Here is a 144,179-nt window from a genome sequence, read left to right on the forward strand (position 1 = left end):
ACAAATAGTGTAATTTATATACAGCTCATTGAAATAATAATTTCTTCTATTCTAAAAGTACATACTTTACTTGAAGACACTACGCAACACATTAATTATGGAGTATTGCAACAATCAGAAAGACAATCCCAATCCCCAACTGTCCACAATGAAATCATGATCATGTATGCAAAATTGGATGAACTTAGTAATGAATTTAAAGAACTTTTAAATGATGTTAAAACTCATGTTATTAGAAATGGTGATTATCATTGTCTTACTTGCACCTGGCCCCTTGCCACCAGCAATCACCCAATCAAATTCACAAAATATAAATGAAAGATGGTTTGTTGACACTTCTTTCCCTCCCACCTCGATGATGACTTTCTAAAAATTCCAAATTCTCCCATTAATGTTTCCCATTCCGGTACCCCATCCGTTTCATAAATACATTTTTTCTATACTATAAATATCTTGTAGAATATTCTGTGATAAATTCCTTTTTTTTAAAACTCCAATTAATAGTCTGCCGACTATAATACTGTTTGGGATGTCCGTTTACGAAATGGGCCGTTACGGATATCACGCCGTGTCCGCACATGTCCGCTCTCGCATGACGCACTTCAAATTGGTCCGCAGACAGCGTGTCTGATTGCGGACATACCTGCACACGTGCCCGGTGTCTCCCACTCAAAGGGGTCCATGGACACCCAGCGCCACCGTAGACGGACCCCAGATGTCATCATGTGACTGCACCCAGGCAGCATGATGGCGTGTCCACGCACAGTGTCTGTCACTTTGAACAGTTTGAAACTGAATTATCAAAGTGTTTCAAGTTGAAAGTGTACCCTTCCAGAGCTCCTAGACCCATTTATAGATGATATGTTAACTTTTACAATTTTCTGAGGCCTATTTTCAACTCAATAGTTCACAGACTACCACCATGTCCGTGGACGGGATGGCCAATTAAAGGGGTTGGGGAGGTATAAAACCCAATGTAAATTTATTTATTCTGCAATGGTGGCTCTCAAAAGAACCTTTTTTGGGGCGGTTATATTTAAAACACCTTTTTTTCCTGTTTTTGCTTTTATCTTCTATAGTGACACATGCCAAACTGTACTCATGTGTTTTTTATAATATTACAGAAAAAGCTTCAAATTGTTTTAATCCTTTTTCTCAAGTTTATATCCTACACCTACTAACAAAGGATTTACTATACAATCCACATCTTCCCTTTTAATTTGTTCACAAAAACTTTTTCATTGTATTTTGAACATTCAAAAGAAAAATCTGATTGCCAACATCAGTCAAATGCACTCCATCTCTTTGAAAAGTATTTACACCATCCAACGTGATTGTCACAAGATGCCATTCCTAAACCACATAGAAAAGTACATACTTCCTTACTGACATGCTGTCTAGCTTTTTCTGTTTGTGGACAAAACAAGTTTGGAGGTCTCCATATTTGTCTTTAAATAATTTGGGAAAACATTATCTTTGCAGTTGGAAACAGTTCCATTAGAATGGATACAAGAATCTCCCAATATCCACACACTCTGCTTCCTCAAAGCCATCGCCATAGCCATCTTCACTGCACAGAACAAAGAAAGCACTTGCTACCCTGTCTTCCTGTACACCACAACCACGAAACCTGATTAACTAATCCCCTGATGTCCGCAGACATCCACGATGGTGCACGGTCATCGGCAGTCCCCTTTCGATGCCAGGCATCCTTAAAGGACCCGGATGATACGCCGATGCCCGTGTACTACCACGGGGTCCGTGGACATTGTAGCACAGGACAGCCCTTCTACCGATTTTACTTTTATATTTCAACAATCCCTTATTGGTTGCATTCAACCAGTTACACATCCATCCACCAATCACATCCAGAAACTCTGCATGTCATCTGTTATAGACAATTGCATTAAAAATTACTCTGAAACTCTCCAGGATTTCAATTTGCAGATTCAACGACATCTGCATCTAACAAGACATAGTACAGGTATGCTTATATTTGTGTAAGTATTTTCTTTCAACACTTTTACATATACATGTATATATATATATATATACAGGTGTCCAGCCACTTACTTTGTAATAATCTTCTCATTAAGCATATTCTCTTCCTTAACCACTCTATCACATGCCATACATTGCATCACTCTGCACAAGCTCACATCAAGTTCCAGTTACTTACATGTACAGACAACATACTAAGGGGGTAATTCATAGAATTCAATGCACAAGTGGCGCACACGGCTGGTGCACAGTGTGCGCGTGCGACAGTCTGCGCCAGCTGTGTGCGCTAAAATCCATTTCCGCGCACAGCGTATTCTTGGATTTTAGCTTCCAAAACCAGCCGTGGCACAGAGTGGCGTAGCGACCCTGCAGCAGCGCCAGTAATGCCCCAACCCCTCCCTGTGCGCCATGCACAGCGCACAAATCCCGTACATGGCGCACAGGCCATTGGACCAGCATACAGCCCCCAAACATGTAAACGCCTGTAAAACTCCCCACGCAACCCTCCGAATACATGTACACTCCTGCGCGGGGAGATTGACACACAATTGGCCTTGTGCGAGCGGGGTACGTGTATCCCTGGGGTTCGCAGGGAGTTTTACACGCGATTGTCCCTGTGCGAGCGGGGTACGTGTATTTTGGGGGTTCGCGGGGAGAGTCACACTTGATTGGCCCTGTGTGAGCAGGGTACGTGTATCCAGTGGGGTGCACGGGAAGTTTCACACGCGATTGGGCCTGTGCGAGCGGGGTACGTGTATAGCTGGGGTGCGTGGGAAGTTTCACACGCGATTGGCCGTGTGCGAGTGGGGGACGTGTATCACTGGGGTTCGCGGGGAGTTTGACATGTGATTGACCCTGTGCGAGCGGGGTACATGTATTTCGGGGGTTTGCTGGGAGATTCACACGCGATTGGCAGTGTGGCTCCTCCCAGGTGTGCCCTCTACCCCCTCCACGGCCCCTGCAGGCAGCCCACACCACAGGGGACTACCCTGCACCCCTGGTCATGTCCCGCAGGCAGCCCAATACACCATGGGCATGCCCCCCAGCCAGGCCACATGTCACCTTGCACTAGTGATCACCAACTCATGTCCCCCTGCACCCCCACCCCCCAGCAGTGAGGGGCACCTGCCAGCAGGCCCCCACTCCTGTCCCCCTGTACCCCCACCCCTCAGCAGTGAGGGGCACCTGCCAGCAGTCCCCCACTCATGTTCCACTCATGTCCCCCTGCACCCCCACCCCCCAGAAGTAATTGGCACCTGCCAGCAGGCCCCCACTCATGTCCCCCTGCACCCCCACCCCCCAGCAGTGAGGGGCACCTGCCAGCAGTCCCCCACTCATTTCCCACTCATGTCCCCCAGCACCCCCACCCCCCAGCAGTGAGGGGCACCTGCCAGCTGGCCCCACTCATGTCCCACTCATGTTCCCCTGCACCCCCACCCCCCAGCAATGAGGGGCACCTGCCAGCAGGCCCCCACTCATGTCCCACTCATGTTCCCCTGCACCCCCACCCCTCAGCAGTGAGGGGCACCTGCCAGCAGGCCCTAACTCATGTCCCACACATGTCCCCCTGCACCCTCACCGCCCAGCAGTGAGGGGCACCTGCCAGCAGGCCCCCATTCATGTCCCCCCCTACATGACATAAAGATGCACAATAATGGCCCGCTTCTACACCAAATGACCACAGCACGCCACCCCAGTCTTGAGACGCAATGCTTTCCCAATCCACCCCACACTGACATGCCTATCTCAAGACACAAACCAAAAGTCAACTATATACATCAACACATGTCCGTCGCACACACACACTGGTTGGCATTGATTGCGTAAACCCACATTGTCACATGCATGAACCCAATGAGCGAATCACGCACATGGAAGTAAAATATCAAAATGTATTATGGACAAAAATAATGAAATGAAGCATAAATAATTGCAAACATGAAATGAAAAGCATGTCCAAAAGATGAGCAAATGAAAAGTATAACCAATCCAAAGAAATCCAAAAGAAAAATAGTCCAAACTCTCCCTCCACCAAAGCAAATCCAAAGGAAATGTAAAAAGAAAAATCCATTAATCCATGTTGAAATCCAAATGAAAATTTCAAATTAATCCAATGTCCAACTATGCACAATCTATTGTCAAGGGTCCATGAGCTGAACAAAAGAAATGAAACCTACCTAAGAAACTACCTAAGAAAAAAACTATATACAAATGTGTGGGGCATAGTCCAACCACCCCAAATCAAAGGAAAATGAAAATGAAACCTAACACTAACAACTATTTACAATGGCAGTGGGCTAGTCCAAAGGCTCACTTTTCGATGTCCCGGGCCAGGGCATCATCGAACTCCCGCTCAGTGTCCTGGAGGCGGTCCTCTTCCATGGCCCCGAGGGTTCGCTGGGACGATGACATGTTGACCTCCCTGCGAATTGCCTCGAAGTACTCGGCCCGCCTCAGTGCCCTCCGCATGGAGTTCTCCACCCTGACCATTGTGAGCCGTGCCTCTTCCGCCCGCTGCTGCTCCGCATCTATGGAGTGGCCCAAACCCTGCCACACGGAAGACACTTGTAATCCTGGGTCCTCATTCCCTCTGGCTGATGCCTGCCCCTCGGATGTCGATGGCCCCGAGCCATCATTGCTCCCACCTTGTTGCTGCTGCTGCTGTGCCTGTGCCTGCGCCCTGGCTCTTGCTGCCTGCACGTGCTCCTCCGGCTGGGGTGCAATTGTCGTGGTGGCCAACCCTGCTGGACGTCCGACTCCCGACTGTGGCAGGGATGTGTCCTCCAACAGCCTGACCGCTGGGTCAGAGGCAGCTCCACAGGGTAGCCAGATGATACATGGGTGGGAAGATGGCATGGAGGACGACTGTCACATAGGGGGTTCATGTGAAGAGGGGGTTGCAAGAAGGTCGAGCACACAGACGAATCCAGCACTGGTGACCCGTCCCAGTAGGTCAAAACGGTCAAAGAGGCATCCGAGATGACTGCAGTGTCTTCACGAAAACACTGCAGGTCACCTCGCATGCCCCGTTGACGCAACGCTATCTCAACCAGGACAGGCTCAACCTGGTTCCGATAGCCACGTCCGCAGGGAGAGGAAGGCCAGTTGTTGTGCGCTCATCCCCTCCCTGAAAACGGGTCTGGACGTAGGCATCCCTGCTGGTGCCGGATGATGCAGTCACAGGATCAGGGACAGGATTACACACATGCACCTCCGCGGCGTCATGTGCTGCCTCCTGTCCCTGCCCCTGCACTGCACCACTAGAACCAGTGGAATTCCTACCTCCAGATCCTGTGTGTGTCCCTTCCACAGCCTCCTCTTCCACCAAACCCCCCACCAACCTGGATGACTCCATGCCATCTTCCTCTGTCAGACCCTGTGGGGTCTCAGCTGCTGCTGAGGAGTCCACCTCCAACCTCCGCCTCTTGGACCTACCCTCGGCAGCTGCGGCCTGGGATGCGGCACCAGACTCCTCACTCCCCGACGAGATGACAATCTGGGAGGGGAGCTGGGCCTTGCGTCTCCGGCTGGTTGTGCGATCCCTGCCGCTTTGCTCCACAGCACCCTCTCCGCCCTCTTCATCAGTTGACGCTGCAGGCAGGGAGAGATAAAACACAGGCATCAGGGCACTGTACAATGGATTGATACACACATGACAGTTGTACATGAGTGGCAGTGTCAAACTTCAGACATGGCATCACACTCCCCAACACACATGTCATTTCAACTCACACAAATGAGAAATTCTACAGCAATATTGCACCAGGCAGCACCATCTATTCACAAACAACAGCACGAGCAGCCAAAGGTGAGCCTGACGTCACATGAAACACGGGGAGTGCACAACACATGCACACATGCTTCCAGACCTACATGCATGTGTACATCTCCACAAACTGTCGCAGTGATGACATCCCCATCCATGTCACATCTGGCATTCTGCCTTCTACATGGCAGTGTCACATGCATCCATGTTGCATCACAGTTGCACACTTGTCAAAAACACACACATGCACATCTACACAGTGCAGATACATGCAGCAGGAACCACCATCCATGTGTGACAGCACAACCATGCCAACGTACATACACAGAAATTCAAACATGTGTGCTCCCACACCTGCATTTGGCCAGCATGCTTACCAACACATACACCATCGATGTGTCTCACACATGAGAGGTATCACATGTGTCAGCCTCACAACCCTGTACATACACATCCATACATGGCCCTACAAAAACACATGTGCACCTGCACACAACTGACACACCACAACACCCACAGTGTCCAATCAGTATGCATGTACACTTACAGCTCGACTCCAGACGGGTCTGCCTCTCAAGGACCTGAACGTGGAGCGCTGGGCCTATGCGTTGCAGGACCCTCATTTGGTGGTCTGACAGCTGGCCCAGGCGCCCCTTGGCATCTGCTGCTTTCAAGAGGCGCTGGGCCTTGTCGAGGGTCCTGGACCTGAAGTCCTCCCAGCGCTTCCGGACATGTTATGTTTGATGTCGCAGACTGCCACTCCCTCCTCATTGATGGCAGTCACGATGTCCATCCAGATCCTGGTCCATCCTTCATTGTTGGCGCGTGAACTTCCAAAGAGGGCATCATACTGCCCCAGGACTTGCTCCACCAGGACACCAACTTCCCTGGCACTGAAGCTGGTGGCCCTCTGCTTCTCTGGCTGAGGGTTGCCAGTGGTGCCAGATGGTGTTGTGCCCGACATGGCAACCCCAGAGGCAGGTGTGGGTGGGCAACTGGGTCCTGGGGCTGGGCTGTGGAGCGATGGTATCCCAGTTGGGAGTCTTCGGTTCCAGCAGGGGTGGTCACAGCAACTGTACCCCTGGCTGACGTGCAGGCAGCAAATAGCAGGGCACGTGGGCAGCAGGCAGGCAGGCAGCAGCAGATGGCAGGTGGGAGCGTGCTCGGGGCTTTTGGGGACAGGAAATTTTGGACAGGATCATGGTCTTCTGTGTGTTTTCACGTGGACAGCTTGATACAGAGTCATTTGGCACGTGAAAAAATCGCACGTCAGCATGAAATCCGAGGAAAGGCCCTTAGTGCGTAAGCGCGTCAGTGATGTTATGGGCGCGGGCATTGCCCACAACACGGGTGCATAGTGAATCAGCATGTGAGAAAACTGCACGTCACGTGCTATTGGAGGAAAGGCCCTTAGCGCGTAAGGGATGTTTCACGTGAGGGGCTGGCTAAAAAGGTATGAGTATCACGCTATTTCCTTGTACGTGCTTTTTGTGGAGAGCGAGCGGGTGTATCTTGTACTTCTTGTTGGTTCACATGTGATTACTTCACAATGTTCCAGTTCGTACTCCCGGTTTCCTCAGACTGCGTTCTTTTCTTCTTTTGGCGGGGGTGTTGCCTATGCGCACACACACGTCTTTTTCACATTCTTTTTCAAGGCAGACAGTGAGTCGTGCACGTATTTTCCAACTGTGGTTGCCCCGTGTGTCGCGTACCCCTTCAGAGGTCATTGTAGGCTGCGTGTAACACGTGTACGCTTATTTTTGTGTTCCTGGTTGCCACAGCGAAGTGTGGGTTTATTTTTCCACGCACGTGGTCTACCAGGGGTTGCATGCACATGTGCTTTTGTTTATGGGGTGCCTGTGCATTGCGTGACCTGACCATCCCAGCTCAGCCCTTGTTGGACCGGCCCATTTTGGCACCTGAACCGGCACAGGATGACTCCCGGATGTCTAAGCCACGTGTGGCGGTGCAAGTTGCCAGCAATGTCATCTGCTGCCCCAAGTAGGCAGTGTGGGGAGGCTGCAGGGGCAGCTGCAGCTCTATCCACCCCAGCTCTGAGTCTCCCAGCCGAGACAGTGTTGGTCCAGGTTCATTAAACCGACGTTGGCCCTGCCAACGTCACCCTGCAGCCAATGCCTGCACCAAGACATATGGTCATTGTGCATTTGCACACTTCTAGTAACCAATCCACCTGCGCTCCTGCCCCTACTGACCAGAGCGGCGTAAGCCACTCAGGATCCGCACCACGTTTGAAAAAAAAGAAGAAGGGTGCTCTGGCACTACAGGCTGAGGCCCCAGACACGGCTACACACTCCGGCACGTCAAGGAAGTCTAGCTTTAATGACGCCGAACTTGATGCACTTGTGGCCTATGTGTCAGCACATAGCCACAAAATGGTGGTGACTGCAGGGTGCAAGACCACACCTGCTCAACGTAGGGCACACTGGCAGACCATCACGGACCACATCAGTGCCCTTGGATTTGTGAGGCGCACAGCTGATGATTGCTACACGTGGTGGAATGACATGAAACGCAGAGCAAAGAACAAGCTGGCCTCAAATCATTCCTCTACTCTGGTGACTGGCGGTGGGTCTCCACCAGAGGACAACCAACTCACTGAACATGAGTCTGTTGCTGGAACCTTCATCACAGAGGAACAAATCCAAGGCGTGGGAGACGATTACGACGCATTGTCCGGTGAGTGCCCATGCATGTGTGTGTAATCCATGTGTATGTTGTTTGGGTGACGGGTTCTGATTGAGTGCCAGGTGAGGGTGTGTACTCCTGAGTGGTATGGGTCACCCATGTGCTTCCTCCAATACATTCACTGGCCTTGGATGTGGACATTACTAAAGTTGCCCTTGAACTGTCATCTTGCTACAACATTGTTCTGAATTTTTCAGTGTTCATTCAGGCTGATTGTTTCAATTCTCCCATTTTTGCAACACATTTTTCAGCCCTAATGCCACATATGTGACATGCTTCTGTCATTGATTACACCCCACATTAGCCCACATGTGTTGCCTTGTAATGTGAATGATTAGACCATTCAGGCTGATTGAGTATTGGCCTGCTCACATTAATTTTTGGGGCCTGTTTGAATGTGGAACATGATAGTTGTTTCCTGTCATGTTGAAGTGACCAACCATTGATGTGTACATCTGCCTGCGATCACTGTATTATTGTACACTGGATGTGTTGCAGTGTGTGGCACATGCGTATTTTGTCACACTATTTAGCATTTTTCATCTCATCATGTCCATCTCACATGGATGGGTGACAGTACTCATTCACTGACATAGGGCTGTACTTGTCAAATGTACCATGGCTAGGCTACATGCCATCTGTGTGCTGGCATGTGTCATGTATGTGTATTGGACATGCCACTCACAGGCTAATGTGTGATGCCAGTGCTACCCAGCATGCAGCAAATGTGTTGCTTTTCCATCTTGGTGTCCTCAGTGTCTGCTTTTTGCCTCTCCTTCCAACTCATTGACAGTGCATGCATGCCAGGGTTATTGTCATGTGGGACATGTGTAAATCATGTACTGGATCTCTGCCTTGTCAGGCCTATGTGTGTGCTATGGTGCTCATGCCTGTTTGCATTTGTTGTCTTTCATGTGTTTGCAGTTGATGACGCACTTGATGCTGTTGAGGTTGAGGAGATTGTGCAGACCCAGAAGGAATCTCAGGCACGACCATCAACCAGTGGAGGATGTGGTGTGGTGGTGGGTGAAAACCCAATCTTATTGCAGACCATACTGTCCAGGGGTGTCTCTGGTTGCACCTCCCAGACCTCTATGATTCAGGTGCTGAATCGGATAATGAGACTAATGTGCTGTCGCAGGTGAGTGTTTCTGGCAGGGATTCTGTTCTGTCCAACCCACCTGCACCAGGGATAGAACCCTCTATGGGGATGTCAGTGTTGGTAACTCCGCCTTTGGGAGTTACGGATGCAGGGTCACACTCCACAACATCTGATCCTGTTCCTGGGCCAGCAGATCAGAGGGGGAATGCAGTTCTGCAGCCTCAGGCAGTGCCGGCACAGCAAGGTGCAGAACGTCTTGCTCCAAACAGGTGTGGTGCCCGCCGACACGGTGGCCATGTGCCAGCAGGCAACTCTGTATGGGAAAACTCCTTGTACGGTATAGCAGCACAACAGGGAGCATCAGTTGAAATGATGGCTCAGGCAATGGAGAGGGTGTCCACTTCCATTCTCCCCCCTGAAAGGCAGATGGAGCAACGACAGCAGGCAACAGACTCCATTTACCAATCACACAGGGAAGACATGTTGGCGTCCAACAGGGACCGATGGGCGGCACTGGAGACTCTGCGGGAAGCCATTTCTGTGGAGTCACAGGGCCACAGGGAAGCCCTGAGGTTAGAACTCCAGTTCCTCAGGCAGACTCTAAGTGAACTTGATGCTTACTGAAATTTAAGGTCAGAACAGCAGCTGGAGCAGCTCACACGTTCGCTCTCAGCTGAGCTGCAGGCAACTCGGGAGGGGATCCGGGCATCACACGAGGCCATGCGTGCAGAAATGCAGGCGACCCGTGAGTTGCTGCATGGGGTTCTCCGCACTATCATCCTCCAGAATCAGACCTTCAACACCCGCATGCTTGCTGCCATGGAGGATCATACCAGGGCTTTGCGTGGGCTGCCTCTCCCATAGCACCACCACCTCATGGTTGCAGAAGCAGAGGGTGAAGAGAGCGACAGCAGCAGTTCTCCCACAATAGCGTAGCCGTGCAGGCCATGAGCCCATGGTGGTATTTTTTTTTTTTGCAACATCCACGCAGATGGGTGTTGGTATGCACCCTGTCCTCGAACCTCCTGGATGCCCCCCCTACCCCCACATGGCCATTTTTATTTTATTGTTATTTTTTTAACTTTTTTTTACAGTGTGTTGCCTTGTGTGGCTCCCGTGGGCATCCACTGTGTATTCCGGCTGGGCACATGCAGGCTTGTCCTGTATTTGGGTTAGATGCTTGGGTTCCTGACCCACACAACCCTCCTGCTTCCCACTTCCATGGGCTACCAAAGGGTGTGACCAAGTGACAGTGACTTACACAGTGACATTGGGCTCCCATAAGTTGTGTGGGCAGTCTGTAGTCAATACTGTGTGGACATCCCTAGTGGGTATTGTTGTATTGAACACTGCATGGTGTATTGATATGTGCTTGTGCATCCATGTCTTCCTCCTTATTTGCAGGTACCTTCTTCATGTCTTCACAAGGCCGTCTCCTTTGCAGATGCAGTTCATGTTGTATGCAGTACACTGACACATTTGCGTGACAGCAACACTCTGCAGTTGGATGGGGTCGAGGTGCTGGCTTATTCAGGTTGTAAGACTTGCACTACTTTGACTTTGTACTGTCATATTTTTGCTGTGTTTCATGCTGTGTTGCTGTATTGTGTTGCTGGTAAGTATTTGGTCATGTGTGCTGTTTGTTATTGATTACTGGGAGCATATTGTCTGTGGCCTGTTTCCATTTTGACAGTGCACTTTGTGGCACTTGTGTCAGGTGTTGTGCATTCCTTTGTTTGCTTTCACATTGCATGACATGCCATGGTGTGTTGGGTGGCGGAGATGGGGAGGGGTTGGGTGACATGGTGCTATTTTCATGTTGTATTTTGCAAGGTGGTAGTCAATCATGCAGCATAAATGTGTGTCTTTTAGTGACACAGCATTGGTTGTCTTTTGGTAGGTATGGAGGCACACAATGTAACACTTCCAGGTGACCATTCTCAGGCTGGTATGGTTGTGCAGTTGACTGTCCCTTATGTCATCATCATTGATTGTCAGCTGTTATGTGCCAGGGCTGTGTGCACTCCACAGGGGTGTGATTTTAGGTGAAGTAATTAGCCACCAGCTGTGTACGGGCTGCCTCACCACGTGCCCTTTCCCCTCAAATGCGCAGCGGCCGTGCATGTAGTTGTGGATGTGGGGGCACCACCATGTCCACCGGCAGGCCCCGGCATGTTGCAACATTGTGCAGGACACATGCTGCCACTATGATCCTGCACACTACTGGGGGAGCGTATAGCAGCTGCCCACCAGAGCGGTCAAGGGAGCGAAAGCGTGACTTGAGCACTACGAATGTGCGCTCCACTATGCCCCGGTTTGCAATATGGGCTGTGTTGTATCTTACCTCGGGTGGTGTGGTGGGGTTCCGAATTGGCGTCATCATGTGGGTGCTCAGAGGGTAGGCACTGTCCCCTGGGGAGGTGATGATGGGAATCATTAGTGGGGTTGTGACATTACTCAGTATCTGACATGCATGCATGTGCAGTGGAATTTATACTCACCAAGCAGCCATGTATCGTCATGCCGCCCAGCTTCTAGGTCCCGGTTTAGGGTTGACATTCTGTAAATGAAACTGTCATGGGTGGACCCTGGATAGTTGGCATATACTGAGGTGATGATTCCCTTGGCATAACATACTACCTGCATGTTGATGGAATGCCAGTGCTTGCGGTTTCTATAGATCTGCTCAGATGCCCTGGGAGGACGTAGAGCCACATGGGTGCAATCAATGGCACCTAGCACTTTGGGGAAGTGTGCCACCCCGTAAAAATCCTGGAAGGCAGCCTGCCTTTCTGCAGGTGTTCTGGGCAGGTATATGTGCCTGCGGACTGATGGGTGTGTAGTCATGATGGCCAACACCTGGTGTCGGCAGCATGACTGCGTGGCCTGTGACACCCAACCACTATGGCACTTGTCCGCTGAAATGAACCAGTGGCCAAGAAGTGCAGTACATTGCACCTTTTCTGACGGGCTCAGTGCTTAGGAGCACAGGGTGGGTGATGTGAGGTCATCCTCCCACTCACTCACCAGGTCGAGTATTATGTGAGGTGGAAACCTGTACCTCCCATACACCTGGTCATCAGGCATCCCAAAAAGGCTGGTCCTGGGTGTAAAAATTCTAGCCCTGACTATCCTCCTCCTCCTCCTGCAGTATCCCACGACCACTGCTGCGAGGAATGGTATATTCATCGTAGCGTCTGAGCTTGTTTGTTGTTTGTGCGCACTTTTATGCTGCGCGGGTCCGCTTACGCCTGCTTCCTGCTGGCGTACGTGTTTCCGGATTAGCGTGTCTTTTTTGGCGCACGCGTTAGCCCTGTTCAATTCCATGAATACGTGTTGTAGGCGTGCGTATGGGCATTCCGCACATTTGCCTCCTGTACTTCCCCCGTTACGCCCACATTTTCATGCGTTGTTCCCCATTCCACGTGTTGCGCCCCGTGGTCAGCCTACTTTTGTTGTGTGCGCCGCGCTATGTGCGCTTTCGCTTTGCGCGTAGCGCACGCTGTTTGATGACTTGTGCGCCCACGTGCGCCACGCAGGATTTTAGCACACATCCATGGATTTACACGCGCACAGACTTCCATGAATCGATGTGCACGGCTTTCGCTGTGATTTTCGCACTTGCGCTGCGATTCGGACTCTTTTGCATGCTTGCGCAGAGATTTTTGGCGCACATTAATTCCATGAATCGGCCTGTCAACCTCCACACACCAAGAGCCATGTACTAATATTTTGCAAATATTTTAAATCTACTTTTCCTTTCTTTTAGAAAAAAGTTAGACACAATGCTGATGTAAATGCACATATGCATATTTTACTTAGAACAAAATGTTCCTAAACAGAATTATTATTAAACACACTGCATTAGCAAACAATATTCTCAAAGGTGCACAGGATTTCCCAACCCCAAGCTTCCTGCCTTCTTGGCAATTTAACAACTATTCACAAGTTCATCAATCACTGGTTTATCATCTTAACCATCTGTAGGCTTTCATTTTGCCAACTTTCTCTTCTTCTTGTCAATATTGCTCATTCAGGGTTTTTCTCACTTTTTTCTTTGTCCACTTTTCATTTTTCTAACTTGTCACTTGCTCCCCTCGGGATTCTTATTCACTTCTTTCATTGTTTTTCTATGTTAGGAGGCTTTTGAAAATGTGCTGTCCACACAAAACCACTCCACTACTCTGTATTAGTTCCTTTGACATGCACACCGGGTTTCTCTCAGACTTAGTTACTCACCGGTAGCAGCGTACACTGTTTTTGCTACTTGCCCATCAGGCACCCCTAGACTGCTGCTTCCAGTCCAAGGCTCCATTCTATCTCACTCTCTGGCTCCCTGGAAACACAGCTCCCTCATCACGCAGAGGAACTCTACTCCAGTGTGTCTTCTTCCAATGTCTCAGTGTCCTGTTCTCTATTGATTTATCTGAGGTTGTGCTGACCTTTTGGTTCCTTTCTCCATTCTCTTAAGTACACTGTGCTGGAGGTTCCCACACCTGTGACCACAGTATGGCCACTTGCTTTGGGCCCCAAAGTCTCCTGGGATCTATGCCAGTGACCTGGCTCTGGTCCCAGTTCCAACATGGCTGCCTCCACACAAAAAGGGATCCTCTGCTGGACTCAGCTACACAGTCTCCCTGGTGCTCTCCTAACTGCTGACTTACTGTCTGTTGTGTGCTCCACCTTTTATAAACCTGGGTCCCGTCAAAGGGTTTCAGGTGTGAGTCCTTGGCCTTCTTTGCCTGACTTGCCAGACTCCAATTACACCAATTATTGGGACATGCCTGATTGACAGACTCCTCTTCTTCAATCCAGTACCAAAGTGGCGCTTTCTATGTGTTATCTGCATTACTCTAGGTGTTGTCTTCCTCTTTCCACTACTTGGTCGGATTTCCGGAAGAAAGACAGGATATGGACAACACTATATTACAAAGGCTGAGGGAAGATAGCTCAGCGGCAACGTGTTCGCCTTGGAAGCAAAACGACACGAAACAACACAGGTTCAATCCCCGGGTCCGGGCTTAGAAACCTCTGGGTATTTAAGCGTCTTATAAATACGCAACTAAGAAAAAAAAACAATTACGCAACTAAAAAACAAACAATTCCTGTAATAGAGCCTCAATGGAGGCGGGCTGTGTGAGCGCTTTAAAAATGCGAAATAAATAAAAATAAAATAAAACAAGATAATTTAAGTCACTATCAGGAAAAGGGGGATATGTTGTTTTGCCCTCAGATATCCTCTTCCCACTCCCCAAGGACCCCCACTCAAGTGATCCTCCCTCGCTTGTCCCCCAGGGTTGGGATACAAAAGCGATAGCCGTTCCATGGCCATTTGGGCAAAGGATCGCAGGGGAGTAAATGTGAGGACATCCTCAAGTTTCTCACAATTACCACTAGGTCATGGTTTCTCTATTCTTCAAAACACTGCAACACATTACAAATACATTGCACCAAAAACACAGCATTTCTCTTATTAAAATCATCAGATATGCATCTTTTTCACACACCCATTTTTGCGCTGTTTCTCATAATGTCCCAAACAACACTAGTCAGTCCAATTCTTCTAAAACACAGTTAACATTCTTTAGTACACCACCCATGACACAAATGTATTAAATCGTTTTTCCCCAACAGCTCCTCCTACCTTAATAAATAACAACCTCTCTTACTAAAAGTTGTTCACCATTACCATATATAGCAAAAAACTTTATTTTACAATTACAGTAAAACAAGAAGATTGACGAATACAGCTACTGAAGAAAGAACACTCTTCATATTCTAAAAAATAAGTACATCAGTATAGCATGTATATCTCTCTAGTTGTAACAATGTATGTACACTATAAATTAGCCTACAGTATTTGTTTCTACTCAACAACATTATATTTCACTCTTACTCATTATGTTACACCATTCACACTCTTGTATTCCCATCTAAACATTGCTCTTTATTCAACATACCACCCATTCCTTATTGCCTAACCACACACCCATCTCTCAACTTCTATACCACAATTTCACTTCCTTACTATTGCATACCCCTAGCCACACGAGCTTCTAATGCCAACCCAACAATTCTCAAACTCATTGAATTCCAAATCTCTAACACACATTAGCACACATACACACACTTCTTCACACATTTTCCATTACACCCACACAACCCTCATACCTATGCACTAAATCACTGTTTACCTCAAAACATCACGATCCCACTACTTATTCAATCACACCACCGCTCCCTTACTCACTAATCCAAACTCATCACACCTGTACATCCTCTTACTCTTGCAACCTTCCCAATCACACCTATCATCCCACTGCACAATCACACAAAACTCTATTCATCTGTATAATCATATCCACACACCCATGCATGATACATGCACAAACATTCTGCAACTTTTAAATACAAACTTTCTTTTTTTCCAACAGACAGAACATAATGCCTACTAAAAATCACCTCTGTAGAAAAGAAAGAAAAATAGAGCAGATGAAAAAATAGAGACAGCTAGTAACCTCACTCAACAAAACTAAACCGGCCACCATTAAAAAAGTAAGGCACCTCTTGCAAAAACTAAAAGTATAAAAAGATGTAAAAACAAAAGCAGACCTACTAATGAACTTACCACTACATCTACCAATGTTAATGTAGCCACAGTAAAGCAATCCAAAACATGTATTTTACATAACATTTTCCACCATAGAGTTCTCAACAATCTTATGTACACAGCTAAAAAGTAATGATCTGCCCTTAAAAACTACTGCAGAAAACTAATCCTTGAAGCTCTAATTGACAGTACATTTCTACCAAAGACAATGTGTATATTAATTTTAAACAGAATGAAACTGTTAACTAAATTAATCAATACATTATAGAAAGTACTTCTGGACAGGCGCAATGCCAATATAGATTGATTTTCAATCTTCTGTGAAGGTCAATGGATTCACACAAGCAGCACAGAACCATATTTCATTGAAGATGTTTATATACGGGAACAAAAAAAACCTGATTGCCATAGACAATAATAACTGAGGGTATGAAATGGAAGGAGAAACCATTATGGCGAAAGAAACCCTTATAGAAAAAAGTCCCCAACAAACCTTCGACCAAATGTTACTTTTGCCCAAACACACTGTCCAGTGTACAAATGGACAAGCAGCTCAATATGTAACATACACCAACTATCCTTAAAATGTTTATGACAATTCCTCAATCACTATGTGAAACTAAAAGACAAAAGTAGAATAAAAACTTTACAAACCATGGACTCAGGGCCAGTGCGCAGCCACACTGGACTGCAATGACATTCATTAGCCTGCTTTTCAGTAACTGCTCGCAAACGCACCTTCCACCAGATCATAAGATTAGCAATACACCATTCTGCTCTATGAAAGCTTGTGTGTAGACTGTACTATGCAAACATTGCAGCTCTAGAACTGCAACATGTAAATAACACTAACCTACATGGAACAGCCAAAGAACTCCTTTGAGAAATACAGCACATCCACAGTAAATATTTTGGATCTGAAGGTAACTTTAGAAAACAGTAGCGAAAACCTCGCAAACACCAACCTCCTTGCAAACATGTACGAAAAATAAATAGCTACTTTTCAAAACACATGTGCTGAAACACCAGACTAAGTATATGTCTGTTGTCGTAGTACCTTTTATAAAAAGAGCAAAACAATAGTAGATCTAGCCTACCACAACCAGTCCAGGCCACTATTCTGAATATATAAAAAAAAACAAGTGGTTGGTTTGAAAGTAACAACACTTCCATTACTCAAAAACATAGGTTACCAGCAAATCTAACAAATGCCCAATTAATATTCCTTCAACCTACATTTACTCACTAAGTATAGTACAATACACATTTAGAATATGCCAACGGGTATCTAACTACATCGATAGTACTACAATAACATTTTAAAATCTAAAACAGTTAGAATATGCCAATACGTATCTAACTGCTTTAAAAATACTTCTCATTGTAATACACTTAAAAAAGGCCATCACAGTTATTGTTAATGCAAAACTTCTTGTAAACTCGAATATAGTAAGAATACGCCAACGGGTATCTAACTACTTTAAACATACCCTTAATAACAACAGACTTCAAACAAACATCCATTCCACTTCCACTCACATAATATATCACTGCTACAACACACAAGTATTCTTTAACATGTACATTCTTTACAACTATGTAAATGCCAAACACTGTATGTAAGTAACAGTAGGTTTTTTCAATCCACTGTGGATTATTTTCCCAATGACCCAATGATTATTTCATGTCAATACAACAACAGCGTATCACACACTAATGTTGTATCAAACATAGTACGGAGAATGTATTATTTAAGACGGTAAAAAAGTGAATCTATATGCACAATTGAATGCAATAAAAGGTTTTAACCTATCTTGTTTAACAAATTGCACTTTTTTCACAGAAAAAGAACCAGTGTAATTACCACATGCAACTAAATAACCATACCCATTATTATCTTATTTTTTTCTTTAAAAATAAACAAATACAAACTCCATGAACACTATCATCAATTCTACTATGATCATAAATACCATATACACTTGGGCCTATGGTCAAGCCCCCAAGAATCTAGCCACTAGCAACAACTACCACAATAGAATTAAACCATATAACACGTATGTACAATACACCTTCAAATAACAAGACTCACTCTGAAGGTAAGCACTTCCAATGATGTCTTTGGAAAGTAAAAGTGACTCAGCAGCAGCTGCACTGCTATTTTTCAACTATAAAACCAGCTCCCTTTCAACGTTTTTCCACTCCACCTCCCTTTACATGCCCTCTTTCGACCACAAAATAACTCAAAATGTAATTTTCAGACTGTTTACTCAATGCGCTGTCCGCGGACCACAGCCGTGGTCCGCGGATCCAATATGGCGACCATCATGTTTTTTAAACATCCATTCACCGTGCGTCTTAGATTACTCCAGAGGTATCCGTGGATTCCGAATCACGAAATTAGTTCGCAGACTGGACCCAGATATCACTAATTTTGTTTCACCTACTTTTGGGCATTTTTTTTAAACTTTAAAACTACAGGACGGATTTACACCTAATTTGCAAGAGCATGCTTTTGGGACCATGCCATGCCTTGGATCATTGCGCAAGTTTGGTGAACATCCGTACAGCGGTTTGGGCTGAAGGCATGATCAAATGTTTTTTCCATTGTGTCAATGAGGATTTCAAAACGTTTGGGACACACCTATAACTTTGCCCCCCCTGTATGAAACCGTGCCAAACTTCGCAACATCTTTCGAGGTGGCCATATACTTTTTTTTCAAATTTTGGTGAGGATTCGTCAAACGGGGTCAAAGCCGCCCAAAAAGTGCTATTTCTATGAGTTGAGTAACTTAACCATAGGTATAGGGCTGCTACCACAGGCCCTGTAATATATATATATATATATATATATATAACACGACCCACAGTAGTGGCCGTGTAGTTATGGTTAAGTTGCTAATCCCATAGGAAGAGCACTTTTTGGGTGGCTTATAACTTCGCTCTCCCTGGACGAATCCTCACCAAACTTTGCAAAAAAAAGTATATGGCCCAACATTTTATTGCTAAGTTTGGTGAGGTTTAGTACAGGGGGGCAAAGTTATAGGGGGGTCCCAAAATGCCTTTTGTTCCCATAGACTGAATGGGGAAAAAGCTTTGCTCACTCCTACAGCCCAAACCGCTTGACGGATTTTCACCAAATTTGCGGCAGGAGCAGCGGCTTGGTCCCGAAAGCATGCTTTTGTAGATTTGGTGAAAATCCATCCAGTAATTTTTTATAAAACGATCAAAAAGTAGGTCACACAAAATTAGTGATATCTATGCCCACTCCACGGACACACTTCCCTGTTCGCTCCGCGGACAGGGCACCGATTGGTTAACCGGCTTGCGTCATATCCGCGGACATGTGACGTGTTCACTGATTGGTGAGAATGAAGCGTGAGGTGCATCGTATTGGTTTGATGCGCCCGCCATCTTGGATCCGCGGACATCCGCAGACAGCGCAGTGACAAAAGGGGGAGAAATACAACTTTGGGGAGTGTGTTGGTGTGTAAGAGTGCTTCAGGCGGGTGGGGGAGTACGAGATGGGTCAAATGCTGTATTTATTTAGGTGGCAGGTGCCCCTGATGTGTTTGCCATGTCCATGGTCACCGCAGCTGTCCGCGGACATAAATAGATGCAGTAGCTCATATAGCCAGTTAAAATGTTTGATTTTATGGGTGTGATCTATGGGTGTGATATGCTGCAGTGGTTGTGGCCAGGGCCTAGAGTCTTGGGTGCATGGTCGAAGGCTGTAGGCCGAAGGCAATGCACCCAAGACTCTAGGCCCTGGCCACAACCACTGCAGCATATCACACCCATAGATCACACCCATAGAATCGAACATCTATCAAATATTTGCAAATCTACAGTTTGTTTACTGTTTACTTTGTATAGTTTGTATGTGATGTTTTGGCTACCTCATGCAATTAAGATTGTAGAGTTTGGTAACAAGCACTGCAGTATAACATATCCATGGAGGTAAACATTTTGTATTGTGGTGTATGGTTAGATGTTTGTTTCAATGGTTGTGTTATGGAGCAGTATTTGTGAGTTGTATTATAATATACTTACTCTTTGTTTTTTTGTGATTGGATATTTTTTATTCATGACTTGGGTAACTGGAGCAGATATTCTTTTTTCAATTTCTGTGATAAAAGAAAAGATCATGTTAGCATAGGTAGTTTATAAAGACTTATTGCATTGCATAATAGACATTTCTGCTTTATTTCGACCCTCATATTTAGTAGTTTACAAACAAGTGTAATGTGCAATTTGCTTGTTTGCTTGTTGCAGATTGTTAGATACCTGTTGTCGAATTGTAACTGGTTATAGTGTTTTATTTATATTCTCAAGTTGCTCATCCATCTGTTGGGTTTTTGCAGATTTTTGGGGCAGTTAGATATCTGTTGGCATATTCTAACTGTTTATTTCTTGTTATATTTTAATGGTATTGATTTATTTGTTTGGTTGTTGCAAAATCTTGGGGCAGTTAGATACCTGTTGGCGTATTCTAACTGTTTATTTCTTCTTATAATTTAGTGGTATTGATTTATCTGTTTGGTTGTTGCAGAATCTTGGGGCAGTTAGATACCTGTTGGCGTATTCTAACTGTTCATATTTTTCTAATTGAAGTTTTATTAATGTTTATGCACAGATTAGTTATTAGTGGTATTGATTTATTTGTTTGGTTGTTGCAAAATCTTGGGGCACTTAGATACCTGTTGGCGTATTCTAACTGTTTATTTCTTCTTATAATTTAGTGGTATTGATTTATCTGTTTGGTTGTTGCAGAATCTTGGGGAAGTTAGATACCTGTTGGCGTATTCTAACTGTTTATTTCTTCTTATAATTTAATGGTGTTGAATTATCTGTTTGGTTGTTGCAGAATTTTGGGGCAGTTAGATATCTGTTGGCGTATTCTAACGGTTTATAGTTTTCTAATTGAAGTTTTAATAAGGTTTATGCGCAGATTAGTTAGTAAATTTTGGTTTTAAGAATATTAAATAAGTGTTTATAAGATTTTCTGGTAATCTCTGCTTTAGAGTAATGGTACTATTATTACATTCGAACCATCCACATTTTTTTATATATATATGCAGTGGAGTGACCTGCATTGGTTGTGGCTCCTGTGTGGTAGATTATACCTATTGTTGTGAAGGTTCTCTTACCAAGTGATACTTGACCATGTGTGAATCCAGTCAGCTTGCAGTTGTTTTGGTATCATCTGCATTGTAAAGTAGAAGCATTAGTATTACGTATTTATTATGTGTTTGTATGTGTAAGGTGGAGTGATTATCTGAATTGCAGGTAGTACATAATCTGTCATGGTTTGCATTTTGTACAAGTTGCTGAAATGGAACAGATTCACAGTTAGGTATGGATACATACACACAGAGTTCAATAGGGATTTGTTCCTGTGCCACATTGTTGCAGAGAGTGCATGCATGTTTCCACATGTATGAAATCTGGAAGATTTCATTTATAGTTGTTTTTGTTTTCCAGTACTTGTAGTAAGTACATTAGAAATTCTTGCGGATCTTCTTGTGAGTTTATAGTTAATTTCACCATTCCAGCACAGTAGTCCAATTCTTGTCTTATTCCATGAGCACTGTATGTGTTGTCAGGATCGTTGCTTGCATTTCTATGAAGGACTAACATTTGAAAACACAATTGGTCTGTATTGTGTAGGTAAATGTTGTCAACAATTGGTGGCAATTGGAGTAGAATACTTATTGCTACATTTGCGTCGCAATTTACACCAGTTATATTTAAAAATTTGAATGGACCTGATAGTTCTGTGTCCAAGTCATTTCTTTGGAGTGTGTGTTGCTTCTTTGAAGAAGTACCCGAGTAGTAGAATCTTCTTTGGTTGTAGTAATTGATGAAGTATTAGCTTCTTATACTCTCTTTGGAGGATTTGCAGTGGGATCCTGTTGCATTTCTGTTTGAAGCAGTTTTCTTTTACAACGTTTTGCTTTTTGTGGAACAGGATAGGTTTTTAGATGGGGGTGTATAGTGAACATAGTCCATTGTATTCTAAAATGCAAGGAATATCAGCGTTTACTTTACTTGCATCAAAGTTGATTAGAAATAGACCATCAAGTCTACGTAAGCGTGACAGTGCTTGGTAGCTCATGCCTTCTTTAAAGACTGTGTTCCCTATATCTATTAATGCTTTATCAAGGGTAATACCTTGTGATTTGTGAATGGTGACTGCTTATGCTAGAGTTAGAGAAAATTGCTCTCTGCGTACATACATGTCTTTGAAAAGAAGGAATCGAGCTGTTGAGCCTTCTATCTTTTTTACTTCTGAAAGTTTGCCAAAGAGAATATTGACAAACTGAATGTTGCTGTCACATGGGTTTTTTTGAAAGCCAACAACTGTACCAAGTGCTCCATTAACTAGTCCTTGCTCCACGTCAAGGTTACGTTTAATCATTACTCTACAGTTTAAATATAATTTTAATATTTTCTCCAAACCAGCTGTGTTGGAAATAGAGTTTTCTAAGGGATTTAGGGGCCGATTCATAGAATTCAGCGCACAAGTGGCGCACGCGGCTGGCGCACAGTGTGCGCGTGCGAATCCCTGCGCCAGCCGCGTGCGCTAAAATCCATTTCCACGCACAGCGTATTCATGGATTCCAGCCACCAAAACCAGCCGTGGCGCACAGTTGCGCAGCGACCCTGCAGCAGCGCCAGTTACGCCTCCAAGAACGCCTCTCGCGCAGGGAAAAGCCATCAAAATCCCCAACCCAGCGCAAAGGGTAGCAGCAAACGCAGAGCTGGGAGCGTGTATTCCAGGGGTGTGCGGGTGTTTCCATACGCGACTGGGCTGGGTACGTGTATTTCAGGGGTGCGCGAGAAAGTCTACACGCGATTGGCCTGGGTACGTGGATTTCAGGGGTGCGCGAGAAGGACTACAAGCGATTGGCCTGGGTACGTGGATTTCAGGGGTGCGCGAGAAAGTCTACACGCGATTGGCCTGGGTACGTGGATTTCAGGGGTGCGCGAGAAAGACTACACGCGATTGGCCTGGGTACGTGGATTTCAGGGGTGCGCGAGAAAGTCTACACGCGATTGGCCTGGGTACGTGGATTTCAGGGGTGCGCGAGAAAGTCTACACGCGATTGGCCTGGGTACGTGGATTTCAGGGGTGCGCGAGAAAGTCTACACGCAATTGGCCTGGGTACGTGGATTTCAGGGGTGCGCGAGAAAGTCTACACGCGATTGGCCTGGGTACGTGGATTTCAGGGGTGCGCGAGAAAGACTACACGCGATTGGCCTGGGTACGTGGATTTCAGGGGTGCGCGAGAAAGTCTACACGCGATTGGCCTGGGTACGTGGATTTCAGGGGTGCGCGAGAAAGACTACACGCGATTGGCCTGGGTACGTGGATTTCAGGGGTCCGCGAGAAAGTCTACACGCGATTGGCCTGGGTACGTGGATTTCAGGGGTGCGCGAGAAAGACTACACGCGATTGGCCTGGGTACGTGGATTTCAGGGGTGCGCGAGAAAGTCTACACGTGATTGGCCTGGGCACGTGGATTTCAGGGGTGCGCGAGAAAGACTACACGCGATTGGCCTGGGTACGTGGATTTCAGGAGTGCGCGAGAAAGACTACACGCGATTGGCCTGGGTACGTGGATTTCAGGGGTGCGCGAGAAAGTCTACACGCGATTGGCCTGGGTACGTGGATTTCAGGGGTGCGCGAGAAAGTCTACACGCGATTGGCCTGGGTACGTGGATTTCAGGGGTGCGCGAGAAAGTCTACACGCGATTGGCCTGGGTACGTGGATTTCAGGGGTGCGCGAGAAAGTCTACACGCGATTGGCCTGGGTACGTGGATTTCAGGGGTGCGCGAGAAAGACTACACGCGATTGGCCTGGGTACGTGGATTTCAGGGGTGCGCGAGAAAGTCTACACGCGATTGGCCTGGGCACGTGGATTTCAGGGGTGCGCGAGAAAGACTACACGCGATTGGCCTGGGTACGTGGATTTCAGGGGTGCGCGAGAAAGACTACACGCGATTGGCCTGGGTACGTGGATTTCAGGGGTGCGCGAGAAAGTCTACACGCGATTGGCCTGGGTACGTGGATTTCAGGGGTGCGCGAGAAAGTCTACACGCGATTGGCCTGGGTACGTGGATTTCAGGGGTGCGCGAGAAAGTCTACACGCGATTGGCCTGGGTACGTGGATTTCAGGGGTGCGCGAGAAAGACTACACGCGATTGGCCTGGGTACGTGGATTTCAGGGGTGCGCGAGAAAGTCTACACGCGATTGGCCTGGGCACGTGGATTTCAGGGGTGCGCGAGAAAGTCTACACGCGATTGGCCTGGGTACGTGGATTTCAGGGGTGCGCGAGAAAGTCTACACGCGATTGGCCTGGGCACGTGGATTTCAGGGGTGCGCGAGAAAGTCTACACGCGATTGGCCTGGGTACGTGGATTTCAGGGGTGCGCGAGAAAGACTACACGCGATTGGCCTGGGTACGTGGATTTCAGGGGTGCGCGAGAAAGTCTACACGCGATTGGCCTGGGTACGTGGATTTCAGGGGTGCGCGAGAAAGACTACACGCGATTGGCCTGGGTACGTGGATTTCAGGGGTGCGCGAGAAAGTCTACACGCGATTGGCCTGGGTACGTGGATTTCAGGGGTGCGCGGGTGGTGGGTGTGCGGGAAGTTCAAGACGTGAATTGGCAGTGTGGGTCCTCCCAGGTCTCCCCTCTACCCCCTCCACGACCTCTGCAGGCATCCCACACCACAGGGGACTACCCTGCACCCCATGGCATGTCCCACAGGCAGCCCATCCACCATGGCCATGCCCCCCAGCCAAGCCACATGTCCCCTTGCACCCCCACCCCCCAGCACTGTGGGGCACCTGCCAGCAGGCCCCCACCCATGTCCAACTCCTGTTCCCCACCACCCCCACCCCCCAGCACTGTGGGGCACCCTCCACCAGGCCCCCACCCATGTCTCCCAGCACCCCCACCCCCCAGCCACCAGGGGCAGCCTCCACCAGGCCCCCACCCATGTCTCCCACCTCCCCCACCCCCCAGCCACCAGGGGCAGCCTCCACCAGGCCCCCACCCATGTCCGACTCATGTCTCCCAGCACCCCCACCCCCCCAGCCACCAGGGGCAGCCTCCACCAGGCCCCCACCCATGTCTCCCAGCACCCCCACCCCCCAGCCACCAGGGGCACCCTCCACCAGGCCCCCACCCATGTCTCCCACCACCCCCACCCCCCAGCCACCAGGGGCACCCTCCACCAGGCCCCCACCCATGTCTCCCAGCACCCCCACCCACCAGCCACCAGGGGCAGCCTCCACCAGGCCCCCACCCATGTCTCCCACCACCACCCCCCCCAGCCACCAGGGGCAGCCTCCACCAGGGCCCCACCCATGTCTCCCACCACCCCCACCCCCCAGCCACCAGGGGCAGCCTCCACCAGGCCCCCACCCATGTCTACCACCACCCCCACCCCCCAGCCACCAGGGGCAGCCTCCACCAGGCCCCCACCCATGTCCGACTCATGTCTCCCAGCACCCCCACCCCCCCAGCCACCAGGGGCAGCCTCCACCAGGCCCCCACCCATGTCTCCCATCACCCCCACCCCCCAGCCACCAGGGGCACCCTCCACCAGGCCCCCACCCATGTCTCCCACCACCCCCACCCCCCAGCCACCAGGGGCACCCTCCACCAGGCCCCCACCCATGTCTCCCACCACCACCCCCCCCAGCCACCAGGGGCAGCCTCCACCAGGCCCCCACCCATGTCTCCCACCACCCCCACCCCCCAGCCACCAGGGGCAGCCTCCACCAGGCCCCCACCCATGTCTCCCACCACCCCCACCCCCCAGCCACCAGGGGCAGCCTCCACCAGGCCCCCACCCATGTCCGACTCATGTCTCCCAGCACCCCCACCCCCCCAGCCACCAGGGGCAGCCTCCACCAGGCCCCCACCCATGTCTCCCAGCACCCCCACCCCCCAGCCACCAGGGGCACCCTCCACCAGGCCCCCACCCATGTCTCCCACCACCCCCACCCCCCAGCCACCAGGGGCACCCTCCACCAGGCCCCCACCCATGTCTCCCAGCACCCCCACCCACCAGCCACCAGGGGCAGCCTCCACCAGGCCCCCACCCATGTCTCCCAGCACCCCCACCCCCCAGCCACCAGGGGCACCCTCCACCAGGCCCCCACCCATGTCTCCCAGCACCCCCACCCCCCAGCCACCAGGGGCACCCTCCACCAGGCCCCCACCCATGTCTCCCACCACCCCCACCCCCCAGCCACCAGGGGCAGCCTCCACCAGGCCCCCACCCATGTCTCCCACCACCCCCACCCCCCAGCCACCAGGGGCACCCTCCACCAGGCCCCCACCCATGTCTCCCAGCACCCCCACCCACCAGCCACCAGGGGCAGCCTCAACCAGGCCCCCACCCATGTCTCCCAGCACCCCCACCCCCCAGCAGTGCAGGGGCAGCCTCCACCAGGCCCCCACCCATGTCTCCCAGCACCCCCACCCCCCAGCCACCAGGGGCACCCTCCACCAGGCCCCCACCCATGTCCGACTCATGTCTCCCAGCACCCCCACCCCCCCAGCCACCAGGGGCAGCCTCCACCAGGCCCCCACCCATGTCTCCCAGCACCCCCACCCACCAGCCACCAGGGGCAGCCTCCACCAGGCCCCCACCCATGTCTCCCACCACCCCCACCCACCAGCCACCAGGGGCAGCCTCCACCAGGCCCCCACCCATGTCTCCCAGCACCCCCACCCCCCAGCCACCAGGGGCACCTTCCACCAGGCCCCCACCCATGTCTCCCACCACCCCCAGCCACCAGGGGCACCCTCCACCAGGCCCCCACCCATGTCTCCCTGCACCCCCACCCACCAGCCACCAGGGGCAGCCTCCACCAGGCCCCCACCCATGTCTCCCACCACCACCCCCCCAGCCACCAGGGGCAGCCTCCACCAGGCCCCCACCCATGTCTCCCACCACCCCCACCCCCCAGCCACCAGGGGCAGCCTCCACCAGGCCCCCACCCATGTCTCCCAGCACCCCCACCCCCCAGCCACCAGGGGCAGCCTCCACCAGGCCCCCACCCATGTCCGACTCATGTCTCCCAGCACCCCCACCCCCCCAGCCACCAGGGGCAGCCTCCACCAGGCCCCCACCCATGTCTCCCAGCACCCCCACCCCCCAGCCACCAGGGGCACCCTCCACCAGGCCCCCACCCATGTCTCCCACCACCCCCACCCCCCAGCCACCAGGGGCACCCTCCACCAGGCCCCCACCCATGTCTCCCACCACCACCCCCCCCCAGCCACCAGGGGCAGCCTCCACCAGGCCCCCACCCATGTCTCCCACCACCCCCACCCCCCAGCCACCAGGGGCAGCCTCCACCAGGCCCCCACCCATGTCTCCCACCACCCCCACCCCCCAGCCACCAGGGGCAGCCTCCACTTGGCCCCCACCCATGTCCGACTCATGTCTCCCAGCACCCCCACCCTCCCAGCCACCAGGGCCAGCCTCCACCAGGCCCCCACCCATGTCTCCCAGCACCCCCACCCCCCAGCCACCAGGGGCACCCTCCACCAGGCCCCCACCCATGTCTCCCAGCACCCCCACCCCCCAGCCACCAGGGGCACCCTCCACCAGGCCCCCACCCATGTCTCCCAGCACCCCCACCCCCCAGCCACCAGGGGCACCCTCCACCAGGCCCCCACCCATGTCTCCCAGCACCCCCACCCACCAGCCACCAGGGGCAGCCTCCACCAGGCCCCCACCCATGTCTCCCAGCACCCCCACCCCCCAGCCACCAGGGGCACCCTCCACCAGGCCCCCACCCATGTCTCCCAGCACCCCCACCCCTCAGCAGTGCAGGGGCAGCCTCCACCAGGCCCCCACCCATGTCTCCCAGCACCCCCACCCCCCAGCCACCAGGGGCACCCTCCACCAGGCCCCCACCCATGTCCGACTCATGTCTCCCAGCACCCCCACCCCCCCAGCCACCAGGGGCAGCCTCCACCAGGCCCCCACCCATGTCTCCCAGCACCCCCACCCACCAGCCACCAGGGGCAGCCTCCACCAGGCCCCCACCCATGTTTCCCACCACCCCCACCCACCAGCCACCAGGGGCAGCCTCCACCAGGCCCCCACCCATGTCTTCCAGCACCCCCACCCCCCAGCCACCAGGGGCACCCTCCACCAGGCCCCCACCCATGTCTCCCACCACCACCCCCCCAGCCACCAGGGGCAGCCTCCACCAGGCCCCCACCCATGTCTCCCACCACCACCCCCCCAGCCACCAGGGGCACCCTCCACCAGGCCCCCACCCATGTCTCCCACCACCCCCACCCACCAGCCACCAGGGGCAGCCTCCACCAGGCCCCCACCCATGTCTCCCACCACCCCCACCCCCCAGCCACCAGGGGCACCCTCCACCAGGCCCCCACCCATGTCTCCCAGCACCCCCACCCACCAGCCACCAGGGGCAGCCTCAACCAGGCCCCCACCCATGTCTCCCAGCACCCCCACCCCCCAGCAGTGCAGGGGCAGCCTCCACCAGGCCCCCACCCATGTCTCCCAGCACCCCCACCCTCCCAGCCACCAGGGGCAGCCTCCACCAGGCCCCCACCCATGTCCAGGAACAGAGACTTCCATGCTGTCATGTGTGTAATCTGCACAGGGCTCCCCATGTCACATTCAAACACATGCAACAACCATGCGGTTCACACATTACAGGTCGCACATGCATTACCATGATGTCCCTGCACACATACATGCGTACATGGCCTATGTCACACATGCAGGCAAGTATCAGACAACCAGCACACTGCAACATGCCCTGTCTCACACAGCAATGCTTGGCCACTTACCGCTCAACTCCAGACGGGTCTCCCTCTCAAGGACCTGGCTGTGGAGCGCTGGGTGTGCGCGTTCCAGGACCCTCAACTGGATGGAACTCATGCGGCCCCGGCCCCCCTCCACAAGGCGCCGGGCCTTCATGAGGGTCCTGGACCTCAAGTCCTCCCAGCGCTTCTTGACCTTCTGGATGGTGCGGGTTGCCACCCCCTCCGCGTCCTCTCCCGTCCTTCCCTGTTGGCGCGGGACGATCCGAAGAGGGCATCATACTGCCCCAGGACATGCTCCACCAGCATGTGAAGCTGGTGCCCCTCTGCCCCTCTGGCCGGGGGTTGCCACTGGTGTCAGATGTGGATGTGCTCGACATGGCAACCCCAGGGGCAGGAGTGGGTGACCAACTGGGTCCTGGGGCTGGGCTGTGGAGCGATGTCATTTGAGTCGGGACTCTTCTGTACCAGCAGGGGTGGACACAGCAACTGGACCCCTGCAGATGGCTGATGTGCAGGCACCAAATGGCAGGGCACGGTGGCAGCAGGCAGGCAGGCAGGCAGGCAGGCAGGCAGGCAGGCAGCAGCAGATGGCATGTGGGAGGCTGCTTGGGGCACTGGGGGCCAGTGAATTGGCCTTCTGGGCAGGAGCGTGGTCTTCCGTGTGTTTTCGCGTGGCCAGCTTCATACGGAGTGATTAGGCACGTGAAAAATCTGCACCCTGCGTGTAATGCGCGTAAGCGCGCGTGAAAAACTGCACGTCCACGTGTAATAGGAGGAAAGGGCCCATGCATAAGCGTGCGCGCGTGAAAAACTGCACGTCCGCGTGTAATGCGGGTAATCAAACGTGAAAAAGTGCACGTCCGCATGTGACGTGACGCGCACGTGCGTTTCCCTCAGCACGGGTTAAAGGTGAGCGGGCCCAGCAGTTCGCTGTACGTGCCTTTCGTGGAGACCGACGTGTGTTGCTGCTTCCAGTTGTTTCGCGCGCCATCTACTTCACAGCTCTCAAGGACGTATCTCTTCTTTTGGCGGGGGTATTGGCTATGCGTGTTTTTCTGCATCGCGCTAGTCAGACGGTGAGTCGCAAACGCTCCTTTTCCCACTGCGGGTGCCCCTGTGTATCGCACCCATTTTCGATGTCATCGTAGCCTGCGTGTCCCACGCGTACGCGTTATACGTGTTACTGGGTGCCACCGCGTACTGCGGGAGGTTTAATCCACGCAAGTAGGCTGCAGGGTTGCGTGCACGGTTTTACTGCAGTTTTGGGGTGCCTGAGCGTTGCGTGACCCGTCAACACATCACCGGGGTCACATACAGCCTTGCAGGTGCAGGGGGGCTGTTAACATCTTGCTTCCCACCCCCTTCACCCCAATTGCCCAGGTCAATTGTGCTGTACACCTCCCATTGGCACCACTCCATCTGTGCCAGCACTATAACATCTGTGCCATGGTAGGGAGGCTACCAAAGGTGAGGGGCGCCTCAGCTGGGCGTCCTCCTAGTGGCGGGCGTGGTCGGGGACGTGGCCGTGGTGACCAGGGAGTAGGGGTACTCCAGGGTGTCCAGGGCAGCCACAGAGGGGGAAGAGGCAGGGGTGCGCCACTTGAGCACAATGTTGTGCCATGTGTTGGTGCAGCCATGCCACCACCCCCTGTGGTTCAGGGGGATGCAGCTCCTGCATCTGGCACTGGCACCCGTATGACCCGGCAGTCCGTTTCATCGACTGCCACGGGCCCAAGGGTAGCGGTAGCTGCAGGTGCAGCTGTGGACACCGCCACCCAGGCTCAGGGTCTGCCAGCGCAGGCTGCATTGGCACTTGAAGAGCCCTTGGTAGATCTCCAACAGGCCAGGGGGGAAACCATTGGGGCAGGCCGGGCTGCTCAGACCAAGACACGTGTCCCTGGGGCAGTCATGTCATCTGCTGCCCCGAACAGCCGGGTGTTGGCAAGTGCAGGGGCAGATGCACCCAACAGCACCCCGGTTGTGAGTCTGCCAACAAGGACCGTTGCGGTCAATGACCCTGCCACAGCTGATGTTGCTGCGCAGGGTCCATTAGTGGGCACCCAGCTGCCACTGACACAAGTCAGGCCTTTGGTCATCCCTCCACCTGCCACTCCCTCGGCTCAATCCACCCAATCCAATGGCCATACTGGTCAGGGCGGCATTAGCCAGCCAGGGTCTGCGCCACAGTCCAAGAGGAGGAAGGTTGCATCTGCAGCACAGGCTGGGACCCCACACACAGCCACGACCTCCTGCACGTCGAGGAAGAAGCCTTTCTGTAAGCAGGAACTGGACTTCCTCGTGGACTACGTGCGGGGACACAGCCGTGACATGCTAGTGGGTGCCAATAGTCAGACTACGGCTGCCCAACGTGACACCCACTGGAAGCATGTGGCGGAACATGTCAGTTCATTCGGCCATGAGGTGCGCACGGCGCAGGAGTGCAAAAAGCGCTGGAATGACATCAAGCGCAGCACTAAGGCCAAGCGTGCCTCAAATTACAACTTGACTCTGGTGACTGGCGGTGGGCCTGCACCAGAGGAGGAAGAACTCACTCCGCATGAGGCTCTCGTTGCGGAGTTCATACCACCAGAATTGGTCGAAGGTGTGGGAGAGATGCTGGACTTTGATGCCCAGTCCAGTGAGTGTTGATGCGTAGTTGTTGAGGACGTGTGTGTTTCACTTGTGGGATGTGTTGTGCATGATTGCTGCTACATGTGACGTGTACATGGTTCTGATGTGTAAGTAATGCAATGCCACCGTCATGCATGTCTCCTCTGCCTGCATGCGGGACTCCATGTGGCCATGCTCCCTTGCCCCTCCTCCGCCACTCTGCACCCCAGTTCCACCTTTGCACTGGTCTGCTACATTCTTGCCAATGTGTAGTTTCATGTTCATGTGTCCTGTGTAGATGCTAACTTCCAGCTTAGAAAGTGCCAGACATATGCCGTGTGGTACAGCCTTAGTACTCGATGCAGGGCATCCCACTTGTACTGTGCATGGGTCAGATGTCCCGCAGGGACATGAGTGCCCATTCATGCTCCATGTGCATTGCACGCATGCCCCTATGTGTCCTTGACTGGATGATCACTGTAATATGAGTCCTTGGTTACATACATTGCCTGCCATATTATCGGCCTCCCCATGTCAACTGTGGCTCAGTCCTGCGTTGCACACATGTTTAGGCTCTGACAATCTGTGTGGCTCACAGGCCTCAGCCTGTTCAATGGCCAATGACTCTGTCCAACTCTTGTCGTGTCTTCTTCACACGTGGCCGGCCGCCGGATCTTCCATCATGTGTCCTGCCCACTGTCCCAGCATCATTTGCAGTGTTGTAATTTCAATCACATTAAGCTGTTGATGCCAGTCAACACTGCTTGTCAATACACAGGTGTATGGTCAGCCTTTTGATACCATGCTAGGCATCCCTGCTTTGGTACTGGGGTGGAGGGGTGCTTGCATTCTAGACATGGTATACATTGAATACACAATGCACGTGATGTCTGATTTTGACATTGCACTGCCTTCACATTTCCTGGCACACACCATGGAGTGCTTGTACATGTAGGTAGTGAGTGGCGTACACATTTTCTGCACTGCATAGACCCACTTCCATGCAAACTGCCACCTTTCAACAGGTCTGATCACAGAAGCTATTCTAAGTAGACCCAGCATGCATGCAAGGTCATATGTTGTGTGTCACATGTCTGCCGGATGCCTTTGCTGTCGGTGTGTGTGTGTGTGTGTTGTGTGCTTCTGACATGTGTACTGACCTTTTCCTCTCTATTTTTCAGGTGATGACGCAATGGATGCAGAGGATGGTGTTGTCATGCCAGACACAGGGTTGGTAAGACCACATCAACCCGGCACTAGTGGGGGTCATGGGGTGGTAGGCCACGAAATCCCCCAAGTGCTGCAGTCCATCCTGTCTCTGGCTGCCTATGAGTCCAGCCTTGATGACGACTCTGACGTCCATGTTGAGTTGGATGAGCATCAAGTCCATGTGTCAGGGGTGAGTGATTCTGATGTGGACACTCCTCTGTCTGCGACCCCTGCACTGAGGGATCAGACAGTCTTGGTTCCTCCGCCTGTGGTGGATCGGGACGCAGGGTCACCCTCCACACCAGTCACTGATGTGCCTGGGACATCACGTCGACGGGGGCATGTAGTCGTGCAGCCGCAGGCGGTGCCAACACAGCGAGGACCCCCGGTCCTTGGGTCCCGCAGGGGTCAAGCCCGGCAACGCGGTCGCCGCGCGCAACCGCTGTATACTGAGTGGGAGCAAGACATGACTGCCAATTCAGAACGGCAGGGGGCAGCAATGGAGAACATCGCTGACAGCATGGAGCGTGTGGCCCGATCTGTGCTCCCCCCTGCTAGGCAGGTGCTTCTCCAGCAGCAGGCGGCACGGTCCACGGCCCGCTCACTCAGGCTGGGCATGGCGGCCTCAGACAGGGCACGCCAGGCTGAAATGTCGTCTCTGCGTCAAGCAATTGCTGCTCACGCAGAGGCGCACATGGATGCCCTGAGGGAGGAGTATGCCTCCCTCAGATCCACTCTGGGTGTCCTTATGATGTCCCAGAGGCAGCGGGCAGAGGAGAGGTTTGCACAGCTTGAGCGCACCATCTCGGCTGAGCTACAGGCTTGCCGGGAGGTGCAGCGGTTGTCCAGCCAGGCCTTGCAGGAGGAACTCCGTGTTACACGTGCTACCTTGCAAGAGGAAGCACGTGTATCACGTGAGGTCCTGCATGCAGACCTATGTAACATCGCCACACAGAACCAGGCTCACCTGTCCGGCAGACTTGCTGCCGACGAGGGGCAAGCTGCGGCTAGGCGTGGCCAGGCTACTGTGCCACGTCCTCCTTACCAGGATGAGCCAGACTCGGACGACCATCTATCTCCCACATAGGTCGTGCTGTGAAGGCGTTGAGCCCATGGAGGTATTTTTTTTTGGCTCAGCATCATCGCATGTGGATGTTGAGCAGCACCCTGTACCTCCCCCCTCCTGGGTGCCTCCCCTCCCCCCCGGGTCGTATGTGGCCATTTTTGATTTTTCTTTTAGTTTAGTTAGTTAAGTTTCTGTTTGATAGTTAGTTTAAATAGGTAATGTAGGTGTTCCATAGTTAGTGTAATTAGTTAATAGTTGAGTTAGTTTAAAATTTGTAGTCTATTGTGCTTACATGTGACAGTGCGGTGCCTTGTGGTTTTTGAAGGCATCCACTGTCTGTTCCAGCTGGGCCCTTCATGGTTGTCTTGTGTATGTGTTTGCTGCTTGGGTTCCTTGACTCAAATATGCCACTCCTGCCTCCCTTATCCATGGGCTCGCAAGGATGGTTCGGTGTAACAGAATTTTACACAAGGGCTTTGGACTGTCATATCTGTGGCATGTCTGGTGCTTTTTGACTTGTGTTGACACCCCTAGTGGGGATGATTTAGGTGTAATTGTCCACTGTTCAGCTTTTGCTAGATGGGGCGTGTCATGATTAATGTGGACATTGATTGCTATGCATTGTGTATTATGTTTCATATCTTTCCTGTACACGTGCTTGTTGCAAATCATGCTGTAGATAGTGTTCCACACTTTGGAGGTGAAAGACGGACTGATGGTGTGATTTGTGATGTGACTCTCTGACATGGTCAAGTAATGAGATGCCTGATGAGACACACACAGATCACTTTGATGCATTAATCATGTGTTTCATGCACTTTCTGCAGGGGGATGAGGCACCAGAGCACCTTTGCCAGCAGACATGGCCCATTGGACGACGTAATTCCTGACCCGTTTGTTGGTGCCCACATGCACATGTGTGCACAAGCAGAGCCACAGTGATTGCAGACCCACATCCTAGAACTGCTGACATGTTCCAAGGAACTCCAGGCAAGGTGAGCATCACAGGGGGGCCACGAGACAGCAAAGCTTGCACCAGGCGAGTTGCACGTGCAGGCTTAGTCACAGCACTGAGGGTGAGCTTAGACAAATATTGGTGTTGAAGCACACAATGCAGCTCAGATGTGTTTGTGGACTGATGGCTGTTGATAGTAGGGTTGTCTGGGACACATGCGGGGGCAGTGGCACATACCCTGCGGTACACCAAGGTTCATTGAGGCACTTGTATCAACCATGTAGCCTTCCAAGACATGGAAAGGGGCAGCTCACAGGGACATACAGCAAGGGACATACTCGGGTGCAGTGCATGTCTATTCCACGTACTTCATGATAAATGCACTGGCAACTTTGTTTTGGTCATGGTGGTACGCAACTTGCTCTGTAGTCATGGCTTGCCATATGGGTCTGTCTGCTTACCCAGGGAACATTGCATGTTGTGTGAATTGTGACACATTGGTGTTCCATTTGCCAGGCACCCACCAGCGGCTGACTTACTGCATTGACTGTGAATGACCCGTCACAGGGGTGATGTTATATATGGGTACGAAGCATGGAGCACAGATTGTCTGTTTGTAGAGTTGTATGTTGTTATGGGGCATGTTTTGTGTTGTGTTTTTGTGTAATTGGCAGGTACAGGTTGCTGACTGTGTCTCTCTTTGCAGCATTGCAGTGCTCCTGTAACCGGACCTGAGAGTGCGCAGGCAGGAGGCCAGCACTCAAAACCAGAGCTAAGTGTCTTGTTGTATTTTCTTACAAACTGGCCTGCATAGGCTTGCTGGGGAGTGTACTGATGCATGGATGTATGTGTGGTCCTATTTGGTATGTTATTTACCCTAATCACCCGTGATCCTATGCAATTTTGAAACCTGTACCCTCTACCCGGTGTTCCTGCTTCCCATGCCTATCCAAGCAATGTTCCCTGACCCTCTTTCCCCACTGGGGTTGCGGATGCCTGTGTAAGCCCCGAACTTGCAGGCGCCAAAACCCTAGAGTGGGTGGTTGGTTCGTACCACTCCTGAGCCTGGACTTCAGAAGGCCATGACAATGATGTCCAAGTTTGTTTGGATTGTGCATGTGTTCATGCAGGTTGTACATTTTCGTGCATTCCCTGGTTTCATGTTTCATTCCTACTCCCCTCACCTGCCACGCATTCCAGTCATCCAGTGTGTCTACACCTGTCCCGACTGCATATCCCTGAACCTCATTCCCCACCAGGATCTCAGGGGCCTGTGTGAGTTTGACCTTGCAGGCCCCCGGGACATGGTGTGGGTGGTTGTTTCATGAGACTCCGGCGCCTGTACAGGGGACCCGTGACAGTACACATCCATTCATGGTGCATCATCCTATGTCATGTACCACACATGTCTCACATCCTGTCGTGACATTGTTTTGCTGTGCTACCTTGGTTGTTGCATCATTGTGGTAGTACTTGGCCTTTGAGACGTACTGCTACGTCAAGTCATCTACTGGAGGGTGTTTGGGTTCCTTTTCATGCCTTGGATTATGTGATTTTGGAAATGAGTGTGGATTCTGAGGGTTCAGGCATCTTTTTACACACATGGTGGGAGATGGACACGAAGGGTAAAGGTGATCCTGTGGCCAGGTGGGAATGAGGGTTGGAGGCTCCATGACCCAGGTGCAGTTGTTCAGTGGGCATGGTCATTTGCGAGGGGGGGGGGGTTGTTGTTGATAGTTGCGTTGCCCTGCAGTGTGATGGGAACTCTGACATTGTAATGTTGTTGTCCTATGTACATGTTGTGTTCTGCTGATCAATGCCTGTTCATGTGTTGTGTTTTCCTTTCAGGTGCGAGGGGATAGTAGTGGTTTGACATGCTGGGGTGTACACATGGTGGATGTTCACATGTGATGTGTAGGGAACACTGATGGTTACTTGAGTGCACATGCATATGTGGAGTGCATGTCCCTGCAGAACCACACACTTGCACTCGGATGCACTCCATGTACTCCCCCCCCTTGCATATCCACGTGTACACTGTTTGCCTTCTGGTGCCCATTGTGTCCCGGCAGCACATGTTCTGTGACCGGTTATGGTTCCAGGACATGCCTAATTTGATGTTTGATTTAGTCTGTCACTTAGATGTGATGCTCAGGGTGTGCATCACACGCAATGGCTGTTCACTGTGCTGTGCGCTGAGCAGTGTGATGCAGGAGTAGGACACTGCACACATGAGCTGCAGTGTTGATTTTGCAATGCATAATGTGCATATTGACAGGCATTCATTGTGATGTTACGTCTACGACTGTTGTAATGCATTTGGAATCGACGTATTTTGGGTGGGACTTATTGTTGGTCTATCATTTCATCGGATTCCGGGTCAGGCATCATTGTCCGATGCCACTGTACATTTAGGACATGGCAATGTGTACCTTATCGTTACTGGGTCGGTGTATGGGTATTGCTTGCCATGTCATGTTGATGTTTGGGAGGGTTTGACTGACATGACAGTGATGGCCATGGCCTGTTTTGCAGGTGTGTGTGATGCACACCTTGCATGTCCAGGTCATCCGCTTCTCAGAGCAACTAGCTGGGGGTAGGTTTCTCTCTGCAGCAGGGCCCTCCCCCTCGAACAGACTTCCTGCCTGACTTGAACTTGAGGGGAACCATCTCCAGTTCTGGAAGCACCTCAAGACCTTCCTCTTTGCTTCTGCTTACTCTCTGCCTCTCCCTTGCAGAATTCTTCACTGGAACTGCACAGGAGCTGCAACTGGGACACTCTCACCAACCTCGGTCCCTGGGCCAGCCACTGTCCACTTGCACTGCCACCCTGGCAACCCCTGCACTGCGGGACTGTCTCTCTATCCCTACAGCCCTCCCTTCACAGCACTTGTCTGCACTTACCTTTGCAGTTGCCACCAGGCGACCTATGTATTATTTTTTTGGCCTACTTCCCCTGTACTGGACTCCCCCCCACCCTTCCCCTTGCACTTTTCCCTTCCCCCTACCCCTGCACTTGCACAATCTCAATGACACCTGGCCTAGTAGTACCGTTCTCTGTGTTCCCTTGTTCCCCCCCCACTGCCTCATTGTGCCTTTGAATACTTGTGTATGGCTCATGTCATGTCACATGTCATATGTGTGCATTTTGGTTGCACAGGATAGCTTGTGTTTAAGTAGCTAGGGATGCAGACGATGTGGCACTTCCATGGGTGGTAGGGTTGTGACAGTTGACTGTCACTTTGTCATCATCGATTGTCACCTGGTATGTGCCAGGCCTGTGTGCACTCCACAGGGGTGGGAGTTTAGGTGAAAAATGTGGCCACGAGCTGGGTCCGGGCTACCTCGCCACGTGCCCTGTCCCCTCCCATGGGCAGCGCCTGTGCCTGTGGTTGGGGATGTGGGGGCACCACCATGTCCACCGGGACACCCTGCCGTGTTGCAACATTGTGCAGGACACATGCTGCCACAATAATCCTGCACACAACTGGTGGTGCATAGAGTAGTTGCCCACCAGAGCGGTCAAGGGAGCGGAAACGTGACTTGAGCACTCCGAATGTGCGCTCCACTATGGCCCTGGTTGCAATATGGGCAGCGTTGTATCTTACCTGGGGTGGTGTGGTGGGGTTCCGGATTGGCGTCATCATGTGGTTGCTCAGAGGGTAGGCACTGTCCCCTGGGGAGGTGATAATTGTTGAGATTATTAGGGTTGGTATATTTGTCTGTGTGTGACTTGCATGCATGTGCAAGGGCATTTGTACTCACCTAGGAGCCATGTGTCGCCATGCTGCCCAGCTTCCAGGGCCCGGCTCAGGGCGGACATTCTGTATATGAAACTGTCATGGGTGGAGCCAGGGTAGTTTGCATAGACAGAGGTGATGATTCCCTTTGCATCGCATACCACCTGTACATTGATGGAATGCCAGTGCTTGCGGTTTCGGTAGATGTGCTCAGTGGCCCTAGGTGGACGTAGGGCCACATGGGTGCAATCTATGGCACCGAGCACTTTGGGGAAGTGTGCCACCCTGAAAAAATCCAGGACAACGGCCTGCCTTTCTGCGGGTGTTCTGGGCATGTATATGTGCCTGCGGACTGAGGGGCGCGCTGTCATGATTGCCAGTACCTGGTGTAGGCAGCGTGACTGCGTGGCCTGTGAGACCCCCCCCACTATGGCAGTGGTCCGCTGAAACGACCCAGTGGCCAAAAAATGCAAGACATTGAGCAGCTTCTCCAAGGGGCTCAATGCTTGGGAGCAAAGGGTGGGGGATGTGAGGTCATCTTCCCACTCCCTGACCAGGTCTAGGATGATATGGGGTGGAAACCTATACCTGCCGTAGACCTGGTCGTCAGGCATCCCAAAAAGGCTTGTCCGTGGTGCAAAAATGCGTGCCCTGGCTATTCTCCTCCTCCTGCGGTGTCCCACAATCAGTGCAGCAACAAATGGGGCATTCATCGTCGCTGTATATACGCGTTTGTTGTTTGCGCGCACTTTTATGCTGTGCGCGGGCGCGGGACGCCTCCGTGTGGGCGGACTTGTTGGTTTCCCGTATTCGGGTGTCATTGCGTGTGATCGGAGGGGCCTGGCCTGGGTACGTGTGTTTCGGGGTGCGCGGGTAGTTCCACACGCCATTGGCCTGGGTACGTGTGTTTCGGGGTGCGCAGGTAGTTCCACACGCCATTGGCCTGGGTACGTGTGTTTCGGGGTGCGCGGGTACTTCCACACGCCATTGGCCTGGGTACGTGTGTTCCGGGGTCCCGTGAACTTTCACACGCGATTGGTTGGAATCCACGTGTGTACTGTCATCATGTGCAATGAGGGATACTCCCTCGCACGCCACGTCACAGACGCGCTCACGCGCTGAGGGCCTTTGGTCCAATGAAAATGCGTATGCGTGCAGACGCGCTTACGCGCTAAGGGCCTTTCCTCGAATTACACGCTGACGTGCAGAATTTTCACGTGCCAAATCACTCCGTATCAAGCTGGCCACGCGTAAGCACACGGAAGACCACGCTCCTGCCCAGAAGGCCGAACTACTGCCCCCCAGAGCCCCGAGCACGCTCCCACCTGCCATCTGCTGCTGCCTGACTGCCTGCTGCCCACGTGCCCTGCCATTTGCTGCCTGCACATCAGCCAGGGGTGCTGTTGGTGTGACCACCCCTGCTGGAACCAAAGACTCCCGACTGGGATTCCATCGCTCCACAGCCCAGCCCCAGGACCCAGTTGCCCACCCACTCCTGCCTCTGGGGTTGTCATGTCGGGGCAAACTCCATCTGTGACCACTGACAACCCCCGGCCAGAGAGGCAGAGGGGCACCAGCTTCAGTGCCACCGAAGTTGGTGTCCTGGTGGAGCAAGTCCTGGGGCAGTATGATGCCCTCTTCGGAAGTTCCCGCGCCGACAAGGAAGGACGGACTCGGATCTGGACTGACATCGTGACTGCCATCAACGCGGAGGGGGTGGCAGTCCGCGACTTCCAACATGTCAAGAAGCGCTGGGAGGACTTCAGGTCCAGGACCCTGAACAAGGCCTGGCGCCTCTTGAAGGCAGCGGATGCCAAGGGGCGCCGGGGCCACTTGTCGGAAGAACAGATGAGGGTCCTGGAACGCATATCCCCAGCGCTCCACGTCCAGGTCCTTGAGAGGCAGACCCGTCTGGAGTCGAGCGGTGAGTGTACATGCATCCTGATTGCGAGCAGTGCGTGTGGTGATTGTTCAGTAGTGTGCAGGTTGCACATCTGTTTGTATGGGGTCGAGTATGGGTGCGGGTGTACAGGGCCGTGGGGCTGACACATGCGAGGGCTGTAATGTGTGAGACATGGATGGTGCCTGTGTGTGTGGGCTTGCATGCCATATGCAGTTGTGTGGGCACACAAGTTTGTATGAATGTGTATGTGAGTAGACATGTCCGTGATGTCACGCATGTATGTTGTTTTCAGCTGCATGTATCAGCGCTGTGTACATGTGCATGTGTGTGTATTTGACAAGGGTGCAACAGTGATGCAACATGGATGCATGTGACAGCTTTAAGTGGAAGCCTGATGGGCAGATGTGACATGGATGCCCGTCTGAACACTGCGACACTTGGCAGATGTGTACACATGCATGCAAGTGTGGTGGTGTGTGTACATGTGTGGTGCACTTCCTGTGTTGCATGTGATGTCTGGCTCACCTTTGCCTGCTCATGCTGTTGTATGTGTATGGATGGTGTTGGCAGTTGCGAAATGGCTGTGGTATGGCTCGTGTGTGCGAGTTGTAATGACATGTGTGTTGGTGATCGTGATGACATGTCTGAGGTTTGCCAATGCCACTCATGTACAACTGTCATGTGTGTATGTGTCCATTGTACAGTGCCCTGATGCGTGTGTTTTGTTTCTCCCTGTCTGCAGCGTCAACTGATGAAGAGGGCGGAGAAGGTGCTGTGGAGCACAGCGGCGGGGATCCCACCGCCAGCCGGAGACGCAAGGCCCGGCTCCCCTCCCATGTTGTCATCTCGTCGGGGAGTGAGGAGTCCGGTGCCGCGTCCCAGGCCGCAGCTGCCGGGGGGAGGTCCAAGAGGCGGAGGTTGCAGTTGGACTCCTCGGCAGCAGAAGGGGCAGCTGGGACCCCACAGGGCCCAACGGGGGAAGATGGCACAGAGTCATCCAGGTTGGTGGGGGGTTTGGTGGAGGAGGAGGCCGTGCAAGCACCGGAGACGGGGTCTGGGGGGTGGGGATCCCACTGGTGCTAGTGGTGCAGTGCAGGACCAGGGACAGGAGGCAGCACAGGCCGCCGCGGAGGTGCCTGTGTGCAATCCTGTCCCTGATCATGTCCCTGCATCATCTTTCACCAGCAGGGATGCCTATGTCCAGACCAGTTTTCAGGCAGGGGATGAGCTGACGTCAACTGGCCTTCCTCTGCCTGCGGACGTGGCTATCCAGGCCCGGGTTGAGCCTGTCCTGGCTGGTGTGGCGTTGCGTCAACGGGCCATGCGAGGTGACCTGCAGTCTTTTCATGAAGAGACTGCAGGTCATCTCGAATGGCTCGTTGACCACGTCAGCCTGCTGGGACAGGTCACCCAGGCCGGATTCCTCCGTCTGATGGGGCTTGCCACGACCCCCTCCTCAGCTGGACCCCCTACGCGCCAGTCGTACTCTGTGCCATCTTCCCACCCATCAGTCACCTGGGTGCCCTGTGGAGCTGCCTCTGACGGTGCGGCCAGGCTGGTGGAGGAGGCATCCCTGCCACAGTCGGGAGTCGGACGTCCAGCAGGGGTGGCCACGTCAACGACTGCACCCCAGCCGGCGGAGGATGTGCAGGCAGCAGGAGGCAGTGCAGGGGCAGAGGCACAGCAGCAGCAGCACCATGGTGGGAGCCATGAAGGCTCGGGGCCTTCGACATCGGAGGGGTAGGCATCGGCCGGAGGGCAGGAGGACCCAGGACTAAAAGTGTCTTCCGTGTGGCAGCGGTTGGGCCACGCCATAGATGCGGAGCGGCAGCGGGCGGAAGAGGCACGGCTCTCTATGGTCAGGGCGGAGAACTCCATGCAGAGGGCCCTGAGGCGGGTCGAGTGCCTCGAGGCAATCCGCAGGGCTTTGGAGGTGGACACGTCGACGGCCCTGCGGACCCTCGGGGCCATGGAGGAGGACCGCCTCCGGGACATTGAGGAGGAGTTCGATGATGCCCTGGCCCGGCACATCCAGAAGTGAGCCGTGGAACTAGCCCGCTGCCCTTGTACATAGTTATGTAGATAGTGTTAAGTTTCATTTTTGTTTTCATTTCATTTGGACCTTTTGGACATTGGCCACATTTTTGTATATAGTTTTTTTTATTAGTTAGTGTAGTTAGTTAGGTTTCCTTTATTTTGTGGGGATAATGGACCCTGGCTTCTTGCATTGTACATAGTTGTGGATTTGTACATACTTTCTTTTTTGACATTCTCCATGGATCAATGGCTTATTATTTTTATTTCACATTGGATTTTGTTTGGTGGACATTGACTTTATACTACATTACTTTGGATTTCTATATTCTTTATTTTTTTAATTTTTGAACGGACATGCTTCTTTTAATTTTTTTCCATTCACATTTCTGTTTCTTCATTTTTGTTTCTATTCATCTTTCCTTTAATACATTATTTTTTTGTTGAACTTCAATGTGTGGTATCTCATTGTTTTCATGCATTCCATGTTATGCGTTTTGAGAATCACTGACACCCATTGGTTGTATGTGAGGGACATGTGTTTGTTTTGGAACTTGCAATTGGTGTTCTGTGATGTAATTGCAAAATATGAGTGGGTGGATGCAAAACTCGGGTGGGTGTTTTGCATTTGGGGGCTGACCATAGAGACCAGGGATCTGGACTGTGATGACATGTTGGGTGGGGAAAATGAGTTGGACATGGGTGGGGGCCTGCTGGCAGGTGCCCCAGAGTGCTGGGGGGTGGGAGACATGAGTGGGAGACATGAGTTGGACATGGGTGGGGGCCTGCTGGCAGGTGCCCCACAGTGCTGGGGGGTGGGGGTGGTGGGAGACATGAGTTGGACATGGGTGGGGGCCTGCTGGCAGGTGCCCCACAGTGCTGGGGGGTGGGAGACATGAGTTGGACATGGGTGGGGGCCTGCTGGCAGGTGCCCCACAGTGCTGGGGGGTGGGGTGGTGGGGAACATGAGTTGGACATGGGTGGGGGCCTGGTGGAGGGTGCCCCTGGTGGCTGGTGGGTGGGGGTGGTGGGAGACATGAGTCGGACATGGGTGGGGGCCTGGTGGAGGCTTCCCCTGGTGGCTGGCGTGTGGGGGTGCTGGGAGACATGGGTGGGGGCCTGGTGGAGGCTGCCCCTGCACTGCTGGGGGGTGGGGGTGGTGGGAGACATGGGTGGGGGCCTGGTGGAGGGTGCCCCTGGTGGCTGGGGGGTGGGGGTGCTGGGAGACATGGGTGGGGGCCTGGTGGAGGGTGCCCCTGGTGGCTGGTGGGTGGGGGTGCTGGGAGACATGGGTGGGGGCCTGGTGGAGGCTGCCCCTGGTGGCTGGTGGGTGGGGGTGCTGGGAGACATGGGTGGGGGCCTGGTGGAGGCTGCCCCTGGTGGCTGGGGGTGCAGGGGGACATGCGTTGGTGGGCAGTAGTGCTAGTTGATATGTGGGTTGGCTGGTGGGCATGGGCATGGTGGATGCAGGACATGGCTGGGTAGGCCCCTGTGGTGTGAGCCACCTGCAGGGGCCGTGGAGGGTGTAGAGGGTACACCTGGGAGGACCCATACGTGCAATCCACGTGTGCTGCTCCCCGCGTACCCCTGTAATACACATACCCCGCTCAATCGCGTGTGGAACTTCCCGCGCACCCCCGGAATACACGTACCCCACTCAATCGCGTGTGGAACTTCCCGCGCACCCCCGAAATACACGTACCCCGCTCAATCCCGTGTGTAACTTCCCGCGCACCCCCGGAATACACGTACCTTGCTCAATCGCATATTTGACTTCCCGCGCACCCCCGAAATACACGTACCCCGCTCAATCCCGTGTGTAATTTCCCGTGCACCCCCGGAATACACGTACCTCGCTCAATCGCGTGTGGAACTTCCCGCGCACCCCTGAAATCCACGTACCCGGCCAAATCGCGTGTGGAACTTCCCGCGCACCCCTGAAATCCACGTACCCGGCCGAATCGCGTGTGGAACTTCCCGCGCACCCCCGTAATACACGTACCCGCTCATTCGCGTGTGTAACTTCCCACGCACCCCCGGAATACACGTACCTCGCTCAATCGCATATTTGACTTCCCGCGCACCCCCGAAATACACGTACCCCGCTCAATCCCGTGTGTAACTTCCCGCGCACCCCCGGAATACACGTACCTCGCTCAATCGCGTGTGGAACTTCCCGCGCACCCCTGAAATCCACGTACCCGGCCAAATCGCGTGTGGAACTTCCCGCGCACCCCTGAAATCCACGTACCCGGCCGAATCGCGTGTGGAACTTCCCGCGCACCCCCGGAATACACGTACCTCGCTCATTCGCATATTTGACTTCCCGCGCACCCCCGAAATACACGTACCCCGCTCAATCCCGTGTGTAACTTCCCGCGCACCCCCGGAATACACGTACCTCGCTCAATCGCGTGTGGAACTTCCCACGCACCCCTGAAATCCACGTACCCGGCCAAATCGCGTGTGGAACTTCCTGCGCACCCCTGAAATCCACGTACCCGGCCGAATCGCGTGTGGAACTTCCCGCGCACCCCCGGAATACACGTACCCCGCTCAATCGCGTATTTTACTTCCCGCGGCGCAACTTTTTTGATGCGCTGGGACTCTACCGCCTGCTTTCGTGTGGCGGCCGTGTTTCAGCTTGTGCGTGGCTTTGGCTGTGCGTGGATTTGCCCTATTCCATTCCATGAATACGTGTGGTTCGAGTGCGTGTGGGCGTTCCCTCTGCTTCCGTGCAGTACATCCCCAGTTACACCCTTATTTTCACGTGTTGTTCCCCATTCCGCGCGTTACGCCCCATGTCCCGCCCACTTTCTGGTGTGTGCGCTGAGGTTGTGCGCTTTCACTGTGCGCGTCGCGCACCGTCGCGCACGCCTTTCGCGATGTTGCAGTGACTTGTGCGCCATGCACGGGTTTGGCGCACATCCCGCGGTGAACACGCGCAGGGACTTCCATGAATCGCACGCGTGCGTGTGCGCCTGTTTTTTTCCGCTTGCGCATGCTTGCGCATGCTTGCGCCTAGATTTTCGGCGCACGTTTGTTCCATGAATCGGCCCCCTAGTCTTGTTGTGGCTTGTTGACACATGGGTAGTGTCATACCATGTACGTCCAGTTTGTCTTTGGAGCAAATTTCAATTTGTGGTTGCATTTCTTTTTTCAACATTATTTCATTGAATTTTGAACAGCTTGCAAGAGTTGGCATCAAGGACATACAAGTGACATTTTTGTGTGCTAATTTTTCTATGACATCAGTAGCACATGAACTATGGCCATACAGTGCATGGATGTGCCAGGTTTTTAATATTGATTGTGCTTCTTGGGGTAGTACACCAACTCTAATACTTTTTAAAATGTTGGCGTATGTGAAGTCTGCAGACTGGCGCATGTTTTCTGTTAAGTCTCTGTATTGGAAATATTGCCAAAGGTTGACATTTCCTATGCTGCCAACAGTTTTATGGCAGAGTTTGTGTACTAAGGTTTTAAAAATAGGTTCACCTTTCACTGGTGTCAATTGAAGAAGAACCCCCGAAAACAATAATGTGTTTTCCTCCAAAGAGCTCTTCATAGTTTGTTTTGAGTACCTCTTGTAAACTGAGGTGAATCAAGGCCAACATTATGTTGGAGACCATGCTCACTTCATCTATTAGTAGCATTTTCATTTGTTTTAACACTCTGCGTAGTTCCATTGCAGCTTCGGTAGAAAGTTTGTAATATTCTAATTTGTTTTGGTGTTCTACTGGAAGGAGTAGTAATCAGTGTAAGGTGACATGCCTATGTTGTAGGCAGCTAAACCTGTGGGGGCAGTTACAACAGCTGACAGTTTGTTGTTTGTCAATTGTTGAAGGAACTTTGTGATGATTTTGATTAAGAATGTTTTGGCGGAACCAACTTCACCACAGACGTATAGTAGTATAGGTTTGTAATTTTGGCAGGTACATTCTTTATTTTCATGTTGTACACCATGTGAATTTTCTTTTGTTACTTCTTGAAAAATATTACGCTGCTCATTGTTCAGTTTTGATTGCAGTACAGTTAAGTCTTCTGTATCTACTTCATAGTGACACATGGTGTTTTCTACTTCTGTCATAGCTAATTCTGCCTCATTTGCTTTTAGTGGCTGTCCCAGTGGTTCTTGGCTTCCTGTTACAGAAGGTTGACTACTGTCGGGAGTGTCCTTATCTGGTTGGGCCTGGAGTTCTTCTTTGTGTTGCAGTTCATTGTGCAATATTGTTTTGTACTGTCTAAAGTTTACATTTGCTTTGAAAGCATCTTCATAGGAGTCATAGCTATCTAGTAACTCTTCTTCTTTTCTCCACGGTTTAAAAAGTTGTAGCAGGGACATGTACTATAGTTCTTTATGTTGAGGAGTTCAGTTTTGATTGCAGTACAGTTAAGTACTGTAATCAAAAAAAGTAAATGTCAATTTGATTTGATTAATTAAGCTTTGTTTGGTAAGTTTCACTAAGCTGCCTTCACAATTTGCCACTCTGTATCTACCTTTATTTTCATCTGGTTTATATTATTTTTGTATGTGAAGTTTTGGGCTATGTAGTATAGACACATGGTTTCTAAAGGGGTACTCCTGTTTGGGTAGTATGTGTCTAGTAAATTGTTTTTCAAAATGTCTTGGCTGTTGGGATCATTTTTGGCTATTGTTTCTATGTGGTCATATGATTTGAGAACTCTTTGTCTAGATTTCGCAGGACCAAGACTTAGCCATACTATATTTTCAGACTTTCCATACAAAGCAGTACCGGTTGAACGATCTGCAGCTTCATAGCAGCCACATTCTCTATGAGAGTGCATTTTTATGCCTAAGCTGTACAATTCCTGAGACAGTATTTTGTCTGATGATGGGTCATCCCAGAGTTCTTGAAGCTCTGTTTTTTCTGCTTTGGTTAAGGAGGCTGTAACATATCGTGCAACTGCAGTGGAATTGTCTGCAATGTAGTGCACATCTATGTTTGCATTCCATAAGAGGGCAATGATTGCATTGTAATCATTGATATATTTTGCTTCTTCTGTTCTTTTTATGTAATATGTGTTCTTAGGTGATTTACTTTTAACACTATTTCTAACTGAAGAAATGAAGTTGTTTACTTGACCTGTTCCTGTAACTGGTCTAGGGAAACCAAAGCGGCATTTGGTGTAGTATTTCCCTTTGTTTTTGTATTTGTAAAACAGTATTTCCCACATTTGTGTCTTTGAAATTGTAAGATTTGTGCATGAAGATCACTATTTGTTGCTTCTGATGGAATTTCACAAGTGACCTATTTTCGATAAACTGTAAAACAGTGGCATCACTGTCTTGACCAAAGTTAGGAGCATCTTTAATCCATAAAAGGATGTGGATATGTGGTGCTCCTCTGGCTTGGTATTCTTTTCTCCAAAAGAAGTGTTGCACTTCTCCGAGGGGAGGAACAGTTTTATTACAAATAAAGTGTAGCATAGCAATGAAGCGATGATGGAAATATCTTGAAACATTAACAGAATCTAGAGAGCAAAGTTCTCCAGCTGTTAGTATATCTATGTTTGTTTTGTTTTAGTTTGATATGCGTAGGAAATCATGTAAATCTTCCCATGCATATTCTGCACAACTTAATGTAACAAACCAAGTGGGTGGGTCAAGGTTTCCTATCATACAACGTACATCTTTGTGACGTTGGAACCAGTACTCTTTAGTACCACACATGTTTGCTAGCAGATTTGTAATGCTTGATTTTAAAACCTCATCTTTTTCTTCCATTTTTTGTAGTAATTGCCTAGCTGACATATTTTGCAAGTGGGTACCGGATTTCAATGTGTGTGCAACTCTGTATCATAGAGTTGCTAGTTCACTTTCAAAGAGTAGGTGGAATATGTATTCCACATTTTGTCTAAATCTGGGATCTTCAGAATACATTCGTAACGAGCGGTATTCTGATGCTGTTATCTGAGAGGGTCTATCATGGTACCTTTCTCCTATCCAAGTAGGAAAGAGTAGAGGAAAAGCATTGCTTCTATACTTTTTTCCCATATGCTGATTGGTGATCCTTTGGTTTGTCGCATTTGGTTAGTTTCTAGTGCATTATCTATGGTGTCTTCAGAGTGTAATGGATGAATTGTATAATGGTCTAAAATATTGGATACTGTAGCAGGATCTAGAAGTTCAAATTGACCAGTTTCTGGTGGCTCTTGAATTATTTCAGTCGTTTCCCTCAGGTTTTCTTCAATATTCATTTCTTTGTAGTATTCATTGTTGTCTTTTAGATATTGCAAGGCTTGTCTAACTTTATGTAAGTCTATGGCCCTCATTACGACCCTGGCGGAGATCGTGGTGCAATATGCACCATGGAGCACGGCGGAAAGCTGCCGATACCGCCATGGGGGTTGGCGGATTTACCGCCCCATTCCGACCTTGGCGGGGCGGTAAATCCCCATTCCCCATTTTACCCTTCCCCATTCCCATTTTTGCCCCATAGGGTATAATGGGAGTGGGGAAGGCGTTAATTACGCCACCGTAAAATACGGTGGCGTAATTAACAACAAGGTCCCGTAGCGCCATGGATTTCTCCGCCGGGAAAAACCAGGCGGAAAACGGCTCCATGGCGCTACGGGAACTCGTAGTAGGGCGGACGGGTCCGCCGCGAATACCGCTGGCGTAAACCCACTCCGCCAGGGTCGTAATGAGGGCCTATGAGTTGTTGCCAATTTCTTTTGTCTTTTTTAGGTACACCATTTACTAAGACAATTAAAGATTGCTCTATTGGACGTCACACTCCCAGAGTGTGTACATTTTCTTTCAGATCTAAAGGTAAATAAACTTCTTTGCCACAAATGCCTGTCACTAATTCTGAGGGAGGTAATTTTGCTGTTTTTGGTTGAAGGCGTATTATTGCTTGAAATGGATGCAGTGTTTGAATTGGGATGCTCTCATATAAATTGAGTTGTTGCAAGGGTTTTGGTCGTGAGAATAGTTCTAAGTTATTTGTGATAGCAAGTGAAGGAGTTTGGTTGTTGTCAACTTTTGCAGTGCCGTAACTGCAAAGTATTAAGGGGTCATTTATTTCATATTTGTTTCCTGCTATAAGGTAGGGAGCTAATTCAAACCATTTGGAATCTTCATTGTCTTCTATTTTGTATGTTATGTCTACAGTTTTTGTGCTAGTTTTATAAAAAGTTCTGCGGCAACACAAACACATTGTTTGGTACTTCAGCGGATGTACTTTTAAATTTTAGTATTTCTTTTTTGTATGTGTGTAGTAGAAGGTTGCCATTTGTAGAATCGTTCCTAGTCTGTTGTAAAGCTATTACATTTTGTAAGTGGCTTTCACCTCCAAAATATTTTCTCTGCATATGCCCTATTTCTTCGAGTAGGTCTTTAGCTGTACCATGTAGAAGATTGTTATTTAAATTGTCTAATGCTAAAGCTGGACTTTTAGCATAGTACAGTTTATGGACTAGATTTCTTATAGTTGAATGATGTGTCGATATCATTTTGATATGATGGAAGGTGCTTTTGCAATTAGGTCCTGAAATGCAGGCTAATGAATGTCCTTGCAGTACTGTGTGTTTGCGCACTGGACAGGTGTCCATATTTTGTAGAAGTTTCATTTTGAATTTGTCTTTGCCTTTTACATATTGATTGAGGAACTGGCGTAAAGATTTGAAAGATTTTTTGTCAATGTTACACATTGACGTCCACAGCCATTTGTCTACTGGACGTTTTGGTTCAGTCTGATGTAGAGGTGATAAGGAGCAGCGTTTCTTGTTCCATAATGGTATTATTAAGTTTTTCATACCCTCGTCCACTGCTATGTATGGTAATTGTGTTTGTTTGCTTTTGTTTGTATGCTTCTTCATTGAAATTTGGTTCTGTGCTCGTGGTGTGACTCCATTCACCTCCACAGATATTTAAGTAGTTATATTTGTTGAAATTCTATTTATTGAGAAGTCTTTTTATAATTTAGTAGTTAGTTTTGTTAGTGGTTTCATTCTGTTTAACACTAATATAAATAACTTCCTTTTGAGAAAGTTTGTGCTGTCTATGAGATCTTCTAAGATTAATTTTCTAAGGTAGCTTTTAAGGGTTTTGCATGATTTCTCTCCTGTTTTTATAAGATTCTGAAGGACTTTGTGGCAGAACATTATTTGTAAAATACTTTTTTTGGTATGTTACTTGCCACTACATCAGGATTTATAGTAGCAATGTTAGCAGTAGTGGTAGCCGAATTCTTGTTAATCACTTTCTGTTTCGTTTTACATTTTGAAAGAGGAGGCAACGTTTTTGTACTGGAAGCCTATTTTGTTTCGCTTAATGACTCTAGTAGATCTTTTGTTTGAACTTTTTATACAAAATCTGCTAGAGATGGATGCTTATTTTGGACACTTTTATTTTCATTTGCTCTACTTCTGCGTTGCTTTGTACGGATTTGCTTTTTGGTAGGCATTCTTTGGGGTCTGTTGAAAAAAAAGAAGGTATGGGTTGGGCTGTATTGCAATGTATGTGTGCTGTGTGGATGAGTGTCTGACTATGATGGTAAGGATGTATGTGGTGGTGTGTGATTGTGCATTGGGCAGCTACAACTAGTTGGGAAGGCTATTCTTGTATTTGTGTGTTAATATACTGGGGTTCAGATGACAGTAGAAAGTATGTTAGTGGTGAGGAGAAGCACTAATTCTAAATCTAATGGTATAGAATTAGAACAGTTCTTTGTTCTGCAATACTAACATTCTAGGGGCTGGGTTATGTAATTTGTGTGCCAAAAAACGGGGATTTGTGCACTATTCTGCCTGCAAATCCTTGTTTAAAAAATGGGGATTTGTGGGCGGAATGGTGCGCAGAGTGTGTTTGAGTAACAGTAAGAATATTTGGTAGTATTGAACTTACTTTTTTTGTTTGGAATTAACAAGTTTCTTCTGAGTTGTTGTTTGTACTTCAGATGCTGCCGCTTTTCAGGAGAGTGGTCTTCACTGCAATTGTAAAAAGAAATAAGTTAGTAATTTTGTTTGTTTATAGCACTGATGTTAATTTAGATGTTGATTTTCATGATGTTTTTGTAGTAGTATTCTTGTTTGATAACTGAACATAGTGTGTGCATGCAGTTTCCTTTGACTATGCACCCAAGACTCTAGGCCCTGGCCGCAACCACCCCAGCATATCACACCCATAGATCACTCTCATAGAATCAAACATTTTAACTGGCTCTATGGGCTACTGCATTTTTTATGTCACAGCCTTTATATTTTACCTACAATATGTTAGATATTTGTGTCTGTAAAAAAAGAATTTAGATAGCAGACAGGTTTGGAAGTGACAGTTGATTATAGCTGATGGGAAAAATAATAGTAAGTTCATTTTATAGGTTATACAGGTTAAGTGGTAGTTACTCTGTGTATATGCATTTATAAGAGTTGTACATGTACTGTGCATAAAATATGCATACCTGTGGTTTGTATTCATGCATGTGGATATGCATGCAGCTGAAAGTAGAAATCCTGGAGACTTGTACAGTAGTTTTTGTATTAGGTGCTTTCCAATGATATGAGACTTCTACTCAGAGTCATCAACAGTACATTTGAAGGGCTGAACTCTGATGATGGAGTTAGATGTAGAGGTCTTGGATGTGATTGGTGGATGCTTCTGTGACTGCTTTGCTGTATCCAATGAGGGAATAGCACAGAAAGTGAAGTGGAAAGGGTAGAAGGGCTGTCTAAGAGTTACGCACTTCGCGGACACCGCGGCTGTCCGCAGACAGGGCGTGCAACATCCAGGGTTTTCCAGCAAATCCAGCATGGAAAGGGGAATGTAGGGATTATTCAATCAGGTGTTGAGGTTGTGGATTTCTGTTGAAAGAGACTGTGTGTAGTGAAGATGGCAGGTGGAGAAAGTCAGGGTGTTGGTGCTTGGAGATATGTTTTTGCATGGTTTACAGCAGTATGCAAAATGCAGGCATGTGGCAAACAATTTTGATGTTAAAGGAGTGGAGGTGGTGTGGAGCACTGTGCCTGATTGCAATGTACAGGGAATTGTAAACGTTTGTGAAGATATGGGTAGGATGAAGTCCCCATGTGGTAGTTTTGCACCGTGGGACATTCCATTTGGACTATGTCAGTGCCTCTACTTGGTTGGCAGATTTGGAACACTTCTGGATTAGTACCTAGGACAATATGAGACAATAGTTCTGTTTTTTGTCCTTAGCAAAACATTTCTAGGTGTGCAATCAACCAAGGCATGTGTGCGTTCATGCTTAGAGCTGGTATGTTTTTCTGTAATAATGAGAATGTTGATTGCAGTAATGCTGTTTATTGTAAAGAAGATGGCATTTCCTTATCTTTTATGGGAAACACCATGCTGTTCTGGAATGTATGGGTTGCTTTGGAGAAGGTTATGTGAACATTTTAGGAGTAAAGTAAGAAAACAAAAATAAAATAAAATACAAAATAATAGGTGTCTGCCAAACATCTGCAAAAAACCCAAAAAAGGCTCTTTTCAGAGCCAACCTTAAAGGGGAAATGGGGCACACTATTTAAATTTAAATTCTCCACGCTCAGATTTTCGATATGTCTGCAGACATGGCGGTAGTCCGCGGACATCGCGTATTACATACGTGGATTTTGGGGTGGAGAGGCATGCAAATGAGAATGAGTAGAGCAAGGGATTGGTCAATAAAGTTTACTGGGTGTGTTGTGTAAGGAGAGAGTTTGTCAGAAAGTCTTTCTTCTCAGAGAATAACAGCTAGCTATGGCTGTGTGTTTCAGAAAACAGATTATCTGGATTTTGGGAGACTCATGGAGACATTGTTTGGAGGTGCATTCAGAACGCTGTGGAGTAGCTGCAGATCTTGGATTTCCTTATGTGGAAGTGCATTAGCATGGAGTTTGTGGAATGAAGTGGCTGGACTTAGTACCTCTCTGTGCTACTTTGGAGACACAGCATCATCCAGACATAATTATAATTCATTGTGGAGGGAACAGTTTAGGACATGTGTCTGGAATTTCTTTGCAATTTGCAATGAAAGAAGGACTTGGGAAGGACATGGACATGTTTCCAAATTCTCAAGTAATTTTTTCTCGTATTGGCAGAGACAAATGTGGCTGCATTCTTCTTCGTTTGGTCCACAAATGGAGAAAGCCAGGCGAAATGTCAATAAGGCTGTTTGTGCCTTTTTAAGAGGTGTTGGCATGTCCTCTTTTCACAATGAAAATATTATGTTTCGTAGTACATACATTTTTCGCATAGATGGAGCCCATCTTACTTATGCTGGCAATCAGATTTTTCTGAGAAATGTACAAAATGCATTGCAACCTTTTTTGGAATTACAGCCACCCATTTTGCAGTAGGTGTTGACCATTTGAAGTTTTTCAAACACAAATAAATACCACCAAAAGGTTCTTTTCAGAGCCACTACTTCCTCCCAGGGAAAAGTGCAATGGCTATGATAGGGCTCCACCCCAAAATTTTAGATGTCCGTGAATTGTGCGTGGATTTCTAAAAAACGCACAGGGCTCTGCTCCATTTATTTGCCACTTCTATTTTTAAAGTGTGAAAGGTGGCTCTGAAAAGAGCCTTTTTTGGGGTTTTTTTGTTTAATATTTTTTGTTTTTTTACACACAACACAATAGGAGAGGAGGGGAAAGGAGGGTAAGGAAGGGACACCAACCACAGGGATAAGAAAGGGCAGGTGGAGAGAGGAAGATGTAGGGTGGGCCTTATATAGGTAGGTAGCAGACCTTCTCATGCTCCTTGACCACCGTCTCGAAAGCACTCCGAAGACACTCCCCCCTGCAGAGTACTGTGTTGCAGTATATACACAATATTGTGACCTTCAAAAGGTAAGGGTCAACAGCATCATATATGGCCTGTGAGGCTGCTGGAGGGAGCCGCTGTCCCACAGGAGTGTCTCTTTTGGTGACAGGAGTGGAAACGGAGGATGTTGTAGAGGAACTAAACCTACTACGTTTAACCTTGCGACCGGCCCCACCGTGGAACAACCTTAGGTGTCGCATCATGGATGTCGTACCAAAGCTGTTTGAACCAAGCTTCCCACAACTCACAACCATTTTGCACTGGTAGCAGGTGACCTTGTTCGCAAGTGCTTTTGGTACGTCACCATGAATGGTAAACAACCGCCACACCCAAGACTCACGGCGAGTGCTGATAGTAGGGACTTCCACTACCGCATCCTCTTCATCCTCTTCATCCTCCTCCTCTACATCCTCATAACTGTTCCCCTCTGCAGGCCCTTGGGGAGGTGTTGGTGGTGGAGTGGGTGGGGGTGGTGCTGAGGCACTAGTAGCACCAGCTTGAGCAGCAGCAAGCATAGATGCCATCAGGTCTGATGGGAAGCAGCAAGAGCAGCAAAATCAGCAAGATTAGCAAAAGCTAATATAGACAATGCTCAGTCAGGTAGCCAGAAGCACAATGAGGAGGAGCTCTGGGGTGTGGCCTTTTGTAGGGGTGCAGGTGTGCGGACAGGTCGAACACCCCAAAAAGGCTTGGGTGCAGTCACATGATGACGTCGCGAAAACATCCTCAAATGGGACGGGTGTCCGCAGGACACCAAATGTGAAATGGTTGTGCGCATGCGCGCGGGTGTTCTACGGACAGTGTTTGGGTCCTCAAACTAATTAAAAGTGTGACATACGTGAGACCAACAGTTACGGACAGGCGCAATGTTCATAGAACTTATGGGTTTGGTGTGCATGTGCGTAGATGTTCTACAGACAGTACGGACAGGTATAATGTCCTTAGGACACCTCCATTTTGGTTAATTGCGAACATTCCAGACACCGGATGTGTTCTAAGAACAGTTCCATCTTGCTTGTGGACAGTACGGACAGGTACAGTGTCCTTAGGAAACCTCCCTTTTGGTTAACTACAGACATTCCGGACACAGAGTGTGTTCTAAGAACAGTTCCATCTTGCTTGCGGACAGTACGAACAGGTATAGTGTCCTTAGGACACCACCATTTTGGTTAATTGCGGACATTTCGGACACCTAGTGTGTTCTAAGAACAGTTTCATCTTGCCTGTGGACAGTACAGACAGGTATAGTGTCCTTAGAACACCTCCATTTTGGTTAATTACAGACATTCCGGACACTCAGTGTGTTCTAAGAAAAGTTTCATCTTGCCTGCGGACAGTACGGACAGGTATAGTGTCCTCAGGACACCCCCATTTTGGTTAATTCCGGACATTCCGGACACCGAGTGAGATCTAAGAACAGTTTCATCTTGCCTGCAGACAGTACGGACAGGTATAGTGTCCTCAGGACACCCCCATTTTGGTTAATTGCGGACATTACGGACACCCGCGCTGTCCGTGGACACCTTAAATGCCTTTTTTTAAAAAAACACAAAGGACTGAATTAAACCACACATAATATTTTTTTTAATTATATACACATATAAATTGTATGAAAGAGACAGGGAAGCAGAAACTGACACAAATACAGGGGAATTAGGGGTTTGGAGAGGATGGATGGGAGGGGAGGAAGGAATGGAAGTCTCATCATAACGTTTTTCTTGGTTGTGAGGGTTTGGGAATAGTTGAGTGGGACATGGAGAGGGGGAACAGGTTCGTGTGGGACAATGATATGTATTTTTTTCTTTTATGTGGTCCTCCACAAAATGTTTTAAAAGATTGAAATTTTCCATAAGCATATCCATTTTTTGTTCCATGCGCTGCAGAGTATTTTCAAATGTCTCTTTTGCTGTATTATTTTCAATGTTTGTATGGCCTGTTAAAAAAAAAAATATATATATATATATATATATATATATATATATATGTTAAGTACACATAAAGTAATGATTATTAATTTGCTTATATAGAGAAGTGTCTTCCATTAGTAGTCTTCAGACATTTCCTCACATGGGAAATTTTCTTCAAGCCATTCCAAAGTACTGGACATTTCTGTGTAAGAAAAAATAAATTACTTTTAGTGTACCTAATACAGAAAGTTTAGAAATATATAAGAACAATGAAGTTTACTTACTAGTTTCTGGTAAATTGTGTAAGTCTGCTGTTGCTCCTAGCTGTGCAGTTTCTGTGAGGTAATTATGTTGGAAGCATATCTTTTTTGTTTTGGTATATTCCATTTTAGTACATATGCTATTTCAATGGATGGTTGATGTGTTACATATATAGGTTGCACTTCTCATTTATTATTACATATAATGTGTTTATGTGCTGCTTTTTGAACATGTTCAGTGTCTATATGGCATGATAGAACAATTTAAGATACCCCTTGAGTTTTTGGGTAGTGTTGATATTGTCCGCGTCCATCCGCAGACATACACACAGTCCGCAGACATCAAAATGACTTGCAGGGAGTTCAGTATGTTCTATGTAACATGTATATGAAGTAAGGGAATGCTAGCAAACATCTATCAAATTCACACTATGAATATGAATGTTCAGTAAAAATAAATTTGATAAAGGGAGGTTATGGTTAAGTTGCACTATTAAAAATCTATAAAATTCAGTAAAAAACTTTGTTAAAGGGACGTTATGGTTAATTTGCGCTACTAAAAACCTATGAAATTCAGTAAAAGAACTTTGTTAAAGGGACGTTATGGTTCAAAGTAAAACCAAAAAACCCCTGAAATTCACTAGTTATGGTAAGCTAAGCAACCATAACTCGCGCCACCACCGTGCATTGCTAAGACTAACACCCAGGACATCAAAGATGACATCACAAATGTCATTGAAGGCATCACTGATGACATCAGATGTCTGACTCGCTCTTTTTTCCTTTTGTGATATATCTTGGCCAGTAATAGTTAGGAACAAAAAATTCTAAAAGTACTATATTTGTAGACTTATACTTCAAATATGTTCTAGGTTTTTTTCATTCCAGATGGTCTGCAAATCGTACAGCACAACTACAGCAACGTTGGCACCTCACATCAGGAATGCTTATCTGCTTGATACACCTCACACATGAAAGGATGGTAATCATTGATGTGTAAATCAGCTCTTGAAACACATCTTTGCAGTCCAGTTGGGATTTCATTTTTACTGGGTTTCAAAATTAAATTGAAATTTAGCATAAACACTTGAGGTAAACTTGATTTTCATCATGTCCAGTGGGAACTTTCATGACATTTATAATGTCATCTGTGTCATCATGGTTTTGGCAGAGTTGTGTTTACTTTGTGGACATTTTCAGGATTTTGTTATTTTGCATTGCAACCATGACATCCCTTTAACCAAATGTCAAACATCATGAGCAGGGGCCATGCTTTCTTTATTTGTGCTAATTTGAGAAATGTACGAGCCCCCATAGACTCAAACATGAGCTGCACCTTTCAATGGGCTGGACAGCAGCTCCAATGATGTGCCAGCCAGCCGCTTGAAAACATTATGATTGGGAGGGCGATCTTGATACTAATTTACAACTGTCTCCCATTGCCCACGTGGGTGCTGACTGTGATATGCCAATAAAAGAGCAAAAAAATGTTTTCCTGTTTCAGGAATAGAAATGCAAGTGGAACTACAGCTGTTCGTGTTCCTGCTGTTTCACTTGTAAAGTAAAATGCATGTTAGGGTCAGGAATGACTCTGTCATGCATTGCTCCTCTCCCTGCATCTATTCCAACAGGTGCATGATGATGCCTTTCATTTCTGTGGGTTTGTAGGAGCATCCTGATTCTGAATTTGGGATTTGCATTGAAATATGCAGAAATGCCCCATCACGTATGAAAATGTGCAAAGAGTGTGGGAAGGGACATTTGAAGAGACACATCGGTGGCGCAAGTCATTAAATTGCTGAGAACATCTCAAAACCTGCACCAAGAAACGTTTAGTGAATCTATCCCAAAAAGGTCAGTCTGGTAACCACCAATCCCCGGGATGGAATGGTCATTTTTTCCCCCAACATTAGTTCTATATTGAATTTCTTGCTAACAGATGAGTTCAATCATATATACATACAGAGAAAAATACTTTCATCGGGCAAAGAATGCATTTGGACAGATTCTCCAAAATGTACAGGAATTAATGATAAAAGCACAGAGGATATGCTTTGTTTTATTTCAGAAATCCACAGGTTACCTTATTCTCAACGGTGATCTGCACAGTTCAGGGGGCTGGACTGCAGAGGAAAAGTCACACTGGCAAGATTGCTTGCATGCATTAGTGACAGGAGCATGGTTCTAACACTAATGTGATACCCACCACCAGCACCCACGTCGGTGCTTGGATCGCATGTCATAGTGACAGGCTCTTAAAGTAGTCCAATCGAGTGTCTGAGGTGCAGGGGTTTCTCTACAGAACAAATGCAACCTTTGTGGGAGATGGCAGAGAAATATTTGACCCATATGTCAACGAAAGAAATGTCAACATTAAATATGGTATGAATACTATACAGGTAAGAAGCAGCTTTGAATATCCCAAACAGCCAGTATTAAAAAAAAACTAAGATTACAGGTGATTCTCGATTTCCTAAATATGTATAGTTCAGCAGCAATGAGGGATATAACAAACTACCTGCACCACTTTATAGATAAGCCTACAGGCCGATTGTCCTAGCCTGACCAAGCAAAGTCTGTCACAGCCTATTTACAATTTCACAGTAAATATTCTCTAAGTAGATCCACATATGTGTGCTATTCTATAGGATATTTATGTTGGTAACATCCCAGGAATCCAGTGTCACAGAGGCAAAATCTTTGACTGGGCAAACTTTGATCTTGCCCCTTTAAGACCATCATTATGTTTTTCTCAGATTCTGGACCAATGTGTTTCTACAATACCACAATTTAATTGTTCATCCTACATTTTATCAATAATAATAGCTCAGCATTGACTTTGTTATTGCTCTATTTGAAAAACAGGTCAGTTGTAGAAGTGTTGAACTAGTAGAACGTTATAGTTAAGTTGAATACAGAGCCGTCCATTTATTGTTTCAAATAGCTTTTTTTTAATATCACATATCCAGCACGAGCATAATGAATGTATCCTCCAACTCTCACCAAAAAAGAGTTCTCCATCTATAGTCATTTTGTATTTGTTACAGCATGAGGCTTCCAAGTGCAAATATGAGTCAACTTGAGCAACAGGACTATCCAGATAGAGCAATATATAGAACTTACTAAAATGGGATTGCCTCTTATGTTATTTTTCATCCCATAAATCATCTTCGATTAAAGTGAGAAACAATAATGTGCTATAGCGGGTCGTTGCAACCAACCACCCATACGTTGAGCCTGTTTGTAATCATTGTATTCCAATCATATGCTGTTCATCATCATATATACATTATTTAATATTGACTTTTTATCAACTTTTCATGTCAGTTGAAAACAAGGCAATATGATTAGCATATAAGATACTTGTTATCTCTTGTCAGTTTTTACCCATGTTTGTTTTTATTTGATTACAATTACTATCAACTGCAACGGGATACAGAGTTTTTGGATGGAATTGAGTATATCCCACCCCCTAAGCACTTTCAGGTGAGGTGAATCGCATGTGAAGTAGTATAGTGTGTAAGTGGGAAGAGAACTGCACTATGAAACTCGGAGCGGAGGTAATGTAGTGCAAACAACAGATGCACAGCATTAGGAGACCGATAGAATGAAACGCCATTTTGTAGTTATGTCAAAAGCACAGGCTTGCTTCACCGCGCTGCACCAACCGAGCTCCATGGAAAGACTTCACTAGGCCCAACATCACTAAGCTGAAAGAAGGTATAAATGCGGACTGCCAGTTCTCACACAAGTTAACTTCCCCCATGTCTCTTCACTGTTGCAAACAGTTAGTTTCTTCCAGAGGAATGCACCCTGCAAGAGCATGAGACAACACCAGGATCTACGCAGTGCCCATTCACCATCAATAAGCTGCCAGCCAGCCCTAACCCCCACCCAGCCAGCCCAAAGCCAACCACACACCACTGACCTGACCACCAAACCCTTGCATTCCATAATTAGCAAGCAACCCCATGTCCTAGAACAAATCAAGTGACCATAAAAGATCTAAGCATGTGCGACTGGTTCACCCCCAAGCTTAAAATACATCCTTTGTAACACGAGGTGCACAGAAGGATAAATTATAGATCAAAACCCAGGTGGAGACCTTGGGTGCAGGAGGAGCAGTATCAACGAAGCCCAGAATGTGTTGGTCAGTGTGACTGTATTTCATCCTCCCTTCCCCCTGGCCACAATGCCCAAGCCACTCAGGTGCATGCCACAGTGATGTAGTAGTAGGTTTATTGTGCTAGATGTGACCTTCACCAGACAACAAGATGAGCCTAGCTGACCCAATGGAGCCTAGCCTGACATCCCATACAGAGCAGGATTATGCATAGTGTCCACCCAATGTAATTTGTTAGTTTACACCATATACGTGATGTCATCTATGACGATGGTGTCCCTCAAAAATCACTGTCATGTATTTTGGTCCTTTGCTGATATTTGTATTTTGTACAATTAAAACTTGCTATCCTTGCAAGCTATCTCCTGGCTTATTTCCCTGGAGGGTTGTATTTACTCTGTAGTGTGTGTTAACAGGATTTGCCTTCAATAGATATCCCTGCCTGGTCCCTCTGTTTAATGATACTGTATACATTATGTCTGACCAGGGCAAGGTTGCTCAAACTGAGGGATTGCTATATAACAAATACAATTTTAAAGTATTTCCTTGCCCAAATGTGCTCACTATCCCAAAAGAGTATCCCCAGCTGATCGTGCGAAAGGCCTTCTCTTGATACAGGGACACAGGAAAATTGGAAGTGCAGACTCTTTCACATGCCATAAAAATGAAGTTGGTCCATGTGTCATGGTTGGGTGGAAATGCTCTAATTTCATGAAGAGAGCTGCCACCGGTGTATTGATGAATACATGAGCATACGACTAGGTCTGGTATTACTTCACTTCATGATATATATCCCTGGTTTAGAAATGACAAATGTCAATTTCCATGTTAAATGGGGTATGTACTGTACCCCTAGACTCTACTTCTCAAAAAATGTTGTCAAGCATGGCAGTATGTTGTCTTCACAGGTTTTATAAAAATACAAAGATGAATCCAACATCTATGGGCGCTTTTAAAATTGAGACATTAAGTGTTTGATAAATTTAAACTGTCAAAATAAGATTACAAAAGTATACTATCTTTGTTGACCTTTTTTGGTAGGTGATTCCATCTTGCAACCCTTGGGTGAATCAGAACTATGGGGAAAACCGTAAAACTCAGCAAACACACAAAGATCACTCCATGCTACACTTTTCCTCCTGCAAGACTGCCCTTCACAATGGCTGCCACACTTGAAGGAACGCAGCTATTGCACCAACCGGACCACGTCCCTCCAATCACACTCATAGACAGTTAAGGCACTAGCTCGTCTGCGCACCTCACTCTTCAACCTGTTTCTCCAGGCATCTTCCACTCCTGCTTTAAGTCAGGCACAGTGCTACCATTCATAAAAAATCACCCTTCAGCTGATCCCGGCTAGCTCTTACCCTGCCCTCTGCCTCCGCTACAACTCTAAATTCCATTAACACATTGTCATCAATTGAACACCAACTTCTTAGACACCAACACCTTCTGTGAGCACGTCCAATCTAGCATCCAAGTTCATCACTACACACAGCTTTCATGCATGTGACCACGTGTCTAACAACCACCCACCTCTGCAAGCTCTCATGTTTCTTCATCCTTCTCAGCCTTTTTCTCCACACTACTCAAAATGTATTGCTTCAGCACATCACAGCGAAAGGGAAATGTATAAGATCATCAGAGTACTCAAAAACTCAACAGGCTGAATGCAATCACTGCCCCTACACAAGGGTTCTGGGACCAGATCGCTGCACACTTCAAACAAAAGATCCTTCACATCCAGGATCCCCTTAACAATATAGGGTGCTCCTCCCACACACTACCAACAGGATCCTACCAACAGCTAACACGTCATCCCTATTGTTTTTCTGCCTTTTGTCGGCAGAGGGCATACAAGCTAGCATTGATGCATACAACCCATCAAAATCTCCTGAGTATCCATGGCCACAAATCTTTAAAATCAGTCTTGAAATTGGTATTACCCAAATTGACCTTTTCAAATTGACCTTTTGTCCTAATTGACCTAATAATAGTGGGCCTAATTGACCTTCTGCACTATTAACCTTTACCTGCATCTTAGTTATTTTGTATATGTGTGGGTTGGGTTTGGGATTATAAATAATATAAGGGGATTGGGTGAAGGGTAGTGGGGTGTTTTGGATTGAGTGGGGGTTTGCGCAGGGTTTCCCCCGCATGTATGTCCTAATTGACTTAATAAATTAGATCAATTTTCCTGTGAGAAATTCTCCTGCAATCAATTTTAATTAGAGCAAATTATATACATCCTTGAAATCTCTAGACTTTGCACCTATCTTCCTATCCCTGCATCAGTACAGGAAGAGTCCCAGCTCAGTTGAATTATGCATACATTAGATTTAAAAAGCCCAGAATTGACTCATTTGACTCAGCCTGCTATTGCCCAATCTCAAACATGCCTTTCATCGCAAAACATCTGGAGAAGTTAATATATTGTCACCATCCAGAATTTCACCGAAACATACCAACTCCTGAAGGAGGAACAGCATAGATTTCGACCTTCCAGGAGTACTGAATCGGCTCTGTGCTCCATCTGGGATGCACTTAAAAAAATAATGGAAACTTTGCGAGTGCTTGACATCTCAGCTGCTTTTGAAACCATCAGTAATGAGATCCTCCAAAAAATACTGGAAGATATCTATATTAAAGAAACAGCTCTACAGTGGATCGTCTCCTTCCTCATGGGTAGAACAGAAACCAATACTTGGGCCCCTGCAATTCCTAGGCTTATTTACAGAGAACCCAAAGGAAAAACACTCTCACCTACATGACACCCCTACTAGACATCACCAATACATCTGGTATCTCCTACTACAACTATGCAGATAGCATACAAATAATCAACACATTTGTAAAACACCCATCATCAAAAACCCCAAATATTAAAAACTGTCTTGCCCAGGTTGTCGCATGGACGACAGAAAGCAGACTAAAACTGAACCCTAACAAAACTGAACTGATGCTCTGTAATTCTACACATTCTAACTCCACCACAATCCTTTGATCTGGTCCTGGCCCAAAGCTGTCATCCACAGTAAGAAATCTTGGAGCAACAATGGACAACACACTCACTCTTCATCCACAGGTCAAAGCCATCATCAGAAGCTGTTTCGCCCTGCTGTGCATGCTACTCTACATCTTGCTTTACCTAATATTCACCAACAGGTCTGTTGCCATGGCCATAATTTCTCTAATCTCGGACTCCCAGATCACCTAAAAAGGAAACTTCAAATTGCAGTGGCAAACCTTCTTCTCAAAATGAAGCGATTTGAAAATATCACTCTGGCATTACGTATTCTCCATTGGCTATCCATCAAATAAAGATTAATTACAAAAACGTATGCATTGCCCATTGTTCTTACCATGGAGGGAGTCCTTCCTCCTTCAGAATTAATGTTCAACACTGCTTAATAATATACCTATACTATGGAGTCTAAGAAGATTCCACAGAAACCACACTCATATGTAAATCGTCTAAACAATTATCATTTCAATATTATTATTATCCAAACATTCATTCACAGTCATGACAAAATAAATTGCAGTACATTTAAAACACATATCAGTACCTGCCGAGGGGGGGTGTGGCAGCCTTCCAGCCAATGAGGAGGCTCAGAATGAGGTCTTTACAATATGAGAAAAGAACCCACTCTGAGTCTCCTCGGCGGATGGCCACCATCTTTCCCTGCTGGGAGTCAGGTAAGTGTGCCCCCTGCAGCCCCTGCATCCCCATACCTCAATCCCCTTTTACACCTATTTAAGCCACCCCACCAGCCCTCCCCACTTACCTTGTGCTGCGTTGTCCATCACTGGCACCGGAAGAGTAGTTTTCCCAAATGGCAACCGTGGAAAATAGAGAAGGGATTATGAGTAGTTCGCTCTGCATGATCCATGGCAGCCATGATTTTTTGTAGTTTTATTGCAACTGAGAAACGGCAAACATGCTGTTGCTCAGCGTGTGATAAAAACACTATTAGTAACATAGTATAATGTGCCAGGGCAGTAATAGCAATATAACCCTCGGAGGGAGGCATTACCATTGAGGTAACGCCCTGGGGCTCATGTTAAAGCCCTTGCTTCAGTCAGGAGTCTAACTGCCTCCCCAGGTCATTACATCAACAGAAATGTCCCCCTCCTTCGGTTATATTGCTTAAACAATACTCATGCATTCAATTTTCATTGAAGAATCCCTTCTTTTTTTAAAGTTATTATATTGAACAACACCATGGCAGCAGTATATTGTATCCTTATTCTCTGCTAAACCCAGTGTAGCTTTTCTTTTACTACAAATGTATTTTTCAAAAGCAATGTATGTTCTCTGTTACTATGCCATGCCACTTATGTATATTACTTCCCACTCAATATGTTTCAGTTCCTCGCATTTCATGTTTAGAACTTTCATCAAGAGTATACACTGTTTGACTACACCACAATACAGACGTTCGGTGTAGTATTCAAGATGTATACATGAAGCATTTTTCCATCAATTTCTTATTATTTTATTAGTAAAGCCACTTTTCCATTTAAAAACAAAGTTATTCCTGTGGAAATCTGTAACTGACCATATAAACAGAGACTAATTAACATCTCCTTATTTAAAAGACTATTCTATTTACAAATGTCATAGAATGTACGTTAAAATTACATTGTATCAACTTTCTTTTTGCATTAAGTAGCTCGCCTATAAAAATGTAAATTAGCACTTTTTCTGTATGGTGTTCGAGTGAAGGCCATTTGGATCTCAAAAAATGAATTTTGTAGTCAAAGCACATGCATGTTTTATTTATCTTCTGGTTACTCACTGTTATTATTCCTTCTTTGTAATAATCTAGTTGTTGGTAAGGGTTTCCAAATCTCTCAGTGAAGTCCTTCTCTTAAATCTTAGACCTGCAATGGAGCACGCCAATTAGAGTTAGGTGTTCCCATTTGCGACTGAAAAGTTTTACATATTTCAGTAAAACAAAACTGGAGATATGGTCCACCTGCCCGGATCATACTGAATCCCGATCTTCATTGGCTTTACTCAAGTAAGCCCAATGGTAATTGTATTTTCTTTATTTTTCTATTGATAAAGGTACATATCTCAGGTTTTATAACCTGCGATCAATGCTTAAAATGTGGACCATTTGTCAACAATGCATTTCTCGTAATGGAGAAAATGCCCATGTAAAATTAAGAGTGACTAGTAACCAACCGATGCCTGCTTGACCGATACTGCAGGTTATGAAAGATGACCACATCCGATATCCATACTGGATGAGATGCAGAGTAAAGCTTATTCAATAATCATGGAGTCCCAATTTGATCAAAAAGGGAGGGACGGTGGGGGGAGGATTGCATCCAATTACCATATTGGGTGAGATGCCAATTAAAGCTTATTCCATAGTGTTGTAATCACCATGTCTACCATCATACAATTATTGTTACTCCAATTGTCACTAGATTTGTAATTTGAAAAAAACATACTTATGGCAATATCATCATTCTTATTTTTAAGCAATTTTTTGTAACATAATTTCATGCTTTCATTTAGGCCATCCTTCCAGCTCTTAGGAAAATAAGTCCCTTTTCTCTTTTTAAAAACCTAATTCTCGCATTGTTTCCTTGTATCTGTTGAATCCCTGTCCATGTGAAATCTTAGTTCATGTGATTCTTTGCAAAACCATCGCAGAATCTTTATTTCTGTTTTTTAAACAACTTCTATGCTCCATGATTCTTGTTTTTACCTTTCTAACAGTTCTTTCAATTACATTTTTTGAACATTGACATGCTATCATGTATAATTTGTTTATAGATTCACAATTAGCAAGTGTTCCTTGTACCCATTTCCTACTGTTAACAATGTCGATTTCAAGCAGTCATGGGAGTATGTTTCAACACTTAACTCCTTTCAGAACACTTAGATCCAGAAATGTTACACTAGCACTTGCCCCCAACTTCAACAAGAAATGGCAAGGAGGAATCTCTTCTTAGGTTCTGCCCATGAAACTATGGAACACCCTACACATACCTCTCAGCCTGTAAGTGAGCCACATGATAATCAGGAAGCAGCAAAAGACTTGTCTTTTCAAACAATCACTTTGAACGAAATGACAAATAATTGCAGCCAACTAAAAATGGGGCAACAGAAACTTGGTCTAATTTATGGCAATCAATTTTCAAAATGTTTGGCACTACCATTTGTGGGATACCAATCTGATTCATGAAACCACTGCTGTGTAACACTGGTCTGCACCATAATTTCATTGAAATCGCAACCAAGAGCCAAGAAGCAACAATACCCTCACTCTCCACACCCTCATCCTCCTCTGCCCCCTCATCCTACAACTAACCCATCACTACTATATTCTTGCATCCTTACACCTCCCACACTTCTTGTACTTAACACAGTCAGAGCCTACCCATGCTGTCAATTGTTACATTCAACAATCCGAGTTCTGTCCCTGTGGCTAACCTTCCCCCTTGGTACCAACTGTAAATAACATAGAGATGTTCATATCGGCACACAGGTAATGGCTACTTCTGACCTGCATCTATCAACACAAAAGGTTTCTGCATCTGCTTCAATGCTTTACGACTAACACATCCTGCTCTCCTTTCTTATAGATCCATGTTCAGCGAATCTCAGATTATTGGTAGAAGGGGGACGATATAAGACTACTACATTACATGACATTACCTTTGACACTGACAATCACCACACTCTTTGACCGTGCTCCTCTCTTAACTTGGCGTCCAAAGCACCACACTTGATTAGATTGCCTTATACCTCTTCGATTGCTCTCCTTGTGCATCACCTGGAACATAGACACCTCTCCCTCTCTTTCGGTGAACCTCAGGGCTCTCCTTGTCCTATTGCTCTTCACCATCCAGACATACTAGTTGGGCAGGCTCATATTCTCCCTTGGTTTCTCCTACAGTTTGCTGATGACATCCAGCTCTTGTTCTGTTTTCCTAAATTTACCACATGCATCAACCTTTTGCTTCTCCAATTGTCTCACTGCTCTATATCACTGGATAGCACTTTATTGTGGTGTGCTCAATTTCTCAAATACCATAGGCATATACATTCCTGCTCATCATGCACCTTCATTCCTTTTCTCCTGCATTATAGTCCAAAACATCTTAATGAATCACCCAAAATGTGTCTACTTGATGTCCTTTGTGGAAGTGATCTCAAACACAACTAATTCAGCAGGTCCAATCTGAATATGGCATTCAAATCATTGTAAATTTAAGAGAAATCTAATACATTCTGACTTTCCAATTAATACAAACACAAATGTGTACTTTAGTAATCACCAGAGTTTCTAGCCTACGTATGAATCTCTCATTCCACTCATATATCTCTGTCACCAAACTGTTTAACGTCTCTATCCATACTCTCTAGAACTCTTCCACCTTGGTCACACAGACATCACTAGATGGCTCTTGATACAACACAAATCTCCGAATGAAAGTTTGCTATACATATCTAGGTCCATTCAGAGTGTGGCCCCATTGTCTATTATCATCCTCTACTCCCTAACCACACTCTGTACTCTAGTGGACAATGCAGAGTCTCTGTTCCCTGCTGCCTCTGTGCCAACTCCCACTTGTGTTATTTTGCCCTTCTAGACACCATTCGCTAGAACTACCATCCTCTTCCAATCTGGAAATTCCGACTATACCTGAATAGTTACTCCTTGTGGGATGTATTGACCCACTCTGCTACACTATGCGGCATCACTCTTCTATCTATGGTGCAAGAAACAGTAAAAATGGCTGCCAAACCTTTGTGTGTGCCAAAACCTCCAAAACCGCATTTTCAACACACAAAAAGATGGCTGCACAACCTGACACCCATGGTGCATTTGTGGTGGAATAGAGCAAACGATGCAGAAAAAGTGCCAGTGGGCTCCATGACAAGCAAACATAGAGTGCAGAGGGAACAGCAGCACTTTGCAAGTGAAACTCCAAAATGTGCCTATAATGACATTTACTTTGCTGCTAAAAAAACAAAAATGCCTGTACATAACACTTCTCAACACTCAAAATCTGGCTTGGCACTAAAATTAATTTAACCTAAGGAAGCATTGTGAATGTACAAAGTCCTGAAAGGTTAAAAGCAAAACATTTTCCAGCAAAACTGGATTGCCTGTGAATGACAGTTCCTGTCAAAAATCTGTGTGCAGTACCCTGGGCTACCTGTGAATGACAGTTCCTGTCAAAATTCTGAGTGCAGCACACTGGCCTCTCCTGATTAGACTTGAAAGTTATCTAAACTAAAAGCCTGCCGGATTAACAAATATAAAAGGATTGTTGATGAAAGAAATACAGATCTCAGTTATTTTTGATTCCACAGGTTTAAATCTAAGAATGTAATTTACCTATGTCATCTGATGCAACAACTTTGTTTTCTGATGGATTTTAAGTCAAGAAACTAAGAATAAATAAATTAGCCTGACTTGGCCTGCCAGAAGTTGAAAAACAGGTTTTTTCCACCCAAGAGGAGGGCCTTCCTCTCAGCAGATACTCAGTGACATATGATAATTGCGGGGTAGGACAGGCTTTTGTCTGCAGCCAGAGACTGAACAATGGCAGATTCTCCAGGCCAGGAAATGGACGTGTGAAGAGGTTGTAAACTTGGCTTGCAGAAGGTTCCCAAAGGTGGGTGCTACTCCTTGAGCTCCAGGCAGAGACAAAAGGCGGACCATTTGCTGCTAAAAGCATATAATGAACACATTTTAGAGACTCATAACTTGTTATCAGGAATGGTGAAAAATATAAAAAGAGCAGATTTGTTAGTCTAGTTTTTGGCGATACATTTCAAGATGTGATGTAGCTGTGTAGCATAGTCGGAACAGGAATGGCAGTATATGTGGTTTTACGGGAACTGTATTTATGCTAGAATTGTTAAACTTTGCACACACATTCCTATGGTAAACACACATACTTGTGGAAATTTTAAGAACATTTGGGAAATGTTTTCATGGTGAAATGGACAAAATGCTGCAGAAAGCCAAAACAAGAACTCACAGCTGCGGGATTTTGAGGAACAGATGTTCCATAACATATGTAATCCCTGTATGTGATTTTCGTAGAGAATACAAATGTATAAATATGTATTTAGGACAAAATTCTATTTTAATACTAGGGGCTAGGGGAGAATCCTTCAGATGGTAAAAGCCAAACCAAATGCCAAATGTGACATCATCTGTCCTTGAGCCAATCACTCAGATGCAAGGCTGAGAGGAAGGAGGCACTGATCCAATCCCAGTTAACAGGGGCAAGCTTAGTTAAGACGGCCCATACACCCATTTTTGTGATGTCATTTGAAAGGATAAATAGAGACAGCTGACAACACATAGACACTCACTCTTCTGATTCCAGCGAAGCACTCTGATCCAGCATTCAACATCCAGCATTCAACATCCATCCAGATCCAGATGCCAAGGACCAGGCCACGCAGTAGCTGAACCATTTTCAGCAAGGCCCCAATCCTCAAACTAATTCTTTCAACCCAGTGAAGTGCTGTGGTGTGAGAAAGCATCCTGAAACTAGCATCCTGAAACTATCTGGCTTGCTACCACAATGCCTGTCTGATGAACTCGCAATCCCACTGAATTGAAATATCCAGAAACAAGAAGGGCAGATCCTGTGCAGTTCTGGTGACCAGTCTAGCTGATCCAGTCCCGCGCCTGATGTGCTCGCTTTCCTTGATAGAACCAATCCATTGACCAGAACCGTGACTGTCCAAAAATCTTAAATCCAAGTGGATTGTGAGTATTAATAGGACGCTAGAGAACTATTGTATACCTTGCATTATCTTGTTCCATTCTGATCTCTGAGCTATCCCTACTTTCCTAACCAGTAACAGTGTCAAAATCTTTAGTGCTATCTTATTCTGTCTAGTTGATAAAGCACCATTTGCATAGTCATCTTTATTTGTGTAACTCTGATCTATAAATCCCACTTTGAGTCTTTGGACTTGTGCTGCCGGGGAAGATGATGGGGATCTGTTACTGAAGTCATGAATCAGTCTCAGATCTTACTTTGTCCAATCTTGGTTGCCTAGTCTGAATGCTCTAGCCTTGAGCAAAAGCATAAGCCATATTTTCTGATGCTAAACTGAAGTCCTTCTCCAAATTCGTGTCTTTATTTTCGAAAAACACCTCTCACAAAAACCCCCATAACTCCCTTAGTTTTTAAGATAGAAATGAAATTCAACTCCCATTTGTACCTACAATCCTCAGCTACATTCACAACTCAAAACCGCAGTGTGGAACAGTGTGATTGACCCGTTATTTCAAACATTGCATAAGTAAAAGTTTGCCACAAATTTATCGTTAGCAAAAGTTTTACACGTGTGAATAGCTTTAAATTATTTCCTGCTTTGACTTTGAGATTACAATAGTTTTCTTTTGATTAAATCATTGCTTTAGCTTGCCTGCATCTGTTCAAAGCGGCTCCCGTAGAATTTTATAATAATTTAAGCATTTTTTAACATATTTAGTGTTTTCCTCAGCCAATTTCAAAGCCATCCTGACAGTTGAAAAGTCAAATCAGTTTTTCTCTTGTGTTAAAGGGGGGAAGGTGGGAGTGATATTCTGTTTGGTCTGCGTTATTCCTGAGTACCTGATATCTCCTCACATCTATTTAAATTGCCTATTAGTGGGTTGGGGTTGTTGCAGGGGGAACGTCTAACCATAGTGCTATTTGTTCTAAACCAACCCAACAGCATACTTTTCTTTGCTGCATTCTTTTTGTGTTCATTACTTGATTCCTAGTGCATTAAAGATATTATTCATTGTTCCTGTCACCCCATTGGTGATTGTTGTTACCTATTAAAAATATATTGTGATTTTAAATTCTAAATAAATAACCAATAATTACCTTTACAACTAGCCTGATTCCTGGTTCAGTGTAACTTGGGGGTATTGTGAGAAGGGCATGATACGAGTGGTATATCATTCAGAATATTGAACTTTTAGATAAAAATAAATAATGGTTTCATTTGATCACTACATGCTGCGCAAGATTTGGATGTGTGCCTAATTGAAATCACTTACATCCTCTACCATGTCCTCTTATCTTCCCTATCTGTACATACTGTAAATATTGTACTTCTGATTCCATGTGCACCTCATTCAGCCTGTAACTACTTATTATATTAGCTGTGGCATTTACTCCTCTGTCAATGTTCTCTATTCCCATTAATTAGGACTGGCAAATGTTCACAAAAGTGTGAGATGAAAATGTGTTGCACAAACAGCAAAAGTTGTACTTCTCAGAATATTTTTAAACACATTTTCACAGGGCACATTTGGAGTTGCAAACCAGTCTCCTGCACTTTCTAAATGCACCCCTATACATACAGATGTAGATATATTTTATATATTGTATTAGAAACCGGTGAGAGTCAAGCAGAATGCAACACGCATTCTGATTGGCTCTCGCCGGGTCCTTACCCGGCCGAGAATCCTTCGAATCTCAGCCGGGATTCCAGCCGCCTTGTCCTTGGTGCAGGGCGTGGCAGCCCCTCAGCTAATGAGGAGACTCGAAGCGGGCCATCCCCGTTCCAAGCCTCCCCACGGCTGAGAGGCTGCCTTCGCCCCGCACCGGGGACTCAGGTAAGATTTTTTTTTATTTCCCTTCCCACCCTTCTCCTTTCCCTCCCACCCCACTTACATTCTTGCTCCTGTGTCTCCCGGTAGGGGACGATGGCAGCCTCCAGCTATGTGGACACTCGGAGCTGGGCGCAGGTAGGTTTTTTTTTTCCCCTCCCTTTCGCCCTCCCAACCCCACTTACCTTGTGCTTCTTTTTTTTCGGGAGCGGACGCGCTGGCAACACTTCTGTTCCCAGCACGTCTGCTCCCGATGGCTGTCATGGAAAGGGAAAACGGACTCTGTTTTCCCATTCCTGGTGGCCATTTTCTTGGTCATTTCTTTTTTTTCTGTCCTGAAATGGTGTAGCGTTTCAGGGCAGAAAAAATTGCTTTTAGTGTCCCGGTCACGCATATATTGTGGGCCGGGGTACTAATAGCAATATGACCCTCACGGTGGGGGCATTACTGACTCAGGTAATACCCGGGGCCTTTGTTAAGGCCCTAGTGAAACTATGGGCCCCGGGGCATTACCTGAGTCGGTAATGCCCCCGCCGCTCGGGTCATATTGCTTAATTATATTCCTCATTGACCTAGAAATTCCCCAGATGAATCTTCAGAACATTTCTGAATCTTTTGCAGGGAAAAACAACTCCAAAATGTGTGTGATTCAGGGAATCACTGAACTTATTAATATTACCCACCACCACTGGATCTCAACCGACTTGCATGCCACCGAAGTCTAATGTAAAGTGCCCTATCCAGGGATTTCTCCGGCTAATAATATTCTGATTTTAATAATTTCTACAACTTAAGTACAAACTATGACAATGGGATTGCCGATAGGTTTGTCCTCTATGATCATCAAGAATGGGACACCTTTCCCAATTTAGATTTGATTGACCTTAAAGACTCACTGCTTTTTGTTCCGGCTCACAATGCTTATGTTTTACATGAAAGTGCATGTTGGGCTTGTTTAGAGAAAGCTTTGTTTAAATCCTATTTACCACTGATTAATATATAAAAAGAATGTTTTGTGTTTAGTTTCCAGATGATTTAGTTATTTGTGTTTCTTTTTTAATCAAAAAACTCTTTCACACAGTATTACCTTTGAGTGCTTTGACACATAAGAAGAGAAAACTGAGATTTAAGTTAATACTAAAAGATTCTCCAAAGCTTCCCTAAAAAATGCTTTCTTTGTTGGGTGCCTCTGTAGCCTGGCATTCTTCATACAATGTGGATCTGCTGTGATAAATATGCAGAATGAATACAATTGGGGCTTCACCTGATATTGATATTAACAAAGTTGATATATCAAAAGTTACTACTCAATATAGAAATTTAAATGAAGGATGTGATAAGCGACTGTCATATTTGTGTCATATAAATATGACAAATTAGCGTATTCTCATCCTGTTAAATGGAGAATGTGCTATCAGTCTGAAATACCTGATTTTATAGAAAAACGTTCATATATCCCTATCTCAACTGATAATCAAGTTAGGTCTTTCAGATTGATCAAGTACTGGGTCACACATCAAGCTCCAGTCACCCCCAGAACAAGCGGGACTGATCATTTGTCAAATTATACTGTGTTCAGGAATTAATAGAAGATGCACATTAAAATGGTTTGGGCATACAGAAACCTGATTACTTTTACAGTTGTGCATGAATTAAGACTTTGGGCCTCATTACAAATCAGGCGGTCCGGAAATAACGGTGGCGGTAAACCCGCCGCCACTGTTGTTTCCGGACCGCCTGATCCCGACTCCTGCAGGCGGGAGGTGATGTTCCCGCCAGGTTTGACCTGGCGGGTTTAACACCGCCCGCCTGCAGGCGGATGAGGAAACACCAGCAGCATTACGAGACGCTGCCGGTGTTTCCATGATACCCATTCCCATTGAGTCCCATAGGACTCAATGGGAATGGGAATTAACACCATTCTGCCTCCGTGATTCCCAGAAAACTGGGGTTGTAATGCCCCGGTAATTCCGGGAATCACGGAGACGGAATGGTAATACGAGTCCGGCGGTAACCAGGCGGTTTTACCGCCTCGGTTACCGCCGGACTCGTAATGAGGCCCTTTGACTCCACATTGTTTCCCGATATCTACACAGCAAAAATGAATGTCTCCCTTCTAATCCCTTTGAAAGCTTTTCCTCATTGATCTCGTGAATGAGGCTTATAGCAGGCCTTTAGGATTTTGGGAAAGTAGAAAATTGGTTTCATTTTACAAAGTTTTTCCGGGCATTAACTTTGAAATATATCCTATACATGTTCTCTAAAGATATCTGGGAATAGTCCCGGACGTCCTTATCCTTAAACCCAGCGCAGCTTCTTCCACCATTCTGTCTGAAAGAAGAAGTAGGATGGCCCTCAATCCCCAATTTAGTGACAGATGTCATAGCCATTTGTTTTCCTTGCATCTGAATCCTGAAGCCTGCCGAGGAGTGTGTGCGGTTCATAGTTACAAACGTTTTAATGTCAGAGTGAGTGTTTTGAAAACTTAAAAGAGCACTATGCCAGCGTGCACTATATTTTTAGTCATTCAAACATACAACTCTTTTATCACAGACAAATTTGTGACACATAAAGGTCTTTCATCATTCCTATTTTCCTAAACATGCTCTTAGATTTTATCCATAGCATTTTGGGGAAAATAGGAATGACCAAAGACCTTTATGAGTGAGAAATATGTCTGTAATAAAAGACAGGTGGCTGCCTTTCGTCATCCTGTCCCCTTTCACATGGACGATTAACAAGTGCTAGGCACGCGCTGGGAACAGTGGCTAAGACATTTTGAGAACTACCTCACAGCCTATGATTAAAATGCCTTTGATAAATGTGCCATGAGACCTCTCATCAATGTAGTAGGTAACGAAGCTGAAGACCTCATCTCCACTTTCCCTCCAAATGAGGTCAAGTATTTGGTTTTATGCAAAGAACTTTCAAAACTTCACTGATTCTATTTTGTCCTTCCCTTTTCTCATAGGGTATCTTGAAATAGTGAAATATCAAAGTTCCAGACTGTCAAACTTGTAATGGCAATCTTCTGAAAAAAAATAATGTATATGATTATTCTAGGTTTTGTTAATTTGCTTTGCTCAGCAAGACACATCTAACATCCTTCGTATGATGTCAGTGTTTAATGTAAAATTAAATCATTTCTTTTTTAACAGCTTTTTTTGGTGAGAACAAACATCATATTGTCACTCAACACTGTCTTCCTTGTTTCTAGTAAAGGGGCATGCTCATGTTAAAACAAATGCACCTTTTATTCTGTGAAAACCAAGGCAATGTTTGATCTTTTGTGCTGGCCACAATTTGGCTGATAATATGTTTGAACAAGCGCATTTCTTACAGTATGAGCAAACACTAATAATTTACTCAAATGGAAAATATGCACAATTGTAGAGCCTGCAGGCTGTGCTCTGGTACCTTACACGTTCTGTCAGAATTCCAGCACCTCCCGGCAGAGTCTAGCCACATCCTTCTCCTCTCCACTGATCAGTAATTCATGGAAGAGATTGCTTCCCTGTCCTCTATGCGACTGCACAGGTGGCCCTGACTTTGTTAAGTCACTCTCTGTTGTGCCTGATGGTGCAATTCTGCTTCCTGCACCCAAACCTACACTGTGTCTGCTTGAAAAGGCATCTATCCCGCACCCTGCAACTGCACCCGATCCCCCTCAACAGCCTCGCATTCCCTTGATTTGCATGCCAACAAACCACTAGCTTTGCAGCATAACTCTTTCTGCTATGAGTTTACGCCCGCCCACACTGTTGCCCACACTACCCCTGAGGCTTCCACTGCCTACACTGCAATGATCAACGCGAGCGCACTTGAAAGTGGTTGCAGTGTCGACATTCATGCTGCTAACCTGCATGCAAAGGCATTCTGACCTTCTCTTCTATAAACTCTGCTGTCTCCAATCTCCTGTGTGTCATTAACATGCCCATTGACCAGCTCGCCCATGAGCATCCTTCTCATGATGTGCATGCACACTACTTACTGCCTTCGACCAATGATATGTTTATGTTGCCTGCTCCCCATTGCCATGCCGCCATGCCTACGCCTAATGCAATGTTGTTGATGCCTGCACCCCATGCTATGCTTATGCTGCCTGCGCCCCATTACCATGCTGCCATGACTAGGCCTAATGCTATGTTGGTGATACCTGCACCCAATTATATGTTTATGTTACCTGTGCCCCAGTGCCATGTCGCCATGCCTATGCATAATGCTGTGTTGGTGATGCCTGCACCAATGATATGCTTATTTTGCCTGCGCCGAATGGTATGTTGATGGGGCCCTCCCCTGCTGATATGTATGCCCTGCCTTCTAATCTTGCATGTTGTGCACATGTACCTACTGCCCCTAGTGAGTTAGAGACCATCCCCCTGTTAGTCCCCGTGCCTAACGCCATGTGGATGGGGCATGCCCCTGCTGAGAGGTGTGCACGAAACTTAACTCCTGCACATGGGACGTATGCACCTGATGCCCTGTATGAGCTGGAGACCACCACTAAAAAACAGTCAACCCCCACTGCCATGCCACCATGCACGTGCCCTGAACACACATGCATTGCCTGGCATGCCAGGTTACTGAGGGGACATGCCAGTCACCTGTATCCTGTGTATGACTGTTACACTCCGGTTGTCCATCACTTGCAACCTCGGCTGCTCACACCACTCCTGTTGCTAGTAGAGCAAGAGTTCTATGGCTGGGGACCGCCCCTGAAATGCCACTCTTTCCGCCTGCCAAGCCATATTTGTTCCCTCTACTTACCTGGACTAACTATGCTCCCAGAAATGACAGGCAACCTACCAGCCCACAAGGTCACCAACCTGGCACCCCCACAAGGCACGCATGCTCATCTCTGGTGATACTGGCCTTGCTGGAAGCTCCCCTGTGCTACCCTCAAAATCCTCAGGGAACATGCTCTATACCCTTTGCTCTGAATCTTCCCCAGCGCCCTGCCCTTTGGCTCACCCCGCACCTCCATAGACCCCCAATTGTCTGCCTGACCAGCCCTGCTGACTCCCCTGCGATCTGCCTTGTCAGGTATCACATCCATCCTGAAGCTATCCACTGCCTACTTCCACCACCACCCCACAACTCCCCAGATTAATCGCTCGACAACACCAACTCCACCACACTTCTAACCTCTACAACAGTCACCCACCAACTAATCTCTTGCTCCATAGCCTGTACAGGGCTAGCTAGACTACGACATCTATGCTCCCGGAGCCACACCCCTAAACACCTGCTCACCACCAAGCCCAGAGAAATACTCTTACTCCCTGAGCAGCTGCTCCCACCTCACCCGCCACTACATCCAGCCTCATATATAGACCAGTCAGCCATCACCCTTAAACACTTCTCATCCCGATCACCTCGCCTGTGCACTCATCAATGCTTGCTAATTGTGTGCTCATGCCCCTGACATACACAATCTCGTACTGGAACACAATCTCAACCTCCTTGCCATTACTGAAAAGGGTTTACAGCAGGACTCTCACTGTCCCTCGCCATACCAGATGGCTACTCTATTCTTGGAGCAGACAGACTATCCAACACAGGAGACGGAGTTACTATTCTCTGATCCTCTTCAGCACACCCACCAATCCCAAAACACCATGCATAACCAGGATCCATCACCCTATCACTGGAAGACACATCCACATACTTACCAAAGAAATAATGGAACCCACCATGAGTGCTTTCCTAGCTCTGATACCTGAAAGCACAGATGCAGACACTATCCTCGCTGCTTACACCTCCTCCCTCCTCAATGCCCTAGACCTGCATGCCCCCTTCAAACCTACAAAATAAGACAACAATCACAACTGCTTTACAGAGGAACTAATCACCTTCCTTAAACTGAAACGTGCCCAAGAACACTTATGGAGAAAAAACCCATCCACTCCCCATCAGGAGGCCTTTCTTACATCTGCCAAATCCTATAAAACTGCCAATGTTACCACCAAAGCCTGCATTTACAACACCAGAATCAATTAGGGTAGCTCCAATACTCCAACACTCGAGAACGTATTCAAATATTCAAAGAGCTTGAATCTACAGCACCGCCCATGGAAATCTTTCCTAAAGAAAAAGCCTGGTGCTCCCTGCTCCAGTCCGCACTCGCCAACCAGACCCATAACCACAAAGAGAAAACTATCCTAAAAAAATCCTTGCTTCCTTGCAATGCTGCCCCTTCCACAGTGTCCACTGGCTCACCCTGAGCTGTCCCTGCCTCCTTTCCACTTCTCCCAGTATCTCCAACTGATGTATCACTTTCACCAATCGACTAAAAACCTGCAATTGCAAAGGAGACCTCTGCCTATCCCATATCATAAAAATGTGTGCAGAATCCCTCGCTCTTATCATTGCAAAATTTATCAACACCTATTTCGATTCTAATACGGTGACAAACTCCATTCAAGAAGCGTGGGTCACCCCCTCCTCAAAAAAACATTACTTGATCCCACCCTCCCCACAAACTACTGTCCCATCATGATGGTACCCTGCCTACTTAAAATACTGGGCCGCAGAGCCTACACACAGCTCAGACCCCACTTTGAAGCCTATAACCATCTGGGCACACGTCAATCTAACTTTAGACCAAGACACAGCACAGAGTCTGATCTCATTGACTTCAAGATTCAGCTTGATGCCATTCGGGACGCAGGTGACCTCACCCTCCTCCTCCTAGTAGACCTCTTGACTGCCTTTGATGTTGTTGACCACAATGTCCTATGTCACCAACTCTCCTCCACCCTCAACCTTTCCAGTGAAGCAACCAACTGGATAAACTATTTCCTGACTGAACAATCCTCCAGGATATTTTCAGGATCAGAAGCAGCTGACCCTATCCCTGTTCCTTACAGGATCCCTCAAGGATCATGCCTATCTCCGACCTTGTATGTATGTATACTAAGATGCTCTTTCACAGTCTTGAAATCCCCTACACCAACTTCACCTACAACACGCAAATTCTTCTCAAACTCACCAGTAATCACTGCCTCGACTCAGCCAATATCAACCGATTTAGAGCATCATTCAGGCCTGGATAGTTACCCACCACATATGCCTGATGATGACAAGACAGAGCTCTTCATCATAGGCTTCGCAGACCGTTTCAAACACATAGAGCCTGCCCTTACCTCCTGTTCCATTGATGGAAACATCACCACGTGACCAGCTCTGTCCACCTAGAATCTGAACTCACCATGTTCATGTTCAAACAAATAAAAGTTGTTGCCTCTTCTGCCGCCAAACTCTACTAAACATATCAACCACTCCAGAAAATTCCTCTCCCTGAATAGCTTCCTTACTCTGGCAAGGGCACTTATCGGCAGAAAATTTGATTATTGCAATGCTTTACTAGATGGAACTTCCACCAAGAGTCGAACTACATTACAATAGATCCAAAATAACACACTTCGAGCTGTCTGGAGTCTAAAAAGATCTGACCACATCTGTCTAGTGAAGCTCAATGGCTGCCCATCATGTCACACATTGAGTTTAAAATCCTATCAATCATCCACCACTGCATCCACAATACTGCACTGACTTACTTCACTGGTCGTATCTCCAAAAAACACAATCCCACCAGCCTGAGATCCTCCTCTTCCTCCTCCCTTTTGACGCCCAGATTCAACAGACAAAAAGTAGGAGGAGCCACCTTCACATGATTTGCTCACACGCTTCGGAATGCTCTCCTTCCCTCTATCAAAGATGAGCCTTCTTACCTGATCTTCCGTAAAAATCTCAAAACCATTCTATTCAACAAATACGCCTAACTGTATCCTACTTACCATTACTTCTGCACACATACAAATTATGTAACCCAGCAACTGTTCCACTTTAACTGTCTTTTTCCAACCAATGTAACCTAGCGCTGTGATACTTCCGGGTTTGGACACTACCAACAGATGAAATAAATAAATAAATAAATAAATAAATACGACTTTTTCGCTCTGGCAAACCTGTCATTCACTATTTGCGAGCTAGCTAATTTAATTACCAGCCATTTTGATGTAATACAGTACTTCTAATAATAAAGGAGTTTACACTAAAGGGGCCATAACCAATTGAGGAAGAGGAGGAGAGCAGGAGGTCATGAGTGAATCTCGAGTGGGCTGTACTACTTTACTAAGGGAGATCCTTCTATTCACTGCAATACATTCACCGTAAGAGTTCTAAATTGACAAAATGTACACTTGCGATTTCTCTCAGGTGTATTATGTATGGCATTAGCTGAAATGGCTGGCTGATGGTCTTCCGTTTCCACTACCCCAACAGACCTGCAGTGTCACTGAACAACCAGCAATTTCATCATCTTTCCTTTCACTGAATGACACCAGCGAATTGTTTCTTGAGAAAGCTGAGCACTCACAGGGATTTTCAAAAGAGTGGCTCACAATTATTTGAACACCTCTTATACGCCGTATTTTGAATTCCTTTCTTGAGTTAACTTGACATCCATAAATCTACTTCCTTTATAGTAACCTATAAGAAAATGGCTGCCAGTAGAAAATAAATCCGCAGGTTGGATCAAAAGATCAGCTCATTCTGTTCACAGGAGGAATGCATGCACTGGAACAAAGACTCACATACACTCGATGCCAAAATATCCAAATGGTCATGCCATGTTTCAGACCATGGAGTATATAGTACATTCATGTGGAAGACTTAGAAATCGGCACAGATATCAACCAAAACAGCACTATGCATTACATCCCCAAAACAAGTGGTGTCTTGAGTGCACACACAAGCACGTCACTTTCCTAGCTTCCCGCTGTCTGCACTTTGCCAGTGCACATTGCTCTGTGTGAGGTGAAACACTCTATGCGAACCTTTGCTGTGAGTTGAGGTTCTGTATGACTGGGTGTGCGTCAGTGAAGTACTGAAACCTCAAATGCATAGATCAGTGGCTGAGGCTTGTCTATGACAAGTCCCTTGCTGGATGATATTGGCAGTGGGATAAAGAACTGCTTCAACTCCACAAACCCTTGCAGACTCCCAGTGACCATGGATCCCTTACATATTGTAGTGCTTTCCAAGGCTGCCTCAGCGTGTCCACCCCAAAGAAGTAGAACTGGTATCACCACGTTCCCTGAAAAAAAAAAAGATGTTTTGTATTGGCACTTGGACTTCCCTGACATGCAAGGGGGCCTGGTGGATGAAAAGGTCACCCCCGTCTTTGACCCAGTCTATTACTGCACTAATGGACCCAAACACAGTTTCTGCAGTAACAGAGAAACCAAACAAACTGAGATTGTTTTGCAATATTGACCCTGATGTTTTGCCACTGTCTCTTCTAAAAAATAATTGGGTTCAATATGAAAGAAGTCAAACTGAAGTGTTATGAACTTCCATACATCACAAGCATGTAAATGACCATAAGCATCCTCCAGACCTTACTCAATGTCCCCAGAGCCATTCCTCTCAGCTTGCTCTCCAACAAGGCCCCTCTGCTTCAGCTGTATCACCTCCTCACCTTGCCATACTGCTGCCCACATGGCCAGCCACTCTCCCGGGTGGTGGTACCCGCTCCCATGGGTGTGAGCTTCACCTGTCCTCACCTCTTTAAGGCTTCCTGTGCCTTGTTGAGGACTGCTACAGAATGAAGCAAATACGGCTAATGCGTCTCAGTTCACTTTTCTGGATGAATAGTCATGTTGGGTGAGAGACATGCTAACAGATATAGGTAACAGATTGCAAGATAGCCATTGCCACATTAGAGGATTTTAAAGGTCCTTCATACATAGAGGGAGGACTTCTTAATATTTAAGGCTACCCTCAATGCTCCTTCCAGAGACTTGACAATAGCGAGACTACGGTTTCCAGGATCATATATTGCCTCTACCAATAAACTCACCTTAAGGTGTGTTCTCGTCAGATGGTGCACAAATAGCACGAACACTTAAAAGTATTATATGAATGTCCGGGCTAACTCCGGTCAGACTTACTGCAAGGTGAAACATTTTTAGTTGGCAAAACAGTATACTAAAATGGCCACACTCTACATGAAATGCACTTCCCAAATGGAGTTAATTTATTTAATTGACATTTGTAATGGCAGGTGTACTGTTATTAGGAAACATTTGGACTGCCAGCAGCCCTTCCCTTCTCGAGCAAACTGAACAACAATATTGACCTTTTTTCAATATCCAATTCAACCCCCTCTCCCTTTGGTTATCATGCAAACCATCGCCCATTCCAACTGGCAGAATATGCACCTGTAATGACTCTGCTGGCTGCACGCTCAAACTTGTTGAGTGAGATCACAGACGGGACTCCTCTATCGCACTCCTCCTTAGAGAAACCCACAAGTTATAAAAGGCTCACCGCTGACGGTCTGACACCTGCACACTCATGTGTTTTCAGCTGTCTACTAGATGGGGCCATACAATGTGACTCGTGATGTGGCTTGACATACCAGAAAGCCTTTTTACCAAACACTTCATTTTAAACATGGAACTGAAAGTCAAAGTTAGCCAACACGCAAAGATCATGTTACACTTTGCACACTGCAATTTTGAGACCATAACCCTATTACGGAAACTTTTTTTTTTTTACAGAAGCAGGTTCAATTTTGCATGCTATTAGCACTTGTGCAAGAATGGTGCCAGTGCAAAACAATTATTATTTCCATGCTTTTTTTTTCTCCATAGGGCAATGTTTGCCACACTAAAATGTACCCTACTGTTAATATATTAGGGCAAACCTTGCCCTGGTACAAAAATGCAGCAGCATTTATTTTTTTGTTGCACTGAGCCAATTTTTACCCTAGTGATAATACCGTGCAAAAATGCACTAGAACCATTGCAAAGTTTCGATACCATGGCGTGTTTCATCGGGCATTTAATGCAGCTAAAAAATCAAATAAATTCATTGACCGCCTAAACACTTTGTGACTGTGACTCAAAATTCAATAATGATTGCACACCTTCACCGGAAGTTATGTTGTGATGTCTGCATTTCCTGAACCATTTTCCCTCGATTATATGTACTCACCGGAAGTTATGTTGTGATGTCTGCATTTCCTGAACCATTTTCCCTCGATTATATGTTAGTGGTGTCCTAGTTGGGTGCATTTAAGTACGCAATTAACAAACTGCTTTGTTCTGCCTCTCACAAACGCTCATAACGAATAGCACACGCGCAATTTTCAAAGAGCTAGAGAGGCCCAGACTACAAGGAAACAAGAAAACGCATTCTTCACACTGCAGCATTACAGGCTATGAAATTACAATAACTAACAATACACTTCACTTGGCGGAATCTGTAGTCTCCAAGAGTAATTCTTCATTTACCAAGCTTTTCCAAGATGTATGATTTTGCCTGCCGGTCATAAATATGCAATGCAGACAGACGGTATTTATCATAATGTATTTTTTAACTGTCTTAAGTTACCCAGAGAGCGCTTCTGACAGCAAACTGATTTTTCACTGTTGATTCCGATATAAATCGTTCTGTGTCTAATTTATTAAGGGCAATATTTCCTGTCAAGAGGCATAGAAAGAAAATTATATTCATGTCACTGCAATATAAAGCACGTTTAGCTTTTGTTCACTTTATTCCATTAGAGCTTGGACGTGCGATGGAATAATGAACCTGTTTCTAGTTAGGCACCCAACTACCATACATCGCTAGGGGGCGCCTTATCGCCGATCTCGCTCATATTGGGCCGGTTCTTACAAACGTTTAATTGGATACATTTGGACCTGATTCTTGAACGCATTAAATATTATTTCCTTTTATGAAAAATAATGTAAATCACGATTTTTTTTTTGTTCTACTAGACTACTAACATGTGCCCCAAAAAAATGAAGGTAAACAGTCTAAATTAAGGCAAATGGAATTTTAAATTTAAAACACCCCTTTGTGGTTCCTTTTAAATAACATTTTATAAAATGTCCACTTCTTTACAACACAGGCAACATTGTTTTACTCGTTTGAACACTTGCAGGAAGCATTTTTGGTTGTTTTGATCACTGCCGTAGTCAGCACAAGTTCACCTTCTGCACAGAGAGAGAGCGAGAGAGAGAACACGTGGAAGGACCTCAGATGCACTGATGAGGACGGACGGATATGCTCTCCCTTTCTCTAGGGCAATTTTGGGGTTTCTGACAGGGACCCATGTCTCTCCTGGTGATAATTACCCAGAAACTAAAGCGTGATTGGCCACGTAATACAATGAAAGCTGAGGGCATTTAACTATGGTAAGGTTAAGAAGCTGCAACGTTTCTATGGATAAGGTTTGCGTTTTATTAATTGCTACTTCTGCTCCAGAATTCCAATCGCTCACTTTTACGCAGGAAGAGTTTTTCTTTCTTCAGTTTTGCTTTCTGATTGTAAACGACCTCTCCTTTGCTCCTAAGTTCAAAAATGTTCCATTAACATTGACATCTCTGACCAAGTGATTTCTCGAAAGATGGTGACCAACAGTTGTTAAACGTAGAATCATGGAGACAAAGCGTGTAGTTGAGCTCTCGTCTTTAATTATTTTCTAACTGACTTGACGGTAACCCCGCCCACACACGTGACCCAACACTGTTGGTTCACAAACATGAATAGAGGACAGGCGGATAAAGATAGACATGAGCCATTACATCTCTCCCCCACCTAGAGGATCATTTCCTATAGATAGCCCATTTCCTCGATCCATCTCATGGGTCTGCAAATTGTTCTTTTGATAGGCTGCGGGCTGTTGGGGTGTATTCTTCTCTTTCACTATCACTGGACATAGACACCAACTATTGTTGGTGTCTATGTCCCCCTCAATGACATCAGATCAGCTTACTGATGAGTTCTGTGAGATGGCAGGTTGTTCCTCTGAGATGGCAGGTTGTATGTACATCTAGTTGTATTTCCTTGTCAATTTTCGTGAAGAATGAGGATGATCTAGTGATGTGTCCACTTTGGCTCGCCGCTGTTATCATGTATGCCTTGATGTGTGTCACTGTTAGGGGTTCCGGAATTGAATGCAGGCATTTCTTTGGATTCGTGCGATTGTCGTACTAATACCCGGTCTCCTATTTGCACCTTTCGTCTCTAGCCTTCCTCGTGGTGTCAGCATACGGCTTCATTTTTGTCTTGCATACACCTTCATTTTCGTCTTACTTTCCTCATCTTTGTCCCGAGCTCATAGTTCAACGTCCACCGCTACCTCTGTGGCGGGAGGTTGTGGCACAGTGGTTCTTATGCTTCTGCCAAACTTCAGTTCTGAGGAGCACACTATAGTGGAGCTGTGAGGTGTGTTACAGTAGTCTCTGAGAAGGGTGCAAATGGCTTGCCTTGACCCTTTTTTGATGGAGCATATTTGAAGGGTCCTTTTCAAGTTGGCCATGAATCTTTCAACAGTACCATTTGCTTGTGGCCACAGGGGTGTAACTTTCCGAAGATAAAACGCTAAGTGTTCAGCAAACATAGCGAAGTGGTGTCCACTGAAAGGTGGGCCGTTGTCAGATTTTACAATAATCGGGGTACTATAATCTGCAAATGTTTTGTCCAAAGCTGGGATGACGGCATGTGTCGCTGTTGAGTGTAATAGCTGTACTGTGAATCTCGACATTTCATCCATGATGGCCAGAGCATCTTTTTCATTTGGTAAAGGGACGAACATGTCCAATGCTACTTAGTCCCATACTTGCATTGGCATGGGTGTCATTTTCAGTGGTTCTGGCAATGTGTGAGGTGCTACTGCATTGCATGTGATGCAGTTTCCAAGGGCTTTCACAATTTTTGTGGCCATGTGTGGAAACCACACCTTCGTTCAGAGTTAATCTCTTGGAGGACACAATTCCCCTGTGTAATGTGTGAGCCATGCTGATGACACTGTCCTGCAGTGTTTCCGGAATGACAATTCAGTTCACTTTCAATTGTAGGCCTTGCGGTTTTTGAGTAGCTTCTGTTTTGTTTTGGAGGTGAACACTGCCCACTTGTCAGACCTGTGCCATCTTTCTAAGGTTATGCTGTCCTTTACTTGCATGAGTACTGGGTCCTGGTGCATGCTGTTGAGAATGTCTTGTATTGTGAGCAATTTAGGGAGGGCATTGCTTACGATGTGGTTGATGTATTGGTCTGCCATGATGGATTGTGTTTCTTCTTTTGCGGGCAGCGGTTATTTGGATAAAAAGTCAGATGGGTTATTGTCTCTTCCTGCCCGATGTACTATTGTGAAGGAGTATTCCTGCAAGAGGTGTCCCCAGTGTGCAATACAAGGTGCATCTTGGCATTTGATTTGCCATATATCGTTGTAAGCACCTGGTGGTTTGTGACATGGTGATTTTTCTGCCATATAGGAATAGATGATAGTGCTCGCAGGCCCAATACAACTGCCAGGCTTTCTTTTTCCGGTTGGGAGAATGCACATTCAGCCGGAGACAGGCTGCGACTTGGGTATGCCACAATGGGAAGAGGAGGAGGATGAGCCTGGTCTGAATTGGGCTAGGTTACCACCTAGGCCAAAAGGGCTTGCGTCCATAGTCAATGCGGTTTCCATGTCCAGGTCATAATAGGCCATGCATGAGGTGGAGGAGATGCACGTTTTGATTTCTTGGAATACTTCTTCAGTCTCTTGACCACCTGAGTTCTTGCCCTTTTCCCGTGAGAAGACGCAGGGGCATTCTTACAAAGGCAAAGTCCCAGAACATATCTCGGGCAATAGCTGGCCAAGCCCAGAAACGATTGTACAGCAGATGATGATGTGGGCATTGGCGTGTCCTCAAGGGCTTGTACCTTGCCAAAGTCTTGTTTTAGACAGTCCTGTGAAAACATGTGTCTAAATAATTTGAGTGTGGACTTACTGAGTTCACATTTTGCCGCATTCAAGGTCAGATTGGCCTCTTCTAGCGCCATGCACACTCGATGTAGTGCATCATCATGTGCTTCTTGTGTCACGCCAAAAACTAATATGTCGTCGCTGTAATTTCGACATTGCGGGATGTGTTTAATTATTAGGTGTATTTCATTCTGGAAGATCTCTGCTGCAGAAGAGACTCCAAAGCTGAGTCGTTTGTAATGAAAGAGTCCTAAATGTGTGGAAAATGTAGTAATATATCAGGAGTCAGGGTGTGGTTCAAGTTGGGGGTAACCTTTGTTTAGATCTAATTTGGAGAAGAATTTTGCCCCATGCAGTGAGTGAATCCTGTCGGTCATTCTCTGGGATATATGTCTTTCTCTCTCAATTGTCACGTTTGGTGCCCTCATGTTCACGCATATGTGAATAAGTCCATCATTATCTTTTGTAGGAACGGGCACAATGGGTGAGACCCAGGGTGTGGATCCTGTTGTGTGTTTTTCTTCTACTTGCTTTTGGGTATTTAGTGGGATCCCTCAGTAGCACTGTGCCACCGGCTTATTGTCTGGGTTGATGTGCAGTTTAATTTGTTTTCCTTTGAGTCTTCCTAAACCATCAAATAGAGTTGGGAACATCTTGGCTATCATATCTTTCGGGCTTGCTGTGTATAAAATCATGATTTGATACAATATGTGTACCAGGCCCATTTATATGGCTGATTTAAAGCTAAGGATGCTGTCGCCCGGTACGTCACCTTAACTTCATACATGTTCAATTTGGCTGTCTTGTCTTTGTAGGTGTACGTTGCTTTGAACATGCCTTTGCATTCCGGAGATGTATTTGTGCCATAGGGATAGATGCCAATGTCAGCTGGTTTCAGTGCTCTCTTGTTTTCTAGTCCTTGATATGTATCTTCATTGACCACATTGACAGTGGCACCTGAGTGGATCAGAAATTCCTGGGCCTTTCCGTTCACTTGTAATCGTAGTGTTGGGCTGTATTCAGTAGCTGTCTTATTACCTATCGCATGCACATACCCTTGCTTGCGGTTGCCGCTGGAGGATGATGCATCAGATTTGTTGTGACGTTTTAGTGAGACTTCTATGTATCTCACCTTATGGCGTGTTGATCTTTGTTTTGTGTACTTTGGTACGTATAATTGGCAGACCTCTGAAGGTATTTGACATTTTTGCATACTGACTGGAAGTTATTTTCAACCCAACCTCTGTCACAAATTTGGCCTATGGCTGGACAGGGGCCCACATGCGGGAAATTATATCCACAATCATAACACTTTCTTTGGTCATTATTAAACATCTTTTCGTCTCGGGAAGATAGCTAAGCGGCAATATGCTCGCTTTGGAAGCAAGACGTCACGGAGTAACATAGGTACAATCCCCACGTCTGCATTTAGAAACCTCTGGGTATTAAGTGCATTATAAATAACCTATCATTTCATTTCCTTTCAGTCCACGTCATTTGACATATGGGTGCTGGAGGCGCTCCTTGAGATTTGGTTTGCTAGGAGAGTGGCATGTCCGCCCTGGCAAGTTGCAATATTTTCTCCAGAGATTGGGTCTTTTGTAATAACTTCCTTAAGCTGATTCAAAGCAGTCAATTTTTTGGGATTTTAGTGCTTCCACCATTGAGTAATGTTCAGAATCACAGTACTTAACTCTTTTGTGCAATCGCATGACAAAATTGTCCAGTGTTTCGCCCTTCTCCTGAGTGGACATATGAAAAATATGGTGTTCGTAGTCCACATTTCTTAGTGGAGCAAAGTAATTATTTAGAGCATTAATTATGCCCTGGAACAGGCCAGTGATCTGTTCAGGCATTTCAAACACAATGGGCCTCATTACACGGTAGGCGGTGAGCCATGGCGCTATTAGCGCCATGGCTCATGCCGGTAAAATACCGGCACCGCCTTGGTGGAAAGGGGATTTACCGCCCCATTCCAAGGTTGGAGGGGCGGTAAATTCCCCTTCCACCATTGCCCTTCCCCATTCCCATTTCTGCCCCATAGGGCTCTATGGGAATGGGGAAGGCGCTAATTACGGCACCGCAATTTTGCGGTGCCGTAATTAGCTCTGAGGTCCCTTTGCAGGTTGGATTTTAACGCCTGCAAAAAGCAGGCGTTAAGTCCCCCAACCCGCAAAGGGACCTCGTAGTAAGGCGGTAAGGATTTACCGGTACCAGTATTTTACCGGTACCGGTAAATCCTTACCGCCATCCGTGTAATGAGGCCCAATGTCACGTACAGTTGGACTTAGTGAATGCATCAATAGTCCTCTGAGGTGACGTTCCTCTCGCACATCAGTGGCGTCAATGTATATGTTGATCTCTTTGAGCCATCCATTCCAGCGTGTTGCCAGGCTGCTGGTATCAGTTATATCAAAAGGCGGGACCGCCTGTAATTTCAGTGAATCATGACTCCCTTCTTCCCTAGTGGTAGTGTGGGTGCAGAGGAGGGTGGCGTCTGGGCCGAGTTGCTGCTAACCCCTTCTTCATCCGACATATTGGTGGCCTATGAAAGGGGATCTTGGTGCCTTCTTTTGCTGGTAATAATGCTAATTAGGTTTGTAGACAGTGCAGGCAGATGGCAGTGTGTGCGTACTCTCACCTCTTTTAATGTGGCTTTGCTGATCCCCAGGGTCTGCTTATTCACTGGCTGCTGTATGAGCTCTGGCACCAATGAACTGCCTGCATGGTCTAGAGGCTGCAAGGCCACGCAATGGAATCGTGCTGCAGGCAGCGAGTGTGTTGTTCCAACACTAGTTCCGGAAAATGGAGTGCACAGCTGCAGGGAACACAATAAATCGAGCTGAGGTGGGTGGGCCGGCAGAGAGAGACTGCGTATCACCCTAGGTGGGCGTTGCAGGCCGGAGCGGGAATGAGAGTGAAAGCAGGATGTTACACTCCTTTCACCGCGGCATGAGCAGGTGCTGAAAACCTTGTCGCCATTGTTAAATGTAGAATCAATATATATTTATGTATATATATATTAATAAAGCCGCACAATGAGACACAGAGACGAAGCGTGTAGTTGAGCTATCGTCTTTAATTCTTTTTCTAACTGACTTGGCAATAACCTTGCCCACACACGTGACCCATCAACTGTTGGTTCAAAAATATGAATAGAGGACAGGTGGATGCCTTTGCCATCCATAAACACAGACATGAGATATTACAACTGTGAGCGCAGATTTATTTATTTATTTATTTATTTATTTATTTATTTGCATTTGTTGAGCGCACATCAGACCGAAGGCATCATGGCACTAGTTACAGTGTTGCTTATACTTAGTTACATATAGTTCATGTCCGTATATATGCGTATATATGCGCATATATGCGTTGAGCAGCAGGAGAACATGAGAACAAAGTTAGTTGAATAAGGCGGTTTTGAGTTTTTTACGGAAGGAGAAGAGAGATGTTTCAGCTCTGAGGTCAGTGGGCAGAGAGTTCCAGAGCTTAGGTGCGAGGAAGGGGAAGTCTATACCTCCTGCCTTGGTTCTGTTGATGCGAGGTATCGTTAGTTGATTGGTGTATTTTGATCTTCTCGGTCTCGTGGATTGAGATCTACCTATCGTGTCTGATAGGTAAGAGGGAGCTGAGAGGTTGATGCATTTGTGCGTGGTTGTGAGTGTTTTGAAGGAGATACAGTCCTTGACTGGGAGCCAATGTGCTGTTTTTCTGGCTTGTGTGATGTGTTCTCTTTTCGGTATGCTGAGGGATGCTCTGAGAGCGTTGTTTTGGGAAGTTTGGAGCCTAGATAGGTTTTTTTTGGAGGTGCCGGCTAGGAGTGCAGTAGTCTAGTTTGGCTCCCATAGGTGCTCGGGCGATGGAGAGGCAGTTATCCTTAGTTAGGAATGGTTTTATTGCATTAATGAGTTTAGTACTCAGTGCTGCGGCTGAGACTATGGCACTGACTTGTTTGTCCATAGATAGGGTAGCATCTATGTGAACACCCAGTGTTTTGACTGAGGATAGGACTGGGATGATGGAATTATCTATGTTGAGGTTGATGTACAGAGGGTTGAGGTTGGAAAGGGTGGATTTCTGGCCTAAAATGAGGATTTCGGTCTTGTCCCCGTTCAAGCAGAGGCCGTTAGTAGCCATCCATGCTTGTATGGTAGAGTAAATTTGGTGCAAGGTAGTGGCGTCTTGGTGATAATTCCCTGTCAGGGGGAGGAGAACCTGCGTGTCGTCGGCGTAATTTGTGTAGGTGATCCCCGAGCGTCTAATTTGTCAAAGAGAGGCTTGGTAAAAAGATTATAGAGCGTGGGGGCAGTACAGGAACCTTGTGGACACCACAGTGGATGATGGAGGGTGCTGCATGTGCTGTGTTAGAGAACACTTTCATAGCTCTACCCTCTAGGAATGATGTTACCCAGGATGCTGTGTCCTTAGAGAAGTGTGCAGCGTGCGTTAGGTGACTGGTAAGTGTAGTGTGATCTACCAAATCAAATGCAGCTGAAAGGTCAAGGAGAAGGAGGAGAGCGGGCTTGCCTTTGTCTAAGATGTTGGTAATTTCATTTTTTAGGTCTAGAAGGGTGGTTTCAGTTCCGTGTCCCTTGCGGAACCCAGATTGTCTTTTTCCTAGGATTGCGTTTGATTCAAGGTATAGTTGAATCTGTTTGTGGGCGGCCTTATCAAGTATTTTCAGGAGGAATGGGACTGTAGTTATGGGTCAGATGTTGTTAGGATTAGCAGGGTCTTTCGTCAGTTTTTTTAAGAGAGGGCATATCCAGGCCTCTTTAAGGCTGTCAGGGACTATGCCCATTTTGAAGGATGCATTGATGAAATCTGTGAGAAGAGGGGCGAGTGGTTCTGCGCAGTCTTTGATGATTTTAGGGGGCAGACATCACCCTTACATAGTGAAGGTTTGAGGTGTCTGAGGATGTCAGAGACCTCGGCCTCGTGATTTTGGTAAATGCAAATTTGGGCATGTTTCTTACTTTTAGATTTAGATTTAGATTTAGTTTTGTCTGTGCATGTGTGCTTTGCTTAGGTAAAGTATTGAAGTGGTGGGATATCTTATTTTGGAGGAGGTTTATTTCTGCAAGCATGGCTGATTGAATGCCTGTACACCATGCCTCGTCTTTGACGATCTCATCGGGGCATGTCGGAGGTACGGTTAGTTCTTTGAAGATATTGAAGAGTTCTTTAGAGTGGGAGTTGGCAGTGGAGATGCGGTGGTTGTAGGCTTCAGATTTAGCAAGGAAGATGGCGTCTTTGTATTTTCTTGCTATGGATTTGAAGTTAGCTTTTGTGGTATCACAAGGGTTAGCCTGCCAACTTTTGAGCGCCATGCGTTTGTCTTTGAGCAGAGTCTGGAGTTCCTCTGTGAACCAGGAATTGGAGAGAAAGGATTTTTTCTCTTTTTTGATTTCAAGTGGGGCAACGGTGTTGAAAGCCATCGTGATGGTGCCTTTGAATATTTCTGCGAGGATGTTAGGGTCTGCGGAGAACAGGGGCGCTAGGCATGGCAGATTGAGGAGTGCCCTGACGTTGTCAGCTGTGAGTTTTTTGGCACTTCTGGCTAAGGTCGCCGTTGCTTTGGTAGACACTTTTGTGCTTCATGGGACAGGGATGTCAAATAGGAGAAGGTTGTGGTCTGTCCATGGGAGGCTAGTATTGGAAGTGATGGCTGTGTTACAGTTATGGTCTATAATCCAATCATCTAGGATGCGTCCTTTTACGTGAGTAGGCGATGTGATCTTTTGAGAGAAGCCTAGGTCGTGGAGGTCTTTGGCTAGAGAGATAGCAGTTTTATCCTTAGGGTCGTTGAATCCCAGGATAAAATCACCTATAAGTAGCGATTTCGTGGATTTTTTTATGTTGTTTCCTAGGAGGTGGTTGACTTGACCTATGAAGTTAGTGGTTGGGCCGGGTGACTTGCGTGCACAGAAGTGGATGTATCTGTTCCCACCAAAGTTGCCCTTCCTACTCTGGAATATTATAATTATGATGAGCAGGCACAGGTGCACAGATAGCATTGTGGGATGTTTTTACCCATGCATCCAAGCCCTACCATAAAACTGTGCAGTACTGGCATGGAAAACATCATGATGGCCAGAACTCCCCAGAGAGTGCACAGGAAAAACATGAAGAATAGGCTGCCACCCATTTTTGCCTATGTTGTGAGCACAGGAGGGCACTGCCTAAAACCACCATTGGGATACACACACAGTAGCCTGAAACCATTGGGAATGGCAATGCTGGTTGCCAAAAAGCAACTCAGAACTGTGGGGAATTAATTTTCTTAATCCCAAAAATGGTTGCAATACCGGTACTCACCACTATCAGAAAGCCGGCGTTTTAAAACCACCAGACTTTAGTGTAAAACTGAACAAATGAAACAAAACCAGGCCAAGGAAAGACTTGCTAAGAGGTAGATACAATGTAAAACTATATTCTGAAATGACTTGAAGGAAGTAATTATTTAATGTATATGTAAAAATTGTAAGTTTGATTGAAACTGGGAACAAAAAGTGACATTTAGCTGAAACCTGGCTTAATGAAACTGGATTCTGCCTGACAACTACCCCCGACAGGAGAAACCTGCTCAGCCACTCTTCCCAGGCCTGGCTGCATCCTGCTGCCCCTGCCAAAAGGAGCTCACACCTCCCTGATTGAATTAGGGGAGGGGACCTGCAGACTGCAGGAGGTTGAACAAAGCCTTGTCCTGGACTCAGGCAAATGTTATATTGGGGGGCCATAAAGTGGCTTCCTCTTGGGAAAACTGGGAGGGGCAGTGTCTCTGCTAGCAGCTGAGCTTGGGGGAAGTGGATAAACCAGTTGTTCCACCATGTGATGTGGGAAGCCACACCCCTTTTTGACCAGGGCATACTTTTAAAAAGATGGATAATTCATAGTACGGACCTGTCAAAATTATATAAATAATATCATTATTTTTGTGATTTTTCTGTGCACATTTTAAGAGGTGTTAGGACCCTGTGGTATGTTCCTGGGGATAGTAGTGGAAAAAAGGTTGTCACTCTAAATGTATGCATGTTACAAATCTGACACTTTATTATCTGTAACCCATATCCCTGGTGCACATTTGTGTAAAATCTGGAAAGTTCTAGAGGTTGGTATCTGGATGAAAAGGGGAGAATTCTGTCATCAGTGGACACGACATCGTACAAAGACAGGGATCGGATGGTTTGGTGCTACAGAAAATATGTTAACTGGACCTATAATATTACAAAAATCGTACATAGATAAATATGTATTTGGGTCAGAAATAGATTTGTGTGCAAATTGACCAGGGGATGATCCTCTGACCCATAAACAGACCTCATCATGATGACAATCCATTTCCTTCCCCCAATCATGGGAGAGGGGAGAATTGGGCCAATGACAAGTAGAAAGGGGCAGGCTTAGCTAGGCCCAGGCACACACCCATTTTCAAAACACATAAAAAGAGACTGCTGGAACAGGTAGAGACATTCAATTCCATTTGCTGCGGAGCATGCTGACCGACGACTTCACATCCAGAGATCCAGACTTCAAATCCACCAATCTCCAGAACCTGTAGCAGAAATTAACTCGAGAATTTGTAGCAGAGAGGCCTGAATCCACCAGCTGAATCCTCTTCAGCAGGCCTCAAAACCAACCAAACTATTAAACAGCCGGGCAAGCTGTTTGAATTTTTGCCAAGAATTTTTGCAAGAACCTGTAGCAGTATCCAGAAAGCAGTGCTGTATCCGGAACCCGAGAGAACCACAAACCAGACCATTGTGAGCAGATCCGGTGCTTGACAGACCCAGAGAGCAGAGCTGACCCAGATAGCCGGGACTTCAGAACCACCCGCCGGAAGTCCCGTCCAACCTGACCAGACCGTGACGAGGCCTATTTCAAATTGATATTGTGAGTACCTAGCAGAACTGTGCAGAACCAATCTCTTAGTTAAAATAATCTAATCCAAACTATTTTAACCTAAGTAGAACAGCCTCCTAGAAATCGTGTCATCTGTCATTTTTAAAGCTGCACAACTGTTACCTGTCATTTTGAGCTTTACTTTAAATCCGAAAATCTACCTTTATTAAATTGTCCGTATCTCTGGAACCGTTTGGGTTAGGAACGAAAGTTAACTTTCATTTTAAAGCTGTGATTCTAGGCTTTCCAACGAACCGACTTCCTACTCCTTATACTTTTTCCGCAATCACGATTTACGCACTACCGAAATTTACCGCGATTTGTGATTTTGGCTCAATTTCTCCACTTGTCAAAATAGCAGCTCCATTCTTTCTTTTGTTAAAATCCGTTTGCAACTTGGTAATAACTCATAGAGCATTGCTAAAGTGAGTTTGAACTAATACCAACACGCATCTCCCACTCACCCTGAATCTCTAGAGGGAATTAAAATCAGTTGGCACATTTTCCCATTGCCATCACATTTAAAAAGCATTTTGGGCCTGTGTTTCAAACTCCTACCTGTTTCCTCTAAGCTTGCTGGGGGGAACTGAATTTTGTATTGTATTTGATTACATTCCTGAGAACTGTTTGCTCCTCTTTCCATCTCCTTCCATTTCTTACATTGCATAGGGGAGGGGGGTGAATTGCCAGAGAAAAAGTGATTATCTTATCTTTTGCTAAAATCATATCAAGTATTTCTGTACTGCATTTTATTCCTCATTGCATTTCCTTGAAACCATAAAGCATTTTCAGCTACCTCATCCTCTATACTACTCCTAAGTAATCAAGTGTACCACTGTAACATTACCCATTGTGGATCCACATCATATGTCTCAGTGTACTATCAGATATTAATATATTAATATATTATAAAAGTGTGATAGATATATATTGTTGAATTGTCCAAATAAACCTTTTAATTTGCAAAACAAACCCACTTCTTGGCTCAGTGGGGTCAGGGGGATTCTAAGAGGGGGGTGTTATACAAGGGTTGTCATCCAGAGTACTGAACTGGACATAAAAATACATCAATAAGGGTTTTCCTCTGCATCCCAGACTAGGCATTGACTTAGCTGTAGTGTTGATTGAATATCGCTTACAGCATGTGTATTCACCACATAGGTGCCATTTAACATTTAACACCTGAGGGGATGGGCAATGTTGTCCAGTAGGTGCCCAGGAAGCATAGGTTCATGGCTATGAGTGAAGCAAGAGCAGCTAAGGAAGGCTAAGGGCTGTATTGCCCACCTCTAATGGTGCTGATGCTTTGGATGCCCCTAGTGGTCATACAGATCCACTCCCACCCCACCAAAATGAGCGGTGAAGAAATATGACAAAGCTGTGGGTGGAAATTATGATGAGACAGCAAAATGAGGGTTAGTGCTACAAAGAAAGTGTGAGTTGCTGGCAGGGTGATGGATAGAACAGTGGCACAGGGGGAACAAATGGGAAGGTGAGGGGTGTGCTGCTGATGATAGGGAAGGGAGGCCAGTGAGGCACATCAGGGGGAGCTGGAGAGAGGCACTGGGGTAAAGTGAGAGAAAGGGTGGGAAAAGAAAGCAGAGTATGTTGGGTGAGGTCAGCTGTTGAAAGGCAAGAATTCTGGGCATTACCACAGATTGGGGACCAGTATTCATGCATCGAATGAGCTAGGCAGCAACCAATGTTTTTTTTAAAGTTTTTTGTTATTGTACATTTTTTTTTTTACAACTTTATTTATATTTGCTCACAGGTTATGCACATCCATTAGCAACTTTCGGTTATACAGGCATACAACATATACAGTTCAGTTTTTTTCTGCATTCAGGTTTTCTGGATCACTTAGGTCTGCCAAATATTGCTTATATCGTGACCATATGTTTCTGGGCCTACTGTGAGGCGTGACATTAATCCACACCATATCTCTGTTCCAGTCTTCTATTGTAGGGGGTTGCACATTTTTCCATCTCATTAATATGACCCTTTTGGCTATTAGCAGACTCAGGTCCAAAAGTTTTCGCCACGTTGGATTAATTTTCCCTTCTGCTCCCAACATGCATATCCGTGGTGTCCATACCACCGGTTGGTCTGCCTTCTTGTCAAGAGCCCCACCAACCTCTGACCAATAATGTCTCAATTTAGTGCAGTCCCATAGCATATGAAATATATTAGCATTTTCAGAGTTACATCTCGGACAGGCACCATTCAGCGTGGGATATATTTGATTAAGCTTTAATGGCGTGTAGTGTGTCCTGTCTGGGAGCTGAATTCTATAAAGAATTTAGTCAAATCTTAACACCCAGATTGCATGCCGTTTGGAGGGAAGCTCTGGATATAGGAGAACTCCCCGAAACCACCAGGGAAGCAATAATTACACTTTTACTTAAGCCAGACAAACCCCCTGGAGAATGCGGATCGTATTGCCCATTATCATTAATAAATACTGATGCCAAGATCCTGGCAAAAATACTAGCAACAAGACTCACACCATTTATGCCATATATGGTGCATGAAGATCAAGCAGGGTTTATAATGGGCAGATCTACAGCCACAAATATTAGACGATGTCACCAGATAATGACCTCCATACCCACCACAACTCAAGGGATAGCAGTCTCCCTAGATATGAGAAAAGCGTTCGACACAGTCTCATGGCCCTTTCTTTTTGGAGTGCTACTAAACTATGGGTTCGGCCCAAAATTCATAAAGTGGATTCAGTTACTATACACACGGCCACACGCGAGGATTAGAGTAAATGGAGCCCTCACAGACATACTGGAACTGTTGGGAGGCACCAGCCAAGGTTGCCCACTCTCCCCCTTACTCTTTGCCTTAGTTATAGAACCATTAGCAGATATTCTCAGATCTCGTTACAGCTCATTCGGGATATGGCTCGAGGGCAAGCTGCAAATTATAACTCTGTATGCAGATGATATCCTATTATATCTAAAAAACCCTGACCGTATGCTTGGCAAGGTCCTGGCAGAGGTGGGGAAGTTCAGTGAGTACTCAGGATTACGCCTCAACCCCCATAAATCAGAAATATTCCCACTCATGGACACCACCCTACAGCCCCGAAAACTACATGGGCTTATATGGAGTCTGATACACATCGTGTATCTGGGTGCCCACATAGCTAGAATGGCCCAATTATCCCACGCATTGAACTACACCACACTAGCGGAAACACTGTGTGCTAAGATGAGGCGATGGAATGTGCTCCCAATATCATTAGCGGTGCGGATAGCTCTAATCAAAATGGTGATACTACCGAAGCTTTTCTATCTCTTTAGCATGGTTCCAGTGTGTCCCGGCCACGCTCTGTTTTCCAAAATTAACAGCGCCTGCATTGCATTAGTTTGGGGCGAACATCCTAGATTAAGCTGGAGATTACTGACAGACACATATCCCAGGGGAGGGCTGATGGCCCCAGACATGGAACTTTATTACTTGGCGGCCCAGGCACAACAAGCGGCTAGATGGGCCACATGCTTTCTTAACCCTGCCACCACGTCCCCTTCAACACAAGAGCGGGAAGCGATGGTGGCGCTGCAAAGGAAAACCAGACCCACCCCAAAACAATACAATAAGACAAATCCTTCCAAGGTCACTATCACGGCATGGTCCAGAATCGCTGACATATTGGGCGCCAATAAACTATATCATCTGAGTATGCCAATATGGGGGGACCCACACACACACCATTCAGCACAGAAAGTGAACTAGCAAGGCATTGGAGTGCTAGAGGCATCACACAGTGGGGTCAGCTATTCCCAGACCAACACTTCCTACAATGGGAGGACATTAAGGACATGCTAGATAATACAAATACGCATAAACAACAATATCATAGGGTTGCGGCCCTCACATAACAAATCTACGCAACATTCCTGGATGAACCAGAAATAAACATGGCACTATGCTACATATTCACAGGGGGAACCCAGAAGATCACCGCCTCTACACTTTACAAAACTATAATACAAACACTCCCTGCGGTAACCCACACAGCTAAGGGCAAGTGGGAACAAGACCTGGGGCAACCGATAGAAGATCAAGGATGGTCTCGGATCTGTGCACTGACTAAAGGAATATCTTGCAACTCGAGGTTTAAATTGATCCATTATAAAATAGTTATTGTACATTTGTAAGGTGCTTATACATCAAGTAAATTGTATATCAAAATGTTCCACAATGGATCCTAATGTGTGGGGTGCAAACAAAGTCCCCAACCCACTGAACTAAAGAGGCCACAGGAAATTACCTGCCAGCATTCAGAAACCTGCACGCATAATTGGGCCTATTTAGTCAGCCTATGTGGGTGTCTTTCTGCAAGACGAATTCAGAGAAAGCAAAAACAACATTGTAATCTGAGTGCAGATTGGAAAGGCACATCACATTGCGGCTGAGAAATAAATGCATCATTTCTCAATGAAACTGTCACGCATCAAAAGGGTGTGCGCTGTGACAGTTCAGACCCAATTTTCAGCAGTAAAACAAACAGCAGATAATAAAAAGTGTATTTTATTAATGACTGAAAGAAACAGCCCTGCACTTTCAGCGCAAAAGCAAAGTGAACCCTGATCATTAAAACACACTGTATGTCAAAGAATAAAGGCTGATGTTAGAAATTGCAATCTGTGGCTTCCCTTCAGCCAAGGGCAAATGCTAGGACAATGGGCAAACTTCACAAAGGACTTCCCCCACTGAAATTCTGGCTTACATTCGAGCTGTTTACAGTTGCAATCAAATGGGCCTGCCAGAAAGGTGTTGTCCTTGAAGGCTGGGCTCTGTGCAGAGACAAATGGCCCTGACTGGTGCATGCCCAGAATGTAGAGGGGAGGTTTGAAAACAGGGCTGAAATTAAGACAAGCTAAACTTTGAAAGAAACACAAGAAATCAATGCCTTTCAGATCGAAATGGTAGCCCCCTTCAGATAAGATTTCACAGGTCCGGTCTGGCTTATTAGCGAAGGTTGTCACTCCCCACAATTTAATTAGAAACTCAGAATAAAGGACACATCCCAGTAGGGAATGAGACCAGGAGATTGGTTGAGAGAGATATAGGCTTTTATATAAGATTCAGCAACCAGAGAACTCTGCTGCCTTGAGAGCGCTCTGCCAAACAATACAAAGCAATACATTTTTAAAGGGTTACTGCGTCATAGATGATGTTTTCCATATAATCCACAAATTACATTTGGATTGGTGAGGGGTTAGGTCCCAGTATGGCACTATAGGGGCAGGCTCCACGAGATTGTCTGGCAACTTGGCTGGCTGGTAGGCATCACGTGGGTCAGCTGGGCTGGCCGGTGTGAGGTGAAGGTCAGTTCAGGTCAGGGAGAGGTGGCTGGTGCTGTCTAACTAATCTACATGCTAACACAGGACATGCAGTAAATATTAACCCATGAACTATACCTTTGGTATTAAGAGATGCTTATAAATTGTACACACTTATTTACATTATCCTGCCTCAGATCATTGGTGAGGTGAAGGGTATAGGGGTCTTGCCCTCCAGGTGGCTTACTGGAGGGTGAGATTTAACAGTTGTCAGTTTGGGCACTTATGAGCAGGAGGGGATGGATTGATATGTGTTGGTTTAGGGCATAATATATGACAACATGAGATTAGTTATATTGGGGGCGCTCTAGGGTGGTCAACAAGGAAGGGCCACACTTCTGTTACATCAAAAGAAGACTGGAGGGGCACAGGGTTGAAGAGGCAGTAACTTTCCAAAAGAGGGGGTGAGAGGTGCAGGAGCGGGTTAATGGAGATGGATGGGCCACAAATCATGATTCAGCCCGGTCACATACAGGGCAGTGATCTCAGAGGAAGGATGAAAAGAATACATTGTTTGCTTGCAACAATTTGCGCAAGATCATCCGTGAGAAATGGGTTTGGGTGGCGAAGGCGCGGAGGAAAAGGTGGGGGCTGTCAGTGTTCGCTGTGCGCTGCGCTGCTGAGGGGAGAGAAGGCTTCACAGATACCAGAATGTGGCCTAGTCCAAAGATGGAGTCTGGGGTACACAAAATGTAGTCCAAATGTATCTTGCAGTAGCCTGCTTCTGTAGGGGCCAGGGACTCATCCACTGGGACGAAGGAAGGGCAAGGAAGGGGTCCCCCACTATTGCAAGAGCAGGTGGTCCCTTTTATGTGGAATGTACAGAGAGGGAGGGCAAACTGACCTCCTCCTTCCTTACATTCCCCCCTTTCATTACATTTAATTGAACAAATTACTCTTAATACTACTAGAATTCTTGTAGTGCTCCGCCTCCAGTACCGCCTCATCTCAAGCAGGTGTCCCTTTATGGACATCCAGGCCCTACAAACACCCTGTCTAGCATATTCATCAGGGGTGCATGTCATATATATACCCCCATCCCCATCCATATCCACCCACACCTCCTTATACCCTTCCCGCTCCCGGGGTTCTTTGATTGAGGTATGATATAAACTATCCACCCTATCCACCCTGTCCCCCGGGTTGCAATACACTGTTGTCCTATGAAATTTGGGATTGTTATTTTCCCCAGTTTGTATTTGCACATCTTTCATTGTTTGCACGTTTGTCGTTTTGCCCATTGTCACCATCATCATCGCAGAACTAGGCATTGATTTTGCACAACATCGGACGCCTACTTGGCACACACAAAAAATCAGTTACATGAAAACTATAATTGGGACAAGGTGTTTCATCATAGTTCCAAACCAGGAAGGGTTCCAGTCAAAAATGGCATTGAACCAATTGCTTGGTTGTTCCCCACCTTCCTTTTTCATCCTTTCACCAAGGTTGTGGACTACAAATATTACGATGATGTTGTTGACTGGGGTGCCGAGGACGTTTCGGTGGCACCCTATCCCCTTGGAAAAGGCTTTCTGGGATCACCATCAGGGCCGAATGCAGTGTGGCCATGGCGCAGGTACCTCTCCATGACGCCTGCTTGCTGCATACCCAGTAAGTGTCCATTAAGGCTGCTGTGCCTCTCTTAATGTCTGGGAGGATGAGTGTTTTATTGCAGTATGTGTTTGATCCCATGGGCACCTTCCTTTCTCTGTGAAAACAAAGTTCATAATGTATTTCTCATTGTATTTTGATGGGTTTTTCAAGAACTGTCACCCAGGTTAATTTGGCAATGTGTGAAGACCTTGTTGGAGTGCATGTTTTTTCAACCCTTTGACATTTTTCTTCCAAAAGCCCAAACAGTGCTTCTGCCTATCATCTCTTCTTGTCACTTATTCTCTGCGAACATTGTCCCTTTGATGAAAAAATATGGCTCTTTCACACAAAGAACTCCTTGAGGTTTGCTGTTACATGTTCTCTCGTTCTGCAGCAATTGTACTGTTACGGTATGTGCCTGGAATGTACTCTGAATCCTACAAAATGCTAGATGAACCAGACACTGGGCATCCGACAAAGACATTTCTTGGGGTATTATAACTCTGGGTGTTCCAGATGCATGGGGTATCAAGGAGCAAACGTAACAACTTTCATTGGTCTCCTGTTTAGCCATAGCACTCATATCTGAATACCATTTGTTAGAATGGTCAGGGTGGCAGGGTCTTCTACAGCATCTAATCCTAGGCCATTGTACGCATTGTACCTTTTGCATTCCACCCCCTTTCTGTCTTTTTTTCCTCCCTAAACCATAGCTTTTTCACCCTTTGATATCATATAGGAAAATTTCTGTCCATGTTTCATCATTATGTTCACTATTACTCTGCCAGGACTGTAAGGCTGAATACATTTGTGGGGTTGAGGTACGGGGCTTAAAGTGCATATTCACGCCATCGAGGTAGGTTCCCTGGTTGTGTGCATATGAACATATGGCGATACTGATACATCAACGGTTGGATTGTCAACCTTATAATCATTTGATACTTCATCAACATCATCATTCATTGCAGCATATGTAAATGTTGGGGCTTTGACAGTTTGGTTCTTATGCAGAGTGGTGAGAATAAGATTTGTAGAGGCATTGTGGGCCCATATTACTTTAAACCCATCCCAAATAAGGTTTTTTCTATCTTTTTTTTAGTTTTACCCTGTCCCACCCCTCTTTTATATCACCCAAAATAAAAGTAATGCTCCAGTACATCCCCAAACAAAACAACATTGTAGAGAAAATGATCGCAACAAAATACAAACCGCACTCATAGCTATGAGCTCTAGTAGCACAAACATTTCCCCTATTGTTATCTACATTTGTAGTGCTGTCAGTGAGGGCCCTCCTTTCCGCCATATTTAACCCTGAAGGGGTGATATGAATGGGTTAAGTACACACATAAACAATAAACTGTAATTTCTTTCCTCATTGGGCAATTTAGTTAAGAAAAGTTCACTGAGGACCAGAAGTATTAGTAATAAAAAATCTAGGGAGAGTGAGAGAGAGAGATAGAGAGAGAAAGAGAAAGAGAGAGAGAGAGAGAGAGAGAGAGAGAGAGAGAGAGAGAGAGAGAGAGAGAAAATATAAGGGGACGTTACATTTATTAAATCATTTTTCAACTTCCATATACTCTTAATAATACGGTACACTGTAACAAAATTTTGCAATTGCTTTTCTACTTTTCACCCTTCTTTACTCAGTTGTTTGTCTGTACCTTTTTGCTTATGGCACTGCACTTTCCTGTTCTTTTGGTTGTTCTTCATGGGGTGCTGTGCTATTGTGTGCTTTTCTTACGTTAGAGAGGTGTATCCAGTATTTCAGGCCCTTAACCTTCACAGCAGAAGGTGTGCAATAAACTACTTCATAAGGACCGTGAAATCTTGAAGAATTCCATCTCCACACAAAACTACACACATATAGACTCTCTCTGGGAATTAACTGTGACATTGGACTTCTGCTGCTGGGGTGTTTGTATCTGTTTCTCCTTCTCGTTTGAATGGGGGCACTTTCTGTTTAACTATACTTCGCACAGCTCTTGTCAGTTGTGTAAGGTATTCCTTAAACTCATCCCCCAGCACTGTGGCAGCTCTATGAGCGTCTGATGCCCGTCTCACTGGAGATAGTGGCATCTGAATGCGTCTCCTTGTCACTATCTCGTGCAGGGACACATGATGATCCTTACTAGGCTGTGTTCTGAGTTGGAAAAATGCTAGGGGAAAGCAACAGACCCAATTCTTTTTTAGGGTGTGACACAATTTGGAGAGTCTACATTGAAGGAGACCGTTGATCTTCTCAATTACTCTATTTGCCTGTGGGTGGTAAATCAAACATAGTTTATGTTTCACACCTAGCAATGATGTCACTTCTTTGAAAGGGTCGTTTACAAAATGAGTACCGTTATCTGAGCGTATGATGTCACAAATTCCCCACCCGGGGAATACTTCCCTTACCAGGAACTTTGTGTCTGGTGTGCACAAGGTCCTGCTTCCACCCAACGAGAAAAGGGGCACACCACCACAATGAGGTATCGTGCTCCGTTGCATCTTTCGTCCATGTCTGCATAATCTATGTGTAACTCTCGGAATGGTCCAATTGGGCAAGGCAGTGTTCCCTGTAGTGTTCTAAGGGTCATCCCCGAGCTGTATGTCTGACATGTTATGTATTCTATTATTAGTTTTGCAATGTGTTCTTGGAGGTTTGGAACAAACCATTCCTCCTGGATGTCTGCTGCTATGTGTTGCTTGGTAACATGTGCAGGGAAGCGAAGTTTCTGAAATGGCATGTGCAATCATTGTACTGGCATTACCACCTTTCCTGTCATTTCTTCATGACAGAGGAGGTCTGTGGGCAATTGCTTGCACCCTCTTTTTACCCAGATTTCCTGTTCTTCTATTGGGGAGCGCCTCTGTAACTCAATTATCTGCATAATCGGCGTGGAGTTGTACCCTTCTCTTTTTCTTTATTGTCCTGTTTGTTCCTTTTTACTACACATTCCACTGCTTGGGGTTTATTTAAGTATGCTGCTTCTTTCGCAGCAGCATCCACAGCTGCATTCCCGAGCGAGATGACTTTAGCATTATTGGTGTGGGCCTAGCATTTCACCAAAGCAACAACTGATGGCTCAGCCAATGCTTCAATGAGATCATTGAACAACTGCGTGTGCTGCACTGGGGATCAATCTGCTCTTCTGAATCCTCTTCTTCGCCATCGTGACAGCCCGGAGTGTACCATGGTTGTCACGTGTGCCGAGTCAGAGTATATTGTCACTGCGCATCCCTTGGCTGTATGTAATGATTCAATCAGTGCTATTAACTCTGCCGCTTATGCAGAGTAATGGGAAGGGAGATGTTTTTGCACTATCACCTCATATTCATCTCCTTCTACACTCACTACTGCTGTCCCTACATGTTTTTTCCCTGTATCCAGATCAATGGAAGCAGATCCATCCACGAAGTACACCTCACCTCCTTCTAGGGCGTTTTCACTGGCTTTAGGAATGTTGTCACCTTCCCGCTCATAGATCGCACAATTGTGTGCTTGCATGTCTTCCACTGTACATGGCTCTGTGATGAAAGTGGCTGGGTTTACAGTCTTACAGCGCACAATGTGTATGTTTGGGCTCAAGATGATTATTTCATATACTGTGGCCCGCTGCGTGGTGAGTGTGGATTTTGATCTTTCAAGTATGACAAACAAAGTGTGCTTGACAAATAGCATTACTGAGCATCCCATCACTATGGTGGCATTTTTCTCAATTGCGAAGGCCGCTGCTGTGAGTGTTTGTTTGCACCCAAAGTGCCCCTGTATCACAGAATCTAATGTGCTGCTGTAATAGGCCAATGGCTTGTGGCCTAGTGATGTTTTTTGCGTGAGCGCTGCCGTCATCAGAGTGCCGTTACAGTGAGAGAATAAGTAAAAGTCTGATCATAGTCTGGTGTCGCCAGAACGGGTGCTGCCGAGATAATGACTTTTAATTTATAGAACTCTGTGATCATTTCTTGTGTCCATTTAATTGGCGCACTGTCTTTTTGTGCTTCTTTCAATGCCTGAAGAAGGGGATGTGTGTATGTTGCATAATCGAGTATCCATGCATGGCAGTAATTGCATATGCTAAGGAATTTCTGCATATCCTTTACAGTCTTGGGCATCAGTGTTGCACTTATGACTGCTGCTGTGTCTGGTATTATTTGCTTACCATCCTTTGATATTAGCTGCCTCCTGTACAATACTTCTGCTAGGCAACACTGTGACTTTCCTTTGTCTACTTTGTACCCCTTTGTAGCTGGTAAATTCAACAGGGTTATTAAGTCTGCTCTACATTGCTCTTCACTTTCACTGCAAACTAAAAGTCCATCTACGTACTGAATTATCATGCTCTTGACATCAATGTTACCAAGATCTTCATGCAAAATTCTGTTGAAAATGCTGGGGCTCTCACAATGTCCCTGGGGCAACCTGCAATGCTCTTACTTCCCCCCCCTAGGGTAAAAGCAGGCAAGTATTGGGAACTGGGGTCAAGTGCCACTGAGAAAAAAACATTTTTCAAGTACACTACTGTGAAGCACGTGGCTTCCTTCGTAACGCTGCTTAAGATGGACGCAGTATTTGGGACCAGAGAGAACTCCTTCTGTATGACGTCATGAAGTGGGCACAAGTCCTGTATCATCCTCCAAGCCCTGCCATTCGCTTTTTTGATTGGATAGATAGCCGTATTACAAGGTGAATATGATGACATGATAATGCCCTGTTGCAGTAATGCATGTATCATCTCTTTTATGCCTTCCTCTGCTTCCCTGGACAGAGGGTATTGTTTTGCTCTGGGTGGCACTGCACCTGGCTTTAGTTTTATTTTATTGGGCGTGACTTCCTGTAAAAGCCACACATTGTGTGGGCCTGTAGTCCATTAGTTTGGTGGTACCTGTTTCATATCTTTGGTAAAAATTGAAGGCGGCGCACTGACACTGGCCATGAGGGGGTTATTCACCCATCTATTTTGAATAATTGTCGCATGACATACACATTTCCATGATTATCTCCCCATCAGTGTCACTGTCAGTGAACAGCTCTTCATCAGTAAGATCGCGTAGCGCTATATTCGGGTCTATGCACAACACTGTTCTCCACTCACATCCATGCATGTCCAGTCCTATTGCCACGATACATTTATACACCCTCTGCAGGTCCAACGAGAGGATGATACCCGGCACAATTTCTAGGGTTGAAACTGTGTGGAAAATGAAGTCAGAGGGTACTCGCCATTCCTTTCGTGTTATTTCAGGCACCAGTCTAGCTAGTACCTGTATTCCATAAATGAACATTCAACATTTGTGAGCATCCCCCTCACTGCTACTTCATTTGTCATGGTACTGATCATTAGCATGGCTCTGAGCGGGCATACCCCTGGGGTGGAGCACACTACCCCTCGTACTGTAAAGGAGACGGTCATATTAACTTTGCTGAGGAGATCCCTCCCGAGCAAATTTATGGGCGAGTCTTCGTGGTATAACAGGGGTGCTCATCTTCCCTCCCACTGTTATATCCAAATCTTTTGTGAAAGTAACCTTTAAAATTGCCCCAGAGAATCCCTGTGTTTCAAAATTTTGGCCCAAAAGCGGAAACCGGCCTTCCATGAGGCACAATGTTTCCGCCCCTGAGTCCACCATAAAGATGAACTGCTTGTTTCCTATCTCTGCCCCCACCAGTGGTTCCTCGTCTGGACGTAGGGTAGTCGACAGGACTGGACACTCAAGTGCTCTCTTTGGGCTGTCCTAATCTGGGTGGGTATTTGTTCCTGAGAGAGAAAAAAGATTTTCCCCGACCATTTCTGTTTCCACGGAATGGTGCATGCGCGCCATTCACTGTAATAGTGAAGAGATTTGTGTTGGTGTTTCCCATGGTGTTTTGACGTGCTAATTGTGGTTGCATGCCCTATTGTGGTGTTTGTGGCCCTTGCTGAATTGGTTGGGTCCCTTGTTAAAAATTATTATAATATTGCTCTTGCTGCCCATGACCACCCATCGGTAGTCCATTAGGGCTTCCCCAGTGAGGGTGGCTGAATTGCTGCTCATTTCTGGGTCGTTGGGGCCCTTGGTAATATCCCATGGGTCGGGCGTGGCATTCCGTTGAAAAATGTCCCCACCTTCCACAATTCCAGCATGTCCCTTGGCCCCCTCCCTGAAGCCTTTGTCCTCCAAGCCCAGCTCTCTGTCCCCTGTACCCACCTCTCTGTCCCCTGTACCCACCTCGTCCTCTTCCAGGCCTTCCCTGCCATTTTGGTCCCTCGCATTGCTCCTCGCTGGCGCATTGCCCCTGTCAGTTTGCAGACCATGTTGCTGCCATCCTTGCCATTGAAACTCCTGACCCCTCCTCCCCGTCTCCCTATCTTTCTGTAGACAGAGCGGCTGTTACTGCAGAGACCTTCACCAGCTTATTTTGTACAAGTTTGGCCTTGTCTGCCAACCTCCTCTGCGCAATTTCTTTTTCTCTTTCTTTGATCCTCCTACAGTGGTGTACTATAATGCTCTGTATTTTGGGCCATCCACTGGCTTCTATCCTGGCAATTTTATCTAGGACCTTCTGTACCTCCTTCTGGAGGCCTCTCTTGTTGGTAAAATAGAAAAGAGAGGTTGATTGGTCCCACGCCATGCCCGTCTCCAACCGCCACACCGGAAGAATGTACTGCGCAGCCTCTTCCTAGTCCCCCATGGTGCATTGCATCACCGAATGTAAATCTGGGGTGTCAGGGAAGGTCCTCCGCAGCGCGTTCCACACTTGAGCCCATACATTATTAAAAGCCGACCCATCATGGCGGTGGCAATCTATTGTCACTCCTGGGAAACCTGCCTTCACCCATACTCCATCTGCCTGGTCTCCCACAGCGGACACCAGCAAGCTTTTGACATCCCCTATGGCCAGCAGGACCCCTGCGGTATGCTTCTCAAAAGCATATATCCACTTTCCCGCACATCCTGAAAGTGGAGGCAATGACTTCAACAAATAATTTTTTGCCATCTGTGCCCATGGTATGTAATGGGGCCGCCCTGCTCCCTTGTGAATGAGGGACATTTGCAATTTCATTCTGCTCCCTGTCTTACTTACCTTTACTCCTTTCTTATTACTCAATGACATGTTTCCCAACCTGCTTCAGAGCCTCCCCTGCCACCTTTCTCGCACTACCTCATCCTCCAGATCTTCTTGTAGTGGCAGTGGCATTCCTACCGCAGTTACTCCTTCCTCATATTCATCCAGATCACTCCAAACCTCATCTAATTCCCTGTCAGAGGCTGCACATCCGTGTTCTTCACTTGCTTGGCTACCTTCTTCTCCTACTCGTACTACTTTTATTGGGGTATTGTTCAGGTGGAAGAAGAATTCCCCTGATTTTCACTCGTCCTCTGTCAGGCTAGATGGATTCCTGGATGGGAGTGGTGACGATGTTGGCCCACCAGCTGAGATGGACGGCGCCTCCCCTCGCCCGGGTAACATTTGGCCTCTGTCACACAGAGCTCTCAATCGTGTCAATTCCATTTCTGTGGTAGCAAGTTGTCTTTCTAAGTCATTAGTTAGGCGTGCAAGATTTAATGGAGGGGAACACGTGGGACCGTATAACCCTCTAGTGTCACAGGGAGATGGGGCTACTACTATGGGTGCAGGGGGCGTGTTTGGCGGGGGCAAGTATGATGGGTCACTGTACCCCTCGGCGGGTCTAGTTAGCAGTCAGTAAAGTCTGGTGTGCTCTCCGTCCCCCGTTTTCGTTAGTTCCCCTCCATCCGCTTCTCCTCCCCCACTGTTGGGCCCAGCGCCGTCTCTGGCGGCGCTTCCTTGTCTGTGCTACTTACAGGGGGCGTTTCCTCAAACATCCTCCAAAGATCTAACACTTCCCGTCTATTTTGAAGTTGCTTTCCCTGGTATTTGGCCAACGAGTGCGTCGTCACAAGATCTAATATTCTTTATCAAATGATCCCCTTTCTGGCCATACTTGGGACACACCCTCCCCCTTTATCTCAGTAAGCCATTGGTCATGGTACATTTTAATTATCTCGCTGTATAGAGGGAGGTGCTGGCAAATATGTGTCAAAGGTATATCTCCCCCCATGGTTCCTTGCTTGGCTCTCGTGTGCATTTGTATGTGGGTGTGTGTGTCAATGGGATCAAGAAACACTTCTGTTCACCTTATATCACTTAATATGCGACTTATAACATCACAGTTTAAAGAACCTTTCACTTACACCTTTCCAGCATATTTCAAAAACATAATCTGAACAAATTCAACACAAAACAAGTTTACATATACTTATAGACCTATGTACACGCTTTACTTGGATGACAATTAACATAAAATGCAGATCTGTTACCCTTCTGGTTACACCCCCCCTTCCCTTGATCACATATTCTCTTCCCACACTCACTCTTCTCATTCCCCTTCCCTTGGCCCCTTTTGGCCCGACCTATAAAGTGTTATGCACGCAAGAAAAATAATTTGCTAATATCTCCCGATTCTATTCATTACACAAGACTCCTACATTTTTCTATTTTAGCTCCACTTATTTCCTGCACTGGTCGAGACATTGCTATGCTGCTCCGCCTTCCACCCCTTTTCAGAGCTAGATGCCTGTATTCCGTTACCTCTATATTCGCAACCTAATGGCCATATAAAGAAAGGAGAAGAAAAAGCCTACCAGTCAACACTCATTCAAGACCTATATCGTAGATCTGACTCGCCCCACTATTCCCTCACCGTTACACTTATACTCATCACTTTCTTTTTAAAATCCCATCCTTTAAAGTTCTTGCAACCAATACTCACGTATCCGGGGTGATCTGAGAGCCTACGTTCACCATCTATCCACAATCAGGTCGCCCCCCAAACAAGCCCTGACGAGCCCCGGCGAGCAGTCGGGTATTTGCAATGGCCGGGACCCTTGGATCCTCTCTGATGTGTACGCCCACTGGTCAGCCGCCAGTGCCGATGGTTTTGCTGAGGGCATACCGGATCTCACCGCACGACACAGGGGTGTCTCTTGGTACACTCTTGATCATGACCCAGGGGTCACCAAGTGAAGGTGGTCACTCCCCACAATGCAATTAGAAACGCAGAATAAAGGACGCATCCCAGTAGGGAATGAGAACAGTAGAATGGTTGAGAGAGAAATAAAGGCTTTTAAATAAGATTCAGCATCCAGAGAACTCTACTGCCTTGAGAGCGGTCTGCCAAACAATACAAAGCAATACATTTTTAAAGGGTTACTCGATCATAGATGACGTTTTCCATATAGCCTACAAGTTACATTTGTATTGGTGAGGGGTTAAGTCCGAGTATGGCACTATAGGGGCAGGCTCCACGAGATTGGCTGGCAGCTTGGTGGGCTGGTAGGCATCACGTGGGTCAGCTGGGCTGGTCAGTGTGAGGTGAAGGTCAGTTCGGGTCCGGGAGAGGCAGCTGGTACTGTCTAACTAATCTACACGCCATCACAGGACATGCAGTAAATAATAACCCATAAACTATACATTTGGTATTAAGAGAGGCCTAAAAATTGTACACACTTATTTACATTATCCTGCCTCAGATAATTGGCGAGGTGAAGGGTGTGGTGGTCTTGCCCTCCAGGTGGCTAACTGGGGGGTGGGGTGAGATTTAACAGTTGTCAGTTCTGGCACTTCAGAGCGGGAGGGGGTGGATTGATATGTGTTGGTTTAGGGCAGAATATATGACAACCTGAGATTAGTTATATTGGGGGTGCTCTAAGGTGGTCAGCAAGGAAGGGTCACACTTTTGTTACATCAAAGAAGACTGAAGGGGCACAGGGTTGAACAGGCACCAACTTTTCAACAGTGGGTGTGAAAGGTGCAGGAGCGGGTTTGTGAAGATGGATCGGCCACAAGTCATGATTTGGCCCGGTCACATGCAGGGCAGTGATCTCGGAGGAAGGATGAAAAGAATGCACTGTTTTCTTGCAACAATTTGCTACAGAGCATCTGTGAGATATGGGCTTGAATGGCACAGGTGCGGGAGGAAAAGGTGGGGGCTGTCAGTGTCCGCTGTGCGTGGTGCTGCTGAGGGAAGAGAAGGCTTCACAGATACCAGAATGTGGCCTAGTCCAAAGATGGAGTCTGGGGTACACAAGATGGAGTCCAAATGTATCTTTCAGTAGCCCCGCTTCTGTAGGGGCCAAGGACTCATCCACTGGGACCAGGGAAGGGCAAGGAAGGCGTCCCCCCCACTATTGCAAGAACTGGCGGTCCCTTTTGTGTGGAATGTATGGGGAGGGGGTTGCAAACTCACCATTACCTCCAGTGGGGCATCTCTGTGTAGCAATCACATTCCCCATTTACGATCTGTAGCCACCAAATTTAAAACTTCAAACACAAAGAGACAAATGAAAAAATCTGATTACAAGCTGGCCCCAAGAGACAAATGGCCTGGAGGTAGGAGAGCTACTATTTGCCCAACATGAAGATGTACCATTGATTTAAAATTCCTATTAAAACATTTGGCCTTTATCTCAGCAACCATAAGTTGTTCTGATTACATGTATGTTTCCTTTTTTAGATAATTGCCTGGCAATTTTGGTGATATCAAATTCATCCTCCTGTGACTCGGAGAACTGTAATGGCAATCCAAGATGGGTTGCTGGCTGATCTGCAAATGTTCCATATGTGAGAGTTGGCATGCTGGTGGTGCTTGTGGAGGGTAAAATTAGCAATATGGGTAATAAATGATATGTTCCTAATTATTTTGCTTTTTGCAAACACGGTGGAGATTGCCAAATGGCCAGGCAACATGGTCCAGACCTGGCTGTTGTTTTGTTAAATTCCCCCTGATAAGCTGAATTGGAATATATATATATATATATTTTCAAACGAAAATCGAGCCCCTGAACAGGGCAAAACCAGTGGGTTGCACTCCCGAGAGCAGCTGAATAAAGCGAATCCAATCTTCAGCAAAATGACAGGCTTGACGGCAAAATCAGGCAGCACCAAATGTTCTTTATTTTTCAAAAGTGCATAGGAAAGAGGAACCTGAAATAACACAACAACGCGTTTCGCGGTACTCCGACCGCTTATTCACGTAGGTAGGGGAAACACAGACAAGGGACTCCTTAAAACATTATTCAAACTCTATGGTAACAGTGCATACAGCATCCCATTGCACAAGTCAATACAATGTATTGTACACAAGGCGACCATGTTGTAGTGTACCAAAGGCAACGCATACATTAATGTACACAGAATAGAGTACACATTTTAGTAATCTGGACATTAAATAACATCTTAAAATCAGAAATGCTGCCACAAATGTCACGAAAGTCAGCAGCGTGGGAACTATAGAAGAGACAGCATATAACGCGTGAAAAAAAGAATCCTAACAATGGGAGGTAACCAGTCGGTGAAATCACTGCTTTATAAAAGGAACCTAATATAAAAAATAAGGTACTCCCACAGTGTAAACAAAGTACGGGGGCAAAACAGACTGGGAACTGGGACTTACCTCTAAACAAAATATACATTAATATGAATAAAAAAGAAGCCCAGTCTGAAAATGCTGTCAAGAAAAATAAAAATAAAAATAAAAAATCTGCGCTAGACATTAGCACACACGCAGTTATATTGCCATCCCTTCAATACAGTCCCACAGTGTGAGTTTCAGACGTGTAATTGATTGTGTGACATATAGGCGTGCCCCAAAAAATTCAATAGTCTCAAAATACCTAAACATATAATTTACATCATGCATGCACAAGGGTAAAAATGGGACATATCAGGCAAATGTAGCAGTATGTGGGCAGTATGAGGTGCATAGTGCATTAGCAGCCAACAAGGTGCAAAAGTGCATAGCAGCATAGATAAGGGAAACAAGAGGGAAAGTAATAAAAGGGATAATAGTTACAAATTCAACAGCAATAATAATGTGCAATATATATATATATATATTACACAGCCCACAGTAGCGGCTGTGTAGTTATGGTTAAGTTGCTAAACACATAGGAAGAGCACTTTTTGGGCGGCTTATAACTTCGCTCCCCCTGGAGGATCCTCACCAACCTTTGCAACTATATGGCCCACTCTGAATTTGTTTGCAAAGTTTGATGAGGTTTGGTCTGGGGGTGGGGCAAAGTTATAGGGGAGTCCCAAAATTTATTTTTTTCCCATAGACTGAATGGTCTAAAAAAAATAGTGATATCTATGTCTACGGACACACTTCCCTGTTCGCTCCGGGACAGGGCACCGATTGGATAATCTGCTTACGTCATATCCACGGACATGCAAAGTACTCTCTGATTTGCTGGGATGAGGCATGAGGTGCGTCAAATTGTTTCGATGCGCCTGTCATATTGGATGCACGGACATGCGCTGGAAGAGAGCATAAATCCAATTCTGGGGAGTGTGTTGGTGTGTATGAGTGCTTGGAGAGGGTGGGGTAGTAAGAAATGGGTCAAATGCTGTATTTGTTTAGGTGGGAGAGGGCTGTGATTTGTTCGCAGTGTCCGTGGTCACCACAGCGGACATACTAAACACTGGGCACACTAGTTGCTATTTTAGTTTAGTTTGATGTTGGTTTTGGGTCGTTAGAAGAGCATTGGGTGAAGAGGGTATGTATTGAAGAGTTTGTACGTTGGTTGTAATTATTCTTTAGAATGTTAATTGAAGTGCACAGTTTTGAGGTGTATGTATTATGTTTTTAGGTTGTGCTTGTTTATATGGGTGTGTTATGCTGTGGTGGTTGTGGTCAGGGACTAAAGTCTTGGGTGCATGGCCGAAGGGAGGGGAAGCACTTACTTTTTTGGATGGAAAGAGTAGGTTTGTTCTGAGTTATCATTCGTACTTCAGACTCTGTTAATGTAGACATGGTTTTGTTTGTTATTGCAGTAGTAGTGCTTTCTGATAACTGCGCATAGCTTGTACATGCACTTTTCTTTGTCTAGATGTGTTCTGTATATTTTATTTAGAATCTGTTAGTTGAATGTTCTTTAGAAATTAGTACAATAGTAAGTGCACACAGCACTCCTGGCTTCGTAAGGCAGTGTTATTGGATGTTAGGAGATAGAGGAAATGATTGTATGCTTTGTTTGCTATTTTTACAGTGTAAATGGCAGGAACTGTATGGAAAAGTATGCAATGTATGTATTTGTGAAGGTGTAGGAAATAAATCAGAAGGATTTGATGGGGTCAGCAGCTTATTACTCAGTAGGTGATTACTAAAGTGGGTGATTATGTGGTGCTTGGAGATGGGAGAGTCTGAAATAAAGTAAGGGTTGCAAGGAAGGACCTAGATTGTGTTGCCAACTGAAGGGAAGGGTGAGATGTTGTGTGTCTTGCTTTAGAACACTGTACATAGTTGTAGATGATGTGATAGATATTACTGCACCAATGCATAGTTGAATGCTGTTGTGAAATCTAAAACAGAATGGACAAACAGCTGGAATGAGAGAGCTGTGTAGATTGGAAGAACAGTTGTAGAGGCAGTGGTGTTGTTTCAGCTGGGAGCCTTTCAAATGATATTTGCTATCTGTGTGCATAAATAAAGATGCATGTACTCATCCTAGCTGCTTGTCATGTTATAACATACTAGAAACCCTTTTCCCATAATCATACTGTTATTTCTCCCATCGTTTAACATAAAATGACACTTTGTTAGATAGCTGTGTGTGTGTTGTATCTGATTACTAGTATAGTCATTTGTAAAGGAAGTTGAAATGATAGAATATATGCGAAATATGGAGAATGTATAGAAAGGAAATTGTATGTACATCTTATGCACTATAATGCATTAAATGCTATCATGGTTGAAATGTGGTTAAATACATGGCAGTGGTTACAGAAACCAAATATAGGTAAATAAAAATGTGGAGAGGAAACAACTTTGCAAGTGACACTTGATCATAGTAGATGGGAAAAATGACGGCAGGCTTGTTTTGCAGGTTACACACTGCAAGTGTCAGTTACTCTGTTTATATGCATTTACACAAGAGATGTACATGTACCATACATGCCAATCCTCCTGATTTCGGCAGGAGACTCCTGATTTTTTACATGAAAAATATTGTTATTTTTCACATTCTCTTGCCGAAAATATATCTTTACCCAATGCATTCTTATGACACAAATGGTGTCTCCCAATTTTTCGGAGGAAATGTCCCTCCTAGGTGGGTCGGAATGTTGGCATTTATGATGTACTGTGCAAAAAATGCTCATACCTGTACTTTGTGTTCATGCATGTGGATTTGCATGAATCTGCAAGTAGAAATGTTGGAGAGTTTACTAGTAGTTGCTGTAGGTGCTTTGTAGTCACAGCGCAATTGTACTCAGAGTGATCAATAGTACATCTAAAGTGCTGAATTGTGATGATGAAGTTAGACGTAGAGGTCTTGCATGTGATTGGTGGACTGCTTAACAGTAGCCAATGAGGGAATGGTGCAGAGAGTGAAGTGGAAATGGTAGAAGGGCTGCCCTAGTGTTACTTTCTGGGCTTCCGATCATGTAATGGGAGTGTATTTTGAAGATTAGACAGTCAGGTATTGAGGATCTGCTTCGTATTGAGAGAGGCTGTCTGTAGTGAAGATGACGGAGGTGGAGAAAGTCAGGGTGGTGGTGCTTGGAGATATGTTTGTGAATGGTTTGGAGCAGTATGCTAAATCTAGGAATGTGGCTAACCATTTTGACACAAAAGGAGTGGAAGTTGTGTGGTGCACTGTGCCTGGTTTTAATTTGCAGGCAATGCTAGAAGTTTGTCAGGATATGGCGAGGTATTATAGTCCACATGTGGTTGTTCTGTACTGTGATGTTTTGCATTTGGGCTATGTCAGTTCCCCTACTTTGTTGCAAGATCTGCAAAACTTGGTTCAGGCAGTCATGAAAGGGCTTCCAAATGTGAAGGTTATTTGTTCTGCTTTGGTACCTAGGGCAGTATGGGACAATAGTTCTGTTTTTTGTGCTCAGCAAAATGTTGGTAGGTGCTTAATCAACCGAGGCATGGTTGCTTTTATGACTAGAGCTGCCATGTTCTTTTTCAACAATGAGAACATTGATTCTGGTAATGTTGATTACTTTAAAGAAGATGGCATGTCTTTATCTTTTATGGGAAATTCCATGCTGTTTTGGAACATAAGGGTTGCTTTGGAGAAGCTAATGTGAAGATTTTTGGAGGAAAATAAGAAGAAAAAAATACAATATAAAATGTGTTTCTGAAGCATCTGCAAGAAAAACAAAAAAAGCCTCTTTTCAGAACCAACAACAAAGGGGAAATGGGGTACACTATATAAAATGTCCGCGGACAGCGCATATTACATACAGGGAATTTGAGGCTGAGAGGCATGCAAATGAGACTGTGCAGAGCAAGGAATTGGTCAATAGGGTTTACTGGGTGTGATGTGTGAGCAGAGAGTTTGTCAGAAAGCCTTTTCCTGAGTGGAGAGGAGATAGCTATGGCTGTGTGTTTCAGAAAGCAGATTGTCCGGATTTTGGGAGACTCGTGGATAAATTGGTTGGAGGTGCATGCAGATCCCTGTGGAATGGCTGCACATCTTGGATTCCCTCATGTGGAAGTGCACTGGCATGGAGTGTGTGGAATAAAGTGGCTGGATTTGGTACCTCTTTGTGCTACTTTGGTGACATAGGGCCTCATTACGAGTTTGGCGGTAGCCATGGCTGCCTCCAAACCGGGCTCCTTTTCTGGGTTCCTGCAATGGGGATTTACCAGGTCATTCAGACATAGAGGACCCGGTCAGTCCTCCTTCCAGGAACCATTCCCCATTCCCATTTGAGCCTCTATAGGGCTCAAATGGGAATGGGGATGGAGGTAACAAAGGGCACATTGTAAGTGTCCCGTTGTTACCTCCCTCTTCCCCTTGCGGGACCCGGAAAGGATGCCTGGTTTTACCAGGCGTCCAATCCGGGTCCCGCGATGGGAAGCTTGTAATCAGCTCTGACGGAAGAAAGGGGGCCGGTCCCGTACCGGCCCCCTTCATTCCGTCAGTGCAAGCCTCGTAATGAGGCCCATAGTGTCATCCAGACATTATTATTATTCATTGTCGAGGGAACAGTTTAGGACATGTCTCTGGAATCTCTTTGCAATTTGCAATGAAAGAAGGACTAGGGAAAGTCATGGACATGTTTCCAAAGTCCTAAGTAATTTTTTCTCGTATTGCCCAGAGACAAATGTGGCTGCGTTCTTCTTCATTTGGTCCACAAATGGAGAAAGCGAGGCGCAATGTCAACAAGGCTGTTTGTGCCTTTTTGAGAGATGTTGGCATGTCCTCTTTTCACAATGAAAATATTATGTTTCCTTTTACACACTTTTTCGCAGAGATAGAGTACATCTTACTTATACCAGCAATCAGAATTTTCTGCAAAATATACAAAATGCATTGCGACCCTTTTTGGAATTATAGCAATCCATTTTGCAGTAGGTGTTGACCATTTGAAGTTTTCGAAACACAAACAAACACCACAAAAAGGCTCTTTTCAGAGCCACCAGTTCCTCCCAGAGAAAAGTGCAATGGTTGTTACAGGGTGGCACCGCACAGATTATAGATGTCTGTGGACAGTCCACGGACTTCTAAAAATGCACAGGGTCCTGCACATTTCATTAACACTTCTCTTTTTGAACTGTGAAAGGTGGCTCTGAAAAGAGCCTTTTTTATTTGGTTGTTTTTGTTTTATATTTTTTTTGTTTTTTTAAACACGACACACAAGGAAAGGAAGGGAAAGGAGGGTAAGGAAGGGGCAAAAGCCGCAGGGATAAGAAAGGGCAGGTGGAGAGAGGAGGATATAGGGTGGGCCTTATTCAGGTAGGTAGCAGTTTTTCTGATGCTCCTTGACCACAGTCTTGAAAGCACTTCAAAGGTTCTCCCCGCTGCAGAGTACTGTGTCACAGTACATGCACAATACTGTGACCCTCGAAAGGTAAGGATCAACAGCATCATGTTTGGACTGCGAGGCAGCCGGAAGGATGCGCTGGCCCACAGGAGTGTCTCTTGTGGTGGCAGGAGCAGAAACGGAGGATGGTGCAGAGGAACTCAACCTACTACGTTTATCGCAAGGTACAACCTGACGAATAGCCCCACCGTGGAATGATTTTAGGTGTCTCTTCATTGAGGTAGTACCATAGCTGTACAAACCCGGGACTCAGCACCATCTTGCACTTATTGCAGGTCACCTTGTGTGCCCGTCCTTTTCGTACTCCATCAACAGTGGTAAATAACCTCCACACCCAAGATTCACAGTGAGAACTAGTAGTAGGGACTTCCACTACCTCATCCTCTTCATCCTCTTCATCACTCTCCTCTGTATCCTGATGCCTGTTCCCCTCTGCAGGCCCTCTGTGAGGTGTTGGTTGTGGAGGGGTTGGGGATGTTGCTGAGACATCAGTAGCACCAGCAGGAGCCATGAATGCTATGAGGACAACTGTTTCAAAGAGCAAGAGCAATCCAATGCAACAAGGAGCAGTCTCTGTCCTGGAAGCCCAAAAACAGAATAAGGAGCAGCTCTCAGTGTGACCTTTTCGCAGCTTTGCGGACACCCGCGCTGTCCCAGGACACTTCGAACACTAAGAAAGGGCTCAAAAAATTCCCAAAAGTATTCAGATCGCCAGGGACATAGTGTGCAACATGTGCAAGGGGGAATTTCCCCAGGAAAATACCTTGGATTGCTGAAAAAAAAACACTTTTTAAGTGTCCGGGAGCCCGGACATTGTTTGTTATGCTTAGCAGGGGTGCGGTCACATGATGACGTCGAGGACACATTGGTGAATGGGACAGCAGTCCGTAGGACACCAACTATGCAGGCTCGGGTCTATGCATGTGTGCGGCTGTTCTACAGGCAGTGATCCAGTCCCCTGACTAATTAAAAGTGTGACACACGTGCGGCGGACAGTTGCGCACAGGCACGATGTTCGTAGGGGCAAGGGTGTGCTACGCACAATGTTCAGATCCCCGAACAAATTCAATGTGCGTCACAACTTTGCGGACAGGCGGACTGGCTATGTGTGCTACGGACATATTAATTCTGGTTACAGACAATGCGAACAGGGGGAATGTTCTTAGGACACTTTATTTTACATAACTATGAATATGCGGACGCCTTTAGCGTTCTGCGCACACCCCCATTTTGGTTAATTATGGAGATGCCTACATCTTGTGTCTCCTAAGGAGACTGCCATCTTGATTGAGGACAGTGCGAACAGGTAAAGTGTCCTTAGGAGACCCCCATTTTGGTTAATTGCGGACATGTTGGGTGTCCTAAGGGCACCTCCATTTTGATTGGCAACAATATGAGGTATTCTTCCCTTCCTCTCCTTCCCCCAGAAGCTCACTGTCTCCCGAGCCCTGGTTCTCTCGAAGCTGGACTACTGTAACAGCCTCTATCTTAATCTGCCTGCCTCCACTCTCCGCCCTCTGCAACTCATCCAGAACAGAACTGCGAGACTTGTCCTTGGCCTCAAGCCCAGGGACCGTATCTCTCCAGGACTGAAATCTCTACACTGGCTCCCAGTGGCTGCGAGGATAAAGTTCAAAACCCTCTGGGGCTGGCTCCTAAATACCTTCAACTCTCTCCTCCCAAATATCTTCCTTCCCGAGCCCTTCGCTCACCCGCCTCCAATTCCCTCAGGGTTAGCCGCTTCTCGAAGCAACGAGCTGGGGGTAGATCTCTCTCCGCGGCAGGGGCCTCCCTCTGGAACAGCCTTCCTGCCTCCCTGAAACTTGAGGAGAACCATCTCCGGTTCCGGAAGCACCTCAAAACCTTCCTCTTTGCTTCTGCTTTCTCTCTCCCTCTCCCCTGCTGAACAGCTAATTTAATTCCTCACTGAAACTGCACTGATCCTGCAAATGGACCACTCTAAATGGCCTCGGCCCTGGGCCCCGCCACTCTCCACTTGCACTGATGCCCTGGAACCCCTTTGCACTGCGGGACTGTCTCTGTATCCCTACAGCCCCCCCCCCTCCCCCAACACTTGTTCTGCACTTACCTCACACTTGCCACCAGCTGGCCCTATTTATTTATTTATTACGTTACGCCACTTACCTTGTACTGCACTTCCCCCCTCCCCTTCCCCTTACACTTTTCCCCCTCCCCCACCCCTGCACTTGCGCGATCTGAATGACACCTGGCCTAGTAAGATCGTTGTCTGTCTCCCCTTGTCCCCCCTCCCTGCCTCGTCGCGCCTTGAAACACATGTGTATAGGCGCGTTACAAATACCATATCATATCATATCATATCATAACAGGTATAGTGTCCTCAGGACACTCACATTTTTGTTAATTGAGGACATCCCGGACAGCTGCGCTGTCCGCAGACACCCAAACTGCCTTTTTAAAAAAAAATAAGACAGAGGAATATACTAACAACACACTTAATATTTTATTATTGTATAAAAGTATACAAATCATGAAAGAGAGGGGGAACCAGAAACTGAAAAAAATACAGGGGAATTAGGGGTTTGGACATCATGGATGATAGGGGAGGAAGGGATTGAAGTCTCATCGTAAAGTTTTTCTTGCTGAGGAGGTTTTGGGAATAGTTGGCTGGAACATGGAGAGGGGGAACAGGTACATGTGGGGCAGTGGTATTCAATGTTTTCTTTTATATGGGCCTCCACAAAGTGGTTTTAAAGAATTACATTTTTCATAAACAGATCCATTTTTAGCTCCATTCGCTGCAGAGGATTTTCTAACGTCTCTCTTGGTATATTATTTTTAATGTCTGTATGGTCTGTTAAAAAAAATATAATTGTTAAGTACACATAAAGTTATGGTTATTCATTGGCTCATATAGAGAAGTGTAGTGTCTACCATTAGTATCACTGTCTTCACTCATTTCATCCCGAGGAACATTTTCTTCCAGCCATTCCAAAGTACTGGACATTTCTGTGTATAAAAAAAAAATATTAGTTTTAGTGTACATTAATACAGAAAGTTTATAAATATATACAATAAATCTGGTGTACTCACTAGTTTCTTGCAAAGTTTTGCTGTTACTGCTGCGTAGGTGTCCTGTTGATTTTTGATGTGCAATTTCTGTGAGGTAATTCTGTTGGAGACATATTTATTGTGTTTTGGTATATTCCACCATGTTGCACATGCTATGTAATTGGACTGTTGGTGTCTCAAATACACAGTTTTACTTATTTTTTTTATTCAATGTAATTTGTTTATGTGCTGCTTTTTGAATAGGTTTAGTGGTTTTTTTGGATTATATAACAATGTAAGATACCCATTGAGTTGTTGGATAGTGTTGATGTTGTCCGAGTCCATCCGCAAACAGGTGCATGGTCCACGGATATCAGACCCACTAGCCCAGGTAGGGCTAGTGGGGCAGAATTATGTTCTATGTTAGATGTATATAAACTAAGGGCATCCTAGTAAACATTTATAAAATGTAAATTATTTATATATCTATATTCAATGAAAAAGCTTTGCTACAGGAACGTTACGGTTAAATTGCACTACTAAAAACCTATGAAATTCAGTAAAAAATCATTGTTAAAGGGACATTATGGTTAAGTTGCGCTACTAAAAACCTATGAAATTCAGTGAAAAAAACTTTGTTATAAAGGAACATTATGGTTCGAAGTAAAACTGAAAAACCCCTGAAATTCGCTAGTTATGGTAAGCTAAGCAACCATAACTCGCGCCACCACAGTGCACTGCTAAGACTAACACCCAGGACATCAAAGATGACATCACAAATGTCATTGATGACATTGATGATGACATCACACATGTATTTCGTTTTCATGCACATCCTCCACAAGGGATTGTCATTATAATGTTGGCAGAAAAGTATCAGAGATCATTGAAGAACTATCATATGCCAAATTGTTCATTAAGCAATGCATTTCTATAAATACCATTGCATTACTGAGTTCTTTCAGAACATGAACAAACTCATGTAGAAACGTAGGCATTGTCTGCTGCATGTGCCATAGAGGTGCAATATTCAAAATCTTCCCATGTTGGATAGTAAAATGATGAATGCTTTAATTTCAAAATGTTGTATACTGTGAAACATAAGTACCTACGAATGCTTCACTTACTGCATAATTGCACTACCACACACAAAACATAAAGCGACCACAATGCATAGAAATAGAAGCACATACAGGGAAAGCAAAGTAAGCAAAAAAACTGCAGTATTACCAGAAAGTGTTCATAACCTAACTAATTATCTTCATACACAGAGAAGATTCTTGTGTTTCAGGATTCCTTCTTCTCCTATATATATGTATCATATAAGGAAAGTAGTGTAACAACATATGAGAAGGGTAAGGTCGTCAAATATAGTACTTTTTACTTTTTTAATTCCTGACTGACAATGAAGAAAGCCACCTGGCCTAGATATGTTGGTGAACAAAAAAGGAGGGAGCCAGATGTCATCAATGACATTTGTGATGTCATCTTTGATGTCCTGGGTGTTAGTCTTAGCAGTGCACAGTGGTGGCGCGAGTTATGGTTGCTTAGCTTACCGGGGTTTTTCGGTTTTACTTGGAACCATAACGTCTCTTTAACACCATTTTTTTCACTGAATTTCATAGGTTTTCAGTAGTGAAACTTAACCATAACGTCCCTTTAAAAAAGTTTTTTCCCATTATGTCTATGGGAAAAAAAGAAATTTTGGGATCCCCCTATAACTTTGCCCCCCCTGGACCAAATCTCACCAAACTTTGCAAAACAATTCAGAGTGGGCCATGTACTTTAAGTCTGGTGAGGATTCATCCAGGGGGAGCGAAGTTATAAGCCGCCCAAAAAGTGCTCTTCCTATGGGATTAGCAATTTAACCATAACTACATGGCCGCTACCGCAGGCCATGTAATATATACATATATTACATGGCCACGGTAGTGGCCATGTAGTTATGGTTAAGTTGCTGTTTCCATGGGAAGAGCACTTTTTGGGCGGCTTATAACTTCGCTCTTCCAGGACGGATCCTCACCAAACTTTGCAAAAAAAGTAGTTGGGTCACTCTGAATCTGTTTGCAAAGTTTGGTGAGGATTCGTCCAGGGGGGGAAAAGTTATAGGGGGGGTCCCAAAACTTTTTTTTTCCCATAGACTGAATGGGAAAAAAGTTTGCGCCCGGCTACAGCCCGAACCGCTGGATGGATTTACACCAAATTTGTGGCAGGAGCGGCGGCCTGGTCCCAAAAGCGTGCTTTTGTAAATTTGGTGTAAATCTGTCCAGTAGTTTTTTTAAAAATGACCAAAATGTAAGGCAAAAAAATTAGTGATATCTGCGTTCGCTTCGCGGATGGACTCTCCTGTTCACTCCGCGGACAGCACCCCGATTGGCCCATGGCCTTGCGTCATGTCCGCGGACATGCAACGTGTTCACTGATTGGACGGGGAGGGGCGTGGAGCGCATCAGATTTTCTGTGGCGCCCGCCATCTTGTATTCGCAGTCGACCACGTACAGCGCAGTGAAACGTGGATAAAAAATTGTATTTAGTGCCGTGTGTTGGTGTGTAAGAGTGTTTGGGGAGGGTGGGGGAGTATGAGATAGGTTCAATGTTTTGTTTTTTTATGTGCTAGACGTTTTTGTTGCGTTCGATTTGTCCGCGGAGAACACGGCTGTTCTTACATTTTGTAAATAAACTAAATGGTGGGGTGTTTAGAGGACGGAGTATGTGTCATTTTTGTTTGCAAGGAAGGTAAAAATGAGCTATGAACACTCGCGGTGTACTTAATTGTTTGTAAATACACAAACTGGGGGTGTCCTCAGGACGCTGTCCATATTGTAATCTGTCTAGTTGAATGTGTTCTAAGAACACTCGCAGTGTCCCGAAATGGTTGCAATTACACAAAATGGGGGTGTTCTGAGAACGTTGTTTGTATTGTTCGTTGTCAGGGTGAAAGTGTTTTAAGAGCACTCCTTTTGTCCGCTAATAGTACAATTTCCTAGGGGCGTCAACCGACTTTTTGTCCACTAAAGAAACGATAAATCCGGCTGGTGTGCACCGACATTATGTGATAATCCTATGACTGGCGCTATTGACCTGGCTGACTTGCTTTTGCGACACTAAATCATATCTCCTGCCCCTAAGCCTGATATTATCAAAGCATTCATATTCCCCGCCTCTCTCCGTGACGTTACAGGGTACGTAATGAAACGCGCCCAGTCGTCTCCAGTACTACGCGACTTTACACAGAACCCGGAAGACAACACACATTATGTCACAACACAGCGCGCCACAATTCGGAATATGAAACTGTGATTTAAAAGCAAACAGCAAGATTGTAAATGTTGTAAAGTACATTTATTTGACATCAAATGTTTAGAGAATATTCAGCAATTTGCATTTGTCTTTGTTGTAGATCCGCAAAAGTTCATGTTGAGACACGCGATGTTCCTTTGCGGTACAGATAGTGTTAGATCAGCTTACAACTCAGTGCGCCACAATTCGGAATATGAAACTGTGGTTTAAAAGTAAACAGCAGGATTGTACATTTGGTAAAGTACATTTATTTCACATGAAATGTTTAGTGAATATTCAGCGATTTGCTATTGTCTCTGTTGTCGATCAGCAAAAGTTTATTTGGAGCCACGCGTTGTTCCTTTGCGGTAGATAGGCTGTTGGTTTATGATAAAAGCAGTAAATGGTCGCTCTGATAATCGGAAGGTTGCTCCAACAACGAGCCATTAGAACACCCTATTGGTTGGTATGTTGTTTGTAACCGCTAGTACTGTGTAAGGGCATATCGGTCCTTGGCGATTGTCCCATAAAATGGTGAGGGTCATGAAGTTGCATATTTGGACCTGCACCTGGCAGTTGAAGACCCCATCCGCTGGAGTCTGTAAATCATGACATAGGCAAAATGGAGCCACATACCAGTTTTAAAAAACATAAATTAGTCTCACCAGCCGATCTTCATTAAAAATCATCATTTTATTTATTAGGGAGTGAAAATATTTGCTATCGAAGATAGTGCAACAGAGTATGTTAATAATAAAATAATAATATTTTCCCATTCATATAGCGCTAAGAACCGTGAGGTATCTAAGCGGTGCTTATTATTAACCACGGTGTGTGGTGCTCATTTATCGACCACGGAAGGATGAAAGGCTGAGTTTGGCCTTGCCGGGATTCAAACTTGCGTTAGCAAGCTGTGCACGGATGTCAAAGCGAGCGCTGTACTCGCTGTGCCACTTGACAGGCTACAGTGAAGTGGCACAGCGAGTAGAGCGCTTGACCGCCTATAGACCGTTAAATTATTTCTATTAACCCACCCTGTGTCGTCTGCCTTTTTCAGAGCCCTCTAAACGACAGAGGAACAATTCGGCGGTGATAGTGCGCGGTAGAAAACATTATGCCACTTTCAACGAACAAGTTCAACTTGAGCGGTCTTTAATGCTACGCTATTGTAATTATATTTGGTATGAAGTAATCTAAAGGGTTACTTACAGTACAATTGCAATTTCCATTGTCTACGAGTGGTGCAGTCCCAAAATACGACTCTGCGTGTGCCAACGATCTTTCGCATAGTGATATAATATATAAAAGTGGTTTTGTTTCAGAAATTTCATCTTTATCTTCTCTTACGTTTTAGCAACACTTCTTCAAGAGAAGTCTTTCATCACAATCTCTGTCTGTCAAGGTCAAAACACAATACAACCTTACAGTCCGCTTCGTGAGCCTCTCCGGGGCCCGAGAAAAAAATGGAAGCAGCTGACCTTCACTGTGAACGAGCATACATTCTTACTTTGCAACATTCTGTGTAAAGCCATCTGTAGAAGTTGTGGAAGCAGCTGACCTTCACTGTGAACAAGCATAAATTCTTACTTTGCAACATTCTGTGTAAAGCCATCTGTAGAAGTTGGTTTTTGCACGCCATGTTTGTATATTGTTTGCGTGATATTAAAAAAAGTTTGTTTAAAGGACGTTATGGTTCTAAGTACAGCCGAAAGACCCCTGAAAATCGCAAGTTATGGTATGCTTTGAAAAATAACTGGCGCCACCACCGTGCACTGCTCAGACTAACACCCAGGACATCAAAGATGACATCACAAATGTCATTGATGAAATCACTGATGACATCATGTGTGTATGTACTTTTCATGGAATTTGTGTACTAGGGATTTTTATTATAATGTTTCGAAAAAAGTGTCAAGGATATTGCAATAAATATCATACCGTTATTAGTGCTTTGAACGATGCATTGATATAAATAGCATTGTATTATGGGATTCTATCTAGTATACTGAGCTACTAATGGAGAAACATAGCATTGTGTGCAGAGTAAAAGATGAAAGTATAATATGTGTAATGTTAATATGTTGAATAATGAAATAATAATTGTCCTGAAATGTTCGAAAAATCACAAAATGGGGTTGTTCTGAGGACGTTATTCGTATTGTGTGATTGCTTAGCTGTATGCAATGAGGGAATGGCACAGAGAGTAAAGTGGACGCCGTCCGCGGACACCGCGGCTGTTCATGGAGAGGGCGTGCTACATCCGGGTTTTTCCAGGAAATCCAACATGGAAATAAGACTGCACGGATCAGCCAATCAGATGTCGAGGTTGTGGATTTGTGTTGAAAGAGACTGTGTGTGGTGAAGATGGCAGAAGTGGAGAAAGTCAGGATGTTGGTGCTCGGAGATATGTTTGTGCATGGTTTACAGCAGTACGCTGAATGCAGGCATGTTGCAAAGAACTTTGATGTGAAAGGAGTGGAGGTGGTGTGGAGCAGTGTGCCTGATTGCAATGTACAGGGAATTGTACAAGTTTGTGAGGATATGGCCACGATGAACAGTCCGCATGTGGTAGTTTTGCACTATGGTGCTTTCCATTTGGGCAACGTCAGTGCCCCTACTTTGTTGGCTGATTTGGAATGCTTGGTTCAAGCAGTAATGAAGATCCTTCCAAATGCAAAAGTTATTTTTTCTGGATTACTACCTAGGGCAATATGGGACAATAGTTCAGTTTTTTGTCCTGAGCAAAATATTGCTAGGTTTGTCATCAACCGAGGCATGTGTGCCTTCATGCTTAGAGCTGGTATGTTCTTCTGTAACAATGAGAATATTGATGCCAGTAATGCTGTTAATTTTAAAGAAGATGGCATTTCTTTATCTTTTACGGGAAATGCCTTTCTATTTTGGAATGTAAGGGTTGCTTTGGAGAAGGTTATGTGAAGATTTTAGGAGTAAAGTAAGAAAAAAAAAATACAAAAAAACAGGTGTCTGTCAAGCATCTGTAAAAAAAAAAAAAAAACACGGCTCTTTTCAGAGCCAACTTCAAAGGGGAAATGGGGCACACTATTTATATTTACATTCACCACGCTCAGATTTTCGATGTGTCCGCGGACATGGTGGTAGTCCGCGGACATGAAAATCACTACGAGGGGGTTAGTATGTTCTATATTACATGTATATGAAGTCAGGGATATTATGGTTAAGTTGTGGTACTAAAAACCTATGAAATTCAGTGAAAAAACTTTGTTAAAGGGACGTTATGGTTAAGTTGCGCTACCAAAAACCTATGAAATTCAGTGAATAAACTTTGTTAAAGGGACGTTATGGCTCAAAGTAAAACCGAAAAACCCCTGAAATTCGGCAGTTATGGTAACATAAGCAACCATAACTCGCGCCACCGTGCACTGCTAACACTAACACCCAGGACATCAAAGATGACATCACAAATGTCATTGATGACATCACTGATGACATCACATGGCTGGCTCTCCCTTTTTATCCTTTACTGACATATCGAAGCCACATAGTTTTCTTCAGTAACAGTCAGGAAGTAAAAATTGAAAAGGTACTATATTTGTAGACTTAGGATCCAGTCACATCATATGAAACATATACATAGCAGAAGATACAGGCTTGAAAGAGAGCAATCCTTTCTGTGCATGAAGATAATCATTATGGTTATCAGCACTTTCTCATAGTTTTATTTTTATTACTCTACCTTCCCTCTATATGCTCATATTTGTATACATTATACTCACTCTCCATAGAGTGAATGGGAAAATTTGTTTGCTCGCGCCTACAGCCCAAAACGCTGGACGGATTTCCACCAAATTTGGACCAGGAGCAGCGGCTTGGTCCCGAAAGCGTGCTTTTGCAAATTCGGTGAAAATCCGTCCAGTAGTTTATTTTAAAATTACCAAAAAGTAGGTCAAAATAAAATTGTGATATCTGTGTTCGGTGTGCGGACACACTTCCCTGTTCGCTCCGCGGAAAGTGTCCTGATTGGCCAATCGTCTTGCGTGATGTTCACGGACATTCAAAGTGTTCGCTGATTGGACGGCGTGGAGCGTGAAGCGCGTCAGATTTTTCGGTAGCACCCGCCATCTTGGATTCGCAGACGTCCCCGGACAGCGCAGTGAAACTTTGTTCAAAATGTGTATTTTGTAGAGTGTGTTGGTGTGTAGGAGTGCTTGGGGAGGGTGGGAGTGTATGAGATAGGATGAAAGTTGTGTTTTTTATGTGTTAGACGTTCTTTTTGTGTTCGATTTGTTTGCGGCCATCACGGGTGTTCTGAAATGTTCTAAATAAACTGACTAGGGGGTGTTCTAAGGAGTCAATATGTGTCCGTTTTGTTCGCAAGCAAAGTGAAACTGTTCTAAGAACACTCGCGGTGTCCGGGGAGTGTTCGTAGGTGGTGTCCTGAGGACGCTGTCCGTATTGTTCTCTGTCAAGTTGAATGTGTTCTAAGAACACGCGCGGTGTCCTGAAATGTTCGCAAATAAACAAATTGGGAGTGTTCTGAAGATGTTTTTGAGAACACTCCCGGTGTCCTGAAATGTTTGTAGGGGGTGTTCTGAGGACGCTGTCCGTATTGTTCTCTGTCAAGTTGAATGTGTTCTAAGAACACTTGCGGTGTCCTGAAATGTTCGCAAATAAACAAAATGGGGGTGTTCTGAAGGCGCTTCTAAGAACACTCGCGGTGTCCGGGGAGTGTTCGTAGGGGGTGTCCTGAGGACGCTGTCCGTATTGTTCTCTGTCAAGTTGAATGTGTCCTAAGAACACTCGCGGTGTCCTGAAATGTTCGCAAATAAACAAAATGGGGGTGTTCTGAAGACGCTTCTAAGAACACTTTCGGTGTCCGGGGAGTGTTCGTAGGGGGTGTCCTGAGGACGCTGTCCGTATTGTTCTCTGTCAAGTTGAATGTGTCCTAAGAACACTCGCGGTGTCCTGAAATGTTCGCAAATAAACAAAATGGGGGTGTTCTGAAGACACTTCTAAGAACACTCGCGGTGTCCGGGGAGTGTTCGTAGGGGGTGTCCTGAGGATGCTGTCCGTATTGTTCTTTGTCAAGTTGAATGTGTCCTAAGAACACTCGCGGTGTCCTGAAATGTTCGCAAATAAACAAGATGGTGGTGTTCTGAAGACGCTTCTAAGAACACTCCCGGTGTTCAGGGAGTGTTCGTAGGGGGTGTCCTGAGGACGCTGTCCGTATTGTTTTTTGTCAAGTTGAATGTGTCCTAAGAACACTCGCGGTGTCCTGAAATGTTCGCAAATAAACAAGATGGTGGTGTTCTGAAGACGCTTCTAAGAACACTCCCGGTGTCCTGGAATGTTCGTAGGGGGTGTCCTTAGGACGCTGTCCGTATTGTTCGTTGTTAAGTTGAAAGTGTTCTAAGAACTATCGCGTTGTACTGAAATGTTCGTAGGGGGTGTCCTGAAAACGGTGTCCGTATTGTTCGCTGGCAAGTTCAAAGTGTTCTAAGAACACTCACATTGTTCGCGGACATTAAAAGTTTCCCATAGATCATAGTTGAAATGTTTGACTCTATGGATGTGATATGCTGCAGTGGTTGTTGCCAGGGCATAGAGTCTTGGGTGCATGGCCATTTGGCCATGCACCCAAGATTGTATGCCCTGGCAACAACCACCGCAGCATATCACATTCATATTTGCTTATAACTTTGGGTGAAAAACAAATGTATAAGGATTACTGTTTGGTATAGTAATGGGAGTCCATGTTTTTCTTCTTCATTTCTGTGATAAAAGAAAATAGCATGTTAGTATTAGTATTTTGTAATGACTTATTACATTGTATAAGAAATATACTTTTATTTTTTTTCGACCCTCATATTTAGTAGAGTACAAATCAGAGTACTTTGCAATTTGCTCAGTTTCTGTATTTGTTGCTAAAATCATTGGGTCTGTGGGAGAAAAAAAAATCCATGTTGGATTAAAAAAAAACCTTTTTCTGTTATGCTACAGTTTATTTGTTTGTTTGTTTTCAGTGTTCACTTGTTGTTTCTGGCTAATGCTTTATACTTTGCTTTGTTGTATTTTTTTTGGAGCAGTAACAGATTCTTCATTTGTTTTGATATTATAAAATTTTGGAGCAGTTAAATACCAATTGGCGTATTCTAACTGTCTATTTTTTTAATATATTTTAGTGGTTTTGATTTATCTATTTGGATATTGTTAAATTTTGGGACAGTTAGATACCAATTGGCGTATTCTAACTGTGTATTTTTTGGCCTAATTTATTGGTATTCATTTATCTGATTAGTTGTTGTAGAATCTTTGAGCTGTTAGATAGCTTTTGGAGTATTCTAACAGTTTATATTATTTTAACACAAATTTATAATTTTGGGACAGTTAGATACCAATTGGTGTATTCTAACTGTGTATTCTTTGGTCTAATTTAGTGGTATTCATTTATCTGATTAGTTGTTGTAGAATCTTTGAGCAGTTAGATAGCTTTTGGAGTATTCTAACAGTTTATATTTTTTTAACCCAAATTTATTTAAAGGTTTAAATACAGTTTATTTATCAAATTTTGGTTTTAAGAACATCAAATAAGCGTTTGTAAGATTTGCTGGTAATCTCTGCTTTAGAGTAATGGTACTATCATTACATTCAAACCATCCACATTTCTTTTTTATATATGCAGTGTAGTGCCCTGAATTGGTTGTGGCTCCTGCGTGGTAGATTATACCTATTGTTGTGAAGATTTTCTTACCAAGTGATATTTGACCATGTGTGAATCCAGTCAGCTTGCAGTTGTTTTTGGTACCATCTGCATTGTAACGTAGAAGCATTAGTATTACGTATTTACTATGTGTTTGTAATACTAACGTGGAGCGATTATCTGAATTGCAGGTAGAGCATAATGTACCATGGTTTGCATTTTGTACAAGTTGCTGAAATGGAATGGATTCACAATTTGGTATTGATATATATATGAAGCGTTCATTGGGGATTTCTTCTTGTGTCACATTGTTGCAGAGAGTGCATGTATGTTTCCACATGTATGAAATCTGAAAGATTTCATTTATAGGTAAGTTTTTGTTTTCCAGTACTTGTAGTAAGTACATTAGAAATTCTTGTGGATCTTCCTGTGAGTTTATAGTGAATTTCACCATTCCAGCACAGTAGTCCAATTGTCGTCTTATTCCAAAAACACTATATGTGTTGTCAGAATTGTTTGCTGCATTTCTGTGAAGTACTAACATTTGCAGACACAATGGGTCTGTACTGTGTGAGAAAATGTTGTCAACAATTGGTGGTAATTGAAATAGAATATTCATTGCTACATTTGCATAGCAACTTACACCAACTATATTTGAGAATTTAAATGGTCCAGGTAGTTCTGTATCTAACTGCTTTTTTTGGAGTTTGTCTTCCTTCTTTAAAGAAGTACCTGGTTTACTTTCTCTAATTGATTCTTTTTTGTTTGCAGTGACGTCCTGTTGCATTTCTGTTTGATTTAGTTTTCTTTTACAATGTTTTAGTTTTTGTGGAACAGAATATGTGTTTAGATGGGGAGTGTATAGTGAGCGAAGTCTGTTATATTCTAAAATGCAAGGAATATCAGCGTTTACCTTACTTGCATCAAAGTTGATTAGAAATAGACCGTCAAGTGTACGTAAGCGTGATAGTGCTACGTAGCTCATGCCTTCTTTAAAGACTGTGTTACCAATATCTATCATTGCTTTGTCTAGGGTAAGACCTTGTGATTTATGAATCGTGACTGCGTATGCAAGAGTTAGAGAAAATTGTTCTCTGCGTACATACATATCTTTGAAGAGAAGGAATCTAGCTGTTGAGCGTCCTATCCGTTTTACTTCTGAAAGTTTGTCAAAGAGTATATTGACAAACTGAATTTTGTTGTCACGTGGGTATGTTTGAAAGCCAACAACTGTACCCAGTGCTCCATTAACTAGTCCTTGGTCCACGTCAAGGTTACGTTTAAGCATTACTCTGCAATTTAAGGATAATTTTAACATCTTTTCTAAGCCTGCTGTGTTTGAGATTGATTTTTGTAAATTATTTAGTCTTGTTGTGGCTTGGTCACACATGGGTAGTGTCATACCATGTACATCTAGTTTGTCTGTGGCGCTAATTTCCATCATTGGTTGCATTTCTTTACTTAGCATGATTTCATTGAATTTGAAACAGCTTGCAAGAGTTGGCATTAAGGCCATACAATTGACATTTTTGTGGGCTAATTGTTCCATAACATCTGTAGCACATGCATTATCGCCATAAAGTGCATTAATGTGCCGGGTTTTCAATGTTGCTTCTGCATCTTTAGAAAGTATACCAACTCTCAAACTTTTTAAAATGTTGGCATAAGTTAGATCTGCAGATTGGCGCATGTTTTCTGTTAATTCTCTGTATTGGAAATGTTGCCAAAGGTTGACATTTCCAATGCTGCCAACCGTTTTACGGCAGAGTTTGTGCCCTAATGTTTTAAAAATAGGTTCACCTTTTACTGGTGTTAATTGAAGCAGATCTCCAAAAACAATAATGTGTTTTCCTGCAAAGAGCTCTTCATAGTCTATTTTGAGTACTTCTTGTAATCTGAGGTGAATCAAAGCTAACATCAGGTTGGAGACCATGCTCACTTCATCTATTAGTAGCATTTTCATTTGTTTCAATACTCTGCGTAATTCCATTGCAGCTTCTGCAGAAAGTTTGTAATAGTCTAATTTGTTCTGCTGTTCTACTGGTAATAGTAGTAATCGGTGTAATGTAACACCACCTATGTTGAAGGCAGCTAAACCTGTGGGGGCAGTGACAACAGCTGACAGTTTGTTGTTTGTCAATTGTTGAAGGAACTTACTAATGATTTTGATTAGGAATGTTTTGCCAGAACCAGCTTCACCACTGACATACAGTAGTATAGGTTTATAATTATGCCAGGAACATTCTTTATTTTCATGTTTTACACCATGTGCAATTTGTTTTGTTACTTCTTGAAAAATGCTACTTTGCTCATTGTTTAGTTTTGATTGTAGTATAGTTAAGTCTTCCTTATCTTCATACTGACACATGGTGTTTTCTACTTCTATCATAGCTAATTCTGCCTCATTTGTTATTAGTGGTTCTCCCAGTGGTTCTTGCCTTCCTGTTACAGAAGGTTGACTACTGTCAGGAGTATCCTTATCTAGTTGGGCTTCGAGTTCTTCTTCATGTTGCTGTTCATTGTGCAACATTGTTTTGTACTGTGTAAAGTTTACATCAGTTATAGTGCTTTCATTTGCTTTGAAAGCATCCTCATATGAGTCAAAATTATCTAGTAATTGTTCTTCTTTTCTCCATGGTTTGAAGAGTTGTAGCAGGGACATGTAATATACTTCTTTATGTTGAGGAGTCTTCAATGACAATTTGATATGATTAATTAAATTTGGTTTAGTGAGTTTAACTAAGCTGCCTTCACAGTCTGTCACTCTATATTTACCTTTTTTTTCATCAGGTTTCATATTATTTTTGTATGTGTAGTTTTGGGCTATTTGGTATAGACACATGTTTTCCAAAGTATTACTTCTGTTTGGGTAGTATGTGTCCAATAAATTGTTTTTTAAAATGTCTTGGCTGTTGGGATCATGTTTGGCTATTGTTTCTATATCTTCATATGATTTTAGAACTCTTTTTCTAGATTTAGCTGGACCAAGACTTAGCCATACTATATTTTCAGATTTACCATACAATGAAGTACCAGTTAAACGATCAGCTGCTTCATAAGATCCACATTCTCTATGGGTGAGCATTTTTATGCCCAAGCTGTATAATTTGTGAGATACTGTTTTATCTGATGACAGGTCATTCCAGAGGTCTTGGAGCTCTGTCTTTTCTGCTTTAGTTAAGTATGCTGTGACATATCGTGTAACTGCAGTAGAATTGTCTGCAATGTACTGCACATCTATGTTTGCATTCCATAAGTGGGCAATGATTGCATTATAATCATTGATATATTTTTCTTCTTCTTTTCTTTTTATGTAATATGTATTTTTAGGTGACTTACCTTTAACACTATGTCTAACTGAAGACATGAGGTTGTTTACTTGACCTGTATTTGTAACTGGTCTAGGGAAACCAAATCAGCATTTGGTGTAGTATTTGCCTTTGTTTTTGTATTTGCGACGACAATATTTTCCACATTTGTGTCTTTGAAATTGTAAAATTTGTGCACGAAGATCACTATTTGTGGCTTCTGATGGAATTTCACAAGTGACATATTTTTCAATAAACTGTAAAACAGTGGCATCACTGTCTTGACCAAATTTAGGAGCATCTTTAATCCATAAAAGCATGTGGATATGTGGTGCTCCTCTGGCCTGGTATTCTTTTCTCCAAAAGAAGTGTTGCACTTCTCCAAGGGGAGGAACAGTTTTATTACAAATAAAATGTAGAATAGCAATGAAGCGATGGTGAAAATATCTTGAAACATTAACAGGATCCAAAGAACAAAGTTCTCCAGGTGTTAGAATATGTATGTTTGTTTTGTTTTTATTTGATATGCGTAGGAAATCATGTAAATCTTCCCATGCATATTCTGCACAACTTAATGTAACAAACCAAGTGGGTGGGCCAAGGTTTCTGATCATACACCGTACATCTCCATGACGTCGAAACCAGTACTCTTTAGTACCACGCATATTTGCTAATAGATTTGTAATATTTGATTGTAAAACCTCATCCTTTTGTTGCACTTTCTCTAATAATTGTGTAGCTGTCATATTTTGAAAGTGTGATCCTGATTTTAATATGTGTGCAACTACGTAACATAAAGTTGCTAGTTCACTTTCAAAGAGTAGGTGGAATATGTATTCCACATTTTGTCTAAATCTGGGATCTTCAGACTACATCCGTAATGAGCGGTATTCTGAAGCTGATATTTGAATAGGTCTAGCATCATACCTTCCTCCTTTGCCAGTAGGAAAGAGTAGAGGAAAAGCACGTGCTTCTATACTTTTTTCCCATATACTGATTGGCGATCCTTTTGTTTGACGCATTTGGTAAGTTTCTAGTACATCTTGTACGGTGTCATTACAGTGCAAAGGATGAATTGTATAATGGTCTAAAGTATTTGATATTGTAGCAGGATCTAGTAGCTCAAATTGACCAGCTTCTTGTGTTTCTTGAATTATTTCATTTGTATCTTTCAGGTTTTCTTCAATATTAATTACTTTGTAATATTCATTATTCTCTTTAAGATATTGGAAGGCTTGTCTAACTTTATATAAATCTACCAGCTGTTGCCATATTTTTTTGTCTTTTGTAGGTACTCCATTTACTAATATAATTAAAGATTGCTGCATTGGACGTTGCACTCCTAGAGTATGCACATTTTCTTTTAGATTTAATGGTAAATAAACTACTTTTCCAAGAATGCCTTTTACCAATTCAGAGGGAGGTCATTTTGCTGTTTTTGGTTGAAGGCGTATTATTGCTTGAAATGGGTGTACTGTTTGAATTATGATGCTCTCATATAAATTAAGTTGTTGTAGAGGTTTTGGTACTGGGTATAATTCCAAATTATTTGTGATAGAACGTGAAGGAGTTTGGTTGTTGTCATGTTTTGTAGTGCAATAACTGCAAAGTATTAAGGGCTCAGTTATTTCATATTTGTTTTCTGCTAGAAGGTAGAGAGCTAATTCGAACCATTTAGAATCTTCATTGTCTTCTATTTTGTATGATAGGTCCACAGTTTTTGTGTTACTTTTATAAAAAATTCTACAGCAACATACACATACATGGTTTGGTACTTCAGCTGATGTACTCTTAAATTTTAGTATTTCTTTTTTGTATGTGTTTAGCAAAAGGTTGCCATGTGTAGAATTGTTGCTTAATTGGTTTAAAGCTATTTCATTCTGTAAATGGCTTTCACTTCCAAAATATTTTTTCTGGATATAGTGAATTTCTTCAAGTAGGTCTTTTGCTGTACCATGTAGAAGGATGTTATTTAACTTTGCTAGTGCTAAAGCAGGACTTTTAGCATAGTACAGTTTATAGACTAGATTTCTTATAGTTGAATGATGTGTTGATATCCTTTTGATATCATGGAAAGCGGTTTTACAAGTAGGTCCTGTAATGCAGGCCAATGAATGTCCTTGTAGTCCTGTGTACTTGCGCACTGGACAGGTATCTATATTTTGCAGTAATTTAATTTTGATTTTGTCTTTGCTTTTTACATATTTATTGAGGAATTGGTGTAAAGATTTGAAACATTGTTTGGGAATGTTACACATTGACGTGAATGGCCATTTGTACACTAGACGTTCTGATTCAGTTGAATGGAGGGGTAATTCTAAGTTTTCAGGGCATATTTTTGTAAGGAGTACTTCTTGTTCCATTATGGTATTATTCACTTTTTCATAACCTCGACCACTACTATTTAAGGCAATTGTATTTGTTTGCTTTTGTTTGTACGCTTCTTCATTAAAATATGGTTCTGTGCTCGTAGTGTGATTCCATTCACCTCCGCAGATACTTAAGAAGTTTTTTCTGTTGACATTTCGCTTATTGAGAAGTCTTTTTTGTAATTTAGTTATTAGTTTTGTTAGTGGTTTCATTTTGTTTAACAGTAAAATAAATACATTTCTTTTGAGAAGAATTGCACTGTCCATCAATGCTTCTAAGATTAATTTCCTACGATAGGTTTTAAGCTTTGAACCTGATTTCTCTCCTGTTTTTATAAGATTTTGAAGGACTTTGTGATGGTATATTTTGGCTAAAATACTTTTCTTGGTATGCTTACTTTGCACTATATTAAAATTTGAAGAAGTAGTTTTATCTGTACTGATAGCTGATTTTCTGTTAATTGTTTTTTGGTTTGTTTTACATTTTGATAGAGGAAGCGAAGTTGTTGTACTTGAAACTTCTTGTGTTTCACTAAATGATTGTATTAGCTGTTTTGTTTCAACTTTTTTTACAAATTCTGCTAGAGATGGATGCTTATGTTGGACACCTTTATTTTCATTTGCTCTAATTTTGCGTTGCTTTCTACGGAGTTGTCTTTTGGTAGGCATTCTTTAGGGTCTGTTGAAAAAAATAAAGAAGATATGGGTTGGGGTGTTCTGGAATGTATGTGTGCTGCGTGCATGAGTGTTTGAGTAAGATGATAAAGATGTATGTAATGGTGTGTGATTGTGCATTGGGAACTAAAACTAGTAGGGATAGGTATTCTTGAATTTATGTGTTACTAAACTGGGGTTCAGATGACAAAAAAAAGTAAGCTAGTGGTGTGGAAAAGTACAAATAGTAAATCTAATGTATACAATTAAAACAGTTGTTTGTTCTATAATATGAAAATTGTAGTGGTTCAGTTGGCTAATTTGTGTGTCCAAAAATAGAAATTTGTGGGCCATTCTGGTTGTAAATCGCTGTTTAAGACATGGACATTTTTGGACAAAATGGTACGAAATCTCTATTTTAAGAAACCAAAATAGCTCGTATTAATGTTATAGTATATTTGATTAATAATATAAATATTATGGTGATATTTTACTTACTTTTTTTTTTAAATTAACATTTAACTTCTTAGTTTTTCTTTCTTCTTCGAATTCGGCTGCTTCTTTTCAGGAAACTGGTCTTCACTGCAACTGTAAAAGCTTCAAATTAGTAACTTTGTTTGTATATAGCACTGTTTTTAATTTAGATATTGATTTTTTTAATTGAAATCCTCAGTGCTTTCTGTAAAACCATTAAACTAATTTATTTACATAAGATACATTGCATCAGTTCAGTACATATGATATGTTCTTAATGAACAAATTGTATTGAATGACTAACTGTAGCAAAAATAAAATATCTTTACTATGTCTTGTGAAATTTATAATATATTAGTGAATACCACTATTTCTGTAAGTAAACTGTTCTAGGTAATAGCGCCTCAATGTCATGTCTAATTTAAAGTAATTAAGTCAATAAATAAATAAAAACAAAAAATATGAAATTGTATAAGTATTTTTATAAAGGTTTAAACATAGATTGTGTTTGCATGCAATTTAGTTTGAATATATGTAGTCTATATATTTCATTTAAAAAATGTTAGTTTAACATGATTTGAGTGTGTGTGTATAAAGAAAGTAAAAAGTATAAAGGTGTATAAGTGATAGTTGATTTTAGGAAATTGAAAAAAGTACAGTAAATTCATTTTACAGATTTTACAAGGTAAAAGTCTGTTTGAAAATGTGTTCATCTACCATAGCTCTCAACTCAAACGCTTTTGGCGGGTGTCACACGCCTTGTGAAGGGCAGACTCACCCGCCAAGCCTCCTGCATGCCCATTCATTCCAATGGGCGTCTCACCCGCCAAAAACAAAATCGGGTGATTTCACCCGCCTGTAAAACAAAAATGGTTGAGAGTCATCTACTATACAGAAAATATGCATACCTGAAGTTTGTGTTCATGCATATGGATATGCATGGAGCTGCAAGTAGAAATCCTGAAGACTTGTACAGTATTTCTGGTAGATGCTGCTTGCCAATGATATGACACTTGTACTCAGAGAGATTCAGAGTACATTTGCAGTGCTGATCTATGATGATGCAGTTAGATGTAGAGGTCTTGAATGTGATTGGTGCATGGTCATGTGATTTTTGAGGTACATCCAATGAGGTAATGGCAGAGAGAGTGTAGTGGAAATGGTAGAAGGGCTGTTCATGTTACGATATGTCCGCGGACATGGCGGTAGTTCGCGGACATCGGGAGTTACATCCGGGGATTTTTGGGTTCAGAAGTCATGCAAATGAGAATAAGCACTGAAAGGGATTGGTCAGGAAAGTTTGGTGGGTGTGTTGTGCCAGGAGAGATTTTCTTAGATACTCTTTTTGCTGAGAGAACAAAAGATAGCTATGGCTGTGTGTTTCAGAAAACAGATTGTTTGGATTTTAGGAGATTCGTGGATACATTGGTTGAAGGTGCATGCAGAAAGCTGTGGAGTAGCTGTAGATCTTGGATTCCCACATGTGGAAGTACACTGGCATGAAGTACGTGGAATGAGGTGGTTGGACTTGCTACCTCTCTGTGCTACATTGGAGACAGAGCAACATCCAGACATAATTGTAATTCATTGTGGAGGGAACAGTTTAGGACATGTGACTGGAATTTCTTTGCAATTTGCTATGAAAGAAGGACTGAGGAAGGTTATGGACATGTTTCCTAATTCTCAAGTGATATTTTCACGGATTGCGCAGAGACAAATGTGGCTTCGTTCATGTTCATTTGGTCCACAAATGGAAAAAGCAAGGCGCAATGTTAATAAGGCTGTTTGTGGCTTTCTAAGAGATTTTGGAATGTCTTCTTTTCACAATGAAAATATTATATTTTGTAGTACATACATTTTTCGCAGAGATGGAGTCCATCTTACTTATGCTGGCAATCAGATTTTTCTGAGAAATGTACAAAATGCATTGCGACCTTTTTTGGAATTACAACAACGATTTTGAAGTAGATGTTAAGCATTTACAATTTTTGACTTACAAACACCACCCAAAGGCTCTTTTCAGAGCCACCACTTCTTTCCAGAGAAAATTACAATGTTTGTGATGGAGTAGCAACCCAATTTTTTTAATGTTCGCGAACTGTCCGCGGACTTCTAAAAAATACAAAGAGCCCTGCTTCATTTATTTTCACTTCTATTTTTTAACTGGGAAAGGCGGCTCTGAAAAGAACCTTATTTTTTTTGATTTTTGTAATTTTGTATTTTTTTTGGTTTTTCAGACACGACACACTAGGAGAGGAGGGTAAAGGAGGGTAAAGGGGGGGACACCAACCACAGGGATAAGAAAGGGCGAGCTGAGAGAGGAAGATGTAGAGTGGGTTTTATTTAGGTAGTGAGCTGGTGTTCTCGTGCTCTGAGACGATAGTCTCAAAAGCACTCCGATGTCGCTCCCCCCTGCAGAGTACTGTGTCACAGTACATACATACAACTGTGACCCTCGAAAGGTAAGGGTCATCAGCATTCTGTATGGCCTGTGAGGCAGCTTGAGAAAGACGCTGTCCCACAGAGGTGGTCCTTGTGGTGACAGGATCAGAAACAGAGGATGAAGTAGAGGAAATCAACCTGCTACGTTCTTCGCAAGGTACTACCCTGCGAATAGCCCCAGAGTGAAATGACCTCAGGTGTCGCTTCATAGTAGTGATCCCAAAGCTGTAGTTACCGTGCTTCCCGCGACTGAGTATCATTTTGCACTCATTGCAGGTAACATGGTTCGCACAAGCCTTAGGACCATTCCCATGAATGGTAAATAACCGCCACACCCAAGACTCACACCTAGTGCGGGTAGTAGGGATTTCCTCTACCTCATTCTCATCATCCTCTTCTTCCTCCTCCGCATCCTCAGTCCTGTTCCCCTCTTCAGGCCCTTGGGGAGATGGTGGTGGTGGAGGGGGTGGTGGTGGTGGTGCTGAACAGGTGCAGCACCAAGTGGCAGTTCAGCAGCCAAGGATGCCATGTCGATGATGGTGTAGTCTGCAGGTGGCAGCAAAAATCACTGTGTTCTGAAGAATAGCCAGAAACACAATGGGAATAAGCTCTTGGGCGTGGTCTTTTATAGGGGTGCTTGTGCGCGGTCCGCGGACATGCGCACTGTGCACGGACAGATCAAACACAAAAAAAGGATCGGAAAGTTTCAAAAGGTATATAGAAACTCAAGATTGCTATGTGGGACTTGTGGCATGGTGAGATTTTATTGAAAAATATTATGGATTAACTGAAAATGTACTTTTAAATTGTTCGGGGACACGAACAGTGTCCGCATTTCAGGACACACGATGAGCGTGGGAGCGGTCATATGATCTGTTTGCGAACTAGTCTGCGAAGGAAGCTCCTGTCCGCAGGACACCAAGTGCACGGAGATTGGTTAGCGCATGCGCATTGATGTCCTACGGACACTGTTCGGGTTCTGAAGTAATTAAAAGTGCGTCACACGTGAAACGAACATTTCAGGACACTTTGTGTGTTCTTAGAACAGTTTAAACTTGGTAGCGAACAGTAAGGACAGATATAGTGTTCTTCACGACACGTGTAACTTAGTTTATGTACGAACATTTCAGGACACCAATTGTGTTCTTAGAACACTTTCAATTGGGTAGCGAACACTACGAACAGTTGTACTGTTGTTCAGGATACATCATTTTCGTTTATTTACGGACATTTCAGGACACCAATTGTGTTCTTAGGACAGTTTTAAGTTGATAGCGAACATTACGGACAGATATAGTGTTCTTTAGAACACTTTAATTTTTGTTTCTTTACGAACATTTCAGGACACTACGAGTGTTCTTAGAACATTTTGAATTTCATGAGAACATTACGGACAGATGTAGTGTCCTCAGGACAGTTACATTTTCGTTTCTTTACGAACATTTCCGAACAACCGCGGTGTCCGTGGACACCTAAATTGGTTTTATCACAAGGAACTGAAAGTAATTACAACACAATATAAGAAAAGTAACTTTATTTCATATATATACAATTATGACTGGGAAGGTGGGGCAGAAACGGAAACAAAAAGAGGAGAATTAGGGATTTCTTTATAACTGGGATCAGGTGAAGAAGGGAAGGAAATCTCATCGAAACGCTTTGGTCCATAGACAGGGTTTGGGGTTAACTGCGTGGGATAGGGTGAGGGGGGACAAGTGCAGGTTGGACAATGGTGTGCTGTTGGGGGTTTCACATAATTTTCCACAAAGTTTTTCAAATCCATAAAATTTTGCATAAGGTCGTCCATTTTTTGATTAATCTGCTGTAGAGTGATATCCTCTGATTATTGTTGTGAGATGCTTGGAATCTTTGTATGGTCTGTAATTAAAAAAAATGTATATGTTAAATGTATACAAAATAATATTTATTAATTGGTTTATATAGTAAAGTGTGTACCATTAGGTGGACTATTTTCTAACATTTCCTCTCGTGGGAAATGCTCCTCTAGCCAGTCGAGAGTACTACACATTTCTGTGAGAAAACAAAAAAGTAATATGTTTTTTTTTCTAATATAGAAAGTTTATAAATATATGAGTAAAAAGAAGTGCACTTACTATGTCTGGTGAGATATGTAATCAGTAGTGTATACGTCTGGTCTTGCTGTTGGTTGTGGAGCGTCTGTGAGGTAATTATGGTGGAAGCCACTTTATCTTTTTTTGGTATATTCCATTTTAAAACATATTGTATTTACATGAATTGTTAGTGTGTTACATATATGGGTAACATTTCCTAAGTATTACTACATATACTTTGTATGTGTGCTGCTTTGTGAATTTGTTAAATGTTCCTATGTTATGATATAACTATTACACATACCTCCCCAGAGTTTTTAGGTGGTGGTACTGTTGTCCAAACATGTTTGCGGACAGTCAAATTCAGTAGAAAGGGTTCAGTATGTTCCATATTATATGTACATAAAGTCAAAGTTATTATTGTTCAGTTGTGCTACTAAAAAACTATGAAATTCAGTAAAAAAACTTTGTTAAAGGGACGTTATGGTTAAGTTGCGCTAATAAAAACCTATGAAATTCAGTAAAAAAACTTTGTTAAAGGGACGTTATGGTTAAGTTGCGCTACTAAAAACCTATGAAATTCAGTGAAAAAACTTTGTTAAAGGGACGTTATGGTTCCAAGTAAAACCGAAAAACCCATCAAATTCGCCAGTTATGGTAAGCTAAGCAACCATAACTCACGCCACCACCGTGCACTGCTAAGACTAACACCCAGGACATCAAAGATGACATCACAAATGTCATTGATGACATCACTAATGACATCACATGTCTGGCTCAATATTTTTTCTTTTGCTGACATATCTAGGCCACATGGTTTTCTTCAGTAACAGTCAGAAACTAAGAATTTTATTTTATTTGTAGACATATCCTTCTAGTAGGTTCTTACAGTAATTCCCTTAGAGTACAGTCACATCATATGAAACATATACATATGGGAAAACACAAGCTTGAAAGACAGCAATCCTTTTTGTGCATGAAGATAATCACTAGACTTATGATCACTTTCTGATAGTTCTGTTGTTTTTTTTATGGCTGTACTTTCCCTGTATATGGTCATATTTGTATACATTGTACTCACACTACTTTCCTTAGGGTCCAATCACATCAAGTGATACATATACATAGGGTAAATAGCAGCTTTGAAACAGAGCAATCATTTATTTGCATGAAACTAATCAGTTAAGTTAT

This window comes from Ambystoma mexicanum, chromosome 1q (assembly GCF_040938575.1).
Source record: "Ambystoma mexicanum isolate Mex_15411 chromosome 1q, UKY_AmexF1_1, whole genome shotgun sequence".
Classification (NCBI taxonomy): Eukaryota; Metazoa; Chordata; class Amphibia; order Caudata; family Ambystomatidae; genus Ambystoma; species Ambystoma mexicanum.